We start from the raw sequence: 144,179 nt of genomic DNA, 5'->3' as shown, positions 1-144,179 counted from the left end.
TCTCACCCAGCCAACCCTGCGTCGCCCCACTTGCGAAGCCCCAGGTGTTCTCCACCCTTCCCTTTCCAAAACACTTACCACTGACCTGACCTCATGACCCACACTGTGCCCAGAGGGCCTAGAAAGCTGCCATCCAATCGCCAAGGCTTCCTTCCCGTGACAGATGGAAGTCCCTCCTGCTGCCAATCAAGGTAAAGTGGCAGCTGGTCTTTTGGAGTCGGCAAGCCTGTGTTCCCCTCTGACACTCCGGATGACAGAGGCTGAGATCCCACCATCCTAAAAATTCAGGTCCAGGTCGCAAAAGCATCCATCAATTTTTCTGATGTAAAAAATTGATTTGCTGATTTGCCTTTGCAATTAGTTTTCAATTTTGACGGAGGCAGTAAAATGGCAGACACTGCAGTCCTCTGACTGGCGAAGTAGGTTCGAGGGCCTGAGTGAAATGGATGTAACCCAGTTTGGTGACCAAGAAAAGTCAGCGGTAGGAAGTAAAAAATTTATGTTACTGTTAACAATAATCTGCCCATGGCAGTAACTATCCACAATCAACCAACATGCCCGGCCCTGCTCGGGCAACATTTATGTTCAGCTTTAACGAGCCCCACTGGGTGGCCTTCACCCCACCTGGGAAGATTATACTCCACAAGCCCCACAGGGAGATCAATAATCGTTTCCCTGTGGGCCCCATGGGCCTCGTGGGAGTAATGACATCCAGATCATATTTAGCTGTAATCTCAGCGGAAAAGACCAAATTTTGCCACATCCAGAACATGGTGGCATGTCAAATGCTCCCTGTATCATTGCTATTGAACGGCAACTAGTAAAAGGAGGACATATGGCATTGTCTACTATCCTCTAGGAGATGCACTGAGCAACTTTCCAAGGCTGTTCCAACGGCACCTTCCAAATCCAATACCCTGCAGCAGCAGGCAGCACCTCCAAGTTCCCTTCCAGGCTCCTCACACACCGTCCCAAGTTACAAATTTATCATCATTACTTCACTGTCGCTGGGTCAAAATCCTGGAGCGGCCTCCCAAACAGCACAGTGGGTGTACTTACGCCACATGGACTGCAGCAGTTCAAGAAGGCAGTTCACCACTACCTTCTGAAGGGCAATTAGGGATGGGCAATGAATGATGGCTTTATCAATGGCACCCCCATCCCAAGAATTTAAAAATGAAAAACTAGCGTGAGATGGATCCATGAGGCACCAGTATCTCTGGAAGCATTGCAACATTGCCAAACAAGCACAGTAATGCTGCTGATCTCAGCCGATTTAGAAGAGGTGGTTTGAGCATCCAGAGTGCAATGAACCCCAAATAATTTCAACTCTTCTTGATTCTGGGTCAGATAAAGTATTTTTAGGGGGCGACTCTCCGAGCCTTGCACCGGGCCGGAGAATCGGCGCAACCGTGGCACGACGCCCCAACGCCGGCGTGCGATTCCCCGTGGTGCGGAGAATTGCCGCCATTTGCGCCGGCGCATTTGACATGGCGCCGGCCGTGGGCCGCTGGAATCAGCGGGGCTACCAATTCTCCGGCCTGGATGGGCCGAGCAGCTGCGCAGATCTGACAGAGTCTCACCTGCGCCGTTCACTCCTGGTCACTGCCGGTGGGAACTCTGCGTGAACGGTTGGGGGGGCTCCTTCACTGGGGGGGGGGCTATGGGGGTCAGAATCGGTCGTACCCGGGCCCGATTCATGACGTCGTGAAATGCGACGACGCTCACGATAGCGCGAATACTTGGGCTCCATATTGGAGAATCGCCCCCTATATTTATGTGCAACTCAAATAAAGCATTGCAGCTTAAATAGTAACCATTATTTCTATCTCTGACATTTTTTGAATATTGCAAGATTGTCTTATTTTTGTTTCAGGTGTCCAATGTTCTCTGTTTCTCTTGGTTTCTCAAGTTGTACCAACTCTTACGCAGGAAGCAATAAAGCGATGCTATGTAAGTGCTAATCCATCCTTATTTGGAAGAGCATTTCATGAGAACTCCCCTTAAAATATTTACAGAAAAGAGTTCAAAGCAACTCACCAGGTCTCCTTTGTCCCATTGTCTCACTCTCTGTAATATATGAGCTCTGGTATCTGAGGAGGCCTCCCACAGTTATCTCAGCATCATCGAACAGTCTTTTTTCCAGTTGATGCTTTTTTTTAGAAGAATGGAGTTCTGCACAATTGTCAGCAATATTGTCTCCCATGGAAATGTAAAACAAACAAATCCCAGGAACATTTATGCGAAGGAATCCATTTATTGGTTATAAGCAATGAAAGTTGTGAGACGTAAGGTGAATCCCCTTCATTTAGCACTATCCTGACCTGTACAGCGGGCCCAGCAGGGGACAATTGACGGGCCATCTCGGCCATGGCTCAGGACCCACATAAGTCGGGGATTGTCACCTGCTAAGAATATCCCGGCCAATGTTCCAGGTCAATAAACATTCCTCAGGTTCTGAGTGAAAGTGGATTGATAGATCATCAACTGAGACCTTTACTCATTCTCTCTCCACAGATTCAACCAGATATGCTGAGACTTTCCAATATTTTCAACTCAAGTTTTATTTCAGTTATCTAATGTCTCATGAACATACAAATTAGGAAAACGAGTAGGCCACTCGGCCCCTCGAGCCTGCTCTGCCATACAATAGGATCACGGTTGATCTGCTTGTAACCTCAACCCCATGTTATTCCCCACCCACGATAACCCTTCACCTCCTTGTTAATCAAGAATCTATCTAGTGCTGTGTTAAAATTATTCATGGAATTCTCCGCCGGCCGATGGCAGAATCGGGAAACTCGATTGGGTAGAGAACCAGCGAAAAATGGAGGTCGGCGCCGGGCGCCCGGGGGAATGCCATGCCCCGGTGCCTCATCGGTGGCTTGAATGCATTCTACGGCACGTATATATTAAATGCCGTTGGCATATCATTAACGGGTCCATCCCAGAATTCTTCGGGTCTCCTGTGATGCTCCACCTCCACCCGAAGGAATTGCCTATGGCGAGGTTCACTGTGGTTATAGAAATCAGAAAGAGGTGCAGTGGCTGCTGAGGGAGAGAGCGGAAGTAGCTCATGTTCCCAGAGGTCCATGGGATGGAGGATGATGACAGCCCGCTCCGCCAGGTATACGACGGCTGGCGGCAGCCTCCTTCCCACCCGGGGAACTGGGTAGTCCACCTCTCCTCCATGGCGTCCAGTAGGTTCTCCAGTTCAGCAATTACAAGCTGGGGTGTCGTTCTCCGTGCTGCCATCTTGTTGGCTGGGATGAGTGTGTGGCGAATGGAGTGCTAATATGTGGCGACAGCTCATCAGCCTCTCAAACGGCAATCCTGAGCTGGACGAATTGGACGGCATTTTTCATTGGAATCAATCGTGTTCCACGTAGCACCGGTGGTAGTCCATTAAGGGGTCCTGAATTGCTCCCAAACCGCCGCCAATTTAGTTGTCGTAGATGTCAATACTTAGGCCGGGATTCACCGTTCACCGTTCCCGGACACCGATTTCGGAATCGCCGATCGGGTGGAAAATCCTTTCTGATGCCGAAATCGGGGCGGTGCCAGTTTGACGTAGGTTTGTATGCTCCGCGCCCTCCAAAATGGCATCATGGCGGCGCAGGCCGTTGGGACGGCCTTAGCATGTTACCTGAAGCCCCTCCCCCAATGCTTCGCCCCCGATGGGCCGAGTTTCCAACCGTGTGGTTGACATGTGGCCTCAGCGGTCAGGAACCCAATGTGGCGGCTGCGGACTGTGTTGGGTGGGAGCCATTCACAAACGGTGAATCCAGCCCTTAATTTGTGAAACGGAGAATCCCGCTAATCCGGTAGTAACATAACTTAACCACCAGAATGGTAAGGAAGTTAAGGAAAAGCGAGGATAATTTTGATTTTGTGCAGCCGTGTAAAAAGGATGCAATCATGAGGCGAGATAAGCTGCTGATTCACTATCACAGAAAGTCAAAATTACCTCCAGGTGAATCATAACATTATTAACTATTATCAAATCAGTGTTCACCAAGTATAGTTAAAACCAAACATGGCTTTACAGCCACAGAGTCCATAAACACAAAGGAAATACACTGATGGAGTGTATGTGACAAAAAGCAAGGAAATTACTGGAAATTATGCCTGGAAATTACTGTCAATGATATTATTATATACATTTTAATGGTTTATATCAAATTCTTTTGTCTGGCATTTTATCAGAAGCATTAACTCATTTACTTTGAATGGGAAAATGCCTCTGATATAATAGCAAACATCACAAGTACACAGTATAATTTCCATGCTATTATGCTACATCGTGGTAAGGCCCTGGGGTATGTACATTTTAGAATCTTTCACTCATAGGCCTAAAGTTTAATGCAACATTGTGAAGGGATACTTGTTTGTTGACTAATTTCATCTGCTTGGCTGCTGTGGTAATGACGTTATTTTTCCATTTGCCAACAAAAGGAATTTGAAACTATGAAAATCCTTGATTTACAACAATTCATTTCTGACCCAGTGAACCATAAAGTGAGCAAGGAGTGCTGACAGCAGCAAACAGCACGCAAGCAGTGGAAAAACACAGTCCATATATGAGCCTGCTCAATGAACAATGCAACTTCTTCAGGCTCCTCAATAATTCTGACAATGTCTGACATGCGCGGTTATACCTTAATAACCAGTCATGACATTTTCTGTCAAAAAAAATAATGATTGATACAGGGTTCATAAAGATTTTCCTTTCAAAATGTTGCCAGGTAACCTCTTTTGTTCCTTCTAACCACATATTTAATTTCCAGAAAAGAATTGCCCTGGAATGTTTTGTGTAGTGATTTGTTAAATATCAAGCAAGGAAAAATTCAGCAAGTAATTAGTGTGACTAGTCGTTAAGGGAGAAAGACTGTGTATTTTATGTAAACATTCATAGGTTAAAAATACATCCGACTGGTTCAATTTTAGGCTGCCATGGGCCAAGTTTTTTTTAATGCTGAAGAAAGATAAAGGAATCATTGAAAACTGAGTAGAAAGAATCTTGGAAGGCTGTAAGCTAACCTCAAAGTTTCAGATAGTGTATTATCGAGTAGTTAAGCTGTTCAAGTACAGTTACAACACTGGCATCAACTTATGGAAAGTTGCCCAGGTATGTCCCTACCTCAAAAACAGGACAAATATAATTCTTGCTAATTACAACCTCTTCGTTCTACTCTCAATCATCAGCAAAGTGTTGGAAGGTGTCATTAACGGCACCATCAAGTGGCATTTGAACACCAATAATCTGCTCATCGATGCTCTGTTTGGAGGTTCCACCAGGACCACTCGGCACCAGACTCCAGACAGCTTTCGTCCAGAGCCGAATTCAGAAGGTGAGGCGGGAGTGACTACCCACTGACATCAAGACAGCATTTAATGAAGGGTGACAACAGGGAATCCCAGAAAAATATTGGAATCGTACCTGGCACAAAGGAAGAAGGTTGTGGTTGTTGGAGACCGATCATTTCAGTCCCAGGACATCACTGCTGGAGTTTCTCAGGGTAGTATACCACAGGACTCAGGGTATATCACAGGCTCAACTACCTTCAGCTGCTTCAGTGACTTTCTCTCTATAATGTCAGAAGTGAGGATGTTCACTGATTAACATAGTGTTCAGTACCGTTCACAATTCCTCAGATCTTGAAGCAGTCCATGCAGCAAAACATGGAGAACATTCAAGTCTTTGGTTAACAAGCAGTCAGGAATATTTGAATCACACAGTTGGGTTTGGATTTATTGTCATGTGTATCGACGTACAGTGAAAAGTATTGTTCTGCATACAGTCCACACAGACGTTCCACACATGAAAAACATAGGACATACGACACACACAATGTGAATACATAAACACAGACACCATGTGAAGTAGTGCTACTCAGTAGGGAAGATGTAAGGAGAGATCAGTTCAGTTCCTAAGAGGGTCATTCACGAGTCTGGTAGCAGTGAGGTAGAAGCTGTTTTTGAACCTGTTAGTGCGTGTTCTCAGACTTTTGTATCTCCTGCCCCATGGAAGAGGTTGGAAATAGAATAACCTGAGTGGGAGGGGTCGTTGGTTTTGTTGCCCGCTTTCCCAAGGCAACGGGAGATTGTCAGGCAATGACCATCTCCAACAGAATCTAGCTATCGCTTCTTGCTATTCAATGGCATTAATACCCTTAACTCCCGACTAACAATATCCAGAGGGTCACCATTGACCAGAAACTGAACTGGAGTAGTCACATGAATATTAAGAGCGAGTCGGAGGCTTGGAATTCTATGGGAAGTAACTCAACTTCTGACTCCCCAAATATTTTCCACCATCTACAAGGCACAAGGCAGGAGTGTGATGGAATAATCCCCACTTGTATAGGTGAGTGAAGCTCCAAAAACACTCAAGAGGTTGGACACCATCTAGAATAAAGCCATCTACTTGATTGGCAGACCATAACCTTCAAGATTCACTCCCTCCACCACCAGCTCACTGTTGCATCATTGTGTGCCAACTTCAAGATGCACTGCAGCAAATCGCCAATGTTTCCTTGACAACAAGGGGAATTCAGGATGGGCAACTAATGCCTAGCCAGTGAAGCCCACATTCCACGAATAAATTTCAAAAGAAATCTTCCTATCCAACAATCTCTACTGCCTAAAGGAATAGGGCAGTAAGGGTATAGGAAAACCTGCAAGTTTCCGTCTAAGTCAAATATATTGGAAATATATTGCAGTCCTTTTTCTTTGCTGGGTGAAAATCCAGGAACTCGGCTCCATCGGGAGAGGTACAGAATTCTGGCTAACCTAAAGGGGTTGGAGCAGATGGAGTCGGAAGGAACTTATCTCTATCCAACAGCAGCGAGGATGTATATACATCATGAAGATAGCCACACCACTACCTTTGTAACCGCAATTAGAGATGGGCAGCAAATATCACCCTTGCCAATAGCAGCCACATCCCATGAACAGATTTTTAAAAATTCTTCTTATTGTAAGGGCGCAATTTATGGAAACATCAAGCATGTTAAGCCAGGTGTTTCCTGGCGCTGGCAGCGCCGCTATCAAACAAGACTCTGCTTTATTTTTGGGCCTCAGCGACAAACGCCCCACAGAGATCACAGTCAGTGCAGGAAGAGATTGGCCGTTAATCTCTAGAACCCCCCCCCCCCCTGCCCACCACAGCCTCTGGATCTCCCTCAACACCCCAACTCACCAATAAGGGGGTTATCGATCCCCCCTCACCTCACTTCATAAGGGCAGAGCACACCCGGGTCCAATCTCCAGCATGGGTAAAATGCTACACGGATACTTTGGTAATGCCAGCCTTGAACACTGGCAGTACCACTGCCAGTCTGGCGGCCACCTGGGCATCCTAGAAGTGCAAGGGTGGCGCCCTGGTGGCACCACCAGGATGTCCAGGTGGCACTGCCAGGGCACCACTTGCAGTTGCAAAGTGCCTGAGTGGCATCAGGGGTGCCAGGGCCCTGCCGAGAGCCCGTCTACCCAGAGGTCCCCGATCGCATGGGAGACCACCCCCCCCCCCCCCCCCCAAGTGCCAGTACGTCTGGTCCACGTTTGTGGAGCTCATTAGAGCAGGAAATGGAACTCTGTTTCATTTCCATTAAATCAAGTCCACTACGTGTATTGCAGATCAGAAGAAATCTATAGTTTACATATTTCCAAATTCAGTATGAAGCAGCATTTGATTGGATTACTAGTTTATTGCTGAGATGGTTTCACCTGAGTCTATAATCATTACAGTTTAATACTTGGCCAAATGTCATGACTCAGGCCATTGCAAATTTGAAGGTATGATTGGATAAATAATTCACCGAGAAGAAGATTCCAAGGCTTTGCGGAGAGAACATGGCACTGAGATTTCCTTTGCATTGTTCTAGCAAGAAGCCAGCAAAGACATGATGGGCTCAATGGTCCCAAATTGTGCTGTCAACTTCATTTATTGTATAAACCTGTTGTACAAAATTATCAAACAATCAAATCATTTAAATTAAATCATGTCTATGTCCACAGCAAAGAGGAAATTTAATGCCCTGCAAAATATGTATTTTCACAAATTTCAAGCAGTAATGTTGGATTGACAGGAGTAGACTTTGAATTAGCTTTGTTCACAAAGGCACTTGAGATTTCCCTTTGAGCAATAAATCACAAGTAAGGCCATTTCCCAACATCATGATCGTGCCTCCTGAGAGGCTGGGTCCGCCCAGCGTATTCTCCCCCCCCCCCCCCCCCCCCCCCCCCCCCTCAGAGTAGGGGTTAGGTTGAAGTGGGGGCCACCACCTGCCAAAGCAGGACAGAGGCAGGAACGAAGGTGGGCAGATACCGAGGTTAGCCAGGTTAGAAGGCCCGTCTCCATTCGAACAAGCTCAGCAGGTCTGACAGCATCTGCGGAGAGAAAAGGGAGCTAACGTTTCGAGTCTGGATGCTCTTTGTCAAAACTCTGAAAAAGCTTTGCCAAAGAGTCAACCACGCTCAAAACGCTAGCTCCCTTCTATCTCCACATATGCTGTCAGACCTGCTGGAATTGTCTCATATTTTCTGTCTGTTTCAGATTCCAGCATCCGCAGTCATTGGCTTTTATCCGTTCATTAGGATATCAGCCCAGTTCTGATCAGTGTTTTTCAAACTGTTTTTCCCGGGACCCACTTTTGCTAACGGGTCAACCTTCGGGACCCACGCCAGCCGACCTTCGGAATCCATGTCCTGTTCACTTCCCCAGTTTTCCCTGAGTCTAGACAATGGTTGGGACAAGAAAACTTCCTTTCCCCAGACATGGGAGAGAAAGAAAATCATCTAGTTTTCTTGGTCTTAATCACGATCGAGTAGCCCCTGGTGCATTGAACTTATGTTAACATAGAGTGAGGACAGGATAATTGAGCTAACGAACCCCCAGAATGCAAAGCACCTGAATTTAAAACAGACAGTACTGGAATAGTCAGCAGATCAGGCAGCACTTGATGGCTGTGATGGAAGGCCAATGACCTGAAAAGTTTAGCCATTTATTTTTTATCACTTAACTTGGAATCGCTGCTCAAAGCTAAAATGAAGGATAAGAGAAAGTGAAGGCATATCCTTATTCAGTTATCCTGTCTCCCCTTTCTCAATAACATGGTGTCTTCCATATTCCAAGTGTTGAAACCGCTGAGAGTTATATTAGCTGGCTGAGTTGTGCGATTCAATACATACGTTTTCACATTCACGTGGAATCAGCATTAGTGGGCAAGCACTTAATTAAAATAGAGAGAGATAGGAATGACAGGTTTTGTGGTCAGTGGTAAGGGCAGCACGTTAGCACAAGTGACTAGCACTGTGGCTTCACAGCACCAGGATCCCAGGTTCGATTCCTCGCTGGGTCACTGTCTGTGCGGAGTCTGCATGTTCTCCCCGTGTCTGCGTGGGTTTCTGTCAAGATAAATAAACTCACATTCTCCCCTTGACAGCTGTGTCAACAACCCCTACTGAGCCCAATCCATCAGTGGGGTTTGGAGCTCAGCCAACAATGCATAATGCAATTCTATTGAATGACTTCATCAACAACCCTTGCTAAACTAAAATATTAAAATTTTAAATCACAAGGGACAACTGACACAGTCAAACCTGAATATCAATACTACTCAATGCAGAAAGGCATGTTATTTATTTGATGATGTTCTCTTGTGCATCTGAACACTTTACCACTTTCACAATGCTGGTCAATTTAATGGTCAGTTTTCTTTTAAGAACAAAGTCCTATCATTAATTATTGTATGAAAAATCCATTTAACCTATCACATAGCATTACATTTTGGCATGTGAAGTTGTTGACATCATTTGAGCATAGCTGACAAAATACCTTGATTGAGGGGATATGAATGCATGATTGGTATACAGAACTAGGATTAGGGATAGTGAGAGGGCAGCAGAGTTTTGGATGAGCTGAAGATAGGACAGAAGGGTGGTTGAGGTAGGATATAGACGGGCATTAGAGAGGGAGGCAAAGAGTGGAGTAAAGAAGCTAAAGGTGATCCTTGTTCTTCAGCTCAATTAGGCAGTATATAATAAAAGTTTAAGTATTAGGCATGGGCTGATCGTACCACACAGCATATAATTCAGTACAACTCAACGTAAAGTGATAAATATAAATGACTGTGGATGTTAGAAATTTTAATTAAAACCAGACAATGCTGCAAATGTTCAGCGGGCCAGGGAGCATCTGCGATGAGAGAAACAGAATTTAAAATGTTCTATTATCTATTACCTATACAATGACCTATTATCAGAATTGGCTATAACATAACAAAAGACTTGTGTGTTTTATCCCTTTATGAAAAATGAAAATTGCTTATTGTCACGAGTAGGCTTCAATGAAGTTACTGTGAAAAGCCCCTAGTCGCCACATTCCGGCACCTGTTCGAGGAGGCTGGTATGGGAATTGAACCGTGCTGCTGGCCTGCCTTGGTCTGCTTTCAAAGCCAGCGATTTAGCCCAGTGTGCTAGGCAAGTGATATTGGTGCTACGGGTTGAAACATTTACCATTTTTAGCATCCAGCAATCCTAGGTCAGCTTTGACAAAGGTAGTCACAGAGTGGAGCAACTCTGTTTTAACAACATGCCTCAGTTTTGAAAATAAGCTCCCCTCTTCTTTTCTGAGTGAGACAGTCAAATTTATCATTAACTTGCTGCCCGTAACTTAATTCACACCAAGCCTGTACCCTCAGCACCCCATGCTCCATAACCTACATTGGCTCCCCCTCGGTCAACCCCTTGACTTAATACTCTCAGCCCTATTTTCAAATCTTTCCAAGGCCTTACCTTTTCTTACCTCTGGTACATCCTCCAGTTCCACAACCATCCAAGATTTATGCACTACTTCAATTCTGGCCTCTTGCACATTTATGATTTTTGTTACCCATTTACTGTGGTCGTTCAGCTACCTAAAACCTGAGTTCTGGAATGAGCTCCATAATCCTCTTCCTTTAAGACACTCTTTAAAACTATAACTTTGACCAAGCTTTCGTCACCTGTTCTAATACCTCCCTGTCGTGTGTCATATAGGCTCCAAGTATCGGCGAGAAGCCATGGCCTGCCGATACTAAGAGAGAAACGTGCACATTTACCTGCTCTCAAAAATTGAGGCAAATCTTCCGGCTCCAGAGGTCTCTGGTGGGACACTCTACGCAAGCTCCAGCGCGGCGCAGTTTAAACTTAGCCACGACCCCTTGCGACAGGGAAATTAAGGGAACGTCCATTGAGGTCAGGAATATAAACTGCAGGTCTGTATTGCCAACCAGTAACAGGTTTCACAGCTGTTTTAAAAGTAAGTTGAAGTTCTTCAAGATTTGTTCTGCTCTTTCTTTTATACAGGCAATGCTACTGTTATTGTTTTTTAAAGTCATTTTTAATTTTACTTTTTTATAATTGAAGGTGATTAATATTTAATATTTATAAGTGAATGTGGGTTTTGGTATTTGTTTTAATTCTGTGAAACTACTGAAATCTGCACTATATAGTTATGTAACTTTACGCGGGGCATGTTTAAAAATGTTCGTATGTTTTAATTTAGATTATGACAACCCTGAAAATTTATTTGGGAAGATGAGAAGTCATAACTGCTTGGACTACAAGCAATGGAGATACTTGAAGCAGAACAAAAGATAAATAACACCGTCACCTTACAGACCTGCAGAAGGGGCCATAAAATGTTGTTACAAGATGCTTCTGATCAGGTCATAAGATTTTTTTGCTTTTAGCTGTCACTGCCATTGTAACATCTGAATTTATTTTAATTTGCATTTATCATTATTATATTTCTGCCTTGTTTACTTCAATTATCTTATTTAATTATAATGATCTCATAATTAAAGGTTGTGTTTTGATGTTTCAGTAAGACATTTGCAGAAGTTTGTAAAGTTTAATGGAAAATGTTTATTAACAAAATGTTAAAAGCACCAAATTTTGATACCATGTTCGCATTAAGCTTAACTTTAGCAACCGCTGTATGACATTTTGTTTAATAACTACCTTAACTTTTCCAAATTTGTTGCTACAAAAAATCTTTTCACTTTAAAACAGCAATCAATAAAATATATTTTTCTACTTGAATATAACGGTTCTGATGCCTTCCTGTGAATAGGGAAATAGAGAGGGGAGGGGAGTGAGGGAGGGTAGCGAAAGGAGGTAGAGGAGGAAGGAGTAGGGAGGGAGGGGGAGAGGTGAAGAAGGAGAGTTCAATTTCCAAATGTAGCAGCTGCTAGGTGATCTCAAACTGCTCTTGTGTTTCTGCATCAGGTTCCATGTTACCCTCGTCAACTCCTCCATTTTTAGTGGCTCTCTCTCAAAGCACAACGCACTACAACTATTGTACATATCATCTTCACTGTTAAGGCAGTGTGGCAGTTAGAGTTCAGTTTCAAGTCCTCATTTCAGCATTTCGCAAAGATGTCCCATTGCTTCCTTGCTGAATAATAATCTTTATCTTTATTGTCAGAAGTAGGCTTACATTAACACTACAATGAAGTTACTGTGAAAAGCCCCGAGTCACCACATTCCGGCACCTGTTCGGATACACAGAGGGAGAATTCAAAATGTCCGAATCATCTAACAGCACGTCTTTCAGGACTTGCGGGAGGAAACCAGAGCACCTGGAGTAAATCCACGCAGACACGGGGAGAACGTGCAGACTTCACACATACAGTGACCCAAGCCGGGAATCAAACCTGGGACCCTGGAGCTGCAAAGCAACAATGCTACCCACTGTGCTACCGTGCAGCCCTTGAAGCACAGTCTCTTGGTGCACATCTCCTCTGACATCATTTCATATGATATCATTTGCCTGTACACTCTCAGGGATTGGTAATTGATTTGCTTCCTCACCAGTCAGACATGTAGCCTGACTCCAGATTTTGAATCTGTAGTGGATTCTGCAATACCTGTCAGAGAGATAGTTCACCTTAGCTTCCAGGAGGCTTGCATATGTCAACTAAGGCATTAACATTTGCAAAAGCACTTGAAGTTATCACTGAGGCTTGTAAAGTTCAACATTACATCAAGCAACTCTTAAGCAACACAACTTAAAATACAAAGCAAAATCTAAATGTACGTTAGCTCCACATCAACTGGGAGCTCAGATGCACTAACATCAGCGTCCGTGAAGGAGTCAAGAGCAGCACCAGCATTGAGGCTTTGATCATCTGAAACCAATGCTTCTGGGCCGACCATAAGCTCAGGAAGAATAGTCCTGACTGCCAAAGCAAATCTTCTTCACCCAGCTCAAGGAAGGCTCCCGAACAGGAGGAGGACAAAGGATACATTTCAAAGACACTCTGAAGGCCTATCCAAGAAATGGAACATCGACTTCAACGCCTGGTAGACCCTTGTTCGGAGAGATCCACCTGGAGGAATCTCCTCATTGAAGGGACACAATTCTTCAAGGGCACCTTACGGTAAGAAGAGGCCCAGAAAAGGAGCCTGAGAAAGGAATACCAGCACCAGGATCGATCCCATCTTCTGGAAACACCTGCAAAGAGTACAGTCAGAAATGCTTCAGTAGTGTCGGGCTGATCCAGTGAAAGGTCCCACAGAACCCATGAGCAGTAACACAGAGTTTCTTAGGTGGACAAGTATACCCGTCAGCTAGTGTTCACCAGAGATTATATAAACTCCATACCCATTCTATCCATTATAGTTCCTTTAATGTAATTCACATCCTCATGACAAACCAAAGTTTAAAAAAATATTTCTTATACATTTTATAACTCCAAACTCATGTTATACATTAAATTAGTTTTTAATAGATTTAACAGCCTCATGACAAATCAAAGGTAAAAAATAAAAATGTATCTTTCAGTTCGGGTGCGATTCAGCACCAGGTGCAACGGGCAAATCCTGTGAGAGCCCCAAATCAGGGATCACGCCGGATACTGGGCCAATCACAAGTCACCTAACTCACTACTGTGAGGGTCCTCCTGTTTATTCCCTTAATTCTACTTTATTTTATTTTGCCGTTACATTTTTGATCCATAGATGATTAATGGACCTGTGGCTTTATGCAAAGCAGCCTGCAATTGGCCAATGCCTTTAACTCAAGCAGAAGATTGCAGCAGCAGGAGAGATCAGTGATGGCTCAGTTTGATTGATATGGTTGGTGGCCAATGAATTGGCCCAAAAGGCTGTGATCTGCCCGGTAATAGGTGGGAATTCAATCTGATCCCACTGAAATGGGTCAGAGACCCAAGGAGCTTTCAGTTTCTTTTTGGCAGCTTCGAGGGAATATCCACTCTCTTTCCACTCTGTTTTTCTCCAGAAAGATTCTTTCTGAACTGGCAGAAAGCCTTCCATTACAGACTGTGCAGGAAAGGTTCAAAAGCTGATTACTCACCGGTCGATAGTTTCAACATCTCGCGCTTTGCATGCATGTCCATGCATTGGGACTTCCACATAGTCCCGACACACATGTACGGCGGACAATCTCGAAAACTGAATGGACATTATGGACTAATCGTTTGATAGCAATCCAGTGAATCAACACAGCATGATTTACGATGTGAGAATTGCATATAAATGCACGCTATTTTTGGCACTTGCAGAATTAGGAGCAGCTATCTTGTCCATTAAAAGCTAGATCGAAACTCCCAAATTAATTTAAACAAATTACCCCTCTAGGATCCTTATAGCTAGTTGACTGGTAAATCTCTAGGCTGGATTTAAATTAGGTGCTGAGGCAAAAATAGAATGCTGAAAATATTTTGCATGTCCATCAGTCTCTGAAAAGACGATCAATTGTTTCATAGAAACATAGAAAATTGGTACAGGAGTAATTACTATACTGCTCACTGTTCAAAAATCTGTATTTGCCTTAAAAACATTCAACAAAGTAGTCTCAACTGCTTCACTGGGCCGGGGAATTCCACAGATTCACAACCCTTTGGGGGAAGACGTTCCTCCTCAGCTCAGTCCTAAATCTGCTCCCCCTTATTTTGAGGCTATTTCCCCTAGTTCTAGTTTCACGCCCCCCAGTGGAAACAACCTCTCTGTTTCTATTTTATCTATTCCCTTCATAATTTCAGATGTTTCTATAAGATCCCCCCTCATTCTCCTAAATTCCAATGAGTATAGTCCCAGTCTACTCAGTCTCTCCTCATAAGCCAATCCTCTCAACTCCGGAATAAACCTAGTGAATCTCGTCTGCACCCCCTCCAGCGCCAGTACATCCTTTCTCAAGTAAGGAGACCAAAACTGTACACAATACTCCAGGTGTGGCCTCACCAGCACCCTATACAGCTGCAACATAACCTTTTTAAAACTCCATCCCTCTAACAATGAAGGACAAAATTCCATTTGTCTTCTTAATTACTTGCTGCACCTGCAAACCAACATTTTGCGTTTCATGCACAAGGACACCCAGGTCCCTCTGCACAGCTGCAATTTTTTACCATTTAAATAATAGTCCATTCTGGATGACCTCACATTTACCAAAATTGTACTCCACCTGGCAGACCCTTGGCCACTCACTTAAACTATCTATATCCCTCTGCAGAGTTTCAGTGTCCTCTGCACACTTTGGTCTACCGCTCATGTTAGCGTCATCTGTGACCTTTGACACATTACACTTGGTCCCAAATCCATATTGTCTATGTAAATTACGAACAATTGCGGACCCAACACTGATCCCTGAAGCACACCACTAGCTACTGATCTCCAACCATAAAAACACCCATTGATCCCCATTCTTTGTTTTCTGTCAGTTAACCAATCCTCTACCCATGCTAATACATTACCTGTAAACCGTGCACCTTTATCTTATGCACCTTGTGTGGCACCTTGTCAAATGCCTTCTGGAAACCCAGACACACCGTATCCACCAATTCCCCGCTGTTCACTACACTCATAAAGTCCTCAAAGAATTCAACTAAATTAGTCAAATATGATCTGTCTTTCATGAACCCATGCTGCATCTGCCCAATGGGCAATTTCTATCCAGATGTCTCGCTATTTCTTCCTTGATGATAGATTTAAGCATTTTTCCCAGGCCAGACATTAAGTTAACCAGCCTATAGATACCTGCTTTTTGTCTACCTCCTTTTTCGCAGTAGCACAGTGGTTAGCACTGTGGCTTCACAGCTTCAGGGTCCCAGGTTCGATCTCTGGCTTGGGTCACTGGCTCTGCAGAGTCTGCACCTTCTCCCCGTATCTGCGTGGGTTTCCTCCGGGTGCTCAGGTTTCCTCCCACAAGTCCCGAAAGACATGCTGTTCGGTGAATTGGACATTCCAAATTCTCCCTCAGTGCACCCGAACAAGCGCTGGAGTGTGGAGACTAGGGGCTTTTCACAGTAACGTCATTGCAGTGTTAATGTAAGCCTACTTGTGACAATAAAGATTATTATTATTGTTTAAACAGTGGCATCACATTTATGTTATCCTTAATTTCCTTGCTTAGACATGGATGTTTTTCCCTTGCAACAATCTCTTTTCCTCTCTGGGATATATTTTAGTTGGGAAGAATTGAATATTTCCTTAAACAACTGCCACTGCTCATCGACTGTCCTACTTTTCAGTCTTCCTGCTCAGTCCACCCGGGCCAGATTTGTCCTCATGCTGATGTAATTACCTTTGTTTCACTCCTGGACACTGGTTTGGGACTGCAGTTTCTCGTCCAGTTCGGGACATCTGCTCAGGGCTGGGGAGGAACTTGCAGTGGGAGGGAGAGGATCTAGTCATCATGGTCTATGTAGGTACCAACAACAGAGGCCAAACAAGGAAAGAGAGTCTGTGTAGGGAATATGAGTAACTAGACACCAAATTAAAAAGCAGAACATAGAACATAGAACGATACAGCGCAGTACAGGCCCTTCGGCCCTCGATGTTGCACCGACATGGAAAAAAAAAACTAAAGGCCATCTAACCTACACTATGCCCTTATCATCCATATGCTTATCCAATAAATTTTTAAATGCCCTCAATGTTGGCGAGTTCACTACTGTTGCAGGTAGGGCATTCCACGGCCTCACCACTCTTTGCGTAAAAAACCCACCTCTGACCTCTGTCCTATATCTATTACCCCTCAATTTAAGGCTATGTCCCCTCGTGCTAGCCACCTCCATCCGCGGGAGAAGGCTCTCGCTGTCCACCCTATCTAACCCTCTGATCATTTTGTATGCCTCTATTAAGTCACCTCTTAACCTTCTTCTCTCTAACGAAAACAACCTCAAGTCCATTAGCCTTTCCTCATAAGATTTTCCCTCCATACCAGGCAACATCCTGGTAAATCTCCTCTGCACCCGTTCCAAAGCTTCCACGTCCTTCCTATAATGAGGCGACCAGAACTGTACGCAATACTCCAAATGCGGCCGTACCAGAGTTTGGTACAGCTGCATCATGACCTCATGGCTCCGGAACTCAATCCCTCTACCAATAAAGGCCAACACACCATAGGCCTTCTTCACAACCCTATCAACCTGGGTGGCAACTTTCAGGGATCTATGTACATGGACACCGAGATCCCTCTGCTCATCCACACTACCAAGAATTTTACCATTAGCCAAATATTCCGCATTCCTGTTATTCTTTCCAAAGTGAATCACCTCACACTTCTCCACATTAAACTCCATTTGCCACCTCTCAGCCCAGCTCTGCAGCTTATCTATGTCCCTCTGTAACCTGCAACATCCTTCCGCACTGTCTACAACTCCACCGACTTTAGTGTCGTCTGCAAATTTACTCACCCATCCTTCTGCGCCCTCCTCTAGGTCATTTATAAAAATGACAAACAGCAACGGCCCCAGAACAGATCCTTGTGGTACGCCACTCGTAACTGAACTCCATTCTGAACATTTCCCATCAACTACCACTCTCTGTCTTCTTTCAACTAGCCAATTTCTGATCCACATCTCTAAATCACCCTCAATCCCCAGCCTCCGTATTTTCTGCAATAGCCGACCGTGGGGAACCTTATCAAACGCTTTACTGAAATCCATATACACCACATCAACTGCTCTACCCTCGTCTACCTGTTCAGTCACCTTCTCAAAGAACTCGATAAGGTTTGTGAGGCATGACCTACCCTTCACAAAACCATGCTGACTATCCCTAATCATATTATTCCTATCTAGATGATTATAAATCGTATCTTTTATAATCCTCTCCAAGACTTTACCCACCACAGACGTTAGGCTCACCGGCCTATAGTTACCGGGGTTATCTCTACTCCCCTTCTTGAACAAAGGGACCACATTTGCTATCCTCCAGTCCTCTGGCACTATTCCTGTAGCCAATGATGACCTAAAAATCAAAGCCAAAGGCTCAGCAATCTCTTCCCTGGCTTCCCAGAGAATCCTAGGATAAATCCCATCCGGCCCCGGGGACTTATCTATTTTCACCTTGTCCAGAATTGCCAACACTTCTTCCCTACGCACCTCAATGCCATCTATTCTAATAGCCTGGGTCTCAGCATTCTCCTCCACAATATTATCTTTTTCTTGAGTGAATACTGACGAAAAGTATTCATTTAGTATCTCGCTTATCTCCTCAGCCTCCACACACAACTTCCCACCACTGTCCTTGACTGGCCCTACTCTTACCCTAGTCATTCTTTTATTCCTGACATACCTATAGAAAGCTTTTGGGTTTTCCTTGATCCTACCTGCCAAAGACTTCTCATGTCCCCTCCTTGCTCGTCTCAGCTCTCTCTTTAGATCCTTCCTCGCTTCCTTGTAACTATCAAGCGCCCCAACTGAAACTTCACGCCTCATCTTCACATAGGCCTCCTTCTTCCTCTTAACAAGAGATTCCACTTCTTTGGTAAACCACGGTTCCCTCGCTCGACCCCTTCCTCCCTGCCTGACTGGTACGTACTTATCAAGAACATGCAATAGCTGTTCCTTGAACAAGCTCCACATATCCAGTGTGCCCAACCCTTGCAGCCTACTTCTCCAACCAACACATCCTAAGTCATGTCTAATGGCATCATAATTGCCCTTCCCCCAGCTATAACTCTTGCTCTGCGGGGTATACTTATCCCTTTCCATCACTAACGTAAAGGTCACCGAATTGTGGTCACTGTCTCCAAAGTGTTCACCTACCTCCAGATCTAACACCTGGCCTGGTTCATTACCCAAAACCAAATCCAAAGTGGCCTCACCTCTTGTTGGCCTGTCAACATATTGTGTCAGAAAACCCTCCTGCACACATTGTACAAAGAACGACCCATCTAATGTACTCGAACTATATCTTTTCCAGTCAATATTTGGAAAGTTAAAGTCTCCCATAACAACTACCCTGTTACTTTCGCTCTTTTCCAGAATCATCTTCGCCATCCTTTCCTCTACATCTCTAGAACTATTAGGTGGCCTATAGAAAACTCCCAACAGGGTGACCTCTCCTTTCCTGTTTCTAACCTCAGCCCATACTACCTCGGAAGAAGAGTCCCCATCTTGCATCCTTTCTACCACCGTAATACTGTCCTTGACTAGCAGCGCCACACCTCCCCCTCTTTTGCCCCCTTCTCTGACCTTACTAAAGCACCTAAACCCCGGAACCTGCAACAACCATTCCTGTCCCTGCTCTATCCATGTCTCTGAAATGGCCACAACATCGAAGTCCCAGGTACCAACCCATGCTGCCAGTTCCCCTACCTTATTTCGTATACTCCTGGCATTGAAATAGACACACTTCAAACCACAGACCTGAACACTGCCGCCCTCCTGCGAAGTCAAAACTGTGCTCCTGACCTCTCTACTCTCAATCTCCCGTACCCCAAAACTACAATCCAGGTTCCCATGCCCCTGCTGAATTAGTTTAAACCCCCCCAAAGAGTACTAACAAATCTCCCCCCCAGGATATTGGTGCCCCTCAGGTTCAGATGTAGACCATCCTGTCTATAGAGGTCCCACCTTCCCCAGAAAGAGCCCCAGTTATCCAGAAATCTGAATCCCTCCCGCCTGCACCATCCCTGTAGCCACGTGTTTAATTGCTCTCTCTCCCTATTCCTCATCTCACTATCACGTGGCACGGGCAACAACCCAGAGATAACAACTCTGTTTGTTCTCGCTCTGAGCTTCCATCCTAGCTCCCTAAAGGCCTGCCTGACATCCTTGTCCCCTTTCCTACCTATGTCGTTAGACAATAATCCCTGGATTATTGCTCACACCACGTGCATATTGGCATAGGGTACATAAAATTAGAGAGATGAGTATGCGGCTCAAACACTGGTGTGGGAGAAGTAGGTGTCAGCTCACGGGGCACTGGCACCAGTAATGTGGAAAGTGGGGACTGTACCATTGGGATGGTCAGTGCAGACTCAATGGGCCGAATGGCCACCTTCTGCACTGTATGTTTTATGTTCTATGAACGGTACTAGGACTAATGAGCTGCTTGAATAGGAAAGTAGAGAAGATTTAAAACTAAATAATGGGGTAAGGGATCAAACTTTGGGAGATGTGGAATACCAAAGAATAGAGGCCAAACAAGAGAGTAAGTTACTAATATCGGAAATGATAAACCGGTCATGGCAGGAAAGGGCAGAGAGTAAAAATCTCAGAATAAATCAGCAGATAAGACTAGAGGCTATAAAAATAATAAAATGACAAAACTAAAGACTCTGTATCTGAATGCATGTTGCATTGTTGATATACTGATAGTGCAAAAATAAATAAGTACAATCTGTTAGCTAGTACAAAAACACGGGGCGCCATTCAGCAGCCTTGTCGTACCTAAGTTAGTGTCGGGAAGAGGCGATTGAATCTCTCGAGAGGCCTCTCACCTGAGCCGCAATGCTCAAAAAGTCTTGAGAGATTCAACGGAATGCTGTGAGATGTCGCAATGTGGATCTCACCATCAGTGGACGTGATCCAGATTAGCATATTTAAATGAGCTGCACGGATTCACCCAGAATTCAACAACCATGCCTGCAAGACCTCGCCAGGGTACAGTTTAGCACTGCTCCTCACAAACATGAACCAGTCGTAATGGCACCTGGGGAGTTTCCCTAGGCCATTGGAAACCCCGGGTGGTCGGGGGCAGGGCAGGATAGAACCCTGGCACTCCCTCAGGCAACTGGACACCTTGGCACCGCCAGCCTGGCACCCTGGCAGAGCCACCCATGCACACTGGAAGACCCCCCCCCACCACCACCGCCAAACCATGGGGAGCCCCCCTGGGATTCCCCCTCTACCTGGTAAGGTCTCCCAGGCCACCATTCCCTTTCCCCAAACAGCCGGGGGTTCTGTAATGGCCTGGGAGATCCCTCCCAAGTACCGTAATGCCTGGTCCATGTTTGTGTGCACCAGTACTAAACGGCACTCTTGCAAGGTCTCCCACTTCAAGTCTCCCACTTGAGTCCCTGGTGCCTGGAGAATCCAGCGAACATATTTAAATGAGTCATATACACTCTTTTAAATATGAAGATCTGGGTCACCCACAGTGAGGGCAAGATCCAGATTGCGGCATCTTACTAGATTCTATTAAGGTCTCTCGCAACATCGAAGGCCTTGTCCAGATCCCAAATCAGTGGCATGAGGCCACTTAATCGTGTCCCACACCTGTAGTATTGTGTATTGGTCTCCTTCAAGGAAGGATTTAAATGCATTGGAAGAAGTTCAGAGAAGGTTTACTGGACTAATCACTAGAATTGCAGGGTTATCTTATGTGGAAAATTTAGATATTCTTGGCTTTAATCCCCGGATATTAAAAGAATCAGAGTTCACTTGATTGAAACATATAAGATCATGAGCAGCACGGTAGCACAGCAGTTAGTACAGTTGCTTCATAGTTACAGGGTCCCAGGTTCGATTCCCACTTGGGTCACTGTCAGTGCGGAGTCTGCACGTTCGCCCCGTGTCTGCGTGGGTTTCCTCCGGGTGCTCCGGTTTCCTCCCACAGTCCAAAGATGTGCAGGTTCGGTGGACTGGCTAAATTGCCCTCAGATGGTTGAAAGGTTAGATGGGGTTACGGGGTTAGGGTGAAGGTATGGGGTTAGGGTAGAGGTCTGGGCGTAGGTAGGGTGCTCTTTCCAAGGGCCGGTGCAGACTCAATGGGCCGAATGGCCTCCTTCTGCACTGTAAATTCTATGATGAGGGGTCTTGACCAGGTGGATGTGGAGAGGATGTTTCCTCTAGTGGGAGAACCTAGAACTAGATAGAGATCACTGTTTAAAAATAAGGTGTAAGTCATTTAAGACAGAGATGAGGAGAACTTCTTTCCCTCAGGAGGTTGTGAGTCTTTGAACCTCTATTTCTCAAAAAACAGTGGAAGCTGCATCTTTGAATATTTTTATGCAGAGCTAGATAGATTCTTGGTAAGAGAGGGGTGAAAGGTTATGAGGCATAAATGGGATTGTGGAGTTGAAGTTACAATCAGATCAGTGGAGTAGCACTTCCGGTGGTGGCTGTGAAGGAGTAAGTCTCACATTTGGTGGCTCCCGCTCGGGTCGGACGTTTGGACCTATTCCCCCGATTTTCTACTGGACTTGAACTTTAAAACTGAAGACAGAGGCAATTGTGTACTGAATTCCCACATTGGTGCATGGAGAGAAGGACTAGAAGTGCTCGCAAAGGCAGAAACAGAAAGACAGAGAAGGCTTGGGCTGAAGCTGCAGCGGGAGACAGCATGGCGGAGGACTGGACCTCTGGTTTGTCATCCCAGCGGTCAACGGAGCAGCTGATGCAAGTTATTCAGGAAGGCTTTGCTAAGCAGAAACGGGACTGCTCGGACCCGATAAATGAGTCGATTGAGCGGCTGGACCTTAGATTAGACGCCCAAGATCCAGAAGGTGGAGAAGGTGCTGGCTGAGCAGGAGGAACATCAAACTGCGGTGGAGTTGGAGGTTGGGATGCTGAGAGCCCAGCAGAGAAGGTGGGGGACCTAGAGAATAGGTCCCGCCGGCAGAAATTGAGAATCGTTGGGGTCCCGGAGGGATCCGAAGGAGCGGACGCTGGGGCATACATCGCAGATATGTTTGAGAAGCTGCTGGGGGATGGGCATTCTCACGACCCTTGGAGGTGGATAGGGCTCACGGAGCACTCGTGAGGAAGCCGCTAATGGGAGACCCCCCCGAGGGCAATGGTGGTGAGATTCCATTCTACAGTGGGCCGAACAGACACGGAGTTGTAAGTGGGACAACAGTATCCTGCGGGTTGACCAAGACCTGAGTGTGGAGGTGGCCAGGAGAAGAGCAGGCTTCAACCAGATTAGGTCGATCGTTTTGAAGAAAAAGATGAAATTCGGACTGTTGTATCCGGCCCGTCTCTGGGTCACGTACGAGGAACAGCACTTTTATTTCAAGTCGCCTGAGGACGCGCTGGATTTCGTGAAAAGGAAAGGACTGGTGGTGGACTGAGAACTTTTGAACTTTGCTGCAACGTTCATGTTTTTTTTTTCTTTTTGTTTCACTTTTCTTTAAAAAAAGTTTCTCGTTTTAAGTTTTGTGGAAGTTAATTGTAATGCCTTCTGTATTGATTTGGGACCAGTGACAGAGCTGAGTGAGTTAAGGTTTTCATTTGCACTGTTGGGGGATGGAGGTGTGCACGTTTAGATTTTGGTGTTTTTCTGTCCGGCAATTGTGTGGGGATTGTTTGATGTTGGAGTATGTTTGTATGGGGGTGGGGTGGGGGGGGGGAGGGAACAATAGGTGGGAGGCTATCCAGCGCCAGGGATGGGGGCCACTAAGCTAGTTGGGCGGGCTAGCTCATGGAAGCGCAGTGGGGGGTGTGCAAATTTTTGGTTTATCAAAGGGGTTGGGATACAGAGTGTTGTTACTAGGGGGGAGGGGGGAAAATGTTCTGCTGACGAGGGAGGGACTTGGGCCAAGGAACAGAGAGGAGGTTGGGGGCGGAGGCTGCCTGGGGGTGGGGAGGTGGAGGCGTGGAGCATGGGCTGGAGGCGGGCCCAAAAAAGGGGATGGCTGATCGACGAAGGGTGGGGGGCAATGAGCCCCCCAACTAGGCTGATCACCTGGAATGTTCGAGGGTTAAATAGGCCGGTCAAGAGGGCACGTGTGTTCGTGCATCTTAGGGGACTGAAGGCGGACGTGGTAATGTTGCAGGAGACGCACCTTAGAGTAGCTGACCAGATTAGATTGAGGAAAGGCTGGGTCAGTCAGGTCTTTCACTCGGGAGGAGACTCAAAGACTAGAGGGATCGCGATCCTGATCAATAAGCGGGTGGTGTTTGGAGCGGGTAGAATAGTCTCGGATGTGGGAGGTCGATACATTATGGTCAGTGGGAAACTGGATGGGGTGCAGGTGGTATTAGTAAATGTATATGCGCCAAATTGGGATGATTCGGAGTTTATAAAGAAGATGCTGGGGAAGATACCGGACCTGGACTCGCACTGGTTGGTCATGGGAGGGGATTTCAACACAGTTAGTGACCTTGGCTTGGACCGGTCAAGCTCAAAAACGGGCAGGGTGCCAGCAATGGCAAAGGAACTAAAAGGGTTCATGGAGCAGGTGGGGGTGGGGTTGGGGAGGGGGGAGGGGGAGGGGGGGGGGGGTGGATCCATGGCAGCCGAGGGTGAAGGAGTTCTCCTTCTACTCACACGTGCATAAAGTGTACTCCTGGATCGATTTCTTCATTTTGAGCAGGGCGTTACTGGCAGGGGTGGTCGACACGGGGTACTCGGCGATCAATCTCAGACCATGCTCCTCACTGGGTTGACCTGCAGGTTAGTAAAGACAGTAACCAGCGCCCGCACTAGAGGTTAGATGTGGAACTTTTGGCTGACGACGGAGTGTGCGAGAGGCTGAGCGGTATTCAGAACTATCTGCAGGTCAACGACACGGGGGAAATTTCGGCAGCGATGTTCTGGGAAGCACTGAAGGTGGTGGTCAGAGAGGAGCTGACTTCGATATGGGACAAAAGGGAGAAGGTGGACGGGGCAGAGACGGACCAACTGGTAAAGGAGATACTACAGATCAATAGGATGTATGCGGAGATCCCCGAGGCCGGGCTTTTAAGGGAACGGCAGAGACTGCAGGCCGAGTTTGGCTTGTTAACCATAGGGGGGGTGGTGGAGCAGCTGAGAAAAGCGAGGGGGGCGATCTACGAGTATGGAGGGAAGGCCAGCAGAATGCTTGCACAGCAGCTTAGAAAGAGGGAGGCAGCCAGGGAGATAGGTAAAGTAAATGACGGAGATGGAAACCTGGTTGGAGATTCAGCAGGGGTGAATTAGGTGTTTAGGGATTTCTACAGTAGGCTGTATGGGTCAGAACCACCTACGGGGCCGGAGGGGATGAGGCACTTCTTGGGGGGGGCGGAGCTGAATTTCCCAAAGGTGGACGGGGAGCTGGTAGAAGGGTTGGGGGCCCCGATCCGGTTGAAGTGATAGTGGAGGGTCTGAAGGCCATGCAAGCGGGTAAAGCCCCGGGACCAGACGGGTACACAATGGAGTTTTATAAAAAGTTCTCTGGGATATTGGGGCCGGTGTTGATGAGGATATTCGATGAGGCAAGGGAAAGAGGGGTGCTGCCCCCGACGATGTCACAGGCCACGAGTTCGCTCACTCTGAAGCGGGACAAGAACCCGGAGCTGTGTGGGTCCTACAGGCCGATATCCCTGTTGACTGTGGATGCCAAACTGCTGGCCAAAACTTTGTCCTCCAGGATTGAGGATTGTGTTACAGACGTTATTGGGGAGGACCAGACGGGGTTTGTTAAGGGTAGGCAGTTGGTGGCCAATGTAAGAAGGTTGTTAAATGTGATCATGATGCCCCCGGAAGGTAGGGAGGTGGAGGTAGTGATCGCAATGGATGCAGAAAAAGCTTTTGATCGGGTAGAATGATATCTGTGGGAGGTACTGGGACAGTTTGGATTTGGACGGGGATTTATTGACTGGGTCAGGTTGCTGGTAACAGGCTCCTGTGGCAAGTATACAGATGAACAGGACAACATCGGACTATTTTAGACTGCACCGGGGGACGAGACAGGGATGCCCCCTCTCCCCACCGTTGTTTGCGCTGGCTATAGAGCCGTTGGCAATTGCTTTGAGAGCCTCAAGGAGCTGGAAGGGGCTGGTCTGGGGGGAGGAGAGGTTGGAGCAGAGAGTCTCGCTTATGCAGACGACCTGCTTCTGTCTGTATCGGACCCATTAGAGGAGGTGGAAGAAATGATGAGGAAGCTTTAGGTACCTAGGCATTCAAGTGGCGCGGGAATGGGACCGGCTGCATAAATTAAATCTGGCCCGGCTAGTAGACCAAATGAAGGACGATTTTCGGAGATGGGACGCGCTCCCGTTGTCATTAGCTGGGAGGGGGCAGACGGTGAAGATGACGGTCCTCCTGGGATTCCTGTTTGTGTTTAAATGCCTCCCCATCTTTATTCCGCGGTCCTTTTTTAAACGGGTCAACAAAGTGATCACTGGCTTTGTTTGGGTGGGCAAGACCCCATGCGTTAGGAAGGAAATGCTTGAGCGGAGTCGGGGAGAGAGTGGGCTGGCGCTGCCAAATTTTAGTAACTATTACTGGGCAGTGAATATAGCCATAATCAGGAAGTGGGTGGTGGGGGAGGGGTCGGCATGGGAGCGTATGGAGGCGGATTCATGCACGGGCACCAGTTTGGGGACGTTGGTAACTGCGTTTCTGCCATTCCTGCCGGCACAGTACTCCACCAGCCCCATGGTGGTGTCAGCCCTGAGCGTCTGGGGGGCAATGCAGGAGACATGTGGGAGCAGTGGGAGCATCGGTCTGGTCCCCAATCTGTAATAATCACCGGTTTGCCCCAGGAAGTATGCATGGGGGGGTTCCGGATATGGCGGAGAGCAGGGATTGAGAGGATGGGGGATATGTTTATAGAGGGGAGCTTTCTGAGTATGAGGGCGCTAGAGGAGAAGTTTGGGTTGGCGAGGGGAAACAAATTCAGGTATCTGCAGGTGCGGGACTTCCTACGTAAACAGGTGTCAACCTTCCCACTCCTACCGCTAAGGGGGATTCAGGACAGGGTAGTTTCCAGAGGGTAGGTAGGAGAAGGGAGCGTCTCGGACATTTACAAGGAACTTATGGGGTCAGAGGAGACGCAGACCGAGGAGCTGAAGCACAAGTGGAAGGAGGAGCTGGGAGGAGAGAAGAGGATGGTCTATGGGCGGACGCGTTGAGTAGAGTCAACGCGTCTACAACATGTGCCAGGCTCAGCCTGACACAATTTAAGGTCGTTCATCGGGCTCACACGACAGTGGCCCGGATGAGCAGATTCTTTGGGGTGGAAGACAGGTGTGCAAAATTTGAGGGAAGACCAGCGAACCATGTCCACATGTTCTGGGCATGTCCGACGCTAAGGGGATTTTTGCAGGGGTCTGCAGATGTCATGACCACGGTGTTAAAAATAAGGGTAGCGCTGAGTCCAGAGGTGGCGATTTTCAGGGTATCGGAAGACCTGGGAATCTAGGAGGAGAAAGAGGCAAAGTTCTGGCCTTTGCTTCCCTAGTAGTCCGGAGATGGATACTATTAGCTTGGAGGGACTCAAAACCCCTGAAGTCGGAGACCTGGCTATAGGACATGGCTAGCTTTCTCTGTTTGGAGAAAATCAAGTTCACCTTGAGAGGTTCCTGTTAGGGTTCACCCGGAGGATTCGCCTGGAGGTGGCAACCGTTCATCGACTTCTTTGTGGAAAATTAATCGTCAGCAGAAGGGGGGAGGGGGCGATTAGTTTAGCTTAAAGCAGGGGGCTAATAAAGGTGGGACCTGTAAGGGAGGGAGACGGCTTTTGCACTATGTTTATAGTTTCATGTACATTGTTTATTGTGTTGTTATAATACCAAAAAATACCTCAATAAAATGTTTATTAAAAAAAAAGATCAGTGGAGTAGCCTGGATATTCCTGGGCCAGGAACAAAGGCAGCAGACTAGCTGCCGTTCTGACACAATTCAGCCCTCGAAACTCACAACATCCCAATCCATTTTCTGGATACCTACGTGAAAAGTAACAGAAAAGTATGTGCACAACTAAAAGTTATTGCTTCCGATCTTCGTCTTCAGTATTCTGGATTATTTGGGTCTGTCAACAGCAGTGTGATGTGTGGTGCATGATAATAAAACACGTTTGTGAAGTCAAATTCCAAGAAAAATATCTCATAAAGGAATAGTTAAACTTTCAGGGTTCTAGGTGGTGCATGTGGTTCTCCAGTTCTGTGGGTTTGAACGAAAGCCTACACAAACTAACGCAAAAGAAAAGTATTCTGGGCAAATCTTCATTGCTCATTGTCAAAGAGTCAGAGGATTATGTTCAATAGCATGGTGGCAATGAAAACAGAGAAAGGACATATTCAGCTTCTCTGTGTCCAGAAATGGCTAAAACCCAACAATGGGCTTGAATGCACAATGGTGCAAGAGTGTATGAAAAACACCTCGAGTCTACAGATTATAAACATTGTGCAGTTCTTGAATCTACTTAAGACTTACATCCAATCACTCAAGAACAGGAGTTTATGAAGGGAATGTTTTCAGTTCAAGAACTGGAATTTACCACATAGAAAAATGCATACTGGAAAGTCGTTTGAACATACTTTAGCCAATTATGTTGTCAGTTGATGGGCTGTTGTTGGCCTGACCTGGGATAACCTGATATTACTTCTGCCAAACGCCTGAATAATGGTGGCATTTTTTTCTTTAAACTCTAGCTACTTCTGCCGAAATGGAGCGAAATGATCAACACGGACAACTACAAAGAATCGATTGGATTTAAAGATGGACATTGAAATATAGCAGCAAACTCCCTTTCCATCCAATGCATCCTATAAGGCCTATTATATAGGTTGTTGCAAGTGAACTCAGCCATTCAGGCCAGGAGCTACTTAGCTCAATTTCCAGACTGTACTGAATTTGCTGATTTTGGTTAAGCCAGTAGCTGTCATTGGCATGAACCCATCCCCAAAGAGTAGGGAGCGGAAAGATTACTAGAGAGTTCTTACTCTTGATAATGCAGTGGTTCCTGCCTGCAAATATATTTACGTCAACAATAAAGTGCGGGTGTGATCAGGCTCAACTGTGATGCACTTTACACCTCACACCTGCCCTTTGGAATCTCGTCGGCATTGCCATATTTCACCACGTTCAAAGATTACCCAAGGTGGCCGTGTACCTTGATGATGTATTGATTACAGGGACTACAGAGCAGGAGCATCTAGCAAACCTGGAAGAGGTCTTGTGGTGGTTTTCAAACACAGGGGTACACCTCAAAAGAGAGAAGTGCATTTTCCAAGTGAGTGAGGTAACCTATCTAGGATACCGAGTGGACAAGAAAGGTCTATGTTGTGTTCAGTGTTCGTTGTCTAGCAAGGAATCTACAGAACTACTAGTGACTTGTCCAAACCAGGATTTTATTAATGCACACATGGTAAGGAAACAATCAGATACAGAGCAAGTTAGCATAGAGTTTCTTTAGACTCCCCTGGAACTACTCCTATCCATGACTGTCATCACGTACGTCTTACAACATTCTGAGGATCACCAGATCTGCCCTGACTTATATCTGATGCCACCTGCTGGTGGGAGGTCACATTGTTGTATAAATGGCCACCTGCTGGTGGAAGGTCACACTGCTGCATACATGGAATATTATCTGCAGGCATATCATCAAATCCCCCTTCCTTAGGAGATATTGAACTTTGTTTACAAACATGGTTACTATCATTAATCTATTCATTAGTAATAAGCATAAGTATTAACTAGAGTATCCATAAACGTGATATGCCTTCGAACAGGTCACTTGGGTTGTTTCCAGCCTTTTCGAGCAAAGAGGAATGCTTCGTATCCTCTTTACACTGTGCCTTTGGAAGGCATGTATCCATAATACCCACACATGTGTCACCAGCTTCTTTTTCGTTCGTGTTTTTCCAATGATGGTGTTTACTGCTTTGTTGTGTGTTTTTTGTCTTTTCTGTCTCTGGCTTATTAGTCACCATATTGCTTTCTTCTCTTTTGTTTTTGCCAGTGGGATGAGCTTGCTCCGTCTTGTTTTAACAATTAGTTTGCAAATTCTTTTCTTTTTATGTTTGGGCTTGGCAACCCCTGGTTCGGTGCTGGTCTGCACCCTGTGCATGGAAGTATGCGGATGCTCAGGTGGAGCCTGAGGTGCTGACACGTCATCACGGGATTGAGTGACCATGCCCAATTCTTCACTCTCAACTGGATGTTGGAGAATCTCATTTTCTGATGCCTGGGTGAAGGTTAGATCTACGACAATAGGTGCTGCCCCTTCTTGGCTCGCTGGAGCGATGCTCAATGGCTCCTCATCACTGGAAATGCAGACACTCTCTGGTCATGACGATCCAGGCATTGGGTTATCTTGGTCTTGCTCGAGTATATATGTGTGATCCGCTGAGCTACAGTGCAAAATAGTCATCAGTTCCTCCCACTCATCTTCAGGTGGGGAGCAGCAGGGAGTCGACCCTTCTCAGTGTCCAGCGCGGTCTGGGCGTCCACGTGACCACCTCGTCACTCCCGCCAAACCGCCGGGGCAGCACACCTTAGACCTCTTCATCGAGTCCAGCATTGTTCCTGCAGAATAGGTGTGCAAAAAGTTCATACCCTCTTCATCTGGCTCACGTTCGACACTTTCTCTTTCCACCTCATCTTCGAGGTCAGCACACATGTCTTTGTAGTATTCATCATCTGATTCAGCATCGTCTGCAATGATTTTTCCTGTAAAATACAACATTGCACGCGGAATTATGTGTTCACGCAAGAGGCAGCCAATTTCAAAGTCAGCCTCGAGTTTCACTGTCGTGCTCTTATTTACCATTCCACGCTGTGAATCGTCAGGTTGACTGAAGAAATTAAAGAATGATTCATTTGATACAGTTTTTGTAACTTCTGCAAGGGCTTCGGCCTTGGTGTTTCGGCATAATTTGAATTGTTTTCAACATGACATTTTTGCCCTCCTTCCAGTCAATCTTACAGACTCGGCACCCCATCATTTCTGGTTCATCAAAGAATGAAGATTCAAGCTTGTCAGGTCATGATTCCACCTGGTATACTTTTGTAACCACCTTGTTTGTGAAATATTCATTGGGCTCGAACGTAAACTCCAGAGTCAAGCTCATCGACTGTACATGCTCTGAACATTTAACATTCACATCTTGTCGATACTTTAATATGGGCTCGTCATGATCCTGTATCATGCCACTGAGCACATTCACCTTCTTGAAGACCAGAATTGTTAACCAGAATTGCGAATGCTCTTTAGCTCTTCCGTCTCTTTGTCTGATTTGTTGTCTTCCGCCTGGATTTCTTCTGAATCCTCATCAAATGACTGCAACTTCATTGCAGTGTTAATGTAAGCCTACTTGTGACAATATGAAATGAAATGAAAATCGCTTATTGTCACGAGTAGACTTCAATGAAGTTACTGTGAAAAGCCCCTAGTCGCCACATGCCGGCGCCTGTCCGGGGAGGCTGGTACGGGAATCGAACCGTGCTGCTGGCCTGCTTGGTCTGCTTTAAAAGCCAGTGATTTAGCCCAGTGAGCTAAACCAGCCCCTAATAAAGATTATTCTTATTATGTACGGATCTGTAGTATTCAGCTGGCCACCCATCCTCTGGGACATACAGCCGCTCAACTAAGTTCAGGGATTCACATGCATCCGCTCCTATGATGAATTCTATTTTCATGTCCACAATATAAAACAGTAACATGCATGTCCTGTCGCCCATGGAGAGCTCAAGTTCACATTCACCAAAAGTTTCCATCTTTTTTGTACCGTAATATATCGGCAGTCCTGGCCAATCAGTGACTTTCAGCTGTGTGTTCAGCTTGTGCAAAACAGACCGACTGAGGAGGATGGCCCTCGGTTTAATGTCAAGGTCACATCGTAACAATGAGTTATTCAGGAACGCCATCAATTTCCATCTGGTTTTAATAGTTTCTGGCGAGTTCTTACTAGTTTTATTCTTTTTTGAAATTGTGTCATCATCCTTGTTGGTCGGACTCTTCTCGTCCCTGGTTGCAATAAGATCAATGAAGAACTGTTCATCCGGAGGTATCTCATCAACCACATTTACTGATCTTATATTGTCCACTGTATGACGTGCAAAACATTGTTTTGCAAAATGCCCCACACGGCCACAACTGGAAGAGACTTTTCCAAAGGCCGGATATTGCCTTGGGCCATGTCGATCCCACACTTTGGGCATAGGATGGTGGCTCCTATCGACTGCTTAAAATGGCCTGCCACACTGAGACCACATTTCTTCATGACGTGCGTCACGGCACTAATGGCGTTGGCATCTTCCTCTGTGTTGCCGTCAAAATCTTTCGAGCAGAGTGTGCTGATTTACTGTGCAGCCACCTCGCTCTCCTGGCAAATTCTTATTGCTTGATCCAGTACCAAATCTTCTTCCCGCAGCAACATCTCACTTAGCTTATCATTAGCTACACCAAAGACAATTTGGTTGCGGATCAGAGAAGATTTCAGGCTGCTGAAGTTGCATGACTGGGCCTTCAACCTCAAGTCAGTGACAAAACTGCTGAACGATTCACCAGGTTTCTGAGTACACGTACGGAACATATATCTCTGGAAAGTCACATTCATTTGGGCGGAGCAATCTCGATCAAAGTACCCAGTGACTTCATTGTATCTCTTGCTATCCTCCTCATTGTCAAAAGCAAAAGTATTGTACAGTTGAATTGCTTGTGGTCCTGCCACCGTGAGCAGCCTTTTGTCAGGCTGTGCCTGCAGGCCGAGGGCCGAAACATAGAGTTTGAACTGCTGCTTGAATAGCTGTTTGTCTACATTACCCGATACTTGAAGCTGGTGGGGGGCTTTTCAGTCCGTCCATCTCGAACTTCAGTGTCTTTTACTGCATTCAGTCACCACAGGTTGCAGTTCACCAGGTCGGTTCTTCTGCCAAATTTACCTTCAAATCTTCAGCACTCTGGTACCATGCTGTGTCCGGTGTTCGTTGTCTAGCAAGACATCTACCAAATGACTTGTGACTTGTCCAAACCGGGATTTTATTAATGCGCGGTAAGGTAATGATCAGATACAGATCAAGTTATCATAGAGTTTCTTTAGACTCCCCTGGAACAACTCCTATGCACGACTGTCCTCATGTACATTTTACAACCTTTTGAGGATCACCGGATCTGCCTTGACTTATATCTGAATCCACCTGCTGGTGGGAGGTCACATTGCTGTATAAATGGAATATTATCTGCAGGCATATCACCACAGTCTACACCCCGTGGAGGAGAAGGTTAAAGCCATTAAAGAAGCATCTATCCCACAAAATGCCACAGAACTGAGATCCTTCCTGGAACTCGTCAATTATTATGGAAAATTCATCCCAAACCTGGCCTCTCTGCTGTCATCATTACATCTGCCGTTGAAGAAACACCAGAAATGGTTGTGGCAAGCGTCACAAGATAGGGCCTTTGAGAAAGTAAGACATCAGCAATTATCATCTAACATACTAGCCCATTACAATTCCAAAAAGTAACTCATACTGACATGTGCCGCCTCTCCCTATGTAGTTGGGGAGAGGGTGGGGGGGGGGGATACTCTCACATCGTATGCCCCCCCTCCCCCCGGCGATTCTCGGACCAGGATGGGCCGAGCGGCCGTACAAAAACACCCGAGTCCCGCCGGCGCCGTTCACACCTAGTTTTACCCGGCGGGACCTCAGCGTGAATAGATCTGGGGGCGGCCTGGTGTGGGAGAGGGGAGTCCGACCCCGGGGGGGCCTCCGTTTTGGCGTGGCCCGCGATCGGGGACGACCAATCAGTGGGCCGGCCTCTCGGTCTGGGGGCCTCTTTTGTTCCGCGCCGGCCCCTGTAGCCCTACACCATGTTGCGTCGGGGCCAGCACGGAGAAGGGAGCCACCGCGCATGCACGGCAATCACGCCGGACCAACTGCGCATACGCAGACCCGCGGCGCCAATCTGACGCCGGGGATTGATAGCTGGAGCGGCGTGGGTCGCTCCAGTGCCATGCTGGCACCCTGTAGGGGTCATAATCGCTGCTCCTGAGCCATGTTGATGCTGTCGAGAAACACAACGGCATTTACAACGGCTTCAACACTTAGCCTTAGGATCAGAAAATCCCGCCCTATGTATTTTATGCCAAGTGTTGGTCGTTCTGGGTGAGTGTGCTTAACACTCAATTTGGCTCTGTTTCTTTACTTAGCTCTGGAGTCGCCAGGTATCGTTAAGATACCGCCACAAGTTCAAGGTGAAGTTCAAAGCAATAAAACCATACACCAATTAGTAAGTCCAAACAACTGAGTTTATTATAATACAATTATAATAACTACCCATGCACACGCTAAAAGGATTAAGCTATTCCTACCGCTAAATAAACTAATACTTATCTCGAAGGAACTGCCGGGTCAGGGAACAAGGCCTCTTGCTCTGCTCTGGTCTGCAGACTTCAGGTTGGTATAAGTTAAAAGGGGTCAGGAGTGTCTATCTCTGGTAGCGATCGTTGTGAGACACTTACTTGCTGGCGGCTGCTGTCCGAACCTCTCTCTCTCCCCTTCAGGGTCTTCTTGGCAAAAGCTGATCGAGGTGCTGGCCCACAGGGGAGAGCTGGTCAAGGAGAGAGGAGGGCTGGACAAGAAGAATGAACCATGTGTGGGACCTGTCTTTTATAGGTCCCAGGGATCCGCGCCCCTTTGGGCGGACTCCCTTACCTGCTTGCAATCGATTGGGTCTCTTCCCAATCGATATGTTTGAATCCCCCCAATACTGAGGCTGTTCCTTAGCTACTGGGCGGGCTCTCAGGCTCTTTGTTTTCGAACCCTGCTGGTGCCTGGGTGTCTGGTATCCTTTACAATGTTGCAGTTACTTCCCCATTTGTGTCCATTGTCTCTGGAATTGTTCCATTAACATGCTAACTATCTCGGAGATTGTCTCATTAGTATGCGGAATGTTCGTTTAGGTGCTGTCTGCTTTCTTAGCAGACAGAATCCACACCTGCTTGGTGCAGCCTGCTGGTGCTGCAAATATTGCCCATTTTATCCTATATGCTTTGCGTTCCTCCATTTTGTATTCAGGGAATGGCCAACTTCGGTGGCTACACAAGAGAGCCAGAAGTTCCCCACTCTCCCCCATCCTACCCTCCAACTTCGGCTCTCCACACCCATGGGAGTGGTCAGGCGGACCATGGTTATAGTAGATGTCTACTTGCCTGGTCTGCTTTCGGTTTCATGTTCTTAACCTTGCTTAGTGAATTCCCGTTACAAATGGATGGAAGCACGCTGCATGGCCTCTAGAACCTCCCAGGCTGCGATTGCAAAACTCCGACAGAGCATTGCGCTCACGACATACCGGATAATGGTATAGCCTTCACTAGTGGGGAGTTGCAAGTTTTTCTGAAATCAAGTGGCAGCAAACACGGCTCCATATCACCCATCACCCAGTGGTCTGGCAGAGTGGGCAATGCAGACCTTCAAAAATGGAATGAAGAAGCAGCCGGCCAGATCCATGGGGACAAGATTGGCACAATTTCTGTTTGATTACAGAACTATGCCCTGTATGACAGCAGGAGTCGCCCCTGCAGAGCATATTGATGGCACATTAATGTCACCCCAGATTTAACCTGCTAATTCCAAATTTAGCTGGGAGGGTGGAGTCTGAACAGGAAATCATGATGCCTTGAAACTCAAGAGTGTGTCGCGACTGGGGCGCTGTTTATGTGTGGAACTTCGGAGGTGGCTCCAGCTGGGTTCCTGGAGACATACTAGAAAAGACAGGGCCAGTCTCCTACAAGGTGAAGGTGCAAGGGGAAGCCCTGAGGAAGCATCTGGACCACCTTAGAAGGAGGGAACCCGTTCCCATCGAAGCCGCATCTCCGATTCCAGTTGGGCCATCTCTGGCACAGGGCTAGCACCCAAGGGGAACCCTATGCCCACCTCCTCTGATAGTGAAGACTCATGCTCTGGCATGGAGGCCAGGGAATTAGGTTTGTCCCCGGTGGCCGATACTCTTTAAGAACCTGTATCAATGACACTCAGACGCTTTCTCAGGAAGCGAAGGTCACCTGTCCATTTTACACCTCCTGTTCCGGCTCCACCTGCCGTGGATTCGAGGTCAGGCACAAAGAGGCAGGAGAGACCTAATTGCAGTGAGAGCACGGGGGATGAAGTGGATTTGATGGGGGGAAGGATGTCATGATGTCCACGAAGACCACGGGTGATCGGCGATGGATTTCCCCATGGGGCTTGTGGAGTATGAGTTCCCGTATTGAGTGGGTGGAGGCTCGCCCAATAGGGACTCACTGTCGGGACTTTAAAATGTGTAACCCAGACGCAGACCAGTGTTCCTGATAGTCCCGGGATGGGACGCTGGCATTGTGCACCATGGCTGTGGCTTGTTTCTGTTCAAGGAATAAGGAATAAACCTGTTAACCTGGCCCTGGCTGGAGTTATTACAACCAGGATGACATCTGATTTTTAGGTATTCTTGGCATGTTTGCCTCTCCTGTTCAGTGAACTTGGGTTAATCCACCAGCTGGATGGTAATGGTATAGTGAAAGATAAGCTGGGCCATGAGGTTATAGTACAAGTTGTGGTTGAATACAAATCACAGCGCCTAATGGAAGCCCAATTGTGACTTGCTCGCTCTGTTGGAAATCTATCCCATCTAACAGGTTGGTAGTGCCACACAGCACGATGGAAGGTACCCTCAAAGTGAAGGTGGGTCTTCATCTCCACTAGGGCTCCTACCAAAACTGTCATGTGAGATGCACCATTTTTTTTTTATTCATGCGATGTGGGCATCACTGGCTGGGCCAAAATTTCGTGCCTTTGAACTGAATGGCCATTTCGGAGGGCTTTTCAGAGTCGATCACAATGCTGTGGTAAAGATGGCAGATTTCCTGCCCAAAAACACATTAGTGAACCAGATGGGTTTTACAATGATCAATAGTTTCATGGTCATCATTAAACTTTTAATTCCAGATTTTTATTGGATTTAAATTTCATGGTTGAATGCTGGGATACAAACCCGGGTCCCCAGAGTGTTGACACAGAGCATTGCTGCCTGATGCCGCTGAGGACCCGGGTTCGAATCCCGGCCCTGGGTCACTGTCCGTTTGGAGTTTGTACATTCTCCCCATGTTTGTGTGGGTTTCACCCCCACAACCCAAAGATGTGCAGGTTAGGTGGATTGGCCACGCTAAATTGCCCCTTAATTGAAAATTGATTTGAACCGTTAGCTCCGTTCTCCCTTCGCAGTTGCTGGCAGACCGCTTGAGATTGTCCAGTATTTTCTGTTTTTGTCTCAGATTCCAGCATCTGCAGGAATTTGCTTTTATCCCCACAGCATTACCCTGAGTTGCTGGATTATTAGCTCAGTGACAATACTACTACACTACTGCCTCCCTTTAGACAGGTAAATTGGAGAGGATGAGGTCAAATATGTTTATCCCTCTTGTTGATTCCAATGGTTGCCATGAGGAAGTAAGAAATTTATTAATGGATATAGATAGGTTAGGTGAGTGGGCCACAATTTGGCAGATGGAATTTAACATGGATAAGTGTGAGGTTATCCATTCTGGTCAGAGGAACAAACAGGCAGCTTAAGACCAAAAGACCATAAGACATAGGAGTAGAATTTGGCCCATCAAGTCCACACCGCCATTCATGGCTGATATGTTTCTCATTCCCATTCTCCTGCCTGCTCCCCATGAAGCCTGATTCCCCCATTAATCAATAATCTACGGTATCTATCTCTGTCTTAAAGACACTCAGTGAATTGGCCTCCACAGCCTTCTGCGAAAGCGTTCCACAGATTCACCACCCTCTAGCTGAAAAGAATCCTCCTCATCTTTGTTTTAAAGGATCGTCCCTTCAGTCTGAGGCAGTGCCCTTCAGGGCTGGTTTAGCACACTGGGCTAAATCGCTGGTTTTTAAAGCAGACCCAGGCAGGCCAGCAGCACGGTTCAATTCCCGTACCAGCCTCCCCGAACAGGCGCCGGAATGTGGCGACTAGGGGCTTTTCACAGTAACTTCATTTGAAGCCTACTCGTGACAATAAGCGATTTTCTTTCAATTTCATTTTTCATTTCTAGTGGAAACATTCTCTCCACTCTATCCAGGCCTCGCAGTATCGTGTATGTTTCAATAAGATCCCCCCTCATTCTTCTAAACTCCAACAAGTGGACATCCAGAGTCTTCAATCGTTCCTCATACGGCAAGCTCTTCATTCTAGGGATCATTCTTGTGAACCTCCTCTGGACCCTTTCTAAGCCCAGCACATCCTTCCGTAGCTGTTAGGCAATAGAGAGAAACTTCAAAATGCTTCAGCGCCGAGGGATCTGGGTGTCCTTCTGCCTGAATCATAGAAAGTTAGTATGTAGGTAATAACGAAGGCAAATGAAATTTTGGCATTCATTGTTAATGGAATAGAGTATAAAAGTACAGAAGTGTTGTTGCAACTATATAGGAAATTGGTGAGACCACATCTGGAGTACTGCACGCAGTTTTGGTCCTCTCACTTGAGGAACGACGTAAATGTATTAGAGGCAGTTCAGAGAAAGTTCACTGGATTGATTCCAGGGATGAAGGACTTGTCTTATGAAGAGAGGTTGAGTAGTTTAGACCTATACTCGTTGTAGTTTAAAAAAATAAGATAAGATCTAATTGAAGTATATAAGATGCTAAAGGGGATTGACAGGGTAGATATAGAGTGGATGTTTTCCCTTGTTGGACATTCTAGAACAAGAGGTCATAGGACAGCACAGTGGTACAGTGGTTAGCACTGTTTCTTCACAGCTCCAGGGTCCCAGGTTCGATTCCCGGCTCAGGTCACTGTCTGTGCGTAGTCTGCATGTTCTCCCCGTGTTTGAGTGGGTTTCCTCCGGGTGCTCCGGCTTCCTCCCACAAGTGCCGAAAGAGGTGCTGTTAGGCAATTTGGACATTCTGAATTCTCCCTCTGTGTACCCAAACAGAAACTGGAATGTGGCAACTGGGGGATTTTCACCGTAACTTCATGGCAGTGTTAATGTAAGCCTACTAGTCACAATAAAGATTATTATATATAGTTTTAGGCGATGGGGTGGCAGATTTAAAACAGAAATGAGGGGAATTATTTCACTCAATGTATTGTGAATCTGTGGAATTCTCTGCCCCAGAGCGCAGTGGACACCAGAACATGAAACAAATTTAAGGAGGAGAAAAATAGGTTTTTAATTAGTAAAGGTGTGAAGGGTTATGGAGAGCGGGCAGGAAGGTGGCGATAAGGCCGAGATGAAGTCAGCCATGATTGTATTGAATGACGGAGTGGGCTCAAGAGGCTGAGTTTCCTCCTCTTGCTCCTAGTTCTTATGTTCTTATGTTCTCACCATCTGCCACAGACCCAGTCTAGCAGCTATGTTCTTCAGGACTCAGCCAGTTAGGTCAGTAGTGGTGACACCGAGCCACTCTTGGTGATGGATTTTGAAGCCCCCCACCCAGAGTACATTCTGTGCCCTCAGTGCTTCCTCCAAGTGGTGTTCAACATTAGAAGTACTGCTCGAGGGGCCAGATGGCCTACTCCTGCTCCTAGTTCTTATGTTCTTCATCAGTTGATGAAGGGATGTGGTAATCAGCAGGAGGTTTTCTTGCCCATGTGTGACCTGAGGCCATAAGATTTCAGGGTGACCGGTGTCAATGTTAAAGACGCCCATGGCAACTCACTCCCGACTGTATACTACTGTCCCACCACCTCTGGTGGGTATGTCCTCATACCTAGGGATGGTGATGATAGTGTCTGTGACATTGTCTAAGGCATGATTTGGCTAGTATGACTATGTCAGGCTATTGCTTGACTAGTCTGTGAGACAGTTCTCCCAATGTTGACACAAATCCCCGGATGTTTGTCAGGAGGATTTTGTCGGGTCAACACAACAGGGGCAGCACGGTAGCATTGTGGATAGCACAATCGCTTCACAGCTCCAGGGTCCCAGGTTCGATTCCGGCTTGGGTCACTGTCTGTGCGGAGTCTGCACATCCTCCCCGTGTGTGCATGGGTTTCCACCGGGTGCTCCGGTTTCCTCCCACAATCCAAAGATGTGCAGGTTAGGTGGATTGGCCATGATAAATTGCCCTTAGTGTCCAAAGTTGCCCTTAGTGTTGGGTGGGGTCACTGGGTTATTGGATAGGGGGAGGTGTTGACCTTGGGTAGTGTGCTCTTTCCAAGAGCCGGTGCAGACTCGATGGGCCGAATGGCCTCCTTCTGCACTGTAAATTCTATGATAAGACAGGGCCCATCCATTTCCAATGCCCAGGTCCATGCCGGGCGGTTTGTCCGGTTTCATTCCTGCAGAGAGTGCTCCTGCACTTGTCAAGGGATTGACTTTGACTGCAAGAGCTGTGGGCACACCACACACTCCTTCCTAATCTTGGATTCTACAGATGCGATTACCCCGTAGACAGCAGCATGAGAGGGAGATAGAGCAGATGCTGCAAATAAGAGGACTGAAGAAAGGTCCTGAACCTGAAAAAGTAACTGTTTCTCTCTCCACAGATGCTGTCAGACCTGCAGAGTGTTTCCAGCTGTTTTGTTTCCATATTAAATAAGAGGGCAAGCTTCTTGTAGAAAAAGATGAGCTCTCTGTCGGAAACCTTGGGTCTTCCGGGTGAACTTTGCATCTATGCTTAAGCCAGGATCAATGTGTTCGTCATCTGTAATTCAAGAAGGAGATGTTAACAGAACTCTCTCACCTCTTAGAAGCAGATCTGCAGTCTCAGATTCACACAAGGGCTGTGCTGACAGTGGCTGCAAAGGTGACTCGAGGCCATGAATATCTATGATGTGGAGATGCCGGCGTTGGACTGGGGTGAGCACAGTAAGAAGTCTTACAACACCAGGTTAAAGTCCAACAGGTTTGTTTCAAACACGAGCTTTCGGAGCACGGCTCCTTCTTCAGGTGAATGGAAAGGCTTGTTCCAGAAATGTTTATATAGACACAGTCAGAGATGCCCCGGAATGCGAGCACCTGCAGGCAATCAAATCATCAAAGATGCAGAGAGAGAGGTAACTCCAGGTTAAAGAGGTGTGAGGATTGAGGCTGTTGCAGCTGGCGCTAGGAGGGGTGTCCAGAACCGATTCAGTGTCCCTCGCCATGCTAAGTTATGTATGGCAGGAATCGCAAGGGACTCTGTCGCCCAATGGGCTACAGAATCATGGAGGCGTGGAGAATCTGGTACAGCAGGGTTTGAACCTCAATGCTGCTGCCAGCAGGGAACTGGGGCATCGGAAACGGATCGATGATTTTCCCCAAACACTGGATTCCCCTCTGCATCGGGAACTCCAATACCGGCAGCGGGCAGCAGGGAATCCAGCTCAAAATTAACTCTTCTGAGTCCAATATGACTCCTCCTCAGAACTCCAAAACATTAATTCTGTTTTTCTCTCTCCACAGCTGCTGCCTGATGGGCTGAGGTTTCGCAACATTATTTGATTTGATTTGATTTATTATTGTCACATGTATTAATATTAAGTGAAAAGTATTGTTTCTTGCATGCTGTACAAACAATGCATACCGTACATAGGGAAGGAAGGAGAGACTACAGAATATAATGTTACAGTTATAGCAAGGTGTAGAGAGAAGATCAACTTAATACGAGGTCGGTCCATTCAAAAGTCTGATGGCAGTAGGGAAGAAGCTGTTCTTCAGGCGGTTAGTACGTGACCTCAAACTTTGGTATCTTTTTCCTGACGGAAGAAGATGGAAGAGAGTATGTCCGGGGTGCGTGGGGCCTTTAATTATGCTGGCTGCCTTTCTGAGGCAGCGGGAATTATAGATAGAGTCAATGGATGGGAGGCTGGTTTGCATGATGGATTGGGCTACATTCACAACCTTTTGTAGTTTCCTGCGGTCTTGGGCAAAGCAGGCTCCATACCAAGCTGTGATACAACCAGAAAGAATTATTTCTATGGTGCATCTGTAGAAGTTGGTGAGGGTCGTAGCTGACATGCCAAATTTCCTTAATCGTCTGAGAAAGTAGATTCGTTGGTGGGCTTTCTTAACTATAGTGTCGGCATGGGGGGACCAGGACAGGTTGTTGGTGATCTGTACACCTAAAAACTTGAAGCTCTCGACCCTTTCTACTTCGTTCCCATTGATGTAGACAGGGGCATGTTCTCCACTACGCTTCCTGAAGTCGATGACAATCTCCTTCGTTTTGTTGACATTGAGGGAGAGATTATTTTCGTCACACCAGACGACAATAATCTGCTTTTATCTGCTTTTATTTACGATTTTTGCTTTTATTTCAGAGCTCCTATGCCAGAGGAGGGGAGTTCACAGCGTTACCTCTCTGATCAGAGAGGAGCAGGTGGAGAGGGCACATGGCTGGCTTTGAGAAGTGCTTCAAACGGTGCTGCCCCCCAGCTAAGGCAAGACTCAATAGCATGTTCAGTGCTGGACCGCACCCCACAATAATTCAAGTTTGCAAAAGGTTTGCAAGCCCGATGTGTAAGTTTGAATTGTTCACTGATGTCCTTCAGGGAAGGAAATCTGCCATCCTTACCTGGTCTGGCCTACATGTGACTCCAGGCCCACAACAATGTGGTTCACTCTTAACTGCCCTCTGCAATGGCCTAGCAAGCCACTCAGTTCGAGGCTAATTAGAGAGATGGGCAATAAATGTTGTCACAGCCAGCAACGCCCACATCCCATAAACTTTGTAAAAATGAATGGATCTGAGTTAATTGCACATCGTGACACCCATTCCCACTTTCAGGTATCCAATTTAGCCCCCTGTGGCACCTGAAAACAGAGGTGAACAAGATCTGATTGCACGCAAAGCATCTGGTATATATTTATCATCTACTACTTCCACTCCAGTTCATGACTGGTTAATTCAACAACCAAAGGTTGCTATAAATCCAGTTTAATATCAGTTTGGCCAGCTTCCACATGTAATTTGAAAAAGCGGAACGTCTAACTACTTTCCACCAACGGAATTTATTATAAGTGGAGGATTTATGAAAAAACAATCAATGTTTACTGAGATATATTTGGATAACAGTCAGACAGAGCGACTCCAAGTGCCCCATATAAATGCACAATTATATGTGTTTAGGGCTTACATGAACGGAAAGAGGTTAATAGCATGCCTTAATGACACTGATCCTCATCGGCAGTCAAAAGTCAGCTCCGTCAAAATGCCTACAATACCACACAACTGAGGCAAATAGTTTTACAATTCAAAAGGGACAGCAGCACAGGCCGCCCAGAATAAATACCAAATAGTATATGTCAGGAATTTCTTTTAATCACGTCTTTGCTTTTTCTGTACAAGAATATTAAATTTCAATGACTTCCTTCAGAAATACCTTCAGATATACCACTTGAGCCTCAGTGAGTTCTGCAAGGCTTCATTTAAATGATAAACTGGTGTCAGTAAAGGTAAGGTAACAGACTGGTAGTGATTTAACCCAAGGATCACCACACCTCAGGCTAGGAGCAAGGATGAGAAGGCGGGGCCTTCATGAATCACCTCAGCCAGTGTGGGAATTGAACCTCCACTGGTGGCCTTTCTCTGCATCACAAACCGGCTGTGTAGCCAACTGAACTAACTTGGCCCCAACTAAATGTGGCTCTAAAGCTGTTGGATTATCGTTAGAAGCTGTCCGCTTCACCAGAAAGCTGCTGCCTTTTATCTGCTCCGGCCTGTGAGTGATTCTGGGATCACACCAATCTGCCATCCAAAGCGGCTCAGCAAGCCAGTCAGCTTTAATAAACCTCTTGGGCAGCACGGTAGCATTGTGGGGGCAGCACGGTAGCATTGTGGGGGCAGCACGGTAGCATTGTGGGGGCAGCACGGTAGCATTGTGGGGGCAGCACGGTAGCAATGTGGGGGCGGCACGGTAGCATTGTGCGGGCAGCATTGTGGTTACCACAATTGCTTCACAGCTCCAGGGTCCCAGGTTCGATTCCCGGCTTGAGTCACTGTCTGTGTGGAATCTGCACGCTCTCCCCGTGTACACGTGGGTTTCCTCCATGTGCTCCGGTTTCCTCCCACAGTCCAAAGACGTGCAGGTCAGGTGGATTGGCCATGATAAATTGCCATTAGTGTCCAAAACTGGCCTTAGTGTTGGGTGGCGTTACTGGGTTATGGGGATAGGGTGGAGGTGTGAACCTTGGGCAGGGTGCTCTTTCCAAGAGCCGGTGCAGACTCGATGGGCCGAATGGTCTCCTTCTGCACTGCAAATTCTATGAGTCTATGATGATTTTCTCAGTGGTCCAGATAGAAGACCCACCACCATTTTCTCAAGGAACCTAGACACGGTTAAAAAAAAAGCCGCATACTGAAGAAGTAACTTTTTAAAATACCACCAAGAAAGCACAACAGCGCCTATACTTCCTCAGGAAACTAAAGGAAATTTGGTATGTCCACATTAACTCTCACCAACTTTTACAGATGCACCATAGAAAGCATCCTATCTGACTGCATCACAGCCTGGTATGGCAACTGCTCGGCACAAGTCCACAAGATACTTCAGTGAATACCGCCCAGTCCATCACACGAACCTGCCTCCCATCCATTGACTCGATCTACACCACCCGCTGCCTGGGGAAAGCAAGCAGCATAATCAAAGACCCCTCCCACCGGGCTTACTCACTCTTCCAACTTCTTCCATCGGACAGGAGATACAGAAGTCTGAGGACACGCACGAACAGACTGAAAAGCAGCTTCTAAACAACCCTCTTATGGACTGACCTGATTAATACTATTCTTCTGAATGCTTCACCCGATGCCAGTATTGTATGTCTTTGTATTTACATTGTGTACCTTGTGTTGCCCTATTATGTACTTTCTTTTTATTTTATTTTCATGCAATGATCTGTTTGAGCTGTTTGCAGAAAAATATTTTTCACTATAGAATATTTCATAGAATTACATAGAATTTACAGTGCAGAACCTAAGGCCCGGGAGTCCAGAACTCGGGGAAGTGAGGGGCATTCTCAGGGCAGACACGGAATCAAGGGTATTGGGGAGAAGGCAGGAGAATGGGAATGCAGCAGACTCGATGGACCGAGTGGCCTAATTCTGCTCCTATGGTCTTTTGGGATGTGAGGCCCAAGGGATGGAGAGAAGGGGTGTTTGTGGAGAGGCTGTAGGGGGTTGTGGGAGGGAGAACCTGCAGGAGACAGGCTTTGTGTGGGAGTGGTGGGCATTCGATGTTGAAAGGAAGTTGGTCATGGATGCACGCTCCACCTTCCAGCCTAAGGCCTGAGCAGGTGAGCAAGCCACTCTCCGGGCACCCCTACAGCACCTCCACACTGAACCCGTCCCAGCAGCCTGAAAATTGGAGCCGTGCTTGAAACTGCCCTGAAGGGGTCATCAATTGCTCACTTAAGGGCTTCAGTCGAGGCAAAGGTGGGCGGACTGGTCTAACCCTCACCCATTGCAGAAAGGTTAGGAAAGCAGGAGGACAGCATGAATGCTATCCACAGAATTTTTCAGGTCTAGATAGATTCTCGGGCATAATAAATACAAGCAATATAATGCGGTAACTGTAAAATCTGAAATTAAAAACAGAAAATGCTGGGTAAACTCAGCAGATCTGGCAGCACCTGTGGAGAGAGAAACAGAGTTTGCATTTTGAGACTGCATCACTCCTCTGCAGGGTTAAAGAGGGGTAGAAATGTGATTGATTATGTAGTTGGAGAGGGGGGGGGGGTGGAGTAGAACAGAAAGTTTGGGATAGGTCGGGGCTAAGGAGAGATTGACAAAGATGCCATGTGTCATAATATACACCAGTATATTATGGTGCAGACACACACTGATGGACACACACAGGGACCAATCAACATGTACAAACACCGTAGCCAATCACCAGTTAGAATACACACACTATAAAGGCAGAGGGCACCACGGTTCCCGCTCATTCTGGGTGCTGCCTCTGAGTGGAACAAGAACTCATCCAGCCCAGCACAGACTCACACCATGTGCTGAGAGAATCAACTGGTTCGGACAAGGCTTAGGGCTCTAGTTTAAGTTAGTATCATTAAGACCCACAGTCATCATGTGTTAGTTAGTTAGAAGTTAGTTAGTAAAATTGAGTTGAACTTTCATCAGTGTTGGAAGTGTCTGTTCATCTCTCAAGTCTACACTAGCCAACAAATCACCATGGACATGACAAAAGGAATGTTAATTTTAGCATTTTTAAAAAAAAAATCTTTTTATTAAGATTTTCACTAAATATAAACAACAAAACAATATTAACAAAACAACCATGGTAAAAACCCAAGAACAACAACGACCCAATTACAAAAGCAAGTACTAAAACAAGAAAAGCAAACAACAAAAAGGAAAGAGATAACACCCCTCCCACCCCGGGTTGCTGCTGCTGCCAGCCTATTTCCCTACCGTTCCGCCAGGAAGTCTAGGAAAGGCTGCCACCGCCCAAAGAACCCTTTCACCGACCCACTCAGGGTGAATTTCACCCTCTCCAACTTGATGAACCCTGCTATGTCATTGATCCAGGTCTCCACGCTTGGGGGCCTCGCATCCTTCCACTGAAGAAGTATCCTACGCCGGGCTACTAGGGACGCAAAGGCCAGAACACCAGCCTCTTTCGCCTCTTGCACTCCCGGCTCCGCTACCACCCCAAATATCGCGAGCCCCCAGCCCGGCTCAACCCTGGATCCTACCACCCTCGACACCGTGCTTGCTACCCCCTCCCAAAAGCCCCCCAACACTGGGCATGCCAAGAACATATGGGCATGGTTCGCTGAGCTCCCCGAGCACCTAGCACACCTGTCTTCGCCCCCGAAGAACCTGCTCAACCTCATCCCGGTCATATGAGCCCTATGTAGCACCTTGAACTGTATGAGGCTGAGCCTCGCACAAGAAGAGGAGGAATTCACTCTCTCCAGGGCATCTGTCCATGTCCCCTCCTCAATCTCCTCACCCTGCTCCTCTTCCCATTTACCCTTCAGCTCCTCGACCGAGGCCTCATTCACCTCCTGCATGACATTGTACACGTCCAAAATCCTCCCTCCTCCAACCCACACCCCCGAGAGCACCCTGTCCCGTACCCCACATGGGGCCAACGGAGGGAACCCCTCCACCTGCCGCCTGGCAAACGCCCTAACCTGCATGTACCTAAACATGTTCCCCGGGGGGAGCCCAAACTTCCCCTCCAACTCCCCCAGGCTCGCAAACCTCCCATCCACAAACAGGTCCCTCAACCTCCTAATACCTACCCTGTGCCAGCCAAGAAACCCACCATCGATGCTCCCTGGAACAAACCGGTGGTTCCCCCGTATCGGGGACTCTATTGAGCCCCCCACCTCCCCCCTATGCCGTCTCCACTGCCCCCAAATTTTGAGGGTAGCCGCCACCACCGGGCTCGTGGTATACCTCGTTGGAGGGAGCGGCAACGGCGCCGTTACCAGCGCCTCCAGGCTCGTATCCACACAGGACACCATCTCCATCCTCTTCCATGCTGCCCCTTCCCCGTCCATTACCCACTTACGCACCATCGCTGGGTTGGCAGCCCAATAGTACCCACAGAGGTTGTGCAGCGCCAGCCCCCCCCCACTATCCCTGCCCCGCTCCAAAAACACCCTTCTCACCCTCGGAGTCCCATGTGCCCATACAAATCCCGTGATACTCCTGTTAACCCTCCTAAAAACGGCCTTCGGGATAAGGATGTTAATTTTAGCATTAAGGGCTAAAGAAGATGTTGATAGGGCGGCATGTGGCGCAGTGGTTAGCGCCGCTCCAGTCGACGCCAAAGGGCCAGCACGAGTTTGCGCATGCGAGGAACGGCCAGCATTATCTCACGCATGCGCTGACCAGCCATCGTATTTCCATGCACGCGTGGGGGATCTCTTCTCCGCGCCGGCCCCCCCAGGGAATATGGCGGAGACCTATAGGGGCCCGGTGCGGTGGAAAGAAGGCCCCCACATAAACAGCCAGCCCGCAGGATCGGTAGGCTCCGATCACGGGCCAGGCCACCGTGGGGGCCCCCCTGGGGTCAGGTCCCCTCAGACCCCCTCCCCCCAGGACCACGCCCGCACACTTACCTGCCAGATCCCGCTGTGCGTGAGGTGAGTAATTCACGCCGGCGGGACTGGCCAAAACTGGATGGGCACTCGGCCCATTGGGGCCCGGAGAATCGCCGGGGGGGGCGCTGTCAACGGCCCACGACCGGCGTGGCAGGAATCCCGCCGTCGCCCGATAAACGGCGCCGGAGAATAGGGCAGCCGGTGTCAGGGCGGGATTCGCACCTCCCCCCCCGCCCCGGGGATTCTCCGACCCGGCGGGCGGGTTGGAGAATTCCGGCCCATATGTCCCACAAACAAGTGATCAGCTGATTTGTTTTTGTTGTGTTGGTTGATGGATGAATGTGGGTGAGAATACTCAAGAACTCCCTTACCTTCTTCATAGAAATGCCATGAACAAGTTAAAATGGTAGTAGCTGCAGTAATTCACGCCGGCGGGACTGGCCAAAACTGGATGGCCACTCGGCCCAGTTGGCGGCATGTTGGCACAGTGGTTAGCACTGCTGCCTCACAGCGCCAGGGAACCGGGGTTCAATTCTGGCCTTGGGTGACTGTCTGTGTGGAGTTTGCACTTTCTCCCCATGCCTGTGTGGGTTTCCTCCGGGTGCTCCGGTATCCTCCCATAGTGCAGGTTAGGAGGATTGACCATGCTAAACTGTCTCTTAATGTAGATTAGGTTAGGGGGGTTACTGGGATAGGATGGGGGAGTGGGCCTAGGCAGGGTGCTCATTCAGAAGGTCGGTGCAGACACGATGGGCCGAATGGCCTCCTTCAGCACTGTGGGGATTCTATGAGATTCTATTCCATGAAACAATGCAGCATTCCTCCCCCTAACCCTCACATCTCAGCATTGAACAGATGCTGAGTGGGCCATGATCCCTTCCTGCCTTAGCAACAAGGCTTCCAACACTAAAACAATCTATGTTCAGTCAGACTTGCTGTTTGTTCCTTCAGCTAATGTATTTCCTGTAAATTAGTACTTGAGAATTAGCATTAATTTGGAAAGACAGTCTAATTTGTCAGCGAGACAGAAATTGGATTTATCAGCATTTATAAGGTACAATAGGGCAGATTTTAATCCCACACAAACATTCACAAGCCTTGCTTCCAAAAACAATTGACTACAGACAGGAATGGTTCCAAAAGCCAAATTCTACACAATACTTCTATAAACAGTTTGCGATCCAAAATCAAAAGTTGTATTGATCAACAGTGCTGAGGATGAGTTAGCAACAGTATCATCATTTACCTGACTTATTTTTGCCATGATATTTAAATATATTCTGAGTTTTCTATTTAAAGTTTCTATTTTGCTCGTTGTGTTAGGTTCGGGAACACTTGGCCTCTCCAAAGCAGCAGTTTATCCTGTTTTCAGGCTGGTGTTACTATTTAAAATAGTGGAGAACATTGTGCGAACCACCAGGGAGTTCCTAGGTTTGATCAAGGTACAGTTCTCTGTATGGGGATCAATGTCCTTTGATTTCTAATCAAAATCGCAAACTGGGCACGTAATTATTTCCATCTTAGAAGAATGATTAGACAATATTTGTTATTTCGACCTGAAGTGAAAGGACATCCCAAGAGGGAGTTGTATGTCCAGATAACAGCTAATGCATTAATCAATTCACAAAACCTCCATCAAAGGAAATATATTCTATGCCGGTCATATAAACTGATCTGTTATGAAAGGTGGCAAAAGTAGTATCGATATCTTCTGGTTCCTCCTTTTAACCAGATATTATATAGTTCAAATATACTGGTTAGTGACAAATTTTAAGCAGGTAGGTGACTTCCGGTGACGGGAATGTGCTGAGAGGTCGCACATCAGGTGGCTCTCCTCCCACAAAGCTGTAAAATAGCCTCTTTTCACCCGAAATTGCCCACCAACACCGAGGAAACCAGGTGCGGAAAAAGCCTGGAGAAACAAACGGCCGAACTGGCCGTCACACGAGGCAGCAAAGCTCGGGCCTCGTCAGAGCGAGACGGACTGGCCCACCCCGCAAGGAGCCCCGCCACCCCGGCCCACCCCGCAAGGAGCCCCGCCCCCCCCCCCCCCCCGGCCCACCCCGCAAGGAGCCCCGCCCCCCCCCCCCCCCCCCGGCCCACCCCGCAAGGAGCCCCGCCCCCCCCCCCCCCGGCCCACCCCGCAAGGAGCCCCGCCCCCCCCCCCCCGGCCCACCCCGCAAGGAGCCCCCCCCCCCCCCCCCCCGGCCCACCCCGCAAGGAGCCCCGCCCCCCCCCCCCCCCGGCCCACCCCGCAAGGAGCCCCGCCCCCCCCCCCCGGCCCACCCCGCAAGGAGCCCCCCCCCCCCCTTGGCCCACCCCGCAAGGAGACCCGCCCCCCCCCCCCCCTTGGCCCACCCCGCAAGGAGACCCCCCCCCCCCCCCCTTGGCCCACCCCGCAAGGAGCCCCCCCACGCACACACACCAGGGGCTGGGTGGAGGATGTTTCTCACAAGAGAATTGAGAGAACATCGGGAAGAGACATAAACAGATATTAAAGCTGCGATTAAGGGTGCGGTTGCGGAAGCTCCGGTGACTATGCAGGTGGTCCTGGACGCAACTGGAAGCTCAGCAAAATACTATTAAAGAGCTGGAAAAAGCCGCAACAGACCAGGGTGACCAGATCGCCGCCCTAGAGAAAGAGGTGGCAAGGCTGGTCAAACAGAGGGGAATCGGGCAGCACGGTGGCACAGTGGTTAGCATTGTTGCCTACAGCGCTGAGGACCCGGGTTCGAATCCCGGCCCTGGGTCACTGTCCATGTGGAGTTTGCACATTCTCCCCGTGTCTGCGTGGGTTTCGCCCCCACAACCCAAAGATGTGCAGGATAGGTGGATTAGCCACGCTAAATTGCCCCTTAATTGGAAAAAATAATTGAGTACTCTAAATTTATTTTAAAAAACACAGGGGAATCTGAAGGGGAAAATCGAACGACCAAGAGAACCGGTCGAGGGCCAAAACTTATGGATAGAGGGGATCAGAGGTAGGAACCCCACGGACTATGTGACCCAAATGCTGGGCAACCTGGTGGGTAGGGACAGCTTCCCCAACCTACCAGAAATTGACAGAGCACACGGGTCACTCCGACCAAAGCCCAGAGCCGGGGAACAGCCGAGGACGATAATCGGCAAAATGCACCGGTCCCAAGACCAGGAATGAATCCTGCCCTGGGAAAGGCAAGCTGAGAACTGTAACTGGGAAGGTCACCGGATTTGGATCTACCAGGATATTGGGGCTGACCTGGCCATGTGCAGGCAGAATTCAATAGGGTGAAGGCTGCGCTGTACAAAAGTAATAATAATAATCTTTATTAGTGTCCCAAGTAGGCTTACATTAACACTGCAATGAAGTTACTATAAAAGTCCCCTCGTTGCCGCATTCCGGTGCCTGTTCGGGTACCCAGAGTGAGAATTCAGAATGTCCAATTCACCTAACAGAACGTCTTACGGGACTTGTGGGAGGAAACCGGAGCACCCGGAGAAAACCCACGCAGACACTGGGAGAGCGTACAGACGCCGTGTAAAGTTTGGGATGCTGTATCCAGCCAAGCTCTGGGTCACGTTCCAAGGCAGGGAGCACTTTTTCACAGAGCCTGCGATTGCGGACAAGTTTGTCTCAGAGAATAGACAAGGGAAACGGCAGCAGGGACTGCGATGGAGAGCTCACAGGAAGAGACTTTTACTTTCTGAATTGCCAACTGTGAACCACCATGTCGAAAACTTTGCAGGGGATTGTACTGGGGGCAAGGGAGGAAAGAGAGGAAGAAAGTAGCAAGGGCAGCAGAATGCAGGAGAAGTTGTGGGGAATGGCAGGCAAGAAACTCAGGGAACAGACGACGGGAGGATGTACAACCAGCCCCGGGAGGGGGGCACTATGTCAGCATCAACGGGGCCGAGGTGGAGATGGTTAGCAGTTTCAAATTCCTTGGGGTGCACATCACCAAAAATCTATCCTGGTCCACTCACTTCGATGCTATCACCAAGAAAGCACAACAGTGCCTATACTTCCTCGGGAAACTAAGGAAATTCGGCATGTCCACATTAACCCTTACCAACTTTTACAGATGCACTATAGAAAGCATCCTATCGGGCTGCATCACAGCCTGGTATGGCAACTGCTCGGCCCAGGACCGCAAGGAACTTCAGAGAGTCGTGAATACCGCCCAGTCCATCACACAAACCTGCCTCCCATCCATTGATTCCATCTACACCACCCGCTGCCGGGGGAAAGCAGGCAGCATAATCAAGGATCCCTCCCACCCGGCTTACTCACTTTTCCAACTTCTTCCATCAGGCAGGAGATACAGAAGTCTGAGAACACACACAAACAGACTCAAAAATAGCTTCTTCCCCACCGTCACCAGACTCCTAAATGACCCTCTTATTGACTGACCTCATTAACACTACACCCATGTCTGCTTCATCCGATGCCAATGCTTATGTAGTTACATTGTGTACCTTGTGTTGCCCTATTATGTATTCTCATGTATTTTCTTGAATTCTGTTTAATTCCCTTTTCTTCCCATGTACTGAATGATCTGTTGAGCTGCTTGCAGAAAAATACTTTTCACTGTACCTCGGTACACGTGACAATAAACAAATCCAATCCAATCCAATCCAACCACGCTAGCGGGGAAGCTAGCACTGGGAAGCGTGCGGGAAAGAGAGGCCATGGCAAATCTCCTGCAACGGTAAAAGTGGCTGGCAACGGGGGATGGGGCAGACATTAGAAACGGGGACAATTGGGGAAAGAATCAGAGGAAAGGGAGAGGGGAGGACAGCTCCAGAGCAGGAGGTGTAGGGAAATGGGGAGGGGAAAGAAAACAGCACAAGCAGAACACTGGAAAAGAGGGAGCGAGGGCATTAGTCTGATTAAACAGGCCACACATGTCTTTCAGGACCTGGGCACGCGAAGGATACCCACGCAGACACGGGGAGAAAGTGCAGACTCTGCCCAGACAGTGACCCAAGTTAGGAATCGAACCTGGGACCCTTGCGCTGTGAGGCAATAGTGCTAACCACTGTGCTACTGTGCCGTCCATGTATTCTGCAAGCTCCACAGGGTAGTAAATCACCTTTTCGCCCGTCTGACCTGTGCGAGTTAGAATATCTCCACCCCCCCCAATGTCAGAATAATCCTCTGAAGACCGGCATGAAGGAGGCCGCCAGACTCTCTTGGCATTTGGCTGGTGTCGGGCAACATGTATCTTGAGGGTGAATGCCATCTCCGGCACAAACGTCACGGCAGCTGCAGATCCAGAGGCTGTGGATCTGTGGGTTCCCGATTGGAGATCACCTCTGAGTCCGATTCAACGACCTGAGGCACCTCGGCGTCCTGACCCCCTTGAGGTCCTGTGGAAGCCCACAGATGTGGTTCTGGAAGAGGTTTCTGAAGACGAGGTTCTGCGGTAGCTTGATCAGGCAACAGATGTAGTTTTAGAAGAAGTTTCCGAGGACGAGGATCTTTCCAATGAAGCAGCCTCCTGGACCGAAGATGGTCGAGGTGCTTTCTCACAGTACGACCTTGGGCTTGCACCTGGTAGGACTCAGGTCCTGTTTGACAGAGGATAATGGAGGAGACCCATTGGGTGCCATTGGCGAAGTTTGAACAAACACCGAGTCATCTGGTACAAAATGATTGGACGGTCAACGTCTTGTAGGGCAATGACCTCTCTGCTCCTGGGTACATCGTACTTTCACACCTCTGTCTTGATAAATGATGCTGAGGTGGGTACGAAGTCTTCGGCCCATCAGCAATTCCGCTGGGGCTACCCCAATCACCGCGTGGGGTGGTCCTGTAGCTAAACAAGAAACAAGCCAGTCTGGTGTCCATCGATCCCGACGATTGCTTCTTAAGACCGCATTTAAAAGTTTGCACCGCTCACTCGGCTGAACCATTCAAAGCCGGGTGGTATGGGACGGTATGAATATACCGCATCCCATTCAACTGCAGAACCACAGAAAACTTTTCACTCATGAAAGGAGTGCTGTTCTCAGTGACAGGCACCTCAGGGAGGCCGTGCGTGCAAAGCGATAAACATAACTTCTTGATAGTTGCCCGGAACGTGCTTTCCGGCATCTTGTGTTCCTCAAACCATTCAAAAGTGCGTTAATCACTAATAGGAACATGGATCCCTGTAAAGGACTGGCAAAATCGGCATATAACCGTGGCCACGGCCGGACCGACTATTCCCAATGATGCAGGGGTGCAGCCGATAGGAGCTTCTGATATTCTTGGCAAACAGAGCATTGCTGGGTCATTGTTTCAATGTCCGCGGTCGAGGCTCAGCCACCATACGTAACTGTGTGCCAGCATTTTCATCTTGGACACACCTGGATGATCGTTTTGATGTTCTTTCAGAATTAAGTCCTGCCCTTTGTCCAGGACGATTACCCACATACCCCACAGCAGGATACCACATACTCCACACTAAATTCAGACAGCTTAGAGGAAAATGCCTTCAACTCGCCTGGGTGATGTTGATACTGTCCCCGTATAGGACCACATGCCGAACCTTGGAAAGGACCGGGTCTTTCTGGGTCCAGTTATGGATCTGCGACGCTGAAACAGGCAAAGAGTCCATGAAATTTAGGGTCGCAACCACCATGGTTGTCATGGGGGTCAGCAAGGGGCTTGTTGATAAAGGCAAACTGCTCAGAGCATCTGCATTCTCAATTTGAGTCCCTGGTCTATGCGCAAATGAATAATCATAAACAGCGAATAAGAGGGTCCAGTGCTGATGAATACAGAAGCAATGGGTGGAATTGATTTATTCTCTCTGAAAAGTCCCAGCAAAGGCTTTTAAGAACATAAGAACTAGGATCTAGGTTATCTAAAACGAGTGTAAAATGGCAGCTGTAGACATTCATTACGAACACCTACACCAGCCCTTCCTTCTCTATCTTTGTGTGATTTTTCTGCACTGCAGCCAACGTACGGAAGGGGAAAGCTACCAGCCATTCCCTTCCATACTCCATGTTGTGGGACAGAACTGCTCCAATACCATAGGGGGAAGTGTCGCATGTGATAAGCGTGGACTTCACGGGATCGTAATGGGTGAGTAACCCGGAAGATAACTATCCTTTTATCTGCCGAAAAGCTACTTCCTGCGGCCGGTCCCAAGGCCACGCGTGATCCTTTTTCAGGAGGCGGTATAAGGGATCCAATGTGGTAGCCAACTTCAAAAGGAACTTCCCGTAATAATCAATGAGACCGAGGAAAGATCGAAGCTCCGAGGCCAACCTGCGCATGCGCGGCTGACGTCATTAGGCGCGCCGGCCACGTCATTCTCAGCGCGACGCCCCCGCGGCCGACATTTACGGAGCGCCGCTCCTAGCCCTGCCGGGAGGGGAGAATAGGGGGCGAGGAGCGGCTTCCAAGGCCGTCGTAAAACTCGGCCGAGTTCACGACGGCCCTCCCGATTTTTCCCGGGAGCGGAGAATTCCGCCCTTAGTCTCAAGAATGGAGACTCCCGTCCTCAGTGTTTCATAATAATCTTTATTATTGTCCCAAGTAGGCTTATATTAACACTGCAATGAAGTTACTGTGAAAAGCCCCTAGCCTGTTCGGATACACGGGGAGAATTCAGAATGTCCAATTCACCTAACAAGCACGTCTTTCGGGAGGAAGCCGGAGCGCCCGGAGGAAACCCACACAGACATGGGGGAACGTGCAGACTCCTCACAGACAGTGACCCAAGCTGGGAATCGAACCTGGGTCCCTGGCGCTGTGAAGCAACAGTGATAACCACTGTGCTACGATGGCACTAAGGACCCGGGTTCAATCCCGGCTCCAGGTCACATTCCGTGTGGAGTTTGCACATTCCGTGTCTGTGTGGGTCTCACCCCCACAACCCAAATGTGTGCAGGGTAGGTGGATTGGCCACGCTAAATTGCCCCTTAATTTTAAAAAAAGGATTATAAAAACTGGAGTTTACACAAGTGAGAGGTGATGGCGGGCTGGTTTAGCACACTGGGCTAAATCACTGGCTTTTAAAGCAGACCAAGGCAGGCCAGCAGCACGGTTCAATTCCCGTACCAGCCTTCGCGAACAGGCGCCGGAATGTGGCGACTAGGGGCTTTTCACAGTAACTTCATTGAAGCCTACTTGTGACAATAAGCCATTTTCTTTTTTTCATTTCATCTCATAGAAACTTGGAAAATTCTAACAGGATTAGACAGAGTAGATTTAGAAAGAATGTTCCAGATGGTGAGGGAGTCAGAACTAGGAGTTATAGTTTGAGGATAAGGGGTAAACCTTTTAGGATTAAAGTGAGGAGAAATTTTTTCACCCAGAGAGTGGTGAATCTGTGGAATTCACTCCCACAGAAAGTAGTTGAGGCCAAAATGTGTAATTTCAAGAAGGAATTAGATATAGTTCTTGGGGCTAAAAGGATCAAGGAATATGGGGGGAAGGCAGGATCAGAGTATTGAACTCATAATCAGCCATGATCATAATGGCGGAGCAGGCTTGAAGGGCCGAATGGCCTCCTCCTGCTTCTATTTTCTATGTATGTTTCTATGTAAATCAGTCAAACATGATTTCCCATTCACAAATCCCTGTGCACTCTATCTGATTGCATTGAGATTTTCTAAATGCCCTGCTGTAATCTCTTTAAAAACAGATTCTAGCATTTTCCTATGATAGATGTGAAGCTATCCGGTCTGTAGTTTCCTGTTTGCTGTCTCCCTCCTGTCTTGGAAAGAGGAGTGATATTCGCTATCTTCTAATCTGATGGGACAACTTCTTTGAGTAGTAAATGATGGAGCCAACCAGGCAGCAGGCTATTCCAAACCTGGTAATGTGTAATGAAGCAGTATTAATGAATGACCTCATACTAAGAGCAACCCGAGCTAGCAATGGTCACAACATGGTTGAGAATCTGGAGAATTTGGGAAATTAAAACCAATGCTTCTACTACTTCAGCGCTTACTTCTTTTAAGCCCCTAGGATAAAATCCATCAGAACCTGGGGACTTGTCAGCTTTCAGTTCGAATAATTTCCTCAGTACTCTTTTTCTTGTGATTGGAATTGTTTTATGTGCCTCCCTCCTTTTCAGCATACTCATTTCTGGGATGTTATTTGTATCTCATAACGTGAAGACAACTGCAAAATATCCGTTCAAGTCATCTGCCAATTCCTTATTTTCCATCATTATTTCCCAGCTCACTGTGTAGCAGACCAATGTTCACTTAACTCGCTCTTTTCCTTTAGAAATACTTGTAGAAACTTTACTGTTTTCATATTTCTAGCTGACTTTCGCTCATTTCCCGCTCCTTCTTAATTTTTTAGCCATTCTTTGCTGTTTTTAATATTCTGTTAGATCTCCTAACCTGCCATTTTTCTTTGCAGAACTGTCTGCCTTTACTTTCAATTTGATACTTTAACTTCCTTTAGTTAGCCACGGGTGCTGCAACTTTCTTCTCGAGTCTTTCTTTCTCACTGGAATGTATCTTTTCCGAGTGTTATGCAATAGCTCCTGAAATGTCTGCATCTCTACTGGCTTGTCTCTTAAACTAATTTCCCGGTTCACTTTAGCCAGCTCTATCTTCAAACCCTATTAATTGCCCCTATTTAAGCTCAATACACTAGTCTTAGACCCACCCTTCTTTCCCTTGAACTGAAAGTGAAATTCAAAAATAAGGAGCTGCACGGTAGCATAGTGGTTAGCATCAATGCTTCACAGCTCCAGGGTCCCAGGTTCGGTTCCCGGCTGGGTCACTGTCTGTGCGGAGTCTGCACGTCCTCCCCGTGTGTGCGTGGGTTTCCTCCGGGTGCTCCGGTTTCCTCCCACAGTCCAAAGATGTGCGGGTTAGGTGGATTGGCCATGCTAAATTGCCCATAGTGTCCTAAAAAGTAAGGTTAAGGGGGAGTTGGTGGGTTACGGGTATAGGGTGGTTACGTGAGTTTGAGTAGGGTGATCATTGCTCGGCACAACATCGAGGGCCGAAGGGCCTGTTCTGTGCTGTACTGTTCTAAAATCAGGTTGTGACCATTGCTAGCTAGGGCTGCTCTTAGTATGAGGTCATTAATCAATCCTGCCTAATTACACAAAAGCAGGCCTAGAATAGCCTGCACTCTAAGAAGTTGTCCCGAAAACACTTTATGAACTCATCTTTCAGGCTACCTTTGCCAAGCCCTCATTATTTATTTCTGTATACTATGTCCTAGGAGGACCATAAGCTACTCCCACAAGTGACTTCCTACCTTTACCATTTCTTATCTGTAGGCAGACCGATCTACATCTTCACCTTTAGAACTGAGGCGATCTTACTCTATTGTACCATTGTCATCCTTAATTAACAGAGCTAACTCTCCACCTTTTCCCAGCTTCCTGTCCTTCCAGGTTGTCAGGCATCATTGAATATTCAGCACCCACTCTTTGTATGTCATGCCTCTGTAATGGCTATCAGATCATACATTTTTATTTCTGTTTGTGCTGTCAATTCATCTGTTTTGTTAAGAATGCTGAGTACATTTATAGGCAGAGTCTTATAATTATTTTTTACCGTTCTTTCAATCTCTGGCATTATTTGCTGGAGCACTCTTAAGTCTGTAGCCTCTTTCCCTCCCTGTCATCCTCTGAATATCTCTTCTTTTATTGCTACCTTATTATCTTGCCTTGCCTTCTTTCTTCAATTGATCACATCTTCCCATATTTGATCCTTTATACCCACTGGTTAATTTGAAGCCCTCTCTCCACTCTAGTTATATGATTCATCAGAACATTGGTCCCAGCATTGTTCAGGTGAAGGCTATGCCCATGGTACAGCTCCCACTAAGTCCAGTACTGGTGTCAATGCCCCAAGACTCAAAACTAATTTCTCCCAGTCTACGAGCCACACATTCAACTCACTTATTTTATTTGCCCTATGTTAATTTGCTTGTGACTCAGGGGAATCATCCAGAGATTATGACATTTAAAGTTCTGCTATTTAATTTAGCCCCTAGTTGGCCACACTCCCCAAGCAGAACCTCTTTCCTAGCCCTATCTATGTTCTTGGTCCCTACATGGACCAGTGGATCCTGCCCCTCCCACTGCAAGTTTCTCTCCAGGCCAAACAGATGTCTGAACATCAGGCAGGCAAAACACCCCTCTAGATTCTTCATCTCAGCTCCGGAAAGCTGTGTCTATCCCCTGACGATACTGTCAACTACTATTATAACATTCCCATTTGCACCCCTTCCCACCACCCCCCAAAGCATGAATGGATTCTTGTACAATGCTGCATGGTCAGTTTGCCCATCCACCTTGCAACTCTCATTGCCATCCATACATGTTGCAAGCACCTCAAACCTGCATTTGCAGGGACTGAGGATCCTCCACATCTACTTTCAGGGTCCTCATACCCGTCTCCACTGCTACAATACAGTGGCTATGCAAGTGGCACTTTCCACAAACCGAATGCAGGTTTAGCACAGTGGGCTAAACAGCTGGTTTGTGATGCAGAACAAGGCCAGCAGCGCGGGTTCAATTCCCGTACCGACCTTCCCGAACAGGCGCCGGAATGTGGTGACTAGGGGTTTTCACAGTAACTTAATTGAAGCCTTCATTGAAGCGATTATTATTATATTATTATACTGCAGTCAGTCCAAATTACATTCTGCCAACAACACAACTAAGCAGTTTTGTGTGTGAATTTCAATGCCAGTGTGATGCCAGGCACATAGACCTGGTGTAGTCAAGCAACATGTTCCTTTGGTTGTTCATAGTAGGCAGAGTGCAGATGTTACTCACGAGCCTGTGCTTTCAAAACCAACCAAAGTGCTGCTCGATGTGATTCTGCAATTGGGTAGCATATCCAGAACAATCCTGAGTGTGCTAATAGCTACATGAACAACGAGTTTAAGGTCAGTCAAGCTCAGAAGATGGGTCATTTACACTTGCTAAAAATGACATACATTCATATATAGGACTCATTCTCTGCAAGAAAAATGAATCAGTTCTTGCATCTTTTTAGGATTACCTGATACTTGGAGAGCCTAGAGCTCCCTATTTCTTTCTCCATGGCACCCACTCAGCTGATCAGAGTCGACTTGCCAACCAATCGGCATTCTTCAATCCTACAGTATGAATTATTCTGATCGCTTGAAATTTTTCTTTCTGGTGTTTGTCCTGCTGTGTACAAGGTGAAAAGTTTCAGCAACATGTGTCTTTTCAGGAATGTATTACAAATCTTGGGCAGGATTCTCCGTCCAGCCGCACCAGATTTCTGGTATGGCACGCTGTCAGGATTCTCCGTTTCGCCGGCTGGCCAATGGGGTTACCCTTTGTGGGCAGCTCCACCGGGAAACACCCCGGCTGCCGGCACAACGGAGAATCCCGATGGCGGAGAATTCAACCCCTTATACCTGACACCCAGGCGCACGGTGAATTTATCAGCCGCCTCACAAGCTCTGAGTGCGTTAGTGGCAAAACTAATTTTATCCAAGACAAAGCAAAATGCTTTTAATATCGTTTGAGAATTCCAGCAATTATCCTCAGTTTCTTCAAGCTGTAATCTTCAAATTCACGTCCAGCAGCCTAAGCTAATGATGCCAACAGGTCTTTTAACTCATTGTTAATTAACCCAAATACAGTGAAAAACATAATAAATCTTTATTATCGCAAGTAGGCTTACATTAACACTGCAATGGTTACGGTGAAAAGCCCCTAGACGCCACACTCTGGCGCCTGTTCGGGTACACCGAGGGAGAATTCAGAATGTCCAATTCACCTAACAGCACGTCTTTTAGGACTTGTGTGAGGAAACCGGAGCACCCGGAGGAAACCCACGCAGACAGAGGGGGATTGTGCAGACTCTGCACAGACAGTGACCCAAGCTGGGATTTGAACCTGGGACCCTGGAGCTGTGAAGCAACAGTGCTAACCACTGTGCTACCGTGCCGCCCCAAGGAGGATGGAGGATACAAAACGGGTAGCGCAGTTTACACAATAGGTGCCTTTGTGGCACCATTTCTTGTCACAGTTTAAACCCCCTCAAAGTCATGCAGGAAAACATTGATTTATTTTTGGGAAAGCACATGTTCGAATTATTTATCAGGAGGGGATAATTGTAGGAAGAAAAAAATATAAACATTTCTGCTTTTAGTTTGCAGATTTGACTCGGTTGCACAATCCAAGGTGAACTGAACCTGTTTGGTTAAAAGAAAAGAATTTAATCTCTCGATTCTTGAAAACTAAAATCAAACAAACAAACTCCTTGTTTGGAACTATGGTTTACATAAAACCAACTGGCTGACACAAATCAATTATACCTGACAAGCCAGGAAATAAAAGTAAGACATGCTAATGTCACAGTGGTGAAGAGGGACAATACTCACACTCAACCCCCCCCCCCCCCATTATACAGCACAAAGGCAGATCACTCAAATCACAGTCAAAAAACTTAGACTAATAAAGCTTCAACTCCAGATAGCTGGATTTAGTTCACAGGAAATGTTGCATTAATCTTTGGAATTGAGTAACACCACAGTATATTTGGGGTTTTGCTATTATCTAATTCTGTCAGCATTCTCTGCAGCTGAGGTGTTTCAATACTTTTGTTTGGACATCAATTCCTTTTGTGCGCTTTGCCACGTCCAGCAATCATATTGACTTAAACCTCGTGGCAAAGAGGTCCTGTTGTCCACTTGATCTTCCAGCCCGAGTTTTACAGGGTCTGGCGCCACATTTCAGTAGCGTGTCATAACATCATCAAGCACAAACACGGAGGAGGGTGTTACATTCCTGTCAGGGATCGTTAACATTTAAAGAAGAAATCTAAACACTCAGAAATAAACCAACAGAACTATTCCATGAGATTTCACATTTTCTAATGAAAGGAAACTTTGTTGTTTAAATAACGAGAAATTAGACAAAGCAAGGGTTATTAATTTAACAGTGCAGCTTTTTTTCCAGTTATTCTTTCATGGGATGTGAGCACCGCTGGCAGAGACGACATTTGTTCACCATCCCTAATTGCTCTTGAACTGTCGCTTCTTAGAGGCACTGCAGTTTAGAGTGAACCACGTTGCTGCGGACCTGGAGTCACGTGTAGGCCAGACCAGGTAAGGATGGCAGATTTCCTTCCTTAAAAGACATTAGTAAACCAGATGGGTTTTTACTATAATCGATGATGTCACACATCACCATTCATAGAATCACTACAGTGTGGAAGGAGGCCATTTGGCCCATCTGGTCTGCATGACCCTCTGAAAGAGCAACCTACCTAAGCCACCTCCTCCCCAAACACGTAACCCCACCTAACCTTTGGACATTAAGGGGCAGTTTAGCCAGAAGTCCATCTAACCTGCACATCCTGGGACTGTGGAGGAAACCGGAACAACCTGAGGAAACCCACGCAGACACGGGGAGAGCATGCAAACTCCACACTGAAAGCCACCCAAGGTCAGAATTGAACCCGGGTCCCTGGCGCTGTGAGGCAGCAGTGCTAACCACTGTCCCACCTTAACTGAGATGAGCTTTTTATTCCAGAATGAATAATTCAATTAAAAGTCCACCAGCTGCCATGGTGGGATTTAAGTCCATGTTTCCCCAAATCATTAGTCTGTGTTTCTGCACTACGAGTCCAGTGATATGACCACAATGCATCTCCCCCCTTATAAATACTTATGCTATAAACTCAGTTCTGCTGTTTACTTGCATCTCAAGGGTTCCATTACAAAATCTTGAGGGTTCAGTCAAAATTCCTGGGAGTGACCTAAAAGCTATGCCACAGCCCTCTGGAATTTACATTAATTTTCCTTAGTATTCCAGCTATTCACTGCTGTACAAATTACATGGGGATCCTTACAATAGCTATTGGTTAAGTGGTCCTCCAATTTTCTTTGAAGACCATTGGAACACACCAGTCCCCACACACACTTATCCCAGCCAGTCATAGCGGGCCATCACTGCGAACGTCAGCGGCATTGCCCAGGGACAGGCCAACTTGACACAGGCACAGAGGGAGGTGGCCCAGTCCAAGAGGGAGAAGGCACAGTCACTGGCTGAAGTGGCACAGACCCAGAAGACAGTGGCACAGTTGCAGCATCCCATACGGAGGTGGTCCACACCCTGTGCTCCATGGCCACGAGTATGCAGACCCTGGCTGCCATGGTGATGTGTGGCAGTGGGCCTCCAGGACTGACAGCGCCAAGTGGAGGGGAGTCTCAGGGGTTAGCTCCCCTGTCCCATGGAGTAGGCTGGGGGCCATCGGGCACCCCGAGGGAGGAGGAGGTGCTGGGGCCCAGGCCGGTGACCCTCGCAGGGGAGGTGCCAGAACGCCGCAGCGCCTCAGACTCCCCCCGCCCCTCCTGTTCCTGGTGCATCTGAGGGGCAGCCGGCAGATCAGGGCGACACTGCGCCATCTGGAGTACCCGAGCAGCAGTCAGGCCCATCCAGGTTACAGGGTGGGAAATTCAGCAGGCCGCCTCCACTCCTGATGTACTGCCTGGGGACCTACCTCGGTGTAGCGATAGGGTCCGTAAGGCCAGAAAAGTAGACACCAATTAAGTTGACACAGGTGCAGGGAACACTATAGAGATAAGGGCTAGGGCGCAAACCTAAACATTAAACACCTGTGCACAATGTTACAACCTGCCTCAGTGTCAGAAGGGTGTGAGGGGTGGGGTGGTCTAGGCTGGCTGCGGAGGGAGCACGGGGAGGGGGAAGGGGAATAGGCGGATGTTGGCGGTGAGCTTGGCCTAGGGACACGATTCAGCCAGTTCTCACTGGTCTGATGTCCCCCACCATCCCCACCACTGGAATTCGATGCAACAGTGTGATGGAATGGCCAGATCGCAAGCAGCGATCACTCAGGTGGACGGTGAAAAGTGTTACCATGGACAGGAGTCAGATGTTGCTGAACAATGCGGAGAACCAGAGCTCATCGTGGAGCGGGTCGTCAACATCTCCATCCCATGGGTCAGACCCCTTTGTTACTGCCAACCCATAGATCAGTCTGTGGCCTCGGGATAGGCATCATCAGCCACGACTGCAGTGGATAACCCCAGTCGCCCTGGAGCCAACCGCCCAGCTGGGGCTCCGCCTCAAAGAGGCCAGGAACCATCAAGTGTGCCAGGATGAAGGCTTTGTGCACACTGCCTGGGTATCAGGCGCAGACGAGCATGATGCGCATCTGATGGTCACACACCAGCTGCATGTTCATCGAGTGGAACCCCTTTCAGCCTATCGTGGGCTGGTGCTTGTTGGGGCCTTGCATCCTGTTGATCACCCCCCCTGGACCCAGGCATCTCGTTGATGGCGGCGAACCCCGCTGCCCAGGCATCCTGGTGGGCTCGGTCCACATTGAAATGGATGCATTGTGCCGTCTGGGCATATAGGGCCTCCGTGATGGCGCGGATGCACCTGTGAGAGCTCTGTGAGAACCCGGACAAGTCCCCACTCGGCGCCTGAAAGGATCCTGTGACGTAGATGTTCAGGACGACCGTCACCTTGACAGCCACCGGGATGGGGTATACTCCCCCAATCCCCTGCGGTGCCAGGTGGCCCACGATCCAGCAGATATGTCGCACAGACTCCCTGCTCAGCCTTCAACAGCATAACCGGCCCAGCAGCTCCTCAAATGACAGCCGCTGCCGGTACACATGGGGCCTCAAGTGTCTGCTTCACACCTCCTCCCCAGCCCTTTGGGCGGCCAGCTCTCCATCTTCAGTGGCTGCATCCTGTTCCTATGGGCAAGTTCCGCTGCTGCACTCCTCCTCGAGCAGCTCCAGCTTGTACAGCCTCAGTGCATCCCTCAGGGCTGCGGTGACCATCAGGAAGTCCACCATTGCTGGTTAAATTCCAATATACATTGTCTGCAGGGGGTGAATGGCCGACATGTTGACATGGTGCATACCCCCATACCGAACCAGGCCCAACAGGCTACAGGATCCATATGGCTGGTGGCAATCTGCAGATCCAGAAGCCGCGGTGGGTGGTTAGTCAAGTACACAGCACGATGGCTGCCTTGCAGGCCACACCAATGGCGATCCATGCCTGGAGACTACCCCAGTCCCGTGGGGTGGTCATGCCAGCCCCACGGTCCTTCCCCGTCACCCCTCACCCCTCCAGCCATGGCATGACTCCCCCACACCCCAGCCAGCCCGACCACTGTCAGGATCAGCAGGAGAGTTCCATCTCTGCATGGTCCTACCTCCTCTCTCTCCCTCATCGTCCATGGCGCCTAGATCACGATTTTTAAAAGCACAAGTGAACCTTACCATCGTGAATTCCCCCCTGTGGAGGTGGAGAATCGCTGAAGCTCTGGAGAATACCAGGTCAGGCCTGCTAATGATATGCAAACGATGTTTACTGTGAGTGCGGAGTGGAACGCATTGTCGCTGCTGTCGAGGAAACGGACAATTGCAATTTGAAGGGCGGCGCGGTTATGCAGTGGTTAACACTGCTGCCTCACGGTGCCGAGGATCTGGGTTCAATCCCAGCCCTGGGTCACCGTGTGGAGTTTGCACATTCTCCTCATGTGTGCGTGCGTTTCACCTGCACAACCCCAAGATGTGCAGGGCAGGTGGATTTGCCATGCTAAATTCTCCCTTAATTGGGGAAAAAAAATAATTGGGTACTCTAAATTGAGAAAAAGAGAATTAAAATTTGGCGTGAAACCGGCGCCTGCCATGGTTTTGGCATCAAAACTAATTCTCCGCCCCATCACCAATCGCGGGTTCGGCCGACAGAGAATCTTCCCAGTATCTTCAGAGCCTCAATGCAGTTACTCAAATGCCAATAGTGATGAAAAAGAAGGCAAAGAACATTTCAACGCCATTCTAAAGATTTTTCTTTACAAAAGAATTATACTTCCTCACAAGCATAATGTCAATAAAAGATTAGAAAAAAAACAGACACGCCTTTTTTTAATTGATTTTAATCATGGGATGAGGGCATCGCTGGCTGGGCCAGCATTTATTGCCCATCCCATAATTGGCCTTGAACTGAGTGGCTTGCTGGGCTGCATCAGATGGCAATAAAGAATTAACCAGATTGTTGCAGGTCTGGAGTCACATGAAGGCCAGACAAAGATGGCAGATTTTCCTCCCGAAAGGACGAGTGAACCAGATGGGTTTTCAGACAACCGTGGTCATCATATTACCAGATTTTAATTCCACATTTTTATTGTGGTGGGAATCAAAGCCAGCTCCCCTAGCTTTGAGAAAGAGTCATCCAGGCTTGAAACGTTAACATAGAAACATAGAAAATAGAATCAGGAGGGGGCCATTCGGCTCTTCGAGCCTGCTCCACCATTCATTATGATCCTGGCTGATCATCATGTTCAATACCCTGGTCCCACCTTCGCCCCATATCCATTGATCTCTTTAGCCCCCAAGATCTATATCTAATTCCTTCTTGAAATTACACAACTCCCTTGTCTCTCAACAGACGCTGTCAGACCTGCTGAGATTTGCCAATATTTTCTGCTTGTTTTCCCCAGAGCATTACACTGAATGACTAATTCAGTGCCAACGCCTCCCTATTTAATTGCTGTCAAAATGGGCTTGATTCATCAAGGTCAGAAATCGCACAAGTGTCCTTGTTGAGTCGGATGCAGATCTGGAGATGCAGGTTGCAGACACCTGGAGACTCCAAGCCATGGAGGCTTGGCAAATATAGAATCATGGGATCTTGACAGTGCAGAAAGAGGCCATTCGGTCCATCAGGTCTGCACAGATCCTCTGAAAGAGCAACCTACCTCATCCCACTCCCCCACCCTATCCCCATAACCCCACCTAACCTGTACATCCCTGGACAAAAAAGGGCAAATTTAGCATGGCCAATCCACCTAACCTGCACATCTTTGGACTGTGGGATGAAACTGGAGCACCTGGAGGAAACCCACCCAGGCGTGGGGAGAAGGTGTAAACTCCACACGGTCACCGAAGGCAGGAATTGAACCCGGGTCCTTGGGGTTGAGTGGTCAGCTGTTTAAAATAGCAGAAATGTAATTTGAATACAGGCTTTTACTGGCTTGAAATGGGATTGCAGATTTCATGTGAAGTTGGACCCTTTTGCTGTGGGTTTTGGTACATTATGCAACAGTGAGTAGAACCCTTATTAAGTTTTATTCTACAAAAAGAAATTAGACCCTGCAGTTTTATAGACACAGGAAACATGTAGAGACAGAAATCCAAGTCAATACCTCAATTAAGTCTCATTATTCCAAGGTAGCTGCAGTAATATCCAATACCCACGTGGCAACAAGTTTTTATGATGTTTCTCTCAACTGTCCATGTCAAATTCCAAAACACCTTATTAACACTTGAAAATAAAATAGTCCTGCAGTGCCATCTAGTGAACAATAGACAATTTTTGCTTTCCCAAGAATTATTATGAGTTGCAGTTTTAGACGGTACTTTGTAAAATCATACTGCACAAGCGTAGTCCATTCATGCATTGTGTCAGTATTGGCTCTTAGTTTTCCAATTAGCGATACTCCCCTCGCACTGCAAGTTTCTCATTATCAAGTATCCATTTCATATATCCAGTTCCCTTCTGTACGTTACTATTGAATCTGCTCCTGCCATACTTTCAGCCAGTGCATTCCACATCGTAGCAACTTACTGCACAAAATAAATTCCTATTATTCAGCTGGAATTTTTGCCAAATATCTTAAATCTGTCCTTTTGTTACTGACTCCTGCCAGTGATAACGTTTTTCCCTTTGAGTTTTATCAAAGCCCCTTGGGATTTTAAACACCTTGTCATTTGATTGTTCAGTGGCTGAGTATTGCTGAAAAGAGACATGTTGTTGAAGCTTTTCATCTTGCACTCAGCGGAACAGATGCAAGAATGCCAACTTTCAATGGGAACACAACTTATACTGCAAGAGAAACGGGGTGCAGTTTGGTTGCCACTGATGTACTGGGCTCTGCCATCATTGAGGATGGGATAGTTTTTGGAACCTCTTCCTCTAGGTCGGTTATATAATTGCCATTCATCATTGGGGCTGCAAAGCTTTGATCTGATTTGTTGGCTATGGAATCACTGAGCACCACCTATAGCATACTGTTTAACATGCATATAGCCTTGCGTGTGCTTTAGCAGCAGGTTGGTGCCTAATTTTTGATAAGCTTGGTGCTGTTCCTGCACTTTTCATGGAACCAGAGTTGATTCACTAGCCTGATGGTAATGATAGGGCAAAGAATTGGTTACAGATTGTGGTTGAATACGATTCTGCAGATGGTCCACAGTGCCTCATGAATGCCCAGTTTTGAGCTGCCAGCATCTATCCCATTTAGCACACTGGTGTTGCACACAACACAATGGGCAATATCCTCAGTGTGAAGATGAAACTTTATATCCACAAAGACTATGTAGCGATCACTCCTACCAAGGTAATCTGCAACAGGTAGATTGGTGAGGCAAGGTCAAGTAGATTTTTCCCTTCTGTTGGTTCCCACCTGTTGATTACCATCTGCCACAGGCCTAGATGAGCAAATATGTGCATTGGAGAGCTCATTCAGTAGTGGTACTACAAAGTTACTCGTGCCGATTGTGGGTTGAGTCGCTGTTGTGGGAACAGGGGGTTGAGAAGGGAGGCAATGTGGTATAAAGGCAGATGCTGCCAGGGGGTGTTGGTGCGAGTGTCACTGTTGTTTGGAGAGGAAGGGGGATGTGGAGGAGGCAGAAGAGTCGGCCCCAGCTGTAGCCCTCTGCCCATCTGAGCGGCAGTGCAAAAACCATACACAGCTTTCCAGGAACGAGCGCAAAACCACTTTCTGTCACCGATCTCTGGGGTGCCGGGGAGACCGGCTCGCTGCCATCTTTGGAGCACCACTAGGTTTACTGTAACACAACACAGAGTACGTTCGGTGCCCTTTGCTTCCCTCTGTGTTTCTTTAAACTGGTGTTAAACACGGAGTACTGATACATCAGCTGAGGGGTATTTTTCTGACTGAAAGTCTGTATCCAGTGGGGTCCCACGAGAATGAGTGTTCAGGCCCTTGCTGTTTGTGGTTTATATAAATGATTTAGACATGAATGTAGGAGGGTTGATCAGTACGTTCGCAGATGATACAAAAATTGGTGGGATGGTAAATAGTGAGGATAGCTTTCGATTACAGGAAGATATAGATAGGCTGGTCAGATGGGCTGATCAGTGCCAAATGGAATTCAATCCGAATAAGTGAGAGGTGATGCACTTGGACAGGACACCTAAAGCAAGGGATCACCTGATAAATGACAGAGCCCTGGGAAGCCCCAACGATCATACGACCTGCACAATAAATAACAGATGCAACCAAGATAGAATCCATAGATTTCTCAATAATCCACCCAGACGTCAGTAACACTATTAATCAGTTAATTTTCTTGGAATTCTATCTCTCGCATGAAGAATTCCTGTCTTCGTCTTTGAAGATATTTTTTCTTTACTCTTTCATGGGATGAAGGCATCATTGGCAAACCCATCGTTTGTTGCCAATTCTTAATTGGCCTTGAACTGAGTGGCTTGATAGGCCATTGCTGAGGGTCATTAAGAGTCAACCGCCTTACTGTGGGTCTGGAGTCACTTGTAGACCAGACTAGGTAAATGGTAAATTTCCTTCCCTAAAGGGCCTTAGTGGTTAGCACTGCTGCCTCACAGTACCAGGGACTTGGGTACAACTCCGACGTTGGAGGAGTGTGTGGAGTTTGCACATTCTCCCCGTGACTGGGTGGGTTTCCTCCAGGTGCTCCGGTTGCCTCCCACAGTCCAACAGTTAGGTGGGTTGGCCACGCTAAATTGCCCCTTAGTATCCAAAAAGATGAGGTGGAATTACAGGAATAGGGTGGTAGCGTGGGCTTAGGTGGGGTGCTCTTTCGGAGGGTCGGTGCAGACCAGATGGGTCGAATGGCCTCCTTCTGCATTGTAAGATTCTCTGGCTCCAGTGAACCAGGTGGGTTTTAATGACAATTGAATATAGTTCCATGGTTTTCACTTCCAGATATTAATTAAATTGAAATCCAACCAGTTACCATGGTGGAATTTGAACCCACCTTCCCAATGAATTAGACTGAGCCTCCGGATTACTAGCCCAGCGACACTACCACTCCACCATCATCTAGCCTTGGAATTCTTTCGGAAAGTTGTTCCAACAGCCTATCCCGCAGGGTTTCAAACTCATCTCCCAAGGTTCCGTTGCACTGCATTCCCAAGTAAGCGCTCAAGGGCAACTTCAGCTCTTTGTCCAAAATGAGCAGAACACTACTGTTCCAGAGGGATACCTCCACCCCAGCAGCATGGAGCCGCCAACCTTCTGTTGCCATCTTTGATTGCCAGAGCTCTCCTGAGTTTTTGGTGACAATAAATCAAATTAATGGTAACCCCAGGATATTAATAGTTGGGGATGGTAATGTAATGTCATTGAATGTCAAGGGACACAAAGTCAAGTCACTCTTGTTGGAGATTGTCATTGCCTGGCCCTTGTGTGGTATGAATGTTACTTGCCACTTGTCAGGCCAAACCTGGATATTCTTCTGACTTTATAATGAACACACAACATACAGTGCCATTCAGCCAATAGTGTGCACCGACCCACTTAAGGCCCCACTTCCACACCATCCCCGTAATCCAATAACCCCTCCTAATCTGGTTGGTCATTAAGGGCAATTTATCATGGGCAATCCACCTAACCTGCCCGTCTTTGGACTGTGGGAGGAAACCGGAGCAAACCCACAGACACGGGGAGAATGTGCACACTCCGCACAGACAGTGACCCAGCGGGGAAATCTAACTTGGGACCCTGGCGCTGTGAAGCCACAGTGCTATCCACTTGTGCTACCGTACTGCCCACAATGAATGGAGGGAAGGTCATTGGTGGAGCAGCTGAAGGTGTTTGGGCCAAGGATACTACCCTAAGGAACTCCTCCAGTGATGTCCTGGAACTCAGATGATTGACCTTCAAAACCACAACAGTCTTCCTTTGTGCCAGATATGACTCCAACCAATGGAAAGTTTTTGCACTGATTCCCATGAACTTCGGTTTTGCTAGCTCTTTGATGCCTCGCAATTAAATACAGTCTTGATACCTCCAAGTGAAGGCATTTGCCAGACGACAGGTAGCGGGGTTCCCCGCGCTCCCCGACAGGGGGGTGAGTGATAGGGTGCTATCAGGGGTCTGGGTCGGGGAGGGGAAGATCTCGGACATCTATAAGATTATGCAGGAGGTGGAGGAGGTACCAGTAGAGGAGCTGAAAGATAAGTGGGAGTTAGAGCTGGGGGAACAGATAGAGGGCGGGACATGGGCAGACGCCCTGGAGAGGGTTAACTCGTCGTCGTCATGTGCGCGACTAAGTCTCATTCAATTTAAGGTACTGCATAGAGCCCACATGACGGGGACAAGGATGAGTCGGTTTTTCGGGGGTGAAGACAGGTGTATTAGATGTTCGGGAAGCCCTGCGAATCATGCACATATGTTTTGGGCATGTCCGGCGCTGGAGGAGTTCTGGAAGGGGGTGGCAGGGACGGTGTCGAGAGTGGTGGGGTCCAGGGTCAAGCCAGGATGGGGACTTGCGATCTTCGGGGTTGGGGTGGAACCGGGGGTACAGGAGGCGAGGGAGGCTGGAATATTAGCCTTTGCGTCCTTGGTGGCTCGGAGGAGGATCCTGATTCAGTGGAGGGACGAAAGGCCTCCGAGTGTTAACACCTGGTTAAACGACATGGCAAACTTCATCCAATTGGAAAGGATCAAATTCGCCCTGAGAGGGTCGGTGCAGGGGTTTTCCAGGCGATGGCAACCCTTCCTAGACCTCTTGGATCAGAGATAGAAACTGAGGCCATGACAGCAGCAACCCGGGAGGGGAGGGGAGGGCGGGAGGGAGGGAGGGGGGGGGGGAGGGGGGAAAACGACGAAGGAAGTACGGTAGCGGCGGTGGCACGGGCAAGGCCTGCCCGAGGACGCTGCTAGAAATGATAAGTTGGTCTGACTGTCGGTTCGCCGGCGGGGGGGGGGGGGGGATGCGCGGGTAGGGGGGGGGGGGGATTCTTTTTCTTTTTCTTGTTAAGTAGGGGGGTTTGACTTTGTTTTGTTATAATTTAAATGTAAATGTAGGGGGGGTTAAAATGTTTGTATTTTGAAAAATTCAATAAAAAATTATTTAAAAAAAAAAAAAAAAAAAAAAAAAAATACAGTCTTGATGTCAAGGGCAATCACTCCCACCTCATCTCTGGAGTTCAGTTCTTTTGTTCATGATTGAACCAAGGCTATAATGAGGTCAGGAGCTGTTCATCAGTGAGCAAGTGCTGCTTGATAGCACATTTGATGACCCCATCCATTGCTTTACTGATGATGGAGATAGGGTGGTTATAGGCCATATTGGTTAAATTCCCATACCGGCTGAAGTTATTTATGAATGCCTGCTTCTCAACCTGTCCCTTGCCCGAGGTGATGATCCCAAGGTTAAAATTAACACCAGTCAGCTCTCAAAAGGAGAGAGCTGCCTGCAGCCCTCTGGGATTGGAGTGATTAAATTTGCAATTCCTGAAATTAAAAAGGGTTAAGGAGTGTTGATTTGATTAAAGTTAGAGAGAGAAAATATTTATGTTGGTTAGGGGGAAGAGTCTAGTATTAGGGGAACTTAGCCCAGAAATTGGAGGCAGACAGAGTCACCATCAAATTATTAAATCCAAGATCCATTGGTTAACCAAAAGCTTAAGACGACAACTTGGGCAAAAGGCAGATATTTGTGACAATTGCATAGAATGGCAGCTCAACCTCAAATGGCCAAATTAGGTGGAGACTGAAGGGTGTTTGCATTCAGAATATTTGGAGGTGGCAAAAAAAGAACTTGCAGGGCCTTGGAGAATGTGTGTGAGACTAATTAGATAATGAGCTAATACAAATAATTGACTGAATCACCTTCCTGTGCTCTATGACTCAACAATTGGGAGATTCTTCTGGTATGCAAGAATTGGAAAGGCATAGTAAATTTTAATCATTTCACTATTGCAAATATTGGCAATATACTATCCCAGATGTAAAAAAAAGAGGGAAGATTAGAAAGATCAATCTATAAGTTCTATGGTAAATCTAAAATATTTCAAGGAGAAATGAGAAAAAAAAAGAGTGGACAGAAGTACATGATCTACATTTCTAATATTCTTTATTCAAAGAAATATACACATACAAATCCATTAGCTGAAGCAATAAAATAAATCGATGTGAAGGAAGTCATACTAATGGCACTGAAGCTTCTCATTGCAAACAAGAATGGCACATTTCAAACAATCACAACAATTTATAGTGCAGGAAATAAAGGGAGATCAATTGGTTGATCAGCCAATTAATATCAAAAGAATTAGTACTAAGGTGAGAAAATGGCCAGGGCCCTAGCATGTGGAGTTTAAGAATTCCAACATGTAAAGGGCCCTAACTATTTGCTCACCTTGCACGTTCAATGAAAAAAGTACAGCACAAAGCTATCTTGATAAGATCATTGTTTGCGGTGTAAACTGACAATGGGCCAAAGGTCACCACTTTCAGAGCTGAAAAGCAGGTTAACCTCAAATTACCCTGGAAAGAAAAGCATCAAAATTTGGAGCAACAAATGCCATTTGTTTATGTTGTTATTATGCAGTGGTGACAAGTGTTACTTTTCACTAATAGGATCCTGCCAGTCTAAAAACATTTCACCCAACACTGTATGAATTTCATTGCGCATGCGATGCCAGGTATTTAGGCAATTGTGCTAATGATTGCTTGATTAAATAAAATAGTATAAATTGTTGGGAGTGTTTGAAATTTGGCACACTTATTAGTCCAGATGATCCGCTTTGGCAACATGTTGCCCTTTTCAACAGTAGTAGTTCTGTATTGGCAAGCAATTGTTTTGTACTATTAAAATTGAACAAGTAAAGCCTTTCCATTATTGACTTTTTTTGCAAGAGGAGTGCAAATGAACATTTCGTTCAGTTAAAGACCTAATCACAAACGTTATAAAGTTCTCGACGAATGAAAATATCACTGAAGTCCAGGTGTTCTCCGACTATTCAAAAAAGTGGACTGGTTTAAGGGTGAAAATTCTAAAGCTATTTAATTGCCAACATTTACGGAGGGAAGTTACCAATTAGGGACTGATCAGGATATCAGAAATGTTACCACAAGATCCTGTACACATGGTAGATTTCTAATACTCAACTTTATTTGTCTAGAAACATAAAATATATTTGGAGTCATAGTAGAGTTCAAAAGGAGAAAGACAGAATACGTAGGTTATTTTTTTTACAAGTCAGGGGTGGGGATCAGATAGTTTCCATCTTGGAAATCAGTTCATCACAGATTTTTGATAGTTCCACATTTTCCTTAGTCTGTAGGAGACAAAAATTAAAGTTTAGCATATAGCAAACCATACAAGCGGCAGCATCTTTTTTTCAGGAACCAGAATTCAGTATTTCATTAATAGCTGGTTTTCCCCCTTTACCCCACCCCAGACTAACTCCAGGAATCACTGGGGTTATACAACATCAAAATTGATGCAAAGTGAAATATACACAAATCTTGCCTAGAAACAATCCTCCAAAAAGGCCCAAGTTTTCACAAGGATAATTGTCACAAGTAGGTTTACATTTACACTGCAATGAAGTTACTATGAAAAACCCCTAGTCGCCACACCCTTGCACAGGAGTACACGGAGAATTCAGTATGTCTAAATTACCTAACAACATGCCTTTTGGGACTTGTGGGAGGAAACCGGAGCACCCGAAGGAAACCCACGCAGACATGGGGAGAATGTGCACACTCCACACAGACAGTGACCCACACTGGGAATCGAACCTGGGACCCTGGTGCTGTGAAGCAACAGTGCATCGCTTGATCATTTTTTTTTTGACAGTTGCCAAATGAATATAAATTTATCTTATGGGGCTAAAGAGCAGATGGTTAACCCATCTTGTAAGATCTAACCATTGCACTGCAGCAAAATATTACCCAATTTGTCACCTTCAGTCCAGTTTTCTGAAAACTGGTGTGCCAGAGAACAAAATTATAACATTCAACATGTCTACAGAAACTGGATTAATCTGCCAGATATATGGATCCTATTTATATGAATTGCCAAAATGCAATTGATCAAGTCGAAAGAGACTGATCAGTAGAGGCAAATTATTGATTTAATGCCTATTTGTAGGATGATCTGGAACTTTAGTGGCTGTCATCAGAAGAGCTCTAAAGATGAAGTACCATTCGATGAGAAAATTTAAATTCATACATTTAAAAATCCATGTGCAAGTATTCAGATAATCGAACCAGTGTAGGTTTCACCAAGTATTTTATAAAAATGACTCCCATACTCCTGAATATCTGTATCTGAAGAGATACATCTACAATGACTGAATGAAATGATCTTATTCAAATTTATAATCAACTTGCCTTTTCTTCCAGACTCCTTTCCAAGGAATTGGCTTTCATTTGCTCCTTGCGCAGATGAGCCTTGAGAGCAGCAACCTCTGCCTTGTATTTGTTACGTACTTGCGCTATCTCTTCATTTGCCCTTTTCAGGAAAAGGAAGAAATTACTGACAGCATAGTAACATCATGTCATTACAAAACTCCATCCTTATACCTACAGTATCCTGCAAGCCTATTACTAGGAACAGGAGTTTACTAGCCATTTAATTAGATCATAACTGATTACTCACCTTGATTCTCTCAATACTTCTTGGCCAATGAAAATCTCTGCGTCACAAAATATCAATTGACAGCATTCACAAGGAGGGTAATGGGACATGTTCACCTTCCATTTACTGGTGAGAAAATGCTTCAATTTTGTTAACCCACCAAGACCCCATGTTTTCATGGAGACATTTGTTACCATTAGCAAAGGGTTAAATTACCAGGGGCATAGATTTAAGACGATTAGTAAATGGGTTGGAGGGGACACCAAGAAAAGAGTGTTCACCCAGAGGGTGGTGGACATCTGGAATTTATTACCAAGTTGGTGGTTGAACCAGAAACACTCATTTAAAAAAAAAGGTTACCGGGATCTGCATCCAAGTGCTATAATCTGCAAGGCTACAGATAAAGTGCTGGAAAATATGATTAAACTGAGCAGCTAGTTTCTTTTTTTTGGCTGGCACAGACAATGGGCTGAATGGCCACATTTTGCATTGTAGCTTTACGGTATTCATCTGAACTTAGAAGAATGTGGGGGACTCAGTGAAATGTATAAAATTCTGATGGGGATGGACAAAAATGGATAAGACTGTTGCTTCCTCTGGTTTCAGGGGTTGGGGGCAGGAGGTAGTGTGCACAGAAATAAGGGGTCACAGTCTCAGGTGGGAGGGCATATAGGATGGAGGGCAAGAGAAACTTCATTCAGAAGGTGGCAACCCTGTGAAATCTCTACTACGGAAGGCAGAGACACCAATTCATGAACATATTAGAAATAGATAGATTTTTAGACATCAAGGAGTTTGGAGAGAGCATGGAATTATTCAACCATGATCAAATTGAATGGTGGAGCAGGCTCAAAATGTCCACTCCAGCTCCTATTTTCAGGTTGTTCATGGGCTTGATGTCATGAATTGTTCCTTGGATGGTGAGCCACCTTCTTGAACTGCTACAGTCATACGAGGCAAATGTATACTGTGTGCAGTTAGGCAATTAAATGAAAAATGAAAAGAAATGAAAATCGCTAGTCACAAGTAGGCTTCAAATTAAGTTACTGTGAAAAGCCCCTAGTCGCCACATTCCAGCACCTGTTCGGGGAGGCTGATACGGGAATTGAACCGTGCTGTTGGCCTGCCTTGGTCGGCTCTCAAGGCAGCGATTTAGCCCTGTGCTAAATCAACCCCTATAATGGTGTTCCTTCCAGTTTCATTCTCATTAAAAAATTTGTAGAAGTTGGATTGGCTTGCTAGGTCATTTCAGAGGGCAATCATCATCAACAGCAGTCTATGTTATTAGCCGTTTAAGGTAGTGATATGAAGGAGACAGCACACCTTCCATTTCAGGCAGAATAAAGCTTTATCTACACTGGCAAAGTATGGAATTTCTTTTCCAAATGAGAGAGAGAGTTAATATTTCTCAAATGTCTGCCAAGACTAGATTAAGGTTGGCCCGTTAGAGCCATCCTCGACCTGGTTGAAAGCCACTGCAGAAAAAAAAAAGAAGAGTCTCCTGAAGTGGTAGATTTAACCTGCCGTGGTACCCAGCACCCTCATTTTCCTCTTTGTGGAGATTGTGGACCAAAAGTGACATTTAGAGCTCAATAAACCATCAACAAAGAGGCAATGAAACCACTAGGATACTCACTGATTCAATTTTTCTTCAGCATGAACTTTCAGAGCCTGGTATCTTTGCTCTTCCTTTTTAATCCTTGCAAGATAATCCTGAGCACATTTCTTGAGTGACTCTTCATTCTAAACAAAGTAATGAAGTGTAATTTTAGTATCATTAATTGCAATTAATTATTTGACCCAGCAGTGATACTGCGTTGGAGCTCCTATACATTTGAGCCAAGATTGGAAACAAACAAAAATACAGTCCAGGTCTTTGGAAAACAAGATTGCAGTTGAAAAAGACAGACAGCAATGGGATTCTAGATTTTATTTATGGGGCATTTAGAAGCTAGAATACTAGTTAGGCCATAGTTGGAGTATTATGGACATGTGGTTATTGGAGGTCAATCATCTCCGCGCCAGAACATCTCATCCAGGGGTTACCACTGATCAGAACCTTAACTGAATCTGCCACACAATGTGGCTACGAAAGCAGGTAGGAGACAAGGAATCTTTGGCAATAAAGACCTCCCAACTCAATGCCCATCCACCACCGGCAGCATGGTAGCAGTGGCTTCACAGCTCCAGGGTCCCAGGTTAGATTCCTAGCTTGGGTCACTGTTTGTGCAGAGTCTGCACATTTTCCCAGTGTCTGCGTGGGTTTTCTCCGCGTGTTCCGGTTTCCTCCCACAGTACAAAGATATGCAGGTTAGGTGGAGTGGCTATGCTAAATTGCCCTCAAGTGTCCAAAAAAGGTTAGGTGGGGATAGGGTGGAGGTAGAGGTGTGGGTATAGGTAGGGTGCTCTTTCCAAAGGCTGGTGCAGACTCGATTGGCCGAATGGCCTCCTTCTGCACTGTAAATTCTATGATACAAGGCACATAGTATGTCTACTTACCTATACGAGTACAGTGCCACCACAACTAGCTCAACACCATCCAGGGCAGCACCCTGGATAGTACTCCATCCACTGTGTTAAACATTCACTCCCTCTAGTACAGGACTACTGGAATAGAAACTATGTGCAAGGGCACAGGGAAAAGACAGAGGAATGACACCAAGTCATGATGCTTGTTTGGAGAGCTGATGCAAACAATGGGCCAAATGCCCTCCTTCTGCACCATTACAATTCTGTATACCATCCACAAAATGTACTACAGAAATTGGTATGCCTGCTTTGATAGCCCCTTCCAAACACACACCTAGGACAGGATAAAGCAACACATGGACACTATCAATAGATTTCCCTCCAAGCCACAAACCACCCCGACTTGGGAACAATATCACAGTTCCAACATTTGCCAAATCCAGCACTGGTTCTACACCAGATACCTTATGGGATACACTACCACCTTCAAGAATAGTGTCATTGAAGGGCCACAAAAGGTTGGCCACCGCCCTCAGCCCATGAAGAAAATAGTAAGAAGTTTCACAACACCAGGTTAAGTCCAACAGTTTTATTTGAAATAACAAGAGCACTGCCTCCTTCATCAGGTGAACTTCACTAGAGGAAGGAGATGCACTCCGAAAGCTAGTGATTCCAAATAAACCAGTTGGATTTTAACCTAGTGTTGAGACTTCTTACTGTGCCCACCCCAATCCAGGCATCTCCACATCAAGAAGAAAATAAGTTTTAAAAAGCGAGGGGAAGCATTTTGCGGAAGGGATAGGAAAGGCAAAAGTTCCGCCAGTTCTAAAGTCAGCCCATTACCTACAAATCTTTGCACCCAATTTATTTGGGCCAGATCAATTTCTACTCTATTAAAGATGACTTTCTACCAGTTAAATCTCTTTGAATTGTTCCTAGTCTATAGCCAACCTAGTCAGTGCCCCCTAAACATTTCTCTACTAATACTGGATCCATCTCATTCCCAACAACTAGGTCTAGCAATGCCTTTTTTCATTGGACTGGAAACTGTGCAGCACAGTAGCATGGTGGTTAGCATAAATGCTTCACAGCTCCAGGGTCCCAGGTTAGATTCCCGGCTGGGTCACTGTCTGTGTGGAGTCTGCACGTCCTCCCAGTGTGTGCGTGGGTTTCCTCCGGGTGCTCCGGTTTCCGCCCACAGTCCAAAGATGTGCAGGTTAGGTGGATTGGCCATGCTAAATTGCCCGTAGTGTCCTAAAAAAAAAGTAAGGTTAAGGGGGGGGGGGTTGTTGGGTTATGGGTATAGGGTGGATTCGTGGGTTTGAGTAGGGTGATCATTGCTCGGCACAACATCGAGGGCCGAAGGGCCTGTTCTGTGCTGTAATGTTCTATGTGCAGAAAATCCTCCCCAACACATTGTAGGAACTTTTGTCCCTCTCAAGTATAAATTCAACCAATTTTCAGTTTAAGATGGACTACTTTGCTGCCCAAGATTGCTGCAATCTATTCACATCGACAATGGATGTAGCAGCAAAAAAGAAAGCACCAAATTACTTGAAATAAAAGGCTTACTTTTCTGTAACCTTCAATTGCTTCTTTCTGTTTATCAAATCGCTTAAACACCTCAGAAAATGATTTTTCAACTGAGTTCAGCTCCTTTAAGGCTTGCAGCTTTTCTTCTGTTACTTTCTCCAGCTCTGCCTTAGCCAATTCACTCTTCTTGCTAGATTCCTCTAAATTCAAAGAAAATGCAGATTTATAACCAACCATTTGATAAACACACAACTACTACTCCAAGTTGCAGCATCATGAATTTGCAAGTTTAATTTTTTGTCAAAGATTGCAATTGCAAAGAGGAATCTAAAGAGTCTGAAAGTGACTAAAACAATGTAACTCACCCATCATTTGAAAGATGACTTCAGAATATTCACTAACAATTTTCCTAGGAGTTAATGTACAAGATGGTTAGCCTTCAAAAGATTTAAATGAGTTTCCAATGTGTAAAGTCACAAGAAATACATGAAAAAATATGTTTCCTTACTTCATTTCTGCACACTGTGCTAGGCTTTCTTCATACTTCTGTTTCCATTCCAAAGTTATGGTTTTCTGACAAGTAACCTATGACATTTTTTAAGCAATTGAATCCAAATGTCAGAAACCAGTTTACAAAACACAAGAACATATGCGAAAATGTTTCAACCTGCTACAGCAAGTGAAACTTGCCAAGCATCCCAAATAAATTACAGTCATACTCAAAGCAATGAATGCAGAGATGTGCAACTTCCCAAAGGATCACATTTTCCCACCCAGTGTGAAGAAAGGTATTTGGAAATGCAATGAGAAGGAGGTAGAATCACGACCCATCAATCATTTTTCAAAACTGTTCCATTATTCAGCAAGATCTTAATTTATCTGCGACCTAACCCATATAGTTTAGCCAATGGTCTTGAGGGATATGGAGCAAACAAATATCAACATCAAGTTTCAAAATTCAGTTGATCGGATATCAACTGTTATTTGGGGAATGTGAAGTGTTTCCTAATATCACTCCTGAAAAGTCTAATTAAAAAAAAAAATTTTTTTAAAAAGACTATTCCACCTAGATCTAGACCCCAACTAGAAAATAATAATTTCCCTTCGCCATTTACAATCATCCCCAATATCTTCAACTGCAGTTAAATAGTCATCCCTCAACTTTCTAAATTCTAGCGCAAGCTACAAGACAACATTAGGCAACTTCTAACTCCATAGTCAGGAAGGGCAGACAGAAGAATTGCAAGATATAGGATTCTCATCCTGACACACTGGGCTGAATCACAAGGTTGCGAGTTCATTGTGACATAGGCTTGAGCTTATTCAAAACGGATGCTATATTTCCAGCCGTGCTTTAGAGAGATGTTAAAACTGTGGATCATGTGGTGACTAACTTAACCATTAAAACAGGACAAGATTTCCCATGCTCACCAAGGTAAAGAAAGTAAAACTCGTTCAAAAATAGTTAAGAGCAGAAAAATTCAATACCCTGATCCCATCTCCTCTTCCTTCCCTCTTTAGGTCAGTGTGAATGAGGTGATGGTAAACAATATAGCCAAAGTACTAGTGAAAAATCTGGATTATGAAATGTCAGGGCTTAGGCTCAACAAAAAACTCCATTGGCACCAAATAATACAACCAAAGCCAATACTGGTGAACTGCTAGACAGAAATATTAAATGGTTACTTTGCCAGTGTCTTCTTTTCAGTTCAGCTGTCATTAAAAGAATGACCAGACCACAGCAATGTGACAGACTGTCAAAAACCCTTTGAATTGGTTTAGCATGCCACTTGCAAGGGAAATTAGGATGGGCAATAAATGCTGGCCTTTACCGATGACCCAAAATCTCCCATGAAAGAGTTAAAGAAATAACATGTATAAGTCCCCAAATAAAAAAAGTGCGCAGGGCTGTTAATGCAAAGTTGAACATTAATTTTATTCATTCCTAGGTTTGTCAGCATTATTGCTCATCCCCCATTATGCTTGAGGTGGTGGTGACATCCCTTCTCAAATTCTTCCACAGTACGACGTCTTACAACACCAGGTTTTAGTCCAACAAGCTTGTTTCGAAAATCACTAGCTTTTGCAGCACTGCTCCTTCCTCAGGTGATCCAGTCCATATGGATTATATACAAGTGCTTGTTAGGCCATTTGATTCAACCACTTGGCTAGGTATTTGAAGTCAGGCAAGCCAAAGAGGCAAGGGAAGTAGGTTCCCCAATTAGTGAATTATAAAAATGATTTAAAATTTAAAAAAAAAAAAATCTAGTTTTGGTTACTAATAAGTCCAAAGAAGCATTTCACTCATTCCAGATTTAATTAAATTTAAATTCCCAAGTGCTGCAGTGAGATCTGAACCATTATCTAGATTAGCCCTGGTCTGCACATTACTACTATAGTAACAGCCAGTATTCTAGAATATCTCCAGGAAATGAGATAGGGCAGGGCAATCTAATTAAATCCTCACATCGAGAATGACAAAAATGGACTGAAAACTGGGTCTTTGCCTCAGAATGCTGGCTCAAGTATTTAATAATTACAGTTGGCAAAGCCATCCAGACTAGAAATGTTAGCTCCCTTCTCTCTCTCGCCACAGATGCAGCAGACCTGCTGAAATTGTTCAGTATTTTCTGTTTGTTTAAAATACAGATGGATTAAACTCTGCATGTGAACAGACCATTTGAACTTTGGGGTGGGGGTGGGAGGTGGTAATGCACAGATGCCAGAAAGCTTTCCTTTTACATCGAGCTGAGATGGTTGGAATAAGAGTGTGCAGATTTGTTGCAACAGTTAATAAGAAAGAGTCCTTCGCTGTATCTCATGGATCTCAAAAAGAGTTAGAATGGAATTTCCCCAATCGTGAGCTGGTGTTATCTCGTCTAAACAGTGAACCCAGCTTGTTCAAATTCTCACAAAATATTTTAAAAATCAAACGTTGCTGTGAAGAACAATATGTTGCCAAAGCTTTTTGTCCAGCACCCAGGACAAAATGCAAGAAAGCAAATACCAAGTAATCACAATCTATACCATAGGAGAAAAGGATGCAGATTGGCAGAGGTATTGCCCTGGGGAAAGGAACGGGGAACAAGTTTAAGTAATGCAAAAGCAGCCCATGGCTTGTTGGAAGTAATTCTGTGATTTGGCAATGAACAATCCTGTATGCTAATAGTTACACTAACTAATTTAACAAATTGGTTGAGCTGGTAGAATAATTCATTTACACTTGCGAGAAGCGACATACATTCACAGGGATCGGTTCTCTGCAAATGGCAAGGCTTGGCAGAGTTGGCCTGCCAACCAATCAGCACCCCTTTTCTCATGTGGTACAAATTGCATTTAAAATTCGATATTCCTCCATTTGTCATGATAAGTGCAAGACAAAGAGCTTCAACATATCTTTCCAGTGATATGCCTTACTTCCAAAGAGCAAGGTGTCTGTTTTAGATAAAAACTACAAAAACCTTCAGTCTTGGAAACAGGGAACCATGACAAAGTACTTGATACTTGCCTCTTCCTTTACAGCCAAAATTGCAGCATCCATGTCCTTCTGGCTGTATTTTAGCACTTCAATAATGGCATCTTCAGTAAGAACGGAAACAAAATCAGCTCCTGGATTGATAGTGGGTTGCAGGTCAGGGATCAAGGTATGAATATCCTAAAAAGAAAGACTTGCAGTAAGAAACTGCACACTGATTCACAACATCCCTTTTGTTAGTAATTAGGATCCAAATTTTAATACCATTAACAAGATAAATATTTACTCCCCCTTCTACTGGGGCTTAGCTAATTGGAAAGTTGCTCATTTATGTTGCAAAAATCTTGTGAAAATGGGCAAGAAACAATGCAACTTCTCTTTTCATGGAATGTGGGAATCACTTTCAGGGGCATTGCCCACCTCCAATTGCCCTTGAACAAAATGGCTTACTAAGCATTTCAGACAGCAGTTGAGCCAGTCACACATAGGCCAGCTGTTAGAGTTTCTTCCCAAAGTCAGTGAATCAGACAAGTTTTTAAATAAACAATCGCAATAGTTGTCGTGGTCATTACCGAGATGAGCTCCAATTCCAGATTTATTAACTGAAATTAAATTCCACCAACTTCCATTATGGGATGGAGTCCATGTCCCCAGACCACAGCCTAGGCCTCTGGACTAGTAATCCAGTGACATTGCTATGACACCGTTGACTTGTCAATTAAAAAACAATTTTCACTGTTAGTGCTCCACAAACAGAGGAACAACTCATGAGTAAACAGCATGCCTTACGAGAAAAGCAGCAAAATCAGAGTAGGTTTCAAGGATAGGGGTAAATGCGAATAAACAAGTCAGCTGTGTGCAGCAGTTTGCCCTCTGCCAGGAGGCTAGTTAAATTTCCATTGAGAACAAAATCTAGACATATGCTCAAGTGCACGATTGGGGGAATGACTGTTGCACTGTAAAAAGGCATTAAACCAAGGCTCCATCTTCCCATGGGAAGATGAAAAAGTACTTGCACATCAACAAAAATTGGATAATGAAGCTACTTACAAGCATTTCTTCTGGTTGCTCAGCATGCTGATTAGGTCTGGTTTCAAGATCCCGAAGGGTAGAACTGGAAATAAACAAAAAATTCATATAGAAAAATGTTTGTGATATTTTCAAATTTAGATGACTTCCCAATTTTTTTAAATTTTAGAGTACCCAATTACCTTTTTCCAATTAAGGATGGCCAATCAACCTACCCTGCACATCTTTGGGTTGTGAGGGCAAAACCCACACAAACACAGGGAGAATGTGCAAACTTCACAGACAGTGGCCCAGAGCCAGGATCAAACCTGGGACCTTGGTGCCATGAGGCAGCAGTGCTAACCACTGCCGTGCTGCCCTGATGACTTCCCAAATTTAAGCATCATCTCTAACATCCACATTCAGAATCAAGTATATCAGATATTATTCCTGTTAATCAATCATCTAAAAAGGAAGACTTTTCTTTCCTTAACTGGCTGCAAAAGTAACAAAAAACTGGTGAAAATACTGCATGCTATAGGAGTGGAGTGGACCAAAATTCTATTAGTTACAAAATGTCAGTGATCATCTCCCATCTGAAACTTTAGCGGGGTTCAAAACAATTAAGTCCTGAATATTGTGGATTTGGATATCTAAGAAGATTCTAAATTTTCCAAACAATGCATAGCTACTGCTATACTGACTAGGCACAAGTAATAATAGGATTGAAGAAATTAAACAATTTACCAATCAGGTGCCTGGTTAGTTAAACCAGAATTAGTCTCCATGTGTCTGAGTGGGCTTTCTCTCAGAAGAGGATCAAACTTCAGGTAGAGGGATTGCTTTCTCAAAGCAGATGCATGGAACTGAAAATAAAAAAAGACTGCATTCAATTCAGTGTTTGATGTTTTAAAAGCAATGTTCACTTTTAAAGCATTTTCTTGTGCCCCTCACCAATGAGGGACAAAATACAGAAGAAATGTTATCTTAAATGCTTGACAAGACGACATCAGGCAACTGCACTTGGGACCATTCTGGTCACGAACCTCCAAGATGTATGCCACTACTGGCCCACCCAAGTGAACAGCAGTTACCAATACTTTGGCTGGCTGTGAGGAAGACAGTTGTTCGTTTTTGTTTGTGGGTGGGTGGGGATTTGCAATTTGCCTTACTAAATGTTACAAGCCTCCCCGAACAGGTGCCGGAATGTGGCGACTAGGGGCTTTGCACAGTAACTTAATTTGAAGTTTACTTGTGACAATAAGTGATTTTCATTTCATTTTCAAGACTGGTCTAGAACAAGAGGAAACACCAGGGTTGATTGAAGCATTTAATGCAGGGTTCAATTATTTTGCCAAATGGTGCACAAGCAATCATAAAACAGCAATTCAACACACCCATATCTAACACCTTTCCAGTACTTCTTTCCTTTGTCTAGCAACAAAAACTGTTAGAACTGAATATGGCATCAATAGTTGAAGTGAAAACTTTAGGAAAGCAAGTTTTACAATCAGTAGTCAGAATGACAGCTATATAAAGTTCCAAGTGGAAAGAAATACAATATACATGCAATTTAAAGCAGCTTTAACAGACAATGACAGACATACCGTACTGTTATCCAACATTCAATGAATATCCAACATTCAACGAGAAGGTCAGATACTGCTCAGCTATGCATCATGATTTCAGTAATTACTGGAGCATGCATTTTAACATGTACAACTGACAAAAACAGAACCAAGTCTTAAATCTCAAAAACTAAGCCAGTCTTTATACTTACTAAAGAGTGGCCAAACTGCTCCAGGTAATCAATTTCTATTGGTTGATTAAATGCTGCAACTGTAACAAAATGGATCAAAATTTTAAAGCATGGAAAATAAATTCAATCTCCAGTTGCGCATTGAATTCAGCTTAAATATCTCAAAAAGATGGGATCAGTAAAAATGAACAAGAAGTGGTCATAAAAGCTTATATTGCTATTCTTGTCTTGTCTGGCCTGGCTGTGCAACTCCCCAATGTGGCAGATTCCACGCACCCCCTCCCTGCAAAGAATTGCTGAGTTCTGGCAATATGGCACCCCTTATCTGAAGCGTGTGTGGTCGCTTGGTTTGTGGCATAAACAATATGGCCTCGCAGAGGAAGCTGCTGGCCGAACCTTCCCTCAATTTGCAACAGGCAGTCCAAATTGCTCTGTGTGAAAGGTCAGAACAAGGGGTGTAGGAGATGCAAGGAATGGAGGTGAATGCCTCAAGGGCACACTCCTTGTCATCTTGCCCTGGACAGGACAGCATATAGGCCCGACCCAGTGGCCGAACAACAACTCTTTTCTGCACAGTCTTCCCCATAGTCCAGAGAGGGGGGAGCAATCTGCTTCCCCCTCCTACACCTCAGTACGAGCTACTCCAGTGACGAGGGCACAGAGCTTCTTCCCAATTGGAGGAGCTCCCCACAGAATATAAACCAGTTTGATGAAGAAAAGCCAACTTACTTTGGTCGGCAGGCCTGAATTCTTCAGCTTCATCTTCAATGATACCGTTACGGAATGCTGAGGATCCTGGCTCAGAATAGCCAAAGTCAATAACATCCAGTGTTTCTGCATCAGTCATAGTTGATGGTACTCTGGCATCAGCAATTAGCCTTTCTAAACCAGATGCCAGCATAGACTCAGCAGTAGGTGAAGGGACACAATCCTAAGAGAATAAACGTTTGTAAAATCATAACTGTCAATTATCTTCAGATGCCACATGTAATCCATTTGTAGGACACTAATTTTTATAAACTAATTGACAAACTTTAAAAAAAACTCAGTCAAGTAGTCAGTTTAAAATAGTTTGATCAGAAGGTCATAAGAGGTCTACAGCACAAAAAAGGCCCTTCGGTCCAGTCAAAAACAACCTAACTATTCAAATCCTATTTCCCACTTGGCCCATAGCTTTCATGCCTTGGCATTGCAAATGCACATCTAAATATTATGAGGGTCTGTCTCCACCAACCTCTCAGGTAGAGAGTTGTAGGCAGCTGGCTTTGTCTCCATGTTCATAAAAAGTCCTCAATGTCTGGCAGAGCTGGTGCACTGCTTTCCTGCTGGAGAGCAGTTCGAAGTCCATTTGCAACGCGTTCCTCTCTGCCAGCAGATCTACAGCTGGGGTCGTGAAGTTATCGCAGATCGACCTCAAGTCAGCCAGCTGTTGCTTGGCCGTCCTCGCCTCCATCTTTGCGTGCTTGGAATGCAATTCTCGCTCTTCTCCCCTCCGCTCCCCCCCATCACCACCTAAAGAGTGGTGGAGGGCAACACCTGCCCATTCTACTTTTTGGTTACATGCCAGTCTATCGTGACTCCCGAACACAAAATGCCTCGTCGGCAAGGAGGGCCATGTCCAGCCTCACTTTAAAAAAACAGGATCAGGAGGCCATTCAGCCCGCTCCGCCATTCATTATTATCCAACTCAATAGGCATTATCCAACTCATTAGACTAATCCTGCTTTCCCCCATATTCTTGGATTCCCTTCATCCTTAGTGGTATATCTAACAACTTCTTGAAACCATACAATGTTTTGGACTCACCTACTCCCTGTGCTAATGAATTCCACAGGCTCACCACTCAGTGAAGAAATTGTTCCTCATCTCAGTCCTAAATGGTATGCCCCATATCCTCAGACTGTGATCCCTGGTTCTGGACACCTACCATTGGAAACATCCTTCTTGCATCTACCCTGTCCAGTCAGAATTTTATAGATTTTTATGCGATCCCTCCACCATATTCTTCTGAACTCCAATGAATACAATTCTAACCGATTCAATATCTCCTTGTAAGTCAGTCCTGCCATCCCTGGAATCAGTCTGGTAAACCTTCGCTGCACTCCCTCTATAGTTAGAACATCCTTCCTCAGATAAGGAGACAAAAACTGCACACAATATTCCAGGTGTGACCTCCCCAAAGCCCTGTATAGTTGCAGCAAGACATCCCAGCTCCTCTACTTGAATGCTCTCGCAAATGAAGGCCAGCATATCATTTGCCTTCTTTACTATCTGCTGCACCTGCATGCTTACCTTCAGTGACTGGTGTAGGAGGACACCCAGGTCTAACTGCATGTTTCCGTCTCCTAATTCATGGCCATTTTGATAGTAGTCTGCCTTCTTATTTTTGCTACCAAAGTGGATAACCTTACATTTATCCAAATTCTACTGCATCTGCCATTCATTTGCCCACTTACTCAACTTGTCCAAATCCACTGCACAATCTCTGCACCCTCTGACAATGTGGTGCCACCTGCAAATTTGGAGATATTACATTTTGTTCCCTCATCTGAATATTTGTATTGTGAATAGTTGGGGTCCCAGCACCGATCCTGGAGGCTCCATGCAAGGTGTGGACCCCTGAGTCGAAGGATCCACTGTTCCCATCTGCCCCTTGAAGGAGTTCAGTTCTTTCACCATATTAGTTTCCCCAGATTTGGGGTTTGACCTGTCCATTCCTGGGTCCTGTAAACCATTTGCCTTCACAGCTGGTGCTAATGCCCATGCACAAACTCATCCACCTTGGTTGGTGCGGTGAAGCAGAATTCCTTCCCCTGGAAGGTTACCCACAGTTTGGCCGGGTGCAGCATGCAAAAACCACATCCCATTCTTGTAAGGACCACCATGTAAATTCAGTGCTGCACTTGGCCAGGTCTGCCCCAATGTCCTGGTAGACACAGATTGGATGTCCTGCCCACTGGCAGGACCATGCGCTTTGCCCAGTTCAGGATCGTCTCCTGATCTTTGTATCAGCGCAGCTTCACTATTACGACCCTTGGCTGCTCAGCTGGAGTTACCTGTGGGCTGTCTCTATCTCCGGGTTTTGGGAATGCTCTTCCTTTCCAACCAGGTTACGCAGCTGGGCCACTTAGTCTGTGGGGATCCTGCCCTCTAGCAGGGAGAGCAGACCCATAAGAGGGGTTCTGGCAGTGCAACAGGTTCTCCTGGTCTTCCAACCTCCCCTTAAATGGCCCTTGCGATGCTGCCGTCGAGGACAGTGGGTAGGGTGGGCTCAACATGTTTGGCAGGCTATTATGTTATGTTAAAAATCAAAAGCAGATTTTGAGTTCCCGGAGGAGAGCATCCTTCCCTGCGTCTATTCTGCATGTCTGCTCTGCACGCCCCCCTCACTGGAAATCACTTCTCATTCTTCGAACTCCCAATGAGTACAGACAGAGGTTGCTCATCCTCTCTTCATAAAACACCTTCATTCTAGGAAAAAAAAAATCAGCCTAGAGAAACTCCTCTCAAATGCTTCTAATGAGAATATATCCCTCAAGGGGACCAGAACTGTACATAGTACTACAGTACAGTATTATCGGTGTCTTTTACCGTTGTAGCAGTTCTTCCTCTATCTCCTTGGATTAAATGCCAACATTCCATTTGCCTTCCTAATTACTTGCTGTACATATACAATACTAAAATGATTCTTGTAGCATACCAAATCCTTCTGTACTACAGCATGCAGTATTCTCCATTTAAAAAATACTCTGCTTTTCAGTCTTCCTATCAAAATGGACAACCTCACATTTATCCACATTACACTATCAATCAATTTTTTGCACCCTCAGCCTACATCTCTTTGCAGAGTTTGCAACTTTTATTGTTAGCAAACTTGGCTGCACTACAGTCAGTCCCTTCAACCAGTCATGAATATAAATGGTGACTAGTTGAGGCCCCAGCACTGATCCCGGTGACACTCGTTTACAGTTTGCCGTGCATTATCACACTTCAATCCTCAAAGCTGCAGGGTGGGACACCAGGGGTGAGATTCAGAATTTTAACCCACCTGTGATAAAGTTGATGCTGAGACTTCCATCATAGGTTTAACTTTACAAGTGTTCCTGCGAATGTTGAGGTGAAGAAGTTTAGAATCAAAGCAACAGTCAGTTTGATAAGCTCAAAACCTGGAGATTTTCATTTTCGGGATGAGAACATGGCCATAACAGTTATATTCACAACACAAAAGGGGAAATTTAGCCATAAGCAAAGCGAGAGCAAAGGGAAATCTATTTTGACACTTGGCCTCTGATGAGCCATCAATTGAACGCGAGACGAGTTGCTGTACAAAAGTTAGGCTTTAATAAGCTAGAACTTAGCCCTGCGGTCGACTACAATAAATGGACGACCGCCAGGCGTTCTGACTATTTATACCTCGGTATGGAGGAGTGGTTAACTCAGCCTCGCGACCAATCGGAGAGCCGTCACATGACTGGTCTCAACCAATCGGTCGAGAGGCACATGACCGACCAGGGCCAATGGTAAGCCGGTGTTTTGCACCAATGGCAGACAGCTATGCAAATCATACCACCACAGCCTCATGCATGGCCACAATAAAAATTACAACATTTGGGACTCTTTTTTGCAAGGTGATAGCTTAACTCTGGAACAGAAATTTACTGGAAATTCTTTCCTCTTTCCAAAAGAGGAAAAACAAGGTTAACATTTGCAAATTGGTAGCAAAACTCATACAGAAAGGCGTGGGGTGGATGGAAAAAGAGATGGGAAGTGAACATATTACTTCTTGCTATTCCAAATCTAGACCACCGTAGTCAGGATTAATTCTTTTCCTCATGGTTTTAACTGGGAGAGCATTTGTTTACTTTGAACAATTGTAGAAAACAGCATTTCAAAAGATATTCCACCGTAAACATTGTTACAGGTCAACAAGGGAGAGCAGTGGTAAAGTGTTAATCTTTGGGTTAGTCAGCCAAAGGCCCATGTTTGAATACCATGGCAGGCAGCTGGTGAAATTCTGGAATTTAAAAAAAAAAACAGGTAATCTAATAACACCCATCTGGTTAACTAATGTGTTTTGGAGAAGGAAGTCTGCCGACACGTGACAATGCTGGTGTTGCCAGTGGCACCAATATCCCATGAAAGAATTAAAAAAAACTAACAAAAATATCTTTATTCCTTCTCCAAATGCATATGGATTAGAATAGAATGAATTGGGCGGCATGTGGCACAGTGGTTAGCACTGCTGCTTCACGGCACTGAGGTCCCAGCTCTGGGTCACTGCCCGTGTGGAGTTTGCACATCTCCCCGATGCCCAGGGCCCCAATTTATTTGGGGATTGGCAAGATCAACATTCCATATGTTCTCTGGAATAGGTGGCAGTAGTGCTCAGATGTTTGTAGCAAGTTGTGCTCGGATATTTTGCAGTCTGGTTGTCAATTGGTAGCTCTAGGGTTTGACTCAGTGACGAGGAAGGAACAGTAATTCAGTCAAGTTGTTCTGACATTACTCAAATGCTATTAGAAATACAGCCCTCTATCTTAAGTCAGTCTCACAAAACAGATAGAGATGCTAAACAGGCATCAATTGCTATGATTATGGACTCCCTAAGACTGTTTAAATAAGTGTGCAGGCAAGGCAAAATTAGAATACCATGTTTGCCATACAGTTCACATGGTTAAAATGCCTCTACAGCCACAAAGGATGTGTTGGTCTCCATTCCCAATATTAGGCCACAAGGCCTACTTGAGGTGGAGAATTCCAATGAAGCAGAAGGAAAATGCAAGTGTGCAGTTTAGGATTGGATACCCATCTACAAAATATGCAGATATGAATAATTTCAAAGCAGGTTCAGTAGAGAAAAAACTTGCATGATCAAATGAGGATTGCAGTATATGGACTAGTCGTCCAGAGGCTAAGCCAAATGCTTCAGAGACAGCAGTTTAAAAAGGTCACCATAACAGCGAGAGCAAGTTAATAAATACTTCAAGTAGTCTTGACAATAAAAGCCATCTGGTTCAGTGATATTCCTTGGAAATCAGCTGATTTTACCCTGCCTGGCTTACATGGGACTCAGATCCATAAGTGTGGTTGATGAGGAGCATGATCATACCCATTTGTCTGCAATGGCTAAGTGACCATGAATATTCAAGGGTATGAACATTTCTGGAAGGATGGGAAGAAAGAGGTAGCTCTGTTAATAAAGGGAGAGATAGTACAGTAATGTGAAACAGACAGCATGGGTAGCATACGGTTAGCACTGTTTCTTCACAGCACCAGGGTCCCAGGTTAGATTCCCGGCTTGGGTCACTGTGCGGCATCTGAATTTACTATGTCAGCGTGGGTTTCTCCCCGGTGCTACAGATTCCTTCCACCACAAGTCCCAAAAGACATGCTTGTTGGGTGAATTGGACACCTGAATTCTCTGTGCACCCGAACAGTGCCGGAATGTTGAGACTGGGGATGTTTCACAGTAACTTCAGTGCAGTGTTTAATGCAAGCCTACTTGTGACAATAAAAGATTAAAATTAAAATGCAGAATCAATTTGGGCAGAGATAGGGAATAAAAATCACTGATGGGAGTGGTTTCTAGGTCCTGTGGGACAGTATAAATCAGGAAATAATGGGTGCTTGCAAGTGCATACAATAACTACTAGGTGATTTTAATCTTCATATAGAACATAGAACAGTACAGCACAGAACAGGCCCTTCGGCCCTCGATGTTTTGCCGAGCAATGATCACCCTACTCAAACCCACGTATCCACCCTATACCCGTAACCCAATAACCCCCCCTTAACCTTACTTTTTAGGACACTACGGGCAATTTAGCATGGCCAATCCACCTAACCTGCACATCTTTGGACTGTGGGAGGAAACCGGAGCACCCGGAGGAAACCCACGCACACACGGGGAGGACGTGCAGACTCCACACAGACAGTGACCCAGCCGGGAATCGAACCTGGGACCCTGGAGCTGTGAAGCATTTATGCTAACCACCATGCTACCGTGTTGCCCCATGTAGATCAGAAATGAAAGTGGCAAAGGCTGCCTGGAGTGTAATGGAAACAGTTGCTGAGAATATGTGCTGCAGCTAACCAGGGAACAGGTTGAGCAAGTGGGCAAAATAGCAGTAATAGGGAAATGGAGAGGTTGCCCACTACGCCGGAAGAGTAGAAAGGCAGATTATTTAAATAGAAATACGGCACAGAATTTTGCAGCACAGAATTCTGCAGCACATTAGAACTCTGGGTGTCTTGGATACGAATCACCATGCCGGTACTGCAACTGGAATGGTGGCCTTTATTGAAAAGAAAATGACTGGAAAAAGTAGGAGTCTTGCTACAATTGTAGAGGGCATCAGCAAGACTTCACATTGAGCACTAGGAACAACTTTGGTCTCCTTACCAGCAGTGCACTTGTATTGAAAGCAGTTCAAAAGAATGTTCACTAGGTTGATCCTCAGGATGAAGGAACTACCTGACCAGGTGGGGTCTATACTCATTGAGAGTATAGAAGAATGAGGTAAATCTTATTGAAACAAAGATTGTGGAAGCTTGATAGGGTAGATATGGTGGTGATGTTGTCCAGCATGGGGAGAGGGAGCGCAATGTAAAAATAAGTCGTCTACCATTTTGAGAGAGATGAGGAGTTTCTCGTCCTGGTCAGTATCTGGGATTCTGTGCACTGGAGTCACAAGACAGATTTTTGATCGATTAGAGGGATGAAGGGGAAAGAAAAAAAAGATGTGGAGTTTAAGTAACAATCAGATGAGCCTTGATCTTATTCAATGGTGAGCATGCTCCAGGGGCTGAATAGCCCATTATGTTATTATGGTCTCGACACCCTGGCAAGGCAAATCACTTGGTTGTATCAAAGTGCTACAGGGAAAAAGAATGTTGCGGTGCATGGAGTTCAGTGGTTCAATGAAACTCACTGCCACCTTCAAAAGGCAATGAATGCTGGTTTTGTCTGCAATCTCATATTCCCTGAAAAATGCAATAGTAACCATTACCTTCCAATGGAGAGCGCAAACTGGGACAAGGCCAAGAAGAAAGCCAACTTTACATCCTGCAGAATGTATTTAAAATTTTGAAGGTATCTGACCTGCTGCAAAGAGTGAAATGTGTTTCAGCTTCATTATTTTACGGAACTTTCTTTTTCCAGGATTTAATTTAATGTTCATTGCTAGATCAAACTGTAGGAACTGGGCATTAAAGAGGAGAAACATATTTGCATATTTAGATTTATCTACTCACTTTTTGGAAGGTTGCTTGATAGCCATAGTAGGAACACCATTACAGTTGATTGTCTGAGCAAAGCTTGTTGGCTTCTGTACCTCATCAGTCTCTTTTACAGCAGGATCCACACTTTCTATTGTAGTTGGATACGGTCCATCAGAATTGGCTCCTGGCAGTTCATTTGAACTGAGAAAATCACCAATTTTAGGGTCTTCATCTGACCTTTGTACCTCACCCATTTCCTTTTCAATAGGATCAACATTTTCTACTGGATCTGATGTACACAGTTCATCAGAATTGGTTGCTGAGCTTGCTGGCTTCTGTACCTCATCTGTCTCTCTTACAGCAGGCTCCACACATTCTATTGTATTTGGATACTGTCCATCAGAATTGGCTCCTGGCAGTTCATTTGAACTGAGCAAATCACCAATTTTAGGGTCTTCATCTGACCTTTGTACCTCACCCATTTCCTTTTCAATAGGATTAGGATCAACATTTTCGACTGGATCTGATGTACACAGTCCATCAGAATTGGTTGCTGGTAGTTTAGCTGAACAGGGAGAATTACCAATTTTAGAACCTCCACCAAAGGGATTAAAATTCACATCATCCAGTTTGTCCCACTCGATGTTGTACTCCATCTTCGGGCCTAAAGCATCAGAATCCGTTTTCTCATTCTGCTTTATAGCTTCCTTAGTCTGTTTTTTGGATTTGCCACATACAGTCTTCTTTGCAGTGGTGGCTGGCTTCTTAAGCTGCAACTGACCTCCGGGTCTTTGCCCCAACATTTCTGGTGGGGGTTTCTCACATTTAACACAATTATCATTGAATTCAATCTCTAACCTCACTGGTTGCACTAGGTCAACATCCTTTGTATTTTGAGATGATTGATCATGCTCAGGCAGTGTACTTGGAAGCTTTGGCTCTCCTGTTTTCAAGCTGATAGAGTCTTTTGGGGGAAGTTGTGAAATTTGCACACTCTGACTTGTGCTGGGAGCCATCTTCTCATGACTGTCTTTCCCACAGTTGGATAAATTTGGTGATATGATCACCTCACAGTTCTGTTCAACATTGCTTGGACTTTCCACCAGTGGTGAAGGGACATCTTTTGATACATGGTCTGCATTGCTGTTGGAGGGAGTGATTTGGGATTGATTTGTAGTTTTCTTATGCAGTGCTTGGTCATTCACTGAGGAAATCTTTGAACATTGCTCCACACAGTCAAGTTTAGTGTTGCTCAATTTCTCTGCTGGGGAGTTTAAGATCTTGGACACACCCTGAAAAGGATTCATTGCATCAAGCATGTCAAAATCAAGTGTATATGTTCCTTTGGGTGAAATATGCTCCTCATCTTCATGACTGCCACCATTGGCAGTAGTTTGTTTGGCCTCTAACAATAGTAAAAATAAAATGACAATTTCAAAGTCAGCCACCATTATGCGATATCTAATTGTTCAGAAAAAAGTATGCAACTTAATCTCAAATGTATTTACTCCAAAATCCAACTATTGATTTTTTTTGCCAAATATCTAAAACAAAAGTTTGAAACCAGTCAAGAAGCAATTTTTATAGTACAACAGAAATGAAATCCATGTTAAGTAAATTGGAATGTGATGGAACAATAGGAAGCTTTTAAGAACTGGTTCAGGTACTGTCAGTCAATCGAAGTAGGTTGCTTTATCCTGGCTGGTGTAGAGGTTCCAGTGGTGTTGGAGCTACACTCATCCAGGCATGCGGACAGTTTCCATCACAGTTGGTCAAGTTCAGTTTCTGCTCAAGTGATGACTCCCAGGACAGATAGTGGGGGCTTCAGTAATGGTAATGCCATTGAATGTCATGAGAGATGGTTGGAGTCTCAGATATCCATTGCCTGATTTAATGCTACCCATGATTTGCTTAAAAATAGACATTGCTCCAGTATCGGAGGAGTTACTAATGGTGCAATCAGAAAGAGTCAACATCCCCACTTCTGCCCTTCTGATAGAAACAGTTGAAGACAGCTCAGCTTACAATAGTACCCAGAGAAATTCCTGTATGGCACCCAGAGACTGAGATGATGGACCTCAAGCAACAGGGTACGACTGCAAGCAGTGGAGATTTCTCCTCCATACCCATAATCAAATTGGACTGAAAACTTGACATATTTGATGCCAGTGCCCTCAAGATGAGTCACTCACTTGGCACTACTGGCAGAGGATTGTTGCAAGTGAGCCTCATCGATGGAAATGGTAGATGGAGTTCAATCCAGGCAAATGCAAGGTGATGCATGTTGGAAGATCAAATTCAAGAGCAGACTATATGGTCAATGGAAGGGTCTTGGGGAAAATTGATGTGCAGAGAGATCTGGGAGTTCAGGTCCATAAGATAAAGATGCATGGCATTAAGGGTAAAGTAGTAGCATGGATAGAGGATTGGTTAATTAATAGAAAGCAAAGAGTGGGGATTAATGAGTGTTTCTCTGGTTGGCAATCAGTAGCTAGTGGTGTCCCTCAGGGATCAGTGTTGGGCCCACAATTGTTCACAATTTACATAGATGATTTGGAGTTGGGTACCAAGGGCAATGTGTCCAAGTTTGCAGATGACACTAAGATGAGTGGTAAAGTGAAAAGTGCAGAGGATACTGGAAGTCTGCAGAGGGATTTGGATAGGTTAAGTGAATGGGCTAGGGTCTGGCAGATGGAATACAATGTTGACAAATGTGAGGTTATCCATTTTGTAGGAATAACAGCAAACGGGATTATTATTTAAACGATAAAATATTAAAGCATGCCGCTGTGCAGAGAGACTTGGGTGTGCTAGTGCACGAGTCACAGAAGGTTGGTTTACAGGTGATTAAGGCGGCAAATGGAATTTTGTCCTTCATTGCTAGAGGGATGGGGTTTAAGACTAGGAGGTTATGTTGCAATTGTATAAGGTGTTAGTGAGGCCACACCTGGAGTATTGTGTTCAGTTTTGGTCTCCTTACTTGAGAAAGGACATACTGGCACTGGAGGGTGTGCAGAGGAGATTCACTAGGTTAATCCCAGAGCTGAAGGGGTTGGATTATGAGGAGAGGTTGCGTAGACTGGGACTGTACTCATTGGAATTTAGAAGGATGAGGGGGGATCTTATAGAAACATTTAAAATTATGAAGGGAATAGATAGGATAGATGCGGGCAGGTGGTTTCCACTGGCGGGTGAAAGCAGAACTAGGGGACATAGCCTCAAAATAAGGGGAAGTAGATTTAGGACTGAGTTTAGGAGGAACTTCTTCACCCAAAGGGTTGTGAATCTATGGAATTCCTTGCCCAGTGAAGCAGTTGAGGCTCCTTCATTACATGTTTTTAAGGTAAAGATAGATAGTTTTTTGAAGAATAAAGGGATTAAGAGTTATGGTGTTCGGGCCGGAAAGTGGAGCTGAGTCCACAAAAGATCAGCCATGATCTCATTGAATGGCGGAGCAGGCTCGAGGGGCCAGATGGCCTACTCCTGCTCCTAGTTCTTATGTTCTTATGTTCCTCCTGACTGTATACCCTGTGTCACCATCTATGCTGGGTCTGACCTGTTGGTGGGATGGTGATGACCGGGACACAATCTGTACAGGTCAGGCTATTGCTCGACAGGTCTCCCAGATGTTAGCAAGGAGCGTGTAGGATCAATAAGGCTGGTTTTGGAGTCATCATTTCCAGTGCCTATGTCAATGTTGGGTATATCATCTGGTTTAATTCTTTATTGTAGTTTGATACAATAGATTGGCTTGCTTGGCCATTTCATAGGGCAATCGAGAGTCAACCAGGCCTCTGAATACAGGATTAGTCCCAGGGGACTGGAGGATTGCAAATGTGACGACGCTTAAGAAAGTGACAGACAGGTTAGATCAAAGATACAACAGAGGCCATTCAGCCCATCTACACCCCTCAGCTCCCTCTCTTCTAAATAAAACAACCACAGCCTATCCAATCTTTCCTCAATGCTGCAATAATCAAGGCCTGGCAACATTGTGGAAGGAGTGTGCACATGAAATTAATGCAGGCTATGTAAAAGAGATACTCGAGGAATGGGTTGTTGCATGATAGTCTGACAGGTTGAGTAAGTGGCTTAAGTGATATATGGAACAGAGGTTCGCAAGTAAAAAAGCCAGAAAGCTGTTTAAACACTGGTCTGGCATCAACTGGAGTACTATGTCGAACTCTTGGCACGGAATTTTTAGAAGGTTTAGAGGATGGAGAAAAGTTGAGAACGTTTTAGGGATAAAGAACTTCGTGTTTATAGATTGAAGCAGGCGCTGTTCAAGATTTAGTCAGTGCTCAAATTCATGAGGGGTCTAGACAGAAAACGGTTCTCATTGATAAAAAGGGTTGAGAAACAGGATACATGTTGAGCCAAATGTCAAAGGAACCACCACAGACATTGGGAGAACAACTTTAGGCAACAAGTGGTTAGGTTTGGAATGCATGGCCCAGGAGTGTGGCAGAGACAGATTCAATTGTAGCTATTCAAAAAAAAAAAAAAATTTGAATTAGTTAAGCATCTGAAGGAAAGAGATTTTGTAGGGCTACGACAAGTGCCGAACAATGCAAATAGCAGAAAGTCAGAAAGTTATGGGCTAAAAGACTTCCTATGTTGCAACTATTCCAAACCCAATAGTTTTGGAAATCACAAGACAATTCAGTTTACTATTCCTTTTCTCATGTGACTTGATTTCACAGATCTTGTGATGTAATGAAAATAGAGCTCTTAGTCAATGTATAATCATTTTTATCATTCCATGTAAATTTGAGCATGTTTACCTGTTTTCTCTGGTTGCAGATTAAAACCTAGAAAGTCAGAAGTACCTCCAGAATCTTCATGCCTGCAATTGAGACAGAATAGAATTAATTTTGTTTTTACTCAAGTTACATTTCAAACAAGGGGCAGCACGGTGGCACAGTGGTTGACACTGCTGCCTCACACAAGGACCCGGGTTCGATCCCTGTCCACATGGGAGTTTGCACATTCTCCCAGTGTCTGCGTGGGTCTCGCCTCCATAACTCAAAATGTGCAGGGTAGGTGGATTGGCCATGCTAAATTGTCCCTTAATTAGGAAAATAATAATTGGGTATTTTAAATTTTAAAAGTTATATTTCAAACAGAAGCACAGAAATAAATTCTAAAGGGATAGCAATAGGAAATTTAACTGCCTTGATAGTCTCCCTAGACCAGATGTTCCAGAGTGCTGAAGGTGATGAGTGATGTGTCCACCGACTTTCAAAACATTTACTGGATGCTGGAATGGTTCCTGCATAATGGAAAGTAGAAAATACAATCCCACTATTAAGAAAGGAAGGGGAGAAAACAGAGCCACAGATCTGTTAGTTTGACATCAGTAGCAGGGAAAATGCTAGAATCTATTACAAAGGATGTCGTAACTGACTGCTTAAAATTTGGCACAGTCAACATGGATTCAAGAATCAGAAATGTTTGATAAACTGAGTTTGAGGATGTTGGTATCATAGATAAAGGAGAACTAGTGGATTGGTGTATTTGGATTTTCAGAACTTAAATAAAAAAAGGTCCCCACAGGAGAAAAAAAATACTCGCACAAATTCAGAATTGGTTATTAATCATAGTCATGATGGCAGGCAGTTACTGTGGGCAGCACAAGGATCAGTGCTACGGCCACAATGTTCACAATCTATACATTTTTTTATGGGGCGGGGGAACCAATTGTAATATATCTAGTTAGGTAGGAATGCAAGTTGTGGGGATGTAGGTAGGCCTCAAGACGACTTGGGTAGGCCACGTTAATGGGCACAAGAAGTCCATCTGCCCAAGTGTGAAGTTATCTACTTCCAGTAGAAAAAAAAGACGAGTATTTCTTAAATCGCAAGAGGTTGGGAAGTGTGAAAGTCCAAAGGGACCTGGGTGTTACTGTTCACAAGCCACTAAAAGCTATAGGCAAATATAGGGTGCTAGCCTTCATTGCAAGGAGATGGAGTACAGGAGTAAAGATGTCTTGCTGCAGTGGCCAGGAGTAAAGATGTCTTGCTGCAGTGGCATTGATGGTTCAGACCACAAATTGACCACAGTTTTGGTCGTCTCATTGAAAAGATGGAGAGACTTGGCAGACAGTGAGGGTAATGGACTAATCCCTGGGGTGGCAGGTTGTCTCGAGAAGACAGAGGAAGCTGGTCTTGTATTTCATAGCGTTTTGAAGGAGAGCAGATCTTATGAATACTTACAGGGGATGAAACATGCTAATTTAACTCCCCTATTCAAAACAGGAGAGGCATAAAAGTAGAAAATAGACTGGTTAGCTTGACCTCTGTGGTGGGGAAGTTGCTGGAATCAATCATTAAGGATTAGATATAGATAGGCTAAGAGATTAACATGGATAAGTGTGTGAGGTTATCCATTTTTACCAAAAAAGATAGTCAGGCAAATTATCATCCAAATGCAGGCAAATAATCATCCATATGGAAAGCAGACTCAAAATGGTGTCTGGGCGTCTTTGTTCATGAATCACAGACAGTCTAAATGCAATGTCAGCATTAATTGAAAAAAGACTGGAGTATAAAAGTAGCGAAGTATTGCTGCAATTGTATAGGACGTTGGCGAGACCACATCTGGAGTATGGTCTCCATTTTTGGTCATTTGAGGAAGGATGTGGTGGGCATTGGAAGCAATTCAGAGGAGGTTCACCAGATTGATTCCAGGGATGAAGAAGTTGACATATGAGGAAAGTTTGGGCTTCTACTCTGAGTTTAGAAGGATGAAAGGGGATCTGATAGAAGTATATAAAATACCAAAAAGGGATTGATAAAGTAAACGTAGACCAAGTGTTCCCCCTTGTGGGGCAATCTAGAACAAGAATCACAGGTATAGGCTGAGGCGGTAGATTTAAAACTGAGATGAGGAAGCACTACTTCTTGCAGCCCTCTGCATTTGAATTTGTGGAACTCGTTGCCCCATAGTGCCAAGGAATTGGTACTACTTGAACGGAGTCATTAAATGGTTTCAAGGAGGAGATTGATATATTTTGGATTTTAAAAAACGGGTTAATGGAATATGGGAACAGGGAGGAAGGTGACTGAGACCAGGAAGAGATGAGCCATGATCGGATTGAAAAGCAGAGCAGGCTCAAAGGGCTGAATTGCCCATTTCTGCTCCTAGTTCCATGTTCCTGTGATACGGTGGATGTGTCTAGAACATGATGACAATTTCACAATCAGGAGTATGCCATTTAAGACCTTGATAAAGAGGAATTTATTTATTCAGAGGACGGTGAATCTTTGGAATTCTCCATCTCAGGCAGCTGTGAAATCTCAATTATTGGCCATTTTCAGACAGCGCGGTGGCAGTGGTTAACACTGCCTCACGGCACTTGAGGACCCGGATTCGATTGCAGGCCTGGGTCACTGTCAGTGTGGAGTTTGTTCTTCCAGTTTTTGCATGGATCACATCCCCACAACCAAAGATGTACAGGTGAGGTGGATTGGCCACACTAAATTGCCCTTGGAAACAAAGGAATAGGCATGGAAGTAGAAAATTGGTCTGGGTCTAATTGAATGGCAGAGCAGGCTCGCCATGCTGAATGACTTACTGTTTCTAAGTACCCTGTTTCAGTTACTATTGATGTTTGAACAGGTTCTCAATCCAGTTAGTGGTCTTCTAGGTTCAATGTTAAACAATAAAGTAGCTCACAGTAATGCATGTAATACATTCAAGATGAAATCTAGGTAATAAAGGGAGAAAAAAAAAAGCATGGGAAGCAGCATGCACACCAGCATGGAATTGCTGATCCAAATGAAGAGAGTACAATGCTGTAATATCCAAAACCTTCAACTATTAGATAGATAGCTTAATAAAAACATACTAGTATCACACATACTTACGATACATAGAAGATAGGAGGCGGCTTTTTGGTCCTTCGAGCCTGCACGATAATGGCTCATCATGCAACTCAATAGCCTAAACCCGCTTACTTCCCATAGCCATTTATCCCATTCTCCCCAAGTGCTATATCTAACCACCTCTTGAATATATTCAATGTTTTTGCACTAACTACTCCCTGTGGTAATGAATTCCACAGGCTCACCACTCTGAAGAAATGTCTCATCTCTGTCAGAAATGGTTTACCCCGAATCCACAGACTGTGATCCCTGGTTCTGGACACACCCATCACTGGTAATATCTTCTCTGCATCTACCTTGTCTAGTCCAGTTAGAATTTTGTACGTCTCCGAAATTCCCCGCTCATTCTTCTGTAGCCATCTGGGATGGACACTTCCACTAGGGACAGAGAACCTCGCAAAGCCTAGCAGGTAAAATGGACAAGCCAAGACTCAGGCAGGCTCAAAAGCCTGAAATGCATATTTGTAAGCAAGAAGTCCAGACTGTATCGAAACTCTGTCCAATTAGCATTTTAATGGGGCCGATTAGCATTTGATGGCCCATCTACACCAAAACAAAGGACTGGTACTTGAGCAACTGGGACAGTCCCAGACATTTTGGCGCCACTCCCTGTTCAAGTGAAACGCAAACAACGGGGTCAGTGACCACTTGGGGCACGTCCAGCCATCCAGATCCCTGCCCACTTATTGGTTAGGAATTGAACAGAGTGATCAAGGATCAGCTAATTAGAAGGGCGCAAACCAAAAGACCACCCAAGAGTGCAAAACTCCCCAAGTAGGACTTCCGGTTGCGGCTATGACCAGCTAAGTCGCATGTTTGGCTGCTCCTGCGAGGAAGGTGTTTTCGGGCCGATTGGAGGGCCCCTAACGGCGCTGGAACGACGATTCCCGGTGGGGGAAGGTTCCCAGGGGAGAACCCTGCAAAACTTATGGTCGTCACCCGAAGTGGGGCAGAAAAAAAAGCGGCAGCAGCTCCCCGAAAAAAGCGGGGGAAGAAACCCAAAATGGCGGCCGGCGGCGCACCCGAGGACTGGAGGAAATGGGCGGAGGAGCAGCAGGCCATTCTCCTGCGCTTCTTCACGGAGCTGAAAGTGGAGCTGCTGGAGTCGATGAACGCGACGACCACCAGGCTGATGGGAGCCCAGGCGACCCAAGAGGCGTCAATTCGGGAGCTGCAGCAGGAGATGGCTGTGAGGGAGGAGGAGGCCACGGTCCTCGTGGGAAAGGTGGAGGTGCACGAGGCACTCCACCTGAAATGGCAAAACCAACTGGAGGAGATGGATACCCGCATGAGGCGGAAAAACCTGAGGATCCTGGGCCTGGCAGAAGGGCTGGAGGGGTCGGACCTCCCGAGGTATGTGGCAGAAATGCTGGGCTCACTGATGGGGGCAGGGGCCGTCCCTTCGCCCCTGGAACTGGAGGAGGCCTACAGAGTAATGGCCAGGAAGCCAAGAGCAAACGAACCCCCGAGGGCGGTGCTGGTTCGGTTCCAGCGACTCAGTGACCGGGAGAGGGTGCTGAGGTGGGCCAAGAGAGAGAGGAGCAGCAAATGGGAGAACTCGACGGTGAGGATCTACCAGGACTGGAGTGCGGAGGTGGCAAAGCGGCGGGCCCGGTTCAACCGGACGAAGGCGGTGCTGCATGCCAAGAGAATCAGATTCGGGATGCTGCAGCCAGCGCGCTTGTGGGTGACCTATAAGGACCAGCACCACTATTTCGAGTCCCCGGAGGAGGCGTGGGCCTTTGTCCAGGAAGAAAAGCTGGACTCGAACTAGAACCAGGGGATACTTGGCAGTCGTTGTCGCTCTGGTACTTTAAGCTGGACACGTGGCTTTCTTTTGGTTGGATTTTCACTTGGCTGTATTTTTGGACCCCTTTTTTTCTCTCTACCAGTTTTTTTCTTTTTTCTGTTATTTATAATGTTATGTTGGGGGGGCGGGGTGGGGGGGGGGTGAGTGCCGGGGGTATGTGTTTCTTGTGGGGTTTTTTTTTTTTTATATAATCGGTGTGGGATCGGGGACGGGGGTGGAACTGAAGATGGAGAGGTGGGGAGTGGCAGGGCGAAAGCGCGGGCTTTCCTCTGGTTTCCCGCGCGCGGGGCAGAGGAGGGAGGAGGGAGGGAGGAAGGGGCGTGGTCAGCAATGGCTCCCTTTCCCGCGCTGGAGCGGGGTCAAGGAGGGGTGGTAAGGGGGGGGGGGATGTCCCCCATGCCAGGAGGAGTCGGATGGTGGCAGGGGCAGCCGGGTCAGCATAAACCAGCTGACTTACGGAAGTACTATGGAGGGTGCATCGCGGCTAGGAAGGGTCCTAGCCTGGGGGGGGGGGGGGGGGGGGGGGGGCTACCGGGTTGCTGCTGAAAAGGCCAGGGAGGAGAAGTTGAGGACCGGAGGGGTGGGGGGAGGGCGCCATCGCCATGGGGAGCGGGTCAGAAGGGGAGGGCTAACTCGGGGCGAGCAGGTGACAGGATATGGCTAGTCGGCAGGGGAGAGGGGCGGGCTGCCCTTCGACCCGGCTGATCACTTGGAATGTGAGGGGGCTGAATGGGCCGGTCATGAGAACGAGAGTAATCTCGCATTTGAAGGGACTGAAGGCGGATGTAGCAATGCTACAAGAGACCCATTTGAAGGTGGCGGACCAGGTCCGCCTGAGAAGGGGGTGGGTGGGACAGGTGTTCCACTCAGGACTGGACGCAAAGAACCGGGGGGTGGCGATCCTGGTAGGGAAGAGGGTGTCGTTTGTGGCGGCGGATAAAGAGGGTAGATATGTCATGGTGAAGGGTAGGCTACAGGGGGAGAAAGTGGTGATGGTTAATGTGTATGCCCCGAATTGGGACGACGCTGGCTTCATGAGGCGCCTACTGGGCCTCATTCCGGACCTGGAGGCAGGGGGCCTGATCATGGGGGGGGACTTCAACACAGTGCTGGACCCCGTGCTGGACAGATCGAGTTCAAGGACGAGTAGGAGGCCGGCAGCGGCAGAAGTGTTAAAGGGGTTTATGGAGCAGATGGGAGGGGTAGATCCCTGGAGGTTTGGGAGGCCGAGGGCGAGGGAGTATTCCTTTTTCTCCCATGTCCACAGAGTCTATTCTAGAATTGACTTCTTTGCATTGAGCAGGGGACTGATCCCGAAAGTACGGGAAGTGGAGTACTCGGCCATAGCGGTCTCAGACCATGCGCCACACTGGGTAGATTTGGAAATGGGGGAGGCGCGAGACCAGCGTCCGCTGTGGCGCCTGGATGTGGGGTTGCTGGCGGATGAGGAGGTGTGTAAGAGGGTCCGGAAAAGCATTGAAAGATATCTGGACACTAATGACACGGGGGAGGTGCAGGTGGGGATGGTCTGGGAGGCCCTGAAGGCGGTGATCCGGGGGGAGCTGATCTCCATACGGGCACATAGGGAAAGGAGGGAGAGACAGGAGAGGGAGAGGCTGGTGGGGGAGCTTTTGGACGTGGATAGGAGATATGCGGAGGCACCAGAGGAGGGGCTGTTGGGGGAACGGCGCAGTTTGCAGGCTAAGTTCGACCTGTTGACCACCAGAAAGGCAGAGACACAGTGGAGAAGGGCGCAGGGCGCGATTTATGAATATGGGGAGAAGGCGAGTAGGATGTTGGCGCATCAGCTCCGCAAGCGGGATGCGGCTAGAGAAATTGGGGGAGTGAGGGAGAGGGGTGGGAACGTAGTGCAGAAGGGGCCAGAAGTAAATGGGGTCTTCAGAGACTTCTATAAGGAGCTGTATCGGTCAGAGCCGCCGACGAGGGGAGGGGGGGTGGAGGGCTTCTTGAACAAATTGAGGTTCCCCAAGGTCCAAGAGGAGCTGGTAGAGGGGCTGGGGGCGCCGATAGGGTTAGAGGAGCTAGTCAAGGGGATTGGGCATATGCAGACGGGGAAGGCGCCGGGGCCAGACGGGTTCCCGGTGGAATTTTACAAAAAATATGCGGATTTGGTGGGCCCTGTGCTGGTACGAGCCTTCAACGAGGCATGGGAGGGGGGGGCTCTGCCCCCGACAATGTCGCAGGCACTGATCTCGAAGCGGGACAAGGACCCAGTGCAGTGTGGGTCATATAGGCCTATCTCGCTCCTGAATGTGGACGCCAAGTTGCTGGCAAAGATCCTGGCTACCAGGATAGAGGATTGTGTGCCAGGGGTGATACACGAGGACCAGACGGGTTTTGTGAAAGGGCGGCAGCCTAATACGAACGTGCGGAGACTGCTAAACGTCATCATGATGCCGGCAGTGGAGGGTGAGGCGGAGATAGTGGTGGCATTGGACGCGGAGAAAGCATTTGATAGGGTGGAGTGGAAGTACCTGTGGGAGACGCTGGAACGGTTTGGATTTGGGGAGGGATTTATTAAATGGGTGAAGCTGCTCTATTCGGCCCCGACGGCAAGTGTAGTGACGAATGGTAGGAGATCGGAGTATTTTGGGCTCCACCGGGGGACCAGACAGGGGTGCCCCTTGTCCCCCCTGCTCTTCGCACTGGCAATTGAACCGTTGGCGATGGCACTGAGGGGCTCAGGGGGGTGGAGAGGGCTGACAAGGGGCGGGGAGGAGCACCGGGTATCGCTGTACGCGGACGACCTGCTGCTATACGTGGCAGACCCAGAAGGGGGAATGCCGGAGGTGATGGAACTGCTAGCAGAATTTGGGGACTTTTCGGGGTACAAGCTAAACTTGGGCAAGAGTGAGGTATTTGTGATACACCCAGGGGACCAGGAAGAGGGAATCGGGAGACTCCCGTTTAAGAGAGCAGGAAAGAGTTTTAGATATTTAGGGGTGCAGGTGGCAAGGAACTGGGGGACTCTCCACAAGCTGAACTTCTCCAGGCTGGTGGAACAGATGGAGGAGGAATTTAAAAGGTGGGACATGGTGCCGCTGTCGCTGGCGGGCAGAGTGCAGTCCGTTAAAATGACGGTCCTCCCGAGGTTTTTGTTTTTATTTCAGTGCTTGCCCATCTTCCTCCCTAGGGCCTTCTTCAAAAAGGTGACGAGTAGCATCATGAGCTACGTGTGGACGCACGGCACCCCAAGGGTGAGGAGGGTCTTCTTGGAGCGGAGTAGGGATAGTGGAGGGCTGGCATTACCCAATCTTTCGGGGTATTACTGGGCAGCAAATGTATCGATGGTGCGCAAGTGGATGATGGAAGGGGAGGGGGCAGCTTGGAAACGAATGGAGAGGGCGTCCTGTGGCAACATAAGCCTGGGGGCCCTAGTAACAGCGCCATGGCCGCTCCCTCCCACGAGGTACACCACGAGCCCGGTGGTGGCGGCCACCCTCAAGATCTGGGGGCAGTGGAGGCGACACAGGGGGGGAAGTGGGAGGTCTGATGGAGGCACCGTTAAGAGGGAACCATAGATTCATCCCGGGGAACATGGACGGGGGATTTCAGAGCTGGCACAGGGTGGGCATCAGGCAGCTGAAGGATCTGTTTGTAGATGGGAGGTTTGCGAGCCTGAGAGAGCTGGAGGAGAAATTCGGGCTCCCCCCGGGAAACATTTTTAGACATTTGCAGGTGAAGACATTTGCTAGACGCCAGGTGGAAGGGTTTCCCTTGCTCCCCAGTAGGGGGGCGAGTGATAGGGTGCTCTCGGGGGTCTGGGTCGGAGGGGGGAGGATATCGGACATCTACAAAGTAATGCAGGAGGCGGAGGAGGCATCAGTAGAGGAGCTGAAAGCCAAGTGGGAGGGGGAGCTGGGAGAACAGATCGAAGACGGGACATGGGCTGATGCCCTGGAGAGGGTTAATTCTTCCTCCTCGTGTGCGAGGCTTAGCCTCATTCAATTTAAGGTGCTACATAGAGCCCATATGACGGGGACAAGGATGAGTCGGTTCTTTGGGGGTGAGGACAGATGTGTCAGGTGTTCGGGAAGTCCAGCGAACCATGTCCATATGTTTTGGGCATGTCCGGCACTGGAGGAGTTCTGGAAGGGGGTGGCAAGGACGGTGTCGAGGGTGGTGGGATCCAGGGTCAAACCAGGATGGGGATTTGCGATCTTTGGGGTTGGGGTGGAGCCGGGGGTACAGGAGGCGAGAGAGGCCGGAGTACTGGCCTTTGCGTCCCTAGTTGCTCGAAGAAGGATACTAATACAGTGGAAGGACGCGAGGCCTCCAAGCGTGGAAACTTGGATTAATGACATGGCAAGCTTTATTCAGTTGGAAAGGGTCAAATTCGCCCTGAGAGGGTCGGTACAAGGGTTCTTCAGGCGGTGGCAGCCTTTCCTCGACTTTTTGGCTCAGAGATAGGGTACAGAGGTCGCAGCAGCAGCAACCCGGGGGGGGGGGGGGGGGGGGGGGGGGGAGGGGAGGGGGGGTGGCAACAACGGTTGTGGTGGGTTATTTACGGTTGAAATGCGGGCAAATTTGCTCGCAGTTCATGTTTGATGTTGATTGTTGCTTTGTTTGTTTTTGGGGGAGGGGGGAGGGGGGGAGGGACAACGCGCGCGCGAGTTCGGGCGGGGGGGGGATATTTGTTAAGAGGGAATATTTTGTAATATTTTATAGTTAGTTGGGGTAAATATCTTCATGTAAAAAATTCTTTCAATAAAAATTTAAAAAAAAACTCCAAGTAGAAGAAGAGCCCGCCACAAGTTCGCTCTCTTGGTTCTGGTACCCCAGTCACGGCCATCTCCAAGTACAGCAATACCAGAAGCAAAGACATGTTCAACGGATGAGCCTAGCTGAGCATCAGTTACTCCTTCGGACCCGAGAAGATCCAGAATTGAACAGCGGCCAGTGTTCTGACCTAAGCTGAGTGCCCGAAGTTAAGTACAGGATGTCTTTGTCGATAGGTGCATTTAACTAGTAGTGTTTATGTTGCATGACTAATTTTGTGTAAATAAAGTACCCTTGACCTTGAACTAACTAACTGGTGTTTGGCTCTTTGATTGATAGCTGGTTGAAACTTGTGGTGGTATGATTTGATACCTGACAACTAAGCATTAGAACATAGAAAGAAGGACATATTCATGGATTGCCATAATTGGAACAGAGCCACAGAAAGGACAGAGAAAAGAATATAGGAAAGAAAGGCAACACTCTGAACTCCAGTGAGAACAATCCCAACATGGCCAATCTCTCCTCACAGGACTCAGTCTGGTAAACCTTCAATGCACTCCCTCGAGAACAAAGAGACCAAAACCGCACACAATACTCCAGTTGCGGCCTCAGCAAGGCTCTGTATAATTACAGCAATTACATCCTTGCTTCTATACTCGAAACTTCCTCACAATGAAGGCCAACATACCATTAGCCCTTTTTACTCACTGTTGCACCTGCACGTTTAACTTCAGTGACTGCTGCACAAGGACACCCAGGTCCCACTGCACACTCCCAATTTACAACCATTCAGATAATAATCTGCCTTCCTGTTTTTGCTTCCAAAAAAGTGAATAACCTCACACTTATCCAAATTATACTGTATCTGCCATTGATTTTCCCACTCGGTCTAGATGATGCTGTAGGATCCCTGCATCCTCGTCACAGTTCACCCTCCCACCCAACTTGGGTGTTATCATGCGAGTGTAACTTTAAATAGTGACATTACCCCGGTGTGCTTCTGTTGAAAGGTCCATCTCAATACATTTCACCCAATCCCATGCGCTTTAATTTTGTGTAATAATCTTCTATGCGGGACTTGGTCAAGCACTTTCTGAAAGTCCAAATATACCACATCGGCTGCCTTCCCCTTGTCAACTGTACTACATCTTCAAAAGAATTCCAACAGATTTGTCAAGCATGATTTTCCCTTCATAAATCCATGCCGACTCTAACCGATACTGCTAAGGCTTTCTAAATGTTCCGCTATTTCCAGAGTCCCCTCCTTAAGCACTCTGGGATGCAGATTCGCAGGCCCTGGGGATTTATCCACCTTCAATTTTTCCAGCACCATTTCTCTACTAATGTTGCTTTCCCTCAGTTCTTCCCTCTCACTAAACCTTTCATTCTCCAACATTTCTGAGATCTGATTTGTGCCCTCTTTTGTGAAGTATGCATTCAATTGCTCAGCAATTTCTTTGTCCCTTATTATGTATTCCCCTGTTTGTCTGTCTGTGGGGGCCTACATTTCTCTTTACCATCCCTTCAAGCTTCCTTTCATACTGTACTTTCCCCTTCTTAATCAATCCCTCCCTCAGTCTATGTTTAGAAAGCTAGTGGAGGCATGACAACTAGCTTCAGTATCCAAAAAAACACACATCTGCTCTAGTTAAACAATTTGGATTATGGGGTTACGATCAGGCTTGGTCATGTTATAATGCCCAGACACCTTGATTCCCACTTCTCATACAGCCACTTGGAAGTACCAGAAGACAACCAAGCTATTAGTTCCATGGATCAGTCAGCACCTACCTTCAACATGAAACAATCTCAAATCCAGTCTAAAAAAAAAGACTACCATAATACCAGTACCAAAGAACACGTTGGCTTGCCTCAACGACTACAGGCCCTGATGTCTGTTATCGTGAAATGCTTTTGAGCGGCTAGTCATTTGACGGATCAACGCCAGCCTCCCAGACGGTCTTCACCCATTGCAGTTAGTCTGTCACAACTGGTCCAGAGCAGTTCACCTGTCATAACCTGGTCCACAGCGGATGCCATCTCCCTGGCTCTACAATCAACACACGAACGCCTCAACAACAAGGACGCCTATGTAAGACTGCTGTTCATAGACTACAGCTCCGCCTTCAACACCATTATCCCGACAAGACTAATAACCAAACTCTGCAATCTTTGACTTGACCCCTCCCTGTGCAGCTGGATCCTCGACTTCTTCACCAACAGACCGCAATTTGTCAGGATAGGCAACAGCCACAATAGTCCTCAACACCAGGGCCCCGAAAGGTTCTCAGTCCTCTACGGTACTCCCTATACACACACATGACTGCGTGGCAAGATTTAACTCCAACTCAATCTAAGTTTGCGGATGATACGACTGCGTTGGGCCGCATCTCAAACAACAACGAATCAGACGACAGAAGGGAGATAAATCACTTAGTTGCATGGTGTACCGAAAACAACTCTAAATGTCGGAAAGACCAAGGAACTGATCATCGACTTCAGGAAGCTTAGCAGGACATACCCCCTCCGTCTGCATCAATGGCTCCAAAGTGGAGATGATCGATAGCTTTATGTTCCTAGGGATCACGTCTTTTCTGGTCCACTTATGTTGATGCAACAGTCAAGTAAGCCCAACAACATCTCTGCTTCCTGTGGAAGCTAACAAAATTTGGCATGTTTGCATCGACTCTCACAAACGTGTGCGTTAGAGAGCATCCTATCCGGCTGCATCACAGCTTGGTATGGCAACTGCCCGGCCCAAGATCGCAAGAAACTGCAGTGTGGTGAACGCAGCCCAACGCATCACAAGCTTGCCATCCTCACGTGAATTCTGTATACACCTCCCGCTGCCTCAGGACAGCAGACAGCATTATCAGAGACCCCTCCCACCCAGGCCCTTCTATCAGACAGAAAATACAGAAGTCTGAAGACCCGTACGTCCAGACATAGAACAGCTTCTTCTCCACAGCTACTAGACTCCTCAACAACTCTCCCTTGGACTGATCCGTTCCATGTTAAGAACACTATTCACGACACACTATGCTGTTCTTGCTCATGTATTAGCTTTGTTTGGCTCCTTGTTCCGCTGTCCACTGTCAATATACCATTTGTCAATATACTCTGTTGATTATTATTTTTTGTCTACTATGCATGTACTATGTACGTTCCCTTGGCCACATTCCCTATTGTCACTGTACTTAGATAAAACAAATCAAAAAACGTTACCAAGGCAGTTGCATGGGGTATTTCAGCTGTTTCACTCCACTCCTAGTGGATACTGTCCAAAAGAAAAATGAGCAAATTTGGATGCAACAGCATTGGAACAAACAGTCAGATCAGTACTTGTTTCTTCCATAGATCACTACTCCACCTTTAAAGTAGTAAAGCATACAAAGATGCTTCACACACCAAAGTAATCTTATTCTTTCATGGAAAGGGAGTGTTGCTGGCACATCAGCATGTGCTGCTCATCCCGAATTGCCATCAAGAATCACTGCAGTCTCTGATGTGCATAGCCCTACAGGGCTGTCAGGTAAGGAGTCCCAGGGTTTGACCTCGTGATAGCAAAGGAACAGCAATACATTTGCAAGTCAGGATGGGTAGACACTGGAGGGAAATTTGCAAATGGTGGTGTCCCCATGTGCTTTGCCTCAAGGTGGTATGGACTACTGGTTTGCAAGGTGCTGCATTGCATCTTGCAGCTGCCACTGGACTATGGGCAAGCAGTAAAAGGACTGGATTTATAATATGGTACTTTTGGATGCTGATAAAGTGGGCTGTTTTTCTTTAGATAGTCAGGTTTCTGTTGACAAGCAGAGGGAATTCCATCATACTCTGCAGAGTGAGAATGTGAATGCAGCCGAAAAGATTTTAAAAGTCCAAAAGGCTTGCAATGAGGAATCATGCAATTGTAGCACTTTATGATCTGGAGTGAAATGCAGATGCTTCTTAGCCACTTTACATGGGTGAATTATTAGACTCCAAATGGATAGAAACAGACTTACTCGCTGTTTACAGGTTGTGGACCAATTATTTGCAAAAATCAGTGGCCGCAACATTGAATGAATTTAGTATAGACTTCCATCCGGTCTGACCTCCAAATCCAAAACAGTATGGTTGACTCAAAATGCCCTCTGAAAAGGAGGGCAGTTAGGGACAGACAATAAATGCTGGTTCAACCAGTGTCACACACACACATCTCAAAGTGAATGAAATACATTGCAGAAATTCATCCTCCACAGCATATGGTAATGTGATCTATAACTAGCATCCATCTTGTTCATGGTCTCTGTTTTTTAGCTTCATCCAAACTAAATTCCACATCTTTGATTTTCTCATTAATAAACTGATCTCATCCTTTAAAAAACAGTGCTACTCCACCTTTCTGCAGCCAACCTCCCTATATTCCCTGGTGGCAGAAGACAAGAAAGCCCTTCTTCACAATCCCCACCTCCTTACTTAGCAGCATGACCTTTCCAGAAGAGTCCTACAGTCCCCTTAGTGGTCAGAACATCATAACCAGAAATCAGTGCTGATTCTATGCACCGAGCCATGGGTGAGGATTTCAACAGATGAACTGAAACAGGATAAGAGGAGGTAGCATGGATTGACATCTGATGCCAGGCAAGACATTTGGAAACATGAATCAAACCATCTCCACTGATATTTAACAGCATTTCCAAATAAAACTTGACTGTTACTAATGACCAGAAACTGCTCAGCCATATAAATACTGTGGCCACAAGTTGGAAAGAGTGACTCATCAACTCCCAAAGTTCAACACCAGCAATGACAAAGCAGCACACTTAACATTCCCCCTTAATAGCACAGGGCTAAATATCTGTCTTTTAAAGCAGGCCAGCAGCACGATTCAATCCCTGTACCAGCCTCCCCGAACAGGCACCGGAATGTGGCGACTAGGAGCTGTTCACAGTAACATAATTTGAAGCCTACTTGTGACAATAAGCGATTTTCATTTCATGATGGTATATACCATCTGCAAGATGCACAACAGCAGCACATCTGAAACAGCTACTATTCAAAAACTGGGTCTGTTACACTGATCCAAAATAGCTAATGGGGCCTTCGCACTTCAATATCTCATCTGAAAAGAAAGCACTACATTCTTTGACACACAGTATGGAGATGTCAGCCTAGATTTTCATGGTCACGTCTCTGAACCAAGTAGAAGAAATGAGGAAGCACCCACAAATAATACACCATCTAGAATTGATGCAGTCACTGGACAAATTTAATGTAATTGGACAAAATTTGGAAGTAACTACTCACAAAATGAAAGTACATCCATCAGGTAGACTGCTGCAGTTCAAGGGCAATAAATACTGGTATCAGTGATACACAATTTTCATTCATTGAGTGTACTGCACAAACAAAAACACTGCCTTGTGCAAAAAGCAGAACCTTTGAACAAAACTGTTGTTGGTTCTAGTTGACATGTAGGTCAGTAGCAATGGAACGGTAGTCTTCAAAGAGTTGATTTTACTGTATGGGTACACAAATGAATATTTTGCAAATACAGTAAAGACTTCAAAAGAAATACGACAGCTTGGAGCGGTGGGGGGGGGCTATTAATAATCTTTATTAGTGTCACAAGTAGGCTTACACTGCAATGAAGTGACAAAAAATAAAAACACAAATTTTGTCACTGACTCAGGTGACATCTGGAAAGCACCCTAGAATTCAATAAATGGACTGCAGTATTAGAAGTGATCTCACCCATCAGCCAAACATGAAAATAAATCAACATACCAACACAGTATTCAATTGTTACTCATTATAACATATACCAAAATACTTTTTCTTACACTTTTCCTTCAGTCACGTCAAGATTTTCCGAGCTCCCAGTGCTTCTCGCATCATATTTTCCAGCCTCAAGTGCATCCCACGTATTAGTCAGGTGCGAGCCAAGCACTTTGCGTGTAAAAGGGTCTCTTACAGGAGTCTGAAAAGACACCTAATACACAAAAAAAAAACCTTATGAAAGTTGGAACATACCAATAGAGTTACAGCATACAAATAGTGGTCAACAGATGACTTCAATAATGGGGGGGGGGGGGGGGGGGGGGGGGAAGACAACAGCACCTCAGTAAAACAAGGATCATGCTCAATTTTCTTTCCCCTCTACTGTCACCCTTTTTAACTATGCAGGATGCCAACAAAACATGCAAGTTTGAAGCTTGAATTAGAGACCAGAACGAGTATGCACAGTTCAATGAAGCCCCCTTCATTTCTTTACATGTAGAATTCTCCCGTAGCACCAATGAGATTTAAATTCAAAATTGGACTGCAGTAGAAGAGATTTCTTATTTCAGAATTTGTACTGAGAAACTTGGCATATATTATTCCTGTCATTATGCAAATGCAAAGTTATGATGCCTCCATCAAATATTTTGACAGTACATTCATGCGTTCCAAGGTCAAGCAAAAAGATTAGTCTCAAAAACATGCAGCACTAAACTATACGAAAGTAAGTTTGAAATGGACTGGACAAGAGCTTGGCAGAAACAAACTAGGTCTTTCAGAACAAATAGGGTCAGCATCTGATAGCAGGGCAATAAGGATAGGTTAGGGGAGTTGGACTAATCAAATGACCTCATTCTGTGCTAACCATTCTAAAACGCAGAGAGTCTACCTTTGACAGCTTCATTGACCCTTTGGGAGGGACGTTTTCCTTCTGTGATATGCGAAGAATTGATGGCCTTCCTGAAGTCTCCACTTGTATTAATGGGTCACATTGTTCATCCATTATGTTAAAACTTTGTAGGTCAATCAAATCCATGCTAGTAACAGCAAGAAACAAAAATCATTTTCTTGGGGAAGAGAACTAATGCCAGTTTTTATTGCACAAAGTGCAAGAAAACCACATTAATTTTTCAATTACTTTACAACTTAAAGGAGTTCATAATAACAGATATTAAGTCAACAGAACATTAATAATATTCATTAGTGTCACATGTAGGCTTACATTAACATTGCAATGAAGTTACTGTGAAAAGTACATGGATTGAAAGCACAAGCCAACTTGAAGAGCGAGAACACACTACAATAGTTAATTAATTGATTTCCCGAGGCGCCCCATGGAGTGAGTGGTTGCACACAGGGCATTGAGTGGGGCTCTTTTTACCCGAAAATGGGGGAATTTTGACACGAAAGTGTAGCTGAAGGTGTGGAGGAGAGGTTTGCTGGTCATCAGATACGCAGAAGGAGGTTAAAGACCTGGTCAAAGAATTGGAAGAGACCTGTGGCACAGCAGCTATTGGGAAGGTGAAAGAGGGGGAAGGGTTGTCTCAAGTTGGAAACCCCAGATGGAGCAGTTGATGGCGTTTAGTAGAGAAGAATTCCACCAGCAGCAAAGGGAAATGCAGGAAGATCAGTCAAAGACCTTTGAGGGAGTGGTAGCACCCCTGAAAGGATCGAAGGAGAGAGAGTAGAGAAGTGCCTGGCGGCACAGGGGTCACAGAACCGGGAGATGGAGAAGATGATGTCCGACCACAGCTTTCCAGAGGGTGTGGAAGGCATGAATGCCACAAGATATGTCTCAAGAATGCTGGTTGTGGAGGGGGTGCTGGAAAACACCCTGGAGGTGGGTAAAGCAAGGAGGGGGGTGGGCAGTGATTGAGGCATTGGTTAAGTTAGTGGCAGGGAGGACAGAGAGAGTTCCAGGGGTGGTCGCAGAGGACCAAACCGGCTTTATAAAGGGCAGGCAACTTTCCAGCAACATTAGGCGGTTATTAAATGTGATCATGACCCCGACGGAATGGGTACTGGAGGTAGTGGTCTCCATCGACACAGAGAAGGCCTTCAATCAGGTGGAGTGGCAATACCTGTTTAAGATTTTGGGAAGGTTTGTGGCATGGGCGCACCTGCTGTATGCGGTCTCAGTGGCAAGTGCACAGACAAACGAGATGAGTTCACAGAGCTTTGGGTTGCACAAGGGAACAAGGCAGGGGTGTCTGCTACTGTTGTCACTGCTGTTTGCATTGGCGATGGGTCAGTGGGGGAGTAGGGAACACCGGGTGTCGCTATATTGGACCCATTGGAGTGTATGGGGAGAATTATGGACATGCTAGAGGGGTTCAGGACCATCTCAGGCTATAAGCTGAATGTCATAAAAATTGAGGCATTTCCAGTTAATGCAGGAGGTCAGGGAGCCAATCTTGAGCGTTGCCATTTAGGATTGCCTGGGACAGGTTTAGGTATTTGGGGGTTCAGGTAACGAGGGAGCATGCGATGATGCACAAATGGAACCTAACAAAAAGTTTAGGGAGGACATTAAGAGCAGAGATACATTACACCCAAGACTGGCAGGGAGGGTCCAGGTGATAAAAATGAACATTCTGCCAAGGTTCCTGTTTCTATTCCAGAATCCCCCAGTCTTCATTCTGAAGACCTTTTTCCAGAAACGGGATGCAGCGATTTTGGAGTTCATATGGGTGGAGAATAATAATAATAATCTTTTATTGCCACAAGTATGAAGTTAATGTGAAAAGCCCCAAGTCGCCACATTCCGGCACCTGTTCAGGTAAGCTGGTACGGGAATTAAACACGCACTGCTGGCCTTGTTCTGCATTACAAACCTGCTGTCTAGCCCACTGAGTTAAACCAGTCCTTCAGGTACCTAGGGTGAAGAGGGCCTTGCTACAGAGACAGAAAGGCAGCTGGCATTACCAAATCTGTTGCACTACAATTGGATGGCAAAAGCAGAGGTGAGACGGTGGCAGGAAGGGGTTAGAGTCCTGTAGTGGTTCCAACCCGAGGACCATAGTGAGTGATGGCGACGCTTCTGCTGGCACCAAGGAAGCACACGAAGAGCCCGGTAGGACAGGCCAAAATTAGGGTGTGGAACCAGTTAAAGATACACTTCAGGATGGAGGGGGGAGGGGGATGTCAATGCTAACACCACCGTGAGGGAACCATAGGTTCAAGCCAGGGAACACAGATGCACTGTATAGGAGGTGGGGCCAGGGAGGGCGAGGGTTTTATATTCGGAGAGGTTATGGAAGAGCTGCAGGATAGGATGGAGCTCCCAAAGGGAAACGAGTTCAGGGATATGCTAGTGAGGGACTTGTATGGAAGGAATTGAGAGGTTTGCCCAAGCTGCTGGAGTACACCCTATTGGAGCAGTTGCTGCTCCCAGATTTGGAAGGAGGGGAGGAATGGGGATATACACGGGTGGCTGTGGAAGCACAGTTGGGGGGGAATCAAGGAGAAATGGGAGGAGTGGGGGAAAGAGGGGATAGGATAGGGAGTGTGGAGTGGCGATGTGCAGGGTGAATTCATGCTCCCTGCATGCAAGAATGAGTTTGATTCAGTTCAGGTGGTGCATATGACTCGAGCAAGGATGAGTGGCTTCTTCCAGGGAGTTGCAGATGAGTGCGAGAGGTGTGGGCAAGGACCAGCAAATCACGTGCATATGTTCTGGGGCTGTGAGAAGTTGGAGAGATACTGGGAGGGGTGTTTGGGACATTATCTAAGGTTCCGGTGGGTATAGCCCAGGCCAGACCCTATTGCAGCGATTTCTGGGCTATCGGAAATGCCAGAGCCGATGGAGGGTAGGAAGGCCAACGTTGTGATCTTAGCTTAGTGTTGCCTGACAAAGGATTTTGTTGGAATGGTGGCCGACAACACCAGGGTGGCAGCCTGGCTGGGAGACCATTACAACTTTCTCCAGGTGGAAAAGATCAAGTTTGAATTTAGGCGATCAGTGGAGGGCTTTGAGACATGGTGGGGGCTGTTCAAGACCATGTTTGAGGAACTGTTCATCATGGCAGTGTGGGGAGGAGTGAAAAGGGGCAACAAAAAAAAAAAACGTGCACAAACTGCACAGCGAGGTGTGGAGAATGTTATTGGATTTATCTATGTCCCTTTGAATATGTTTGGAATAACAAAGTTTAAAAAAACAATAGTATTTGAACAAAAACATTTAAGGTATTTATGATTTTGTAACCAGATACAAAGAACATACAGTGCAAAAGGAGACCATTCGGCCCATCGAGTCTGCACCAGCCCAGTTAAGCCCTCACTTCCACCCTATCCCCGTAACCCAATAACCCCACCTAACCTTTTTGGTCACTTAAGGGCAATTTATTATGGCCAATCCACCTAACCTGCACGTCTTTGGACTGTGGGAGGAAACCAGAGGAAGCCCACGCAGACACAGGGAGAACGTGCAGACTGCACACAGACAGTGACCCAGCAGGGAATTTAACCTGGGACCCTGGCACTGTGAAACCGCAGTGCTATCCACCTTTGCTACCAGGCTGCAATCATAATTTAGTACACAACAACCCCCTCCTCCCCCAGCCAACATTGTTTATACACACAATTCCCTCCATAGCCTCTCGCCGATCCCACCCAAACTAAACTAACCCCCCCCCCCCTATTGTATCTGCTAACAGTTTCATTTCCCCCCCGAAGAAGTCAATAAGCAGCTGCCACCTCCGGCCAAACCCTAACATTGATCCTCTCAGGGTGAACTTAATTTTCTCAAGCCAGAGAAACCGACCATGTCACCAACCCATGTCGCCGATTTTGGGGGCTCCCGAGTCCCTCCACGATAAGAGGATACATCTCCGGGCTACCAAGGAGTCAAAGGCCAAAACGTCAGCCTCTCTCACCCCCCTGGACTCCCGGGTCTTCCAACAGTCCAAAGATCACCACCACTGAACTCGGCACCACCTTGAACTGTATCAGACTTAGCCTGGCAAATGATGAGGACATGTTGACTCTGCTCAGAGCATCCTCCCACAAAGCTGCCTCTAACTCCTCACCCAACTTATCTTCCCACTTGTACTTTACCTCCCCTATCTGGATTCCCTCCCAGTCCATGAACTCTTTATAAATTTCAGAGACCTTCCCCTCTCCCTGTTTTTGAAACTACCTTATCCTGTGTCCCCTGTGGCAGTAGAAGCAGAAAGGTCGAAACCTGCCTTCGCACAAAGTTTCTCACCTGCAGGCAGCAAAACTCAGTCCCACCCAGCAATTCAAACTCCTCCAAATCAGGAAAGCTCCCATAGTTAATCACTCCTAACCTGACAAACACTGGGCTGTGCAAAAACAATCCAGCTCATCCCATTGCCCCTGGATTTCCCCATATATTTCCACTTTTCTATTAAAGTACTTCATCTTATTTTCTTTTGAAATTCACAATGGGGTCTGCCTCCACCACCTATCAGGTACTGTGGTACATCACACACACAAAAAATTGCAAATCAAAACTAGTTGCTGCACAAGTTTCACCTTGTGTCACTTTTGGTTGCCAGTCATCTTAAATCAGTGTTTGTTGATCCTAAATCAGTACCTGTTGATCCTCGATCTTTCTCTGTCCAGCAAACCCCACCACCCCCCCACACCCATGATAATTTGAGCAGCATCAAAATGCAGTCTCAACATTTGCTCCAAGAGTAAAACCAGAGCATCCCCATTTATCCACATGAATGGTTCCAGAGATGAGGGACTCCAGTTAAGTGATGCTGCTCCCTACAATGCAGGCATCCTTTCTCTTAGTGTTGGGTGGGGTTACGGAGTTATGGGGATAGGGTGGAGGTGTGGGCTTGGGTATGGTGCTCTTTCCACCATACTCGATGGGCCGAATGGCCTCCTTCTGCACTGTAAATTCTTTGATCTATGATGCACTTGGCCCATCAGATTCACATCGACCCTTCGAATGAACACTCTACCCACGTCCACCTTACCCAATCCCTGCAACCTCACTAACCAGGACATGTATGGACACAAAGGGCAATTTTTAATGGCCCATTCACTTAACCTGCACATAATAGGGGCAGCATGGTAGCATAGTGGTTAGCATCAATGCTTCACAGCTCCAGGGTCCCAGGTTCGATTCCCGGCTGGGCCACTGTCTGTGCGGCGTCTGCACGTCCTCCCCGTGTGTGCGTGGGTTTCCTCCGGGTGCTCCGGTTTCCTCCCACAGTCCAAAGATGTGCGGGGTTAGGTGGATTGGCCATGCTAAATTGCCCTTAGTGTCCTAAAAAGTAAGGTTAAGGGGGAGTTGTTGGGTTACGGGTATAGGGTAGACACGTGAGTTTGAGTAGGGTGATCATTGCTCGGCACAACATCGAGGGCCGAAAGGCCTGTTCTGTGCTGTACTGTTCTAAATTCTAAATACCTTAACACAAGAACTAGGTGCAGGAGTACGCCATCTGGCCCCTCGAGCCTGCTCCGCCGTTCAATGGGATCATGGCTGATCTTTTGTGGACTCATTCCACATCTTTGAACTGTGGGAGGAAACCAGAGTGCCCAGAAGAAACCCACACAGAGAGAACGTACAAACAGCACACAATGTGACCCAAGAGCGTAATTAAACCCAGGTCGTGTGAGGCAGCAGTGCTAACTACTGTGCCACCAGTTAAGTAGAGATTCAGATTTTGACTCAAATGAAAGAACAATATATTTCCAGATCAGGATCATTGTGACTTGTAGTAGTACTCAATGTACCCATTGTTTCATAGAACATAGAACAGTACAGCACAGAACAGGCCCTTCGGCCCTCAATGTTGTGCCGTCAAGAGAACTAAAGTCATAAGCACTGAAATAAGAAGTTTCTCCTGTCACTTTTGCCTTTTAGGAATTACTTCAAATCTTTGCCCTCTCATTCTCAATCCGTTCAAGCGTGGGAACAGATTCTCCAAATCTACTCTGTCCAGCCTGTTGTAACTCCCACGAAATGTGTACTATTTGTTGCCCCACAACTTCCAATGAATGTGAACCTTCCCAACAACAGGACAGAGCTTCTCCTTTAACAAGAGGCACCCTCACAGTATAAAATCCCCGACCTAGGTGCAGGTCAGGGAAGGAGACCCTTCAGGGAGAGGAGACTTGTGTATCAATACTCTGAGGTGTATCATTGACCAGAAACTGAACTGGTCCAGTCATATAAATACTGGGGCTAGAAGAGCAAGTCAAGAGCCTGGAGAATCTTGCAGCAGACATCCCTCCCCAAACAGCTCTGTGCGTGTATCCACAATACATGGACTGCAACGGGTTCAAGAAGGCAGCTCACCGTCCACCTTCTCGAGGGCAATTAGAGATGAGCAATTAATGCTGGCTTTGTCAGCAACACTCACATCCCTGAAGGAATAAAGTTGGGATGTCCTCCCAGTCTTGACAGAGGCTCGAAACGAAACCTGGTTTATTTCTAAATCAGAGCCTGAAGGTTTAAGGACACGGTGCCTGAGAAGCTCGGACTTGCCTAGGGAAAGCAGGCTTTTTAAATATAGCACCTTGGATATAGGGAAGGCGCTTCACACAAGTAATAATGTTTGAGAGAGAACCAGTGTGCAGGGAGAGGGAGGAAGAGAAGAGACATAAACCAAAAAGAGGATTTGTTGAGGTGTAGGTTATCGAGGGGGAACCCAGCCAGGTTAGGCTGCAGGTAACTAAGAAACCTCAGTGTTTTCCATGAATAGAAAATATATGACAGGCTGAGGGTATGCGGAAAACCCGAAATAAAAACGAAAATCAAGAGCAATGCTGGAAGGAAAGCTGGGTACCGAATCTTTCCCCGGGCTGCGGTGTTCCCCCTCTCTCCCCGGGTTCCCCCTCTCTCCCCGGGTTCTCCCTCTCTCCCCGGGTTCTCCCTCTCTCCCCGGGTTCTCCCTCTCTCCCCGGGTTCTCCCTCTCTCCCCGGGTTCTCCCTCTCTCCCCGGGCTGCGGTGTTTCCCCCTCTCTCACCTCCGGCTCGGTCTCTCTCTGTCTTCCAGTCGGGCCTTTTTTTCCTTTCTCCTTCACGCGCAAATTTTAAAATCCGACCGTTTCTTGCCGCCGCCAATCCAAAGCGGCCGTTCATTCGGGTGAAAGGTCAAACTGGTTTGAAATTAACCAATCAGCAGCGACGCCCAGTTCCACTCGCGACGCGGCCACTGCGCCTGCGTCACTCTGCTGCTACTCCACCAATCAGAGACGGCAGCTTCCAGCCCAGCTCTGCCACGCCTCGTTCAGCTCTGTGGTCGCCAGGTGATGTGGCTCATTGTGCCTCACCCTGTCACATTGTACTGAACGGTGTGCAGCCTTTTTGCTGAGAATTGCACGGAATCTGCTGCCTGTAAACAGATCTGGTTGGCAACTCTATCCTGCTCATCACCTCCAAACTGGAGGAACAACTCCTCATCTTCCCATTAGGCACTTTACAGCCTTCTGCACTCAGTATTGAGTTCAACAACTTCAGACCTTAAACCTCTTTTTATAATAATCATTACTGTCACAAGTAGGCTTACATTAACACTGCAATTAAGTTACTGTGGAAATCCCCTAGTCACCACATTCCGGCGCCTGTTCGGGTACACAGAGGGAGAGTTCAGAATGTCCAAATTACCTAACAGCACGTCTTTTGGGACTTGTGGGAGGAAACCGGAGTACCAGGAGGAAATCCACACAAACACGGAGAATGTGCAGACTCCGCACAGACCCAAGCCAGGAATCGATACATTTTTTTAAAAAACAAATGAAGATAAAATACTTATAAAAATTGGATTGGTAAGTCCATATTTGGTGTTTGAAATGAAGGTTTTGATATTGTAAGATTGTCTCTGCAGCGGCAATATTTTCTGTCAAATTACCACAGTTGCTTTAACAGGTGCACTCAGTCGATGTTCCTTTCTTCCAATTCTGCACGCATAGCACTTTCTGCTGAGTTACTTTTTTTTAATAAACATGGTTTTATAACAATAACAGAAGAAACTGTACATACAAATATAAACATAGTGCAAAAGCCATCTTCCTCTCTCACAGGTCCCACATTTACGAACAACCTATTCTTAACTAAACTAAACCCCAACTCCCCCCTTCTGCTGAAAATTAATTTTCCCCCAAGAAGTCGACGAACGGTTGCCACCTCCGGGCGAACTCTTAAGAGTGACCCTCTCAGGGCGAACTTGATTTTCTCCAAACAGAGAAAGCTAGCCATGTCAGTTAGCCAGGTCTTCCACTTTGGGGGCTTTGAGTCCCTCCAAGCTAATAGTCTCCATCTCCGGGCTACCAGGGGAGCAAAGGCCAGAATTTCTGCCTCTTTCTCCTCCTGGATTCTCGGGTCTTCCGACACTCCGAAAATCGCCACCTCTGGACTCAGTGCCACCCTTGTTTTCAATACTTTGGACATTGTGGCGCTAACAATTGTACACAAAGACTCGAGTGATGTACAAGAGAGGCTTTATTACAGTGAGATGCTATTCCTCCAGCGGCAGCTGTAGAATGGCATCTCAGTGAAACTTACAAATATTTATGCAGCTCCCTTTGGGCGGAGCTAGCCGGCAGGGGCTTACCGGAGAAACCTGTAATACAGGTACGGCCATACATCCCCCTACTGCAAGCACACATATATACAGTGGTTGGATCACCACAGACATGACGTCCGCAAACCCCTGCCAGAATCCCCTAAGCTTTGGGCATGCCCAGAACATATGGACATGGTTCGCTGGTCCTCCTGCACACCTTGCGCACCTGTCTTCCACCCCAAAGAACCTGCTCATCCAGGCCACGGTCATGTGAGCCCAGTGAATGACCTTAAACTGTATCAGGCTGAGCCTGGCACATGTTGTGGACGCGTTGACTCTACTCAACGCCTCCGCGCGAGACCATCCTCTATCTCTCCTCCTAACTCCTTTTCCCACTTGTGCTTCAGCTCCTTCGTCTGCGTCCCCTCTGATCCTATGAGTTCCTTGTAAATGTCAGAAACCTTCCCTTCTCCCACCCACATTCTGGAAACTACCTACTCCTGTACCCCCTTGCGGTAGGAGCGGGAAGGTTGAGGCCTGCCTGCGTAGGAAGTCCCGTACCTAAACTCATTCCCTCTCGTCAATTCAAATCTTTCTTCCAACTCTCTCAGGCTGGAAAAACTCCCCTCTATAAACAGATCTCCCATCCTCTCAATCCCTGCTCTCTGCCACCTCCAGAACCCTCTGCACCGGGGCAAACCGGTGATTATTGCAGATTGGAGACCATAGTGATGCTTCCTCCACTCCCACATGTCTCCTCCTTTGCCCCATTGCCACTACCACCACGGGGCTGGTGGAGTACCAAGCCAGCGGGAATGGCAGAGGCGCCGTTACCAATGCCCCCAAACTAGTGCCCTTGCATGATGCCCCCCCCCCCCCCCCACACACCACCCACTTCCTGATCATGGCTATATTCACCGCCCAATAAGAATTACTGAAGTTCAGCAGCGCCAGCCCGCCCTCCCCGCAGCTCCGCTCAAAAGTCCCCTTTTTTACTCGCGGGGTCTTACCCGCCCAAACAAAGCCAGTGATCACCTTATTGACCTGTTTAAAGAAGGACCATGGAATACAGATGGGGAGACACTGAAACACAAACAGGAATCTCGGGAGGACCGTCATTGTCACTGTCTGTACCCTCCCAGCTAGTGACAACGGGAGCGCGACCCACCTTCGGAAATCATCCTTCATTTGGTCTACTAGTTGGGCCAGATTTAACCTGTGTAGCCGTTCCCACTCCCGCGCCACCTGGATGCCTAGGTACCGAAAGCTTCCCCCTACCACCTTGAACGGCAGCTCCCCCAATCGCCTCTCTTGCTCCCTTGGCTGGATCGCGAACATCTCATTTTCCCCCATGTTCATTTTTTAACCCGAAAACCAGCCAAATTCCCCTAGAATCCTCATAATTTCTTCCATCCCTTCTAGTGGGTCCGAAACATATAGGAGTAGGTCGTATGCATATAGCGAGACTCTGTGTTCCATTCCGCCCCCCCCCCACCCGCCCCCCGGACCAGCCGCTTCCAGCCCCTTGAGGCTTTCAACGCAATTGCCACCGGCTCTATGGCTAGCGCAAACAGCAGTGGGGAGAGGGGGCATCCGTGTCTCGTCCCCCGGTGCAGCCTGAAATAGTCCGATGTTGACCTGTTCATCCGTACGCTCGCCACAGGAGCCTGATACAGCAGTCTGACCCAGTCAATGAAGCCCCGCCCAAATCCAAACCGCCCAAGTCTCCAACAGACATTCCCATTCCATCCGATCAAATGCCTTTTCTGCATCCATTGCAACCTCTACCTCCACGTCCCTATCCTCTGGAGGCATCATGATCACATTCAGCAACCTTTTTATGTTGGCCACCAACTGCCTACGCTTAACGAATCCCGTCTGGTCCTCCCCAATCATGTTCGGCACGCAGTCTTCAATCCTAGATGACAAGATTTTGGCCAGCAGTTTGGCGTCTACATTTAGTAGGGAGATCGGTCTGTAAGACCCGCATAGCTCCAGGTCCTTGTCCCACTTCAGGATCAGTGAGATCGTCGGGGAAGGCACCCCACGCTCCCTTGCCTCATTGAATGTCCTCATCAACAGTGGTCCCAATATCCCAGGGAACTTTTTATAAAACTTCACTGGGTACCTATCCGGCCCCGGGGCTTTACCCGACTGCATGGCCTTCAGCCCCTCTGCTATCTCTTCGATCCCAATCGGGGACCCTCAGCCCTTCTACCAGCTCCCCGTCCACCTTCGGGAACTTCAGCCCCCCTAAGAATTGCCTCATCCCCTCCAGCCCAGCTGGGGGTTCCAACTCATACAGCCTGCTGTAAAACTCATTAAACGCCTTATTAACCCCCGCTGAATCTCCAACCTGGTTCCCATCCCTGTCCCTTACTTTCCCAATCTCCCGGCTTCCTCCCTCTTTCTGAGTTGCTGCGCGAGCATTCGGCTGGCCTTCTCTCTGTGGTGGATGTACATCATGTAATTCACACTGTATAGTATTGCGTTCACACTGTATAGCATTGTGTCCTTGTGGGTTCTGTCTGTGAGCCGTTGCGCTGCTCTGCCCACAGGGGGAGATGAGGAGCTTGTACAGGGCTCCACCCTCGGCTCCGCCCATGGTTCCACTCATGGCCCCTCCCACTACCAGAAGTATAAAGTGCTGCAGCCTTGTGAGTCTGCCCTCAGTTCTTCTGGTCGCAGGCAGGCTCAGTTGTAAGTCTATTAAAGCCACAGTTTACTTCCTATCGTGTCTCGAGTGAATTGATGGTCACATCGCCCTCCATATTCATAAATCGCCCTCCTCGCCTTCCTCAGCTGCTCCACCACCTTCCCTGTAGTTAACAAGCCAAACTCCGCCTGTACCCTCCGCCGTTCCCTTAGAAGCCCTGCCTCTGGGGTCTCCGCATACCTCCTGTCGACCTGCAGTATCTCCTTTATCAGTCGGTCCGTCTCTGCCCTGTCTGCCTTCTCCCTGTGGGCCCGTATCGAGATCAGCTCCCCTCTAACCACCACCTTCAATGCCTCCCAGACCACCGCCACCGAAACTTCACCCGTGTCATTGACCTCCAGGTGGTTCTGAATACATTTCCTCAGCCGCCCACACACCTCTTCCACTAAAAGTCCTACATTCAGTCTCCAGTGCGGGCATTGACCACCCTCCTTGCTAACCTGTAGGTCGACCCAGTGCGGGGCATGATCTGAGATTGTGATCGCCGAATACCCAGTGTCCACTACCCCCATCAGTAGAGCCCTGTTCAGAATTAAAAAGTCAATCCGGGAGTACACTTTATGCACGTGAGTAGAAGGAGAACTCCTTCACTCTCGGCTGCCCAAATCTCCATGGGTCCACCCTCACATTTGCTCCATAAACCCCTTTAGCTCCTTTGCCTGACACCCTGCCTGTCCTTGAGCTCGACCGGTCTCGCCCTGGGTCAATGACTGCATTAAAATCCCCCCCATGACCAACTTGTGCGAATCCAGGTCCGGGATCTTCCCCAATATCCTCTTTATAAACTCCACATCATCCCAATTTGGTGCGTACACATTCACGAGTATCACCGGCAGCCCCTCCAGCTTCCCACTAACCATAATGTAACGGCCTCCCACATCCGCAACTATTCTTCCCGCCTCGAATGACACTCGCTTGTTAATCAGGATCGCGACCCCTCTCGTCTTAGAGTCCAGCCCCGAGTGCAAAACCTGTCCGACCCATCCCTTCCTTAATGTAATCTGATCAGTTACTCTAAGGTGCGTCTCCTGCAACATTACCACGTCCGCTTTCAATCCCCTCAAATGCGCAAACACGCATGCACTCTTAACCGGCCCATTTAGCCCTCTTACGTTCCATATGATCAGCCTGATTGGGGGGCTTATCGCCCCTCCCGCTTCGCTGATCAGCCATTACCTTTCTTGGGCCAGTCTCCAGCCCGGGCCCCACGCATCCACCGGCCCACCCCCAGGCAGCCTCCGCCCTCGACCTCCTTTTTGTCCCACATCAAATGACCCTCTCCTGTCAGCAGAACATTCCCCCCCCCCCCCCAGTAACAGCAGTATGTAAACCAACCCTTTCAACAAGCATAACATCTGCTCAGCCCCCCCACTGCGCTTCCATGAGCTAGCCCGCCCAGCTAGCTAGGTGACCCCCGCCCATGGCGCCAGACATTCTCCCACCTATTGTTCCTTCCCCCCCCCTCCGCCGCTCGGACACACATATGCCAAAGAAAAACAATCCCAACACAATTGCCCAAAAGAAACACGAAACAAAAGAATTCAAACAGAAGATCCAACATCTAACATTCACATCTCCATCCCACAACAGTGCAAATGCAAACTTTAACTCACACATCCGAAAAAACGAGAAACTTTTTTGACATGAGCGCTGCAGCAAAGTTCAAAGACCTCAGTCCGCCACCAGTCCTTTCCTTCTAGTGAAGTCTATCGCTTCCTCAGGCAACTCAAAATAAAAATGTTGTTCCTCATACGTGACCCAGAAACGGGCCGGACACAGCAGTCCAAACGTAACTTTTTTCTTGAAAAGGGTCGACTTTATCTGGTTGAACCCCGCTCTTCTCCTGGCCACATCCACACTCAGATCCTGATAGATACGCAGGATGCTATTCTCCCATTTACAGCTCCGTGTCTGCCTGGCACATCGTAAAATACGCTCCTTGTCCAAATACCTGTGGAATCTCACCACCATTGCCCTTGGGGGGGGGGGGGTCCCCCACATGCGGCTTCCTCAAGAGCGCTCTGTGAGCCCTGTCCACTTCCAAGGGTTGGGAAAACGTCCCATCCCCCAGTAACTTTTCGAGCATACCCGCTATGTATGCCCCCGCGTCCGTTAGTTTGGACCCGTCCGGGAGACCAACGATTCTCAAGTTCTGCCAGCAGGACCTATTCTCTAGGTCCGCCACATTCTCCAGGAGCCTTTTCTGTTGGTCTCTCAGCATCCCCATCTCCAACTCCACCGCAGTTTGATGTACCCCCTGCTCAGTCAGCGCTTTCTCCACTTTCTGGATCGCCCGATTTTGAGCATCTAGTCTAAGTTCCAGCCGCGCAATCGATTCTTTAATCGGGTCCAAGTGTTCCTGTTTCTGCTTGGCGAAGCCCTCCTTTTTGAACTGCATCAGCTGCTCAGTCGACCGCTGGGTCGTCAAGCCAGGACCCCGGTCAACTGCCATGCTTTCTCCCACTGCAGCTTCAGCCCAAGCCTCTCTGTCCACCTATTTCTTCCTTTGCGAGTGTGGTAATCACCACTGATTGTATAATAGTTGTTATTAGAGGTAATACGGTAAGGCTCCTGTACTACAGGTACGGGGGTAAATCCCTGCCTGCTGGCTCCACCCAGTAGGCGGGGTATAAATGTGTGTGCACACCGAGCTGCTCCCATTCTGGTAGCAGCTGCAGGAGGCCACACATCTCTGCTTAATACAGCCTCGATTACTCTCTACTCTCGGCTCGTCGTAATTGATAGTGCATCAGCGAGCACTTCTGGTCCGCCTCACCATGAGGGAATCCACTTCACAATTGCCTCCACCATCAATTTACCGAATCAAGTCCGACAAAAAAAATCGGGGGGAAAAGGTCCAAAGGTCCGACCCGAGCGGGAGCCACCAAATGTGCAACCTACTCCTTCATAGCTGCCACCGGAAGTCCCTGCTGAGTTACTTTAAAGCAGAGGCAGTGACCCTTCTCTCTCTCTCTGGGTTGAAGTTCTTCAAGATAGTTCTGTGTGGATCTGTCCTTTTCCTTTCCTTTTTAATGCTTTTTGCAGGTAAGACAAGATAGCTACCATTACCATGTGACCCGTACAACAAACCAAGTCATTTTCTGTTTAAGGTGAGTGGTAATTCCATTACAGTCATCCAAAATCTCCTTATCCCTTGTAGTGATTGATGCACTATCAATTACGACAAGACGAGGGTAGAGAGTAATCGAGGCTTCATTACGCAGAGATGTGGAGCCTCCCCCAGCTGCTGCCGAAATGGCTGCAGCTCGGAGAGCCCACACATTTATACTCTGCCTACTGGGTGTAGCCAGCAGGCAGGGATCTACCCCTGTACCTGTAGTACAGGGGCCTTACCGTAATACCCTCGTATGCAGTATATAATACAACAGTGGTGACTAGCACATTCACCCCCTGTTAAAAAGAGTCCAGCAGGGGTGGTGGAAATTATTTACATACAGGTTGATAAAAAATTTAGAAAGAGTCTTCAAACTTCCGGTTGCGGCTATGCCCGGGTAGGTCGCACGGTCAGCAGCTCCCGCCGACAACGGACTTTTGGGCCCTTGTACGGAGCTCCAGCGGCACTTGGACAACGATTCCCGGTGTGGGAAGGAAACAGTGAGGATCCCCCAGCGCTGTATGGAGTAGACCAGGAGTGGAGCGGTCAAAAAAGCGGCTTTGGAGAAGAGAGGAGAACGGGCGCGAAAAAGCAAGATGGCGGCCAGAGCGGATCAGACAGCGTGGGTCCAGTGGTCACGGGAGCAGCAGGAGTTTCTTAGAAGCTGCTTCACTGAGTTCAAAGCAGAGATGCTGGCCCCTATGAAAGCTTCTATTGAAAGGTTAGTGGAGACCCAGAGGACGCCGGGGACGGTGATTAAGAAGGTGCAGAAAAAGGCCTCTGACAACGAGGATGAGATTTTGGGCCTGGCGGTTAGAGTGGAGGCGCACGAGGCCTTGCACAAAAGATGGCAGAAGCTGGAAGACCTTGAAAACAGGTCGAGGAGGCAGAACCTGTGAATTCTGGGTCTCCCTGAAGGCGCAGAGGGGTCGGATGCGAGTGCGTTTGTGACCATGATGCTGGGAACGCTGATGGGCGCGGGGGGCCTTCCCGCGGCCCCTGGAGCTGGAAGGGGCGCACAGAGTCCTGGCAAGGAAGCCTAAGGCGAACGAGCCGCCAAGAGCTATGGTGGTACGGTTCCACCGCTTCACCGACAAGGAATGTGTCCTGCGATGGGCAAAGAAGGAGCGAAGCAGTAAGTGGGAGAACTGTGAGATCCGTATCTACCAGGACTGGGGTGCAGAGCTGGCTAAGAGGCAGGCGGGATTCAACCGGGCCAAGGCGGTCCTCCACAGTAAAGGGGTGAAGTCCGGGCTGCTACAACCGGCGAAGCTGTGGGTCACGTACCAAGACCGGCACCATAACTTCGATACGCCGGATCAGGCGTGGCCTTTTATTAAGAACGAGAAGCTGGACTTGAATTAATGGACAGCTGTCTGTTGTTGGGGCACCCTGGTGGGGTGGTGGGGGCTGGAGGGGGTGTGTTATGTTGGTTTTCCCCCGTGTTTTCTTTTTTTTGTCCCTTTGTTGTGGGCCCTCGAGGTTCTGGGTCTGTTTGATGTTTGTATAGAGCTGCGTCACAGGCAGTGGGGACGGGCCGGACAGCGAGAGCAGTTCGTGGGGTGGGGGGGGGAGTTGCTCAGCCTTGGGGAGAGCACCCGAAGTTTGTTTGTTTGTTTGAGCTTTTCTTTCTTGATACAAGGGAATAAGGGGGGGGGGGGTCTCTCTCCCTCACTTGGTTGCGGGGGGGGGGGGGGGGGGGGTAGTTTGGAGGCCCATAGAGGGAGCCAACAGTGGGTTTGGAGGTAGAGGCGGGAGCGGCCGGGGTCAGCATCAGTCAGCTGACTTATGGGAGAGCAGTGGGGGGGGAGGGGGGGGGAATTGGGGTTAAGCGGATGCTTGACTTGGGAGATGGTGATCGAGGAGGTGGGGTGGGGGGGAGGAGGGCTGGAATGCTGCTTTGCTGGCTGTAGGGGAAGCAACTTTCGGAGCTCAAGGGGGAGTCAGGACGGGGAGCCTCTAGCTGGGGGGCTGGAGTGTGCGGGAGGCGCGGACACGTGGCTGGCCTAAAAAAAGGGGATGGTTAGTCGGCAGGGGGGGTAATCAACCCTCCGACCAGGCTGATCACGTGGAACGTGAGGTTCCTGAATGGGCCGGTCAAGAGGGCCCATTTGTTCTCGCACTTAAAGGGGCTCAAGGCAGACGTAGTCATGCCACAAGAAACGCATCTGAAGCTCGCTGATCAAACTAGGCTGAGGAAGGGATGGGTGGGGCAGGTCTTTCACTTGGGGCTGGATGCGAAGACCAGGGGGGGTTGCAATCATGGTGAGCAAACGGGTGGCATTTGAGGCGGGGGATATTGTGGTGGATAAAGGGGGTAGATATATTATGGTGAGTGGCAAGCTGCAGGGAGCCCGGCTGGTGCTAGTGAACGTGTATGCTCCGAACTGGGACGATGCGGATTTCATGAAACGAATGTTGAGTAAATTCCTGGACCTGGAGTCATGCAGTCTGGAAAAGGGGGGGTACTTTAACACAGTCCTGGATCCGGCACTGGACCGGTCTAGGTTTAGATCGGGTAAGAGGCCGGCAGCGGCCAAGGTCCTGAGGGGGTTCATGGACCATATGGGGGGAGTGGAACCGTGGAGATTCGCTTGGCCAAGGGCGAAGGAGTTTTCTTTTTTCTCCCACGTCCACAAAGTGTAGTCACGGATCAATTTTTTCGTGGTGAGCAGGGCGCTAATCCCGAGAGTAGAGGGGGTAGAGTACATAGCCATTGCGGTCTCGGACCATGCTCTGCACTGGGTGGAGTTGAGGCTGGGGGAGAGAGGCCAACGCCCTCTATGGGGACTGGACGTAGGACTATTGGCGGATGAGGAGGTCTATGGGCGGATTAGGAGGAGTATCCAAAACTATGTGACGATCAATGATACTGGGGAGGTTTCAGTGAGTATGGACTGGGAGGCGCTGAAGGCAGTTATCAGGGGGGAGCTCATTTCTATCAGGTCCCACAGAGAGAAGAGGGATAGGATGGAGAGGGACAGGTTGGTGGGTAAGTTATTCAGGGTGGACAGGAGGTATGCGGAGTCCCCCGAGGAGGGGCTGCTGAAGGAGTGCCGGAACCTGCAGGCGGAATTTGACTTGCTTACCACAGGGAAGGCAGAGGCTCAGTGGAGGAAGTTACAAGGAGCGGTGTATGAGTATGGGGAGAAGGCAAGTAGGATGCTGGCGCACCAACTAAGGAAGAGAGAAGCGGCCAGGGAAATCGGGGGAATTAGGGGTGGGGGGGGGGGGGGGGTAACACGGTCCTGAGCTTCGTAAGGATCAATGCGGTCTTCAAGGATTTCTATGATAAATTGTATGAGTCAGAACCCCCGGAGGGGAGGGAAGGGATGAAGCAATTCTTGGACCAACTGAGGTTTCCGAAGGTGGAGGAGGAGCTAATACAGGGATTAGGGGCCCCGATTGAGTTGGATGAGTTGGTTAAAGGTTTGGAGGGTATGCAGTCGGGCAAGGCACCGGTACCGGACGGATATCCTGTGGAAGTTCTCAGAGCTGTTGAGCCCGCTATTGTTGAGAACCTTCAACAAAGCTAAGGAAAGGGGAACCCTTCCCTGGACGATGTCGCGGGCCTTGATTTCACTCATCCTTAAACGAGATAAGGCCCCATTGCAATGTGGCTCTTACAGGCCGATGTCGCTCCTTAATGTAGATGCCAAACTGTTGGCCAAGATGCTGGCCACTAGAATTGAAGACTGTGTCCCGGGGGTGATTAATGAGGACCAGACGGGGTTTGTCAAGGGTAGGCAGCTGAACACAAATGTGCAGCGGCTCCTGAACATGATCGTGATGCCCTCGGAAGGAGGGGATGCAGAAGTGGTGGCTGCAATGGATGCAGAAAAAGCCTTTGATCGTGTGGAGTACCTGTGGGAAATGTTCGGCAGATTTGGATTTGGCGAGGAATTCATAGGGTGGGTCAAATTACTGTATCAGGCCCCCGTAGCGAGTGTGTCCACGAACCGACTGCGGTCGGAGTACTTTCGGCTGCATCGAGGAACGAGGCAGGGGTGCCCCCTGTCCCCCCTGCTGCTTGCCCTGGCAATCGAGCCATTGGCCATGGCGCTGAAGATGTCTAGAAACTGGAGGGGGGTGGTTCGGGGAGGGGAGGAGCATCGTGTTTCACTGTACGCGGATGACCTGCTCCTGTATGTTTCAGATCTGGTGGAGGGGATGGGGTAGGTCATGCAGATCCTAAAAGGTTTCGCAGATTTCTCGGGGTATAAGTTGAATGTCGGGAAAAGCGAGCTTTTTGTGATCCATGTGAGGGGCCAGGAAAAGAGACTGGGAGCGCTCCCGCTCCAGCTGGTGGAGAGGAGCTTTCGCTATTTGGGCATATGGATGGCTAAGAGTTGGGGTGCCCTGCACAAGCTCAACCTAACCTGGCTTGTGGATCAGATGGAGGAGGACTTTAAGAGATGGGACATGCTCCCGCTTTCCTTGTCGGGCAGGGTGCAGTCCGTGAAGATGACGGTCCTCCCCAGGTTCTTGTTCATCTTCCAGTGCCTGCCCATCCTCATCCCCAAGTCCTTCTTCAAGCGGGTGAACAGGATTATCACGGGATTTGTTTGGGCAAACAAAATCTGTTCTTAGAGCGCAGTGGGTGGGGGGGGGGGGGGGGGGGGGGGGGCTGGTGCTGCCGAACTACTGCAGCTATTATTGGGCAGCGAACATATCCATGATTCGGAAATGGGTAGTAGAGGGGTGGGCGGAGTGGAAGTGGCTGGAGGCGGCTTCTTGCAGGAATACTAGCTTGGGGGCACTGATAACGGCACCACTGCTGCTCTCGTTGGCACGGTACACCACGTGCCCGGTGGTGATGGCAGCACTGAGGATCCGGTGTCAATGGAGAAGGCACGGGGGGAGGTAGGGGCCTCAGTCTGGACCCCGATACGAAACAACCACAGGTTTGTCCCGGGTAGAATAGACGGAGGGTTTCTAAGCTGGCACAGAGCGGGTATCAAAAGGATGGGGGACTTGTTTATAGATGGGACTTTCTCCAGCCTGAAGGCGCTGGATGAGAAATTCAGTTTGCCCCTGGGGAATACTTTTAGGTATCTGCAAGTTGATGCGGTTTCTTGAAGAAGCAGGTGGTGGAATTTCCACTGCTGCCTTCCCGCAGGATACAGCACAGGGTGGTCTCGGGCATGTGGGTAGGAGACGGAAAGGTATCAGACATATACCAGGAGCTGCAGGAGGCAGAGGAGGCCTCGGTGGAGGAGCTGAAGGGCAAGTGGGAGGAGGACCTGGGTGAGGAGCTAGATGGGGGCCTGTGGGCGGACGCCCTGGGCAGGGTCAATTCCTTCTCATCTTGTGCCAGGCTCAGATTGATTCAGTTTAAGGTGATCCAGCGGGCGCACATGCCAGCGGCAAGAATGAGCAAGTTCTTTGGGGTGTAGGACAGGCGTGTGAGGTGTTCAGGGAGCCCAGCAACCCATGTCCATATGTTTTGGGCATGCCTGGCGCTTAAAGAATTCTGGCGAGGCTTTGCAAAGGCTATGTCCACGGTCTTGGACACTCGGGTAAAGCTGAGTCTGGAGCCAGCGATATTTGAGGTGTCAGAAGGTCTGGGAGTGCAGGAGCCAAAAGAGGCTGGAACCCGGAGACGGATCTTGTTAATGTGGAGAGATGCGAAACTCCCAAGTGTGGAGACTTGGGTTAGTGACATGGCTGGGCTTCTAAGTTTGGAGAGGATAAAGTTTGCCTTGAGAGGGGTTCTCTAGGCGGTGGCAACCGTTCCTTGACTTTCTCGTGGAACGTTAAGTGAGGAGGTCAGCAGCAGCAGCAGGGGGGAGGCTGGGAACTGTATGGGTTGTGGATAGATTTCTCTTGTAAATTGTAGTTATCGCACCTTGTTTTGTTAAGTTGTTAATTTTTTTAATCCTTCTTTTAGTAGTGGTTTTGTAATGATTCTGTAAAATCTTGAATAAATACAAGTTAAAAAAAAAGAGTCGACAAATTTAGATGGTCGGGTGCCTTGATCCATCGTTGCGAGCACCGCAGGTGTTGTGTTGATTCAGGCGTCGGTTCGGTCGTCGGTGACTCCAGCAGCGTGTCAGCCTCATCTTCATCCACGGGTGGGACCAAGGGGAGGGTGGATCATCCTAGAGCGGGGGCTGTGGTGGGGTGCGCCGGGGGAGGGAGGGTGGGGCGGGGGGGGGATGTGCGGGGACCCAGCTGGTGCCAGATCCTGGAGGGAGACTGTGTCTTGCCGGCCGTCGGGGTATGCTACGTAGACATACTGCGGGTTCGCGTGGAGTAGCTGTACCCTCTCAACCAACAGGTCCGCCTTGTGTAGTCGCACGTGCTTACGGAGGAGAACGGGTCCTGGAGCTGCCAGCCATGTTGGGATGGCTTGTCCTTCACGTGTAGAGTTGCACCATGATGTACAGGTCGTTGTTTCATTGTTGTTGTTTCTGTCATTTCTGTCTTTGTTGTTTTCGTTGGCGTTCTTGTTGTTCTCGTTCTTGTTGTTCTTTTTGTCGTGCTTGTTGATTCTGTTTTTGTTGTTTTCACTTTTATTCTTGTTCTTTTTCTTGTTGTGCTTGTTGTTTCTGGGATGCTTCTTGTTGCTCCTGTTCTCGTTGTGCTGTGTGTTGTTTTTGTTGTTGCTGTTGTTCTTGTTTATGCTGTGCTTCTTGCGGTTTTTGTTCTTGTTGCCTCAATGAGTGTGCCATGTGGATGATTTGAGTCATTGTCACAGTTATTGGTGTCAGTGTCCTTGTGGTATCTGTTACATTGAGCGTTTCGTCTTGAGAATTGTGAGAATGATCTGATGTTGCATTGGTCTTAGTGACATCAGTCATTTGTGGTGGATTTGATTCCTCTTCTTTGCTTACTTGGTACTCCTCTTCTAGTCATCTCAGGTTCACTTGAATCATCACTGATTTCTAGGTGCTCCTCTTTTGGAGTCATTTCCGGTTCATTTGAATCATCTGTGATCTCTTTGTGCTCCTTTTCTGGAGTCAAAATCTTCAAGATTTCTATTAACATGGTCTCTCTGGACTCATGGGTGGCTGCCCTCTGATTATTGAGTGCTTCTGTGCAGACGAGCTGAGATATGTCAGTGTCACTGTGATCCTGCACATTCTGTATGGGAATTGTGATTTCTTCATCACTTGTCTCACATACAGTGGGTAGACATTCAGTGTCTTCTGGTGGCTCAAATAAGCTTAGTAGATCTTCATGGTCTTTTACATGCATGGTGTTCGCTATGGAGTGTTTGCTTGCTTCTATTTTTGAGTCTGTCACCGAGCTGTCTGTGGAGGCTTGCGTCACTCTCTTTGTGGAGGCTTGCGTCGCTCTCTCTGTGGAGGAATGTGTCGCTCTCTTTGTGGAGTCCTTCATTGCTCTCTCTGTGGAGCTTGTCATCACTCTCTTTGTGGAGCCGTGCAGTGTTCTCGCTGTCGAGCCGATCTGTGCCCTCTCAACGGAGTCGTTCTGTGCTCTCTGTGCGGCATCGTCTTCGTCTTGGGTATTGCTGTCATCCCATGTATCGACGATCTGCCATGGCACCATGGTATTGGATTCATCTACCATGAGAAGAGTCGTATTGAGCTTTTCAACCATGTTGCTGATGCTGTGATCAGGATCTCTGAATAACTCAGCCATGTCTGAGCAGTATTGTGTGTATTGTTCGATAGACAAATCATCACTTTTTGTTTTGGAGTTGTGATCATTCTCTTCATGTTCAATGAACAAATCATCTTCTTGTGTGGAGGCTGGGACCCTTCGCGGTGCGTGGACCACTCTCTGTTTCTTGGCGTCAGGCCCCAGCATAATCCTGCACTCACGAGTCGGGATGTCATATATGCTGGGCTGAAGATTCCCCAATCCGAAGAACTCATCGTCGGGGTCTTCACGGTACAACACCTCTAGTTGCAGTTCGGATTCGGTACTGGGGTAGCCATCTCCCAAGATAAAATCTTCGTCTGAGTCATAGTCTACAAGGACCATATCATCTTCTAGGGTGGTGCTAACTGCTTGTTCCAGGGTGTTCTGAAAGTTATTTTCAACTGCTGGTGTAAGTTCTGTCTTTGTCTTTTGAGGCAAGAAAATTGGGTTTTGCGGCTTTGAATTTCTTTTTTTTCCATTTTCGTGCATTTCCCTTAAGTGGGCGTGGTCCTGGTCCTCTGACGTCATGACGCACGTGACGTCATGCGTAGGACTGAATTGCCCATGCGCACACCAAGTTTCCAGTACTGTGTGCTTTTGTTGCAACTGAGCATGTGCGGCTCCTTTCCCAAGATGGCTGCCACTCAGAACCTCAATTTTCCTTCGGGTCAACCCTGCCTCCACCTCGTTGCGAGTGTTCACGCTATTTTCACCGATTTTGTTTTCTAAATGATGATTCTGTGTTTGTAGAGACTTAAAGTACTGATTTTGTTTTTGTTCAGAAGCAAGGCATTTTTGTATAGCGATTTCTAGTTAGATACTTATTTCGTGAAAGTTCTTCCCTCAATTTTTTGTCAGATAGTCCTGAAATTAACTGATGCATTATCACAGTGGCTCTGAAATCAGCATAATCACAGCCTTGTGGTATTAACTTGAGATTTGTAATGAAATCAGAGATGGGCCCTCTGTTTCTCTGACAAGAGTTAAATCTTTCCAGCATCTCACCAGACTGACTGTTACAGCGTTCATCAAATTTTTTGAGTATGACGTCTACTTTGGTGTTGTCTTCACCTTCTAAGTAATTAAAGCAATTATAGATTTCTCCAGCTTCATGCCCTCCTGTGAGAGTAGTAGGGCTATTTTCGATGTGTCAGAGGCAGTGCTTAAATCATTAGCTGTAATAAATATTTGGAACAGCTGTTCAAACATTTTCCAGTTATAACTTAAATTACCGGTTGTTTCCAGCTGCCATGGAGTTCCAACAAGTTCCATCGAATTAGTTAGTCGTCGAGGATCCATTTGCTGCGAAGTCTTCCACAGTCGAATATCCGGTTTAAGTTTTTCTTCACTTGCTGGTGTCTAGCTAGCTTTCTGAAATCACTCTTGGTATCATATGTTATTCTCTAAGTCTGAATAAAGATTGTAGACTTCCAGTTAACACAAATACTTTATTCAATGGGTTTGTTCTGTTTCCAGAGCTTAACAAGATATAATATAGTCAAGAGGTATGACCAGTGAAGCTAAGGTAAGCTGCCTATGCTGAGCTGTCTCTGTCTGCTGCTGCTCACTAGCCCTGTGCTTCTGAAAGAGGCGGATCCTCCCTTGGGTCGGAGCCTTTAAACCCGTCTCTGGTGCTGCCCTCTAGTGATGCTGTGGCTGTTACATCTGTCTGTAGTCCCTGGTGTATGTACAGATGTACAGATCACTATAGGGTGGTAAGGGCCTGCCAAATTTCAAGGCTAGCCTCTGGAGGTTGCACTGGAAGTCCAGGCCGAGTAGCAGGGCAGCGCAGAGGTTGGGGAGGATGTAGAGGCGGAAGCCGCTGAAGTCTACGCCCTGGATGGTGAGGGTGGCAGTGCGGTAACCCCAGATCGCCACGAAGTGGGATCCGGAGGCCAGGGAGATTCTCTGGTTGGTGGGGTGGACCGTTGGGGAGCAACGCCTTACCGTATCGAGGTGGATGAAGCTCTCAGTGCTCCCGGAGTCCAGAAGGCAGGAAACCTTGTGCCCGTCGATCTTCACTGTCGTTGACGAGGTCGCGAGGTTGTGCGGTCCTGTCTGGTCGATCGTGACGGAGGCCAGATGTGGCTGGTCGGCGGCGGTTGCAGGCAATGGGCGGCCCAATGAGGTGTCCGACGAGCAGGGATCCTGAGGTGGGGAAGATGGCGGCGCCCACGGGCCGCACATGTCCTGAGGCGGGCAAGATGGCGGTGCCCATGGGCCGCACGTGTTGTGAGGGGAGCAAGATGGTGCAGCCCACGGGCCGCACGTGGTCTGAGGTGAGGAAGATGGCGGCGCCCGCAGGTCGCACATGGGGGGTGCCAGGGCAACAGCGGCGACCGAGCGGGTCTGGCACCCAGCAGCAAAATGTCCTTTCTTACCGCAGGCCTTGCAGAGTGCGTTCCGTGCTGGGCACCGTTGTTGCGGGTGTTTTGAGTGTCCGCAGATGTAGCACTTGGCTACATCGGGGTTGTGTGGTTGCCACGCGGCGCAGGCCTGGGGTTGGCTGGGAGGGGTTGCTGGCGGGGTGCATGGTAGGGTAAGGCCCACCCACTCATTCACTCAACCACTTTCCCACTGATGGCCGAGGCTCACCAGCCCTTCAACCGTATCAAGGCCGACATCGCCAAGGCCACAATGCACGCGGTCGACGAGACGTTACCATTCCAAGTCAAGAGCGATGCATCAGATGTCGCTCTGGCCGCCACCCTCAACCAGGCAGGCAGGCCCGTGGCATTCTTTTCCTGCACACTCTATGCCGCCGAAATTCGGCACTCATCTGTCGAAAAGAAGGCCCAAGCCATAGTGGAAGCTGTGCGGCATTGGGGACATTACCTGGCCGGCATGAGATTCACTCTCCTCACTGACCAACGGTCGTTTGCCTTCATGTTTAACAACACACAGCGGGGTAAGATCAAAAATGATAAAAGCTTGAGGTGGAGGATCGCGCTCTCCACCTACAATTACAAAATTTTGTGTCGCCCCGGTAAGCTCAACGAGCCCCTCGATGCCCTATCCCGAGGTACATGTGCCAGCGCACAAGTGGACAGACTCCGCACCCTGCACGATGATCTCTGTCACCCAGGGGTCACCCGCTTTTATCACTTCATAAAGGCCCGCAATCTGCCCTACTCCATCAAGGAAGTCAGGGCTTTCACCAGAGACTGCCAGGTCTGCGCGGAGTGTAAACCTCATTCTTGCCGGCCAGACCATGCGCGCCTGGTGGAGGCCTCCTGCCTCTTTGAACGCCTCAGAGTGGACTTCAAAGGGCCCCTCCCCTCCACCGACAGCAACACGTACTTTCTCAATGTGGTCGACAAGTACTCGAGATTCCCCTTCGCCGTTCCATGCCCCGACATGACGTCTGCCACCGTCATCAAAGCCCTTAACACCATCTTCGCTCTGTTCGGTTTCCCTGCCTACATCCACAGCGACCAGGAATCCTCATTTATTAGCGATGAGCTGTGCCAGTACCTGCTCAACAGGGGCATTGCCTCGAGCAGGACGACCAGCTACAACCCCAGGGGAAACGGGCAGGTGGAGCGGGAGAATGGGACGGTCTGGAAGGCCGTCCAACTGGCCCTACGGTCCAGAAATCTCTCGGCCTTCCGCTGGCAGGATGTCCTCCCCGACGCCCTTCACTCCATTCGGTCGCTCCTGTGTACTGCGATCAACAAAACTCCCCATGAGCGCCTCTTTGCCTTCCCTTGGAAGTCCATCTTCCAGGGTTTCGCTCCCAACATGGCTGGCAGCTCCAGTACCCATTCTCCTCTGTAAGCACGTGCGGCTACACAAGGCAGACCTGTTGGTTGAGAGGGTACAGCTACTCCACACAAACCCGCAGTATGCCTACGTAGCATACCCCAATGACCGCCAAGACACAGTCTCCCTTCGGGACCTGGCAGCAGCTGGGTTCACGGACCCCCCCCCCCCCCCACCCTCCCTTCCGCCGGTGCACCCCGCCACAGCCCCCGCTCTAGGACGATCCACCCTCCCCTTGAACCCACCCGTGGATGAAAATGGGGTCTACACACTCCCGGAGTCACCGACGACTGAACCAACCACCGACGGCATCAACACACCTGTGGCACTCGCAAAGGTGGATCGAGGCGCCCGACCGTCTAAATTTGTGGACTCTTTCTAAATTTGTTTGACAACCTGCATGTAAATAGTTTCCACCACCCCCACTGGACTCTTTTTTTAACAGGGGGTGAATGTGGTAGTCACCACTGGTGTATTATATACCGCATACGAGGGTATTACGGTGAGGCCCCTGTACTACAGGTACGGGGGTCGATCCCTGCCTGCTGGCTCCACCCAGTAGGCAGAATATAAATGTGTGGGCTCTCCGAGCTGCAGCCATTTCAGCAGCAGCTGTGGGAGGCTCTACATTTCTGTGTAATAAAGCATCGATTACTCTCCACTCTCATCTCGCCGTAATTGATAGTGCATCAAGTTTTTCTAAAAATTATGAAATATCCTAACTGTGCATCATAACACCTGCATGTTTTGTACAGAAAGAGATTTGCATTACATATGTATTACAGTAGTCCCCCTTTATAACGGGGTGTTGGGGTCCAAGACAGCCACCCGCGTTGCATCCGAGCCGCGGATATCCACGATGGGGTTTTAAATTTATTTTAAAATCTATGCATTCGCTTCCCATTGTGAGTCTACGGGGGGCCAGACCCCCGTAGACTCACAATGGGAAGCGCATGCATAGATTTTTAAATAAATTTAAAACCCCATCGTGGATATCCGCGGCTCGGATGCAACGCGGGTTTTAAATAAATTTAAAACCCCCATTGTGGATCTAATTAAAACAAGCACTGCTGCATTTTAACAACTTAAAAGTTGGATTGGAGGGAGAGAGCAGCCGGCAGTGTCAATTTCAGCGGCCGGCTGATTGTTTCAGTGAGAGAGCAGCTTCCCTCTCCGGATCAAAGTGAGCCGGCCGCTGAAATTGACACTGCCGGCTGATTGGAGGGAGAGAGCAGCCGGCAGTGTCAATTTCAGCGGCCGGCTCACTTTGATCCGGAGAGGGAAGCTGACAGTTGGGGTCCATAAGCCTCCCCGCCGTATATCGCGAACCGCGGTATTGCGGAGCGCGGTATAACGGGGGACTACTGTACTCATATGTAATACATTCGGCAATTCTAATTGTTAGTTGTGAATGGACATAGATAACTTTTAAACAAATGTATTATTTTGATTTGTGTATGTTAATTACTCAGGAAATACACAAAAGTATAATTGCTATTTATTTTCTATGATCGGGGAGCTGGAAAGCCACCTAAGTGGGTCACGGGAGTGTCGCGGAGCTGCCCGTTGTGGCGCTCCCGATCGCGCAAATCTGTCCGCAACAGCTGGCTGTTAATAACGCCGGCTGCAAGCGGCCTTCAAAATGGCCACGAACATGTCTAGAAAATGCGACCGCACTGCGCATGCGTGCCAGGTCATTGGCACGCATGCGCAAAAATATGTGCATGCTAGCCGATGATCGGGCACGCGTGCACAGTGTGGCTGCTTTTTTAAAAAACGGTCGCAGCTTTTTGATTTACAAGTTCGGGGGGGTTTTATTCATTTATTTTATTCATTAAATTTTTATTTTTATCATTTGTTTTATTCATTTTTTTTTTCAGAAGTTTGGGAGGGTTTTATTTGATAAAATGTTACAGGAATAAAATGCAGAACTTTGGACAGATGGAGACTCCATACTTTCTGACCTTCACCTTCATCCAACAGGTTCCATTGGAGGAGCGTGTACGAGGGCCAAAGGGACCCAAAACCATTTCCTCCATTTTTGTCAGCAGCAAACAACGTAAGAGAAAATGGTGGGTCGTGCAGGTCGGCCGGCGTGGGTAGCGAAGGTCGGCCGGCGTGGGTCGCGAAGGTCGGCCGGGTTGGGTCCCGAAGGTTGGCCGGTTATGAAAATGGGTTCTCGGAAAAAGAGTTTGAAGAACACTGACCTAGTGGATGCTTAGCTCCCCGATATAGTTGAAATAAAGTACTTTAACTGAAACTCCAAGAGTCTTCGTCTGGTCTCTCATGAGCCTGAGCACGAAGTACACTATAGTCGAATAGCTGTACAAATTCCACCACTACAATCCTGCATAAGTAGCTTCCCATGGATAGAAAACAGAATACAATTAGCACATATTTAGAATACAATCACCTGTCAATTGGGTTGGCAGCAGGTTAAACATTAAACATTAGCTTTGGAGCTTTGAACTCCGAACTGCCCAGGCTGATTAAATGTAATTCCCACCTACACCTTGTGCTACAAGTAGCCTTTGCTGCATTATTGTAAGACCTTGTCCTTGGTATTCAACCCAATTCCTCGTGGGAAAGGATGTACAGCATTAATCTGTCCTAACTTATCTGCGTTCATGTTAAAAATAAAGGACATCCTGGATCCATAGAATAAGTGGAAACTGAACATTACAAAACATTGCTACTTAGGGTATGTCATAATATACACCAGTATATCATGGTGCAGGCACACACTGATGGACACACACAGGGACCAATCAACAAGTACAAACACCGTAGCCAATCACCAGTTAGAATACACACACTATAAAGGCAGAGGGCACCACGGTTCCCGCTCATTCTGGGTGCTGCCTCTGAGTGTAACAGGAACTCATCCAGCCCAGCACAGACTCACACCGCGTGCTGAGAGAATCAACTGGTTCGGACAAGGCTTAGGGCTCTAGTTTAAGTTAGCATCATTTAGACCCACAGTCATCGTGTGTTAGGTAGTTAGAAATAGTTAATAAAATTGAGTTCAACCTTCATCAGTGTTGGCAGTGTCTGTTCATCTTCCCGTACCAGCCTCCCCGGACAGACGCCGGAATGTGGTGACTAGGGGCTTTTCACAGTAACTTCATTGAAGCCTACTCGTGACAATAAGCGATTTTCATTTTTCATTTTCATTCAAGCCTACACTAGCCAACACTTCAGGGTACAGAAGCACATCACAGGATTTGTAATCCAGAAGCCTGGATTCATAGTCTGGGGGCAAGAGTTAAAATCCCATCATGCAGTTGGAGAATGTAAATTCAATTCATTAAACGAGGTTAACG

At 47.2% G+C, this 144,179-nt stretch overlaps 1 protein-coding gene across 1 annotated transcript; it reads right to left on the bottom strand.

Moving 5' to 3' along the window:
- Positions 1–72,970: 72,970 nt before the first annotated feature.
- Positions 72,971–122,248, bottom strand: tacc3 (transforming, acidic coiled-coil containing protein 3). Its single transcript, XM_038793353.1, has 17 exons — positions 122,115–122,248; positions 115,054–115,201; positions 114,227–114,375; positions 98,747–98,808; positions 93,996–95,367; positions 89,791–89,845; positions 86,472–86,673; positions 85,764–85,822; positions 84,731–84,849; positions 84,026–84,089; positions 83,009–83,155; positions 80,009–80,085; positions 79,866–79,909; positions 79,540–79,700; positions 77,135–77,241; positions 75,252–75,372; positions 72,971–74,191 (listed from the first exon to the last, which is right to left on the bottom strand). The coding sequence occupies exons 2-17, from the start codon at positions 115,198–115,200 to the stop codon at positions 74,126–74,128; spliced, it is 2,952 nt and encodes a 983-aa protein (XP_038649281.1). The 5' UTR covers position 115,201; positions 122,115–122,248; the 3' UTR covers positions 72,971–74,125.
- Between the last annotated feature and the right edge of the window lie 21,931 nt (positions 122,249–144,179).

The sequence above is a fragment of the Scyliorhinus canicula genome, chromosome 3 (assembly GCF_902713615.1).
Source record: "Scyliorhinus canicula chromosome 3, sScyCan1.1, whole genome shotgun sequence".
NCBI classification, from domain to species: domain Eukaryota; kingdom Metazoa; phylum Chordata; class Chondrichthyes; order Carcharhiniformes; family Scyliorhinidae; genus Scyliorhinus; species Scyliorhinus canicula.
The sequence above is the reverse complement of the archived record's forward strand: the minus strand, read 5'-3'. Positions and strand labels throughout refer to the sequence as shown.

Bases quoted from the DNA above. Each gene is read 5' to 3' on its own strand.
- tacc3 (XM_038793353.1), bottom strand. From the start codon at position 115,200: ATGGATTTGATTGACCTACAAAGTTTTAACATAATGGATGAACAATGT. The intron at 84,090-84,730 runs GTAAATTGTTTA...GTTTATTTCCAG, and splicing joins ACTAACCAGGCACCTGATTG to TTCTACCCTTCGGGATCTTG. The intron at 75,373-77,134 runs GTGAGTATCCTA...TTTCCTGAAAAG, and splicing joins GCTGAAGAAAAATTGAATCA to GGCAAATGAAGAGATAGCGC.